Source organism: Zalophus californianus, chromosome 2, assembly GCF_009762305.2.
Source record: "Zalophus californianus isolate mZalCal1 chromosome 2, mZalCal1.pri.v2, whole genome shotgun sequence".
NCBI lineage: Eukaryota > Metazoa > Chordata > Mammalia > Carnivora > Otariidae > Zalophus > Zalophus californianus.
This window is the reverse complement of record NC_045596.1, coordinates 3,019,190-3,159,917: the sequence shown is the minus strand read 5'-3', so window position 1 is coordinate 3,159,917 and position 140,728 is coordinate 3,019,190. Positions and strand designations below refer to the sequence as shown.

At 55.9% G+C, this 140,728-nt stretch overlaps 2 protein-coding genes across 8 annotated transcripts; one reads left to right on the top strand and one right to left on the bottom strand.

The window, feature by feature from the left end:
* Positions 1–23,485: 23,485 nt before the first annotated feature.
* Positions 23,486–64,759, bottom strand: ACOX3 (acyl-CoA oxidase 3, pristanoyl). Of its 7 annotated transcripts, none has more exons than XM_027600435.2 (19): positions 64,604–64,758; positions 59,299–59,456; positions 58,734–58,997; positions 57,816–57,890; positions 57,312–57,401; positions 54,760–54,903; positions 50,644–50,732; positions 48,048–48,144; positions 46,415–46,597; positions 44,391–44,513; positions 42,748–42,868; positions 40,044–40,166; positions 39,766–39,879; positions 34,342–34,457; positions 30,773–30,947; positions 28,813–28,880; positions 26,763–26,849; positions 23,899–24,045; positions 23,486–23,662 (listed from the first exon to the last, which is right to left on the bottom strand). In XM_027600435.2, the coding sequence occupies exons 2-18, from the start codon at positions 59,440–59,442 to the stop codon at positions 23,926–23,928; spliced, it is 2,133 nt and encodes a 710-aa protein (XP_027456236.1). In that variant the 5' UTR covers positions 59,443–59,456; positions 64,604–64,758; the 3' UTR covers positions 23,486–23,662; positions 23,899–23,925. The 7 variants fall into 7 exon arrangements, with proteins under 7 accessions (XP_027456236.1, XP_027456239.1, XP_027456238.1 ...); XM_027600438.2 differs by having other exon boundaries at positions 58,734–58,967; XM_027600437.2 differs by lacking the exon at positions 64,604–64,758 and adding an exon at positions 59,596–59,859.
* A 9,195-nt stretch (positions 64,760–73,954) lies between these two features.
* On the top strand, positions 73,955–100,434 carry TRMT44 (tRNA methyltransferase 44 homolog). Its single transcript, XM_027598919.2, has 12 exons — positions 73,955–77,151; positions 78,590–78,704; positions 81,459–81,678; positions 83,385–83,453; positions 84,203–84,310; positions 85,448–85,519; positions 88,003–88,109; positions 89,124–89,307; positions 91,358–91,766; positions 93,951–94,067; positions 99,465–99,740; positions 99,837–100,434. The coding sequence occupies exons 1-11, from the start codon at positions 76,524–76,526 to the stop codon at positions 99,695–99,697; spliced, it is 2,262 nt and encodes a 753-aa protein (XP_027454720.1). The 5' UTR covers positions 73,955–76,523; the 3' UTR covers positions 99,698–99,740; positions 99,837–100,434.
* The last annotated feature ends 40,294 nt before the right edge of the window (positions 100,435–140,728 follow it).

The following is a 140,728-nucleotide window of genomic DNA, read 5'->3' as shown; positions in this document are numbered from 1 at the left end:
GAGCCGGGCGGGTGAGGTCTGGGGCCGGGGCAGTGAGGGCACAGAGGTAGGGAACCCCGAGGTGCAGAGCGCAGGCCTACGGGGAGACCCTCTGCACAGGGAGCAGGTGGAGGGCATCAGGCAGCCCCGCCCAGCCCCTTCCCCATCCAGGGCCGCAACCCCCACGTGTGCAGGGGGAAAGAACCCCGGGCCAGCCTCCGGCCCAGGGACTGAGCGAAGCAGGTGGAAGGTCCTCAGGCCCTGAGAGTGCCCCTGGGGTCCCGCCCGCTGGACAGTTTGGGGGAGTCAAGGAAAGGTGAGGTCCCCAGGACAGAGGGCGTCACTTTCTTACTGTCAAATGCCTATAGCCAGAGACACTTCGTGGAGGGTGCCATGCAGCCCCACGGATGGGCCGCCCCTGGGCAGAGGGGGCCTCCCCAGCTCCCCCAGGATGGCCTAAGGCCCGGGTAGTCCGAAAGACCATGGCAAGGAGTCTTTGGTCATAGGCGGGCAAGTTGCAGAAAACTCTAGAAAGCAACGACGTGACGCACTGTCACATGGGAGCAGCCGGGCGCTATTTAGGGTTTCAGCCACGTGGCCCCACGCAAGCTGAGTGCAGGAGTCACTGGGGCTGTGGCCCCCGGGAGGGGGGGGTGACTTGCCCAGAGAGGGGCACAAAGGCCAGCTCGAGCTGCCTCTGAGCCATAGACAGGGAGACCCCAAGGCCACAGAGGGTGGGCGCAGAGTCGTGGACCATGGGCCTCAGTCTCCCCGTAGGCAGCAAGGGGACAAGGTCATAGAGGCATCAACCCTTCCTGTTTTAAAGGTGCCACTAACTCATGTTCAGTGGGAATGAGGAGTGGCCGGCAATGTGTCCTGTGGCCTGGGCTCACCTGCAGCCCCGGGAGAGGGATTGGTGGGGGCAGGGCAGACAGGAGGTCATCTTCGAGTGCGACCTCGCACACACATCAGACCGAATTCATGCTTACACACTGAGGGAAGAGAAAGCCTGTCTCAGAGCCACAGGTGCGGCCTGGGCCCTGACTACACCACCTGAGCCCTGGGTCAAGCTGTACCTGCATCTTGACCACACTTAACCTTATCAGTCACTGAGCCCGTCAACTGCCCTTTTGGATTAAACTGGTTTGAGTTGTGTTTTGACATCTTGTCACAAGAGGGTCCAGATGAACCCAGTAAGGATCTACTGCATCTGAAAGTCATAATCTGAAGGCCTGCATCCTGAGGATGCCTAGCGCAACAAATCTGTCGCTAGCAGGAAACCAGTCACCCCACTGTGACTCAGCCCCGCATATACCCTGCATCCCACTAAACCCGATGCCGATTTTGTCCATGTGACCCCAGACTGCAAGGTGACTTCCGTGGCCTCATTGTATGGTGCTTTCGTGGACCACTTCCTCCATTTAACACAAATTCTTTAAAATTACATTTTGCAGCTGTGTTGGTACAAAGATGAATGTGCTCTAGGCCGGATTCATTATCATATATTCATTATTCTCTTTGCTTTTCCTTCTGATTTTATAAAGAACTTAAAGCCAAGCATTTGCAAGGCCCTCTGGGCCTGTGTGTGCCCTTGCCGGCTGGAGACCCGGGCCCAGAGCGGGCCAGCCAGAGCCCGGGTGCTGCCCACCCCACCCACAGCGTGCCCAAAATGCTGGGCCAAAGGGTCTCTTGGAAAAGTATTCAGGAAGAGGAAGGAGGTGGCTGGAAACCTACTCGAACCTCCCACAAAGGTGTCAGTACCCAAGGCCCTGGTCTAGTTAGACCCGTGGACTGCCCGGGAAGGGGACCCTGAGGGTGAAGCCCCAAGAGCCGCGACCCCGGAGAGAGTGATCAGAGCATGCCAGCAGGCCTTGGGGACGCAGGGTGCCCCCGCCCCAGCACTTGGCCAGGTACCCAGGGACCTCCTAGATGCCCCCTCCCATCAGCCCCACCTGCCCCTCCCCAGTCCCCCAGAAGTCTTTCTGATACCACCCACTCCCTCAACCCCACATCCAGGGAAAGCACACCGTTTGGCAGCCGCTAGAGCCTCAGGGTAAGGGCCGGCTCCCGATCCTGCATCCCGTCTCCACCTCTGTCTTGGGATCCGCCCGGCCCAGGCATGCTCAGCTGTCTGCGAGGGAGACCCCCGACCCAATCCTCGCTCAGGTCCGAAGGCCCACGGCCACCTGGGTCAGCATCCACAGCCCACGTGGGCCTGGTTTACTGGCTTGCTTGCAGGCTGCAGTCTGGCCTTGTCCCGCCTCCTTTCTGGAAGGCTCAGGGCCCCTGGCTCGACCCTGGTGAGCTGATGGGACTTGGGCCATGAGGGTCCCGAGGGGACTGTGAGGAGGGATGTTGCCCAGCAAGGGAGGGGGAGGAGGGGCGGCCTAATGAGAACCAGAGAGAGCTGGTAGCCCAGCCCTTCCTGGCCGAAGTCCCTCGAATCCCAGAATGCTGCAGTTCCAGGGCCGCGGCCAAGGGGGCTGCCCTTTGTGTCAGACTAGCCTGGGACCTCTCCAGGCAGAGCCTCCAAGGGTCTGTCTGTCACGAGCATTTGAGCCAACCAAGGGCCCCCAAATTTCTGGAAGACAGTTCTACAGCAAATATGAGCACCTACTGCGCGCTAGGTGTTTGTCACACCACATCTTGTCACTGCTTTAATTTCCAAACTAGCCCTCTTCTTCCCATTTTACAGATGGGGAAACTGAGCCCCAGAGGACCAAGCCCCTAACCAGGGCAGGTGTGTGCTGGGAAGAGGCCCAGCCCCAGTGGGTGGATGGGAAGCTGCAGGTGCCCGGTGCAGGGATGCTGGTGCTGGAAGCTCCCCATGGCAGGCCCGCTGGTACCAGCACACCCCTCACTGCTCCACAGCCAGTGCCCACAGCTGGATCAAGCTGTACCTGCATCTTGCACACAGACCTAACAGGCCAGATTCGTGACAACAATGAGCTGACGGCATTTTTCCTTACTCTCCCGTGGCTCCACACTTGATGGGTTTGAGGAGAAAAGAAAACCATGATTGACTCCTTAGATTATTTCGGGATTTGCAGTCCAGCTTCCGTGACCATAAGAAAAACCAAGATGGGCCTTTTTTTTTTTCTTTTCAATTTGAAGGACACACGAGGGAGGGCCAAATGAGACTGTTCAACAGTGAACTTATTTTTACTTTTATTCTTCAATAGGTAATACAAGAAGGACAGCTCATTCATAAAGAATTAGGAATCAGAATGGCTTTGGACTTGACAATGGTTATACTGACAATGAGATGGTGAAGTAATTCCTGCACAGTTGGCTTTTGCCCACCTTTTTCTGTAGGAAAATGATTTCCAAACTAGAATTCTACCCGGTGCTATAGACTGCGTGTTTGTGCCCCCACCCCCAATGTGATGGCCTTAGGAGGTGGGGCTTTTGGGAGGTGCTTAGGTCATGAGGGTGGAGCCCCATGAACGGGAATGGTGTCTTACCAAAGAGACCCCAGAGAGCTCTCACCCCCTCTACCTCGTGAGAAACAGGGAGAAGACACCTTCTGTGAGCCAGGAAGCAGGTCCTCACTCGACACCAAATTTGCTGGCACTTTGAGCCTAGATTGCCAGCCTTTAGAACCATGAGAAATAAGTTCCTATTGTCTCTAAGCCTCCCAGTCTATGGTACTGAGAGAGCCAGCCAAACTACCAATCAAGTGGGAGGACAGGAAGGGGCATTTTCAGACAGGTGAGATCGTAACATATTTGCTACCCCTGCCCCCTCATTAGAAAGCCAACAGAGTGCAAGCTCCACCAAACGAGGGAGTCAGTTCAGACCAGGCAAGATACAGAACACCTGGTGTGTCCAAAGGTCTGGAGGTTTGGATAAGAGGCAAAGAGTTTGGTGTTGAATTAGAAATAAGAACATTAATTAAAAAAAAAAAACATAAAATAACATAGCAATCGATAACTGTAGGGGAAAAAAGGAAAGGCAGGTAAAATTATCATAGTATATGATCTGGCTCTGCTCTAAGTTACACTTATATGATCATGTGACTCTGACTCCAACTACACTCTCTGTGATGGGACGGATGACAGGTATGTGGGGTGGAGCAAGAATGGGAGAAAGTTAGTGCCTCTCGTCCATAAAGGAAGTCAGTAATATTGACTAAGCCGAGAAAGCTAGAATCAGCAACACAAGAAGGCCATTTAGGAATACAGACATAAATACCAAAAGAAATAGTTAAAAAAGGAGTCAGTGGCCTCTGGGGAAGAACAACTGGAGTGGGTGGCTGGAAGGCAGAGGGCTGCCTTGGGAATGATTTAATTCCTTAGATCACAAGCACATACAACTTTGATTTAAAGTGAGGCTGAAAGAAAGCCTTTCTGTGAGCCATGGAAAAGGGAGAGCTCGGACGGAGGTCCAAGGGGAGCGTGCCCCAGGAAGGGGATGGAGACCCGTCCCAGCCAGAGGGGCAGGGAGGAGGGGGAGGTATGAGATCTCAGGGCCACAGGCCCCTGGTGGAAGGCATGGACTTGAGCATCCAGCAGTTAGTCTGGGGGCCCCCACCGTGTGGGGTCGTGGCCACCTTCCCACCATTGCGCGTTGGGAGGGAGGAAGGCACATGGCCTCACGCCCTGAGATGAGCAGGGAAGTCACAGCCGCAGAGCCCGTGTGGATGTGGGGCATCCTCTGGCCCCTTACGCTTGCCTCCCTTTAGATCCTAACTGGAGGCCCTCAAGGGCAGGGACCGTGGACACTGGCCTGGGGACCAGCTAGTGCTCCGTGCTCTGAGCCCACGTGGCCAGCCCTCCTGCCATGCTGGAGCCTTATCCTCCTGCTTCCGTCCCCAGGGGGAGTTTTTTCCCCATTGGAGGGACTAGTGAGGCCAAGGCTCATTTACATTCTGAGGAAAATACAACGTCTGGTCCCTCTGCCCTCAGTGTGGGAGCAAACAACTCCTCGCTTGCGGGGAGAGGAGATATACAGACCCACGCTCACAGGCGCCATCTGTCCTTTGCACTTTGGGCTGGTTCTCTCCAAATTCCTGGCAAATTCCGCAGTTTTGACAACAGCCATGCACGCTTTGCTCTCTCCCTGTGAGCCCCACACCAACACAAAGGGTTCAGTTTGCTAATCCCTAAGTCTGCCCCGAGCCCCGTATGCCCGCGTGCCCCAGGCAGTGACATGGGTGGGGGGCTGGCTCAGGGGGCTCCCTGTGCTTGGTCTTGCACTGGTCCTTACTGCTCAGAGTGTGGGCCCCAGTCGGGCAGCTTTGGTGTCACCCGAGACCTGGGGGTAGGGTGAGTCTCACCGACTCGGGATCTGCACTCAGTAGCTACCTGGGGCGGTTACAGTTCAGGGCACCATGGCTTCTGGGACTTAATTCCCACCCCAACCACACAAGGTTAGGGGAGCCAGTGAGAAAGGGGAGGTTAAGTGACTGGCCCCGGGGGTGAGCCCAAGCATGAGTGAACACTCAGGTCTCAAACCCGGGGCCGCGCTGCGAGGGCTCGGGAGGCCTGCCAGCTCCAGTCTGGACACAGCCTCTAAGGACAAGCAAGGAACACGCTAAGTGTCTGGGCCGCAGTTTCCTCACCCGGCAAGTGGAGAGATCTAATTTTGCACACTGTGATGAGCCCCCACTCTGTTGCGGGCAGACCGAGCTAGAGCCTATCGGGGGTCAGAGCCAGCCCTGGGGGCCGTGGGGAAGACAGGTGGGGGGCAGGCAAGGGCGGAAGGCGGTGCCCGGCACCAGAGCCCGGCACCACCCCTGCTTGCTGTGTGACCTCAGGCAAGCCACCTGCCCTCTCTGGGCTTGGAGGGTTTCCTCTTCCATGAATGAGAGAATAGCTGGGATGAAGGACGTTACTATCTGCTGGGTGTCTGCAACAGAGCCTGTTACAGGGGGAGCTCTCTAGATTTGTTCGTTGAACAGACAGCAGAGAAGACAGAGCACGAGGCCAGGTTCAGCTGGAGGGAGAAGGAGCAAGGGGTGGGGAAGGGGGCCCCGGGGATGCTTCCCGGAGGACTCCCCAGGCCGAGGCCACCGGGGAGAGGAGGAGCAGGGCTGAGGGCCCAGCAGGGAGAAAGACCAGGGGGCCCTCAGGATGGGGGGCCCAGCACGCGGCTGGTGCCAGCAGGGTGGGTGTGGGGCGACACGCGGGGAGGCAGGGCCTGCCGGACCCCACCCTGCCCCGCCTGCTGGACGAGATGCCAGGCCTCACAGTCTGCAATGATGCCAGAACCTTGAGGGGATGTTTCCAACCAGCTTACGCCGTCTTCCAGAAAGGGCCGCGGGAAGGCCTGGGTTCTGGCCACCGAGGGCTGCATCCCCGGGCTCAGCTCACGGGCAGGATCCTGGGCATCTGCGGACACACAGAATGTTCCTCCCAGCCTGCCGTCCGTTTACAGAGCGCCCCTTCCTTACAGACCGCCTCCTTCTCAGGGGCACCCTTTCCTCGGGGATCAGCCCCTCTCGGGCCCACCCTTACAGCGGTGAGTACCCACACACAGACGTCCACGTGGACGTGTCCCCAGCTTCGGTGACAAAGGGCTGGGGCGGCTGCCCATGAAGCCCCGGGCAGAGAGGATGTGCGGGAGCAAGTGCAGCTGAAGGCACCGGAGCTGCTGGCCCCGAATGACTCCTGGGGACTTCAGGAAGCAGGGACCCAGGACGGGGGGGGCACGCAGCCACACTGCACCCCTGCGGGGAGGGCTTCCTCCGTGCCGGCCAGGCTGCCCCCCCCCCCCCCCCACGGCTGCCGGGTGGGAAGCCGGACCCAGGGACCTCTCACTTACATGTGGCAGAGCGGGGCTCTGGGTCAGGCCCAGCGAGGTCATGCCCACTGTCTCCCCGCCACCTTCACAGTCAAATCTGCCGCTGGGTTCTCCACCCTGGCAACTATGCCCCACCCTTCCACTGGACCTCGGCTGTCACTCCTTCCTCCTGGCATGTAACCCGTCAGCAAGTCCTAAAGGTGCCACCTCCACAACATCTAGAACGTTCTCACCACCTCTGCTGCTCCGAGCCACCAGCAGCTGCTGGGTCTCTGGGGGGGCATCCGGCCGTCTCCCTACATCTTCCCTCGCTGCCCTTGGCCCGACCCTGCTCACCTCTACTGTCCCCGCAGTGCTCCTGCTGCCTGGCACTCTGTGTATGTACTCACTGTTTCCCATTGCTGTGCGTTGTTTGAATCTACCTCTCTCCACTGGGTTATCAGCGCCGCAGGAGCAGGGCCCTCTGCTTTGCTCCCTGGGCACCCACACCCCAGAGCCATCAGAGAGAGGGCAGACGCAGGGCAGGGGGGCCAGCCCGAGGGGTGCTCTGATGGAGGGAAGCCTGGAGCAGGGTGCTGACCTAGGGGCTCAGGAGGGCTCCCTGGAGGAGGTGTGGCTGGGTTGAGTCGGCCTGGCGGTGCACATTCGGAAACTGTATGCTGCAGTGACTTGCAACCACATGGGCTCTGTAAGGACGTCTCACCTCCCTGCTAACCGGGATGAAGCTTTACAGAAGTGTTTGCCGAGGGCAGGGGTCCTGGCGACGCACTGTTGTGCCCCAGGAACAAGACCATTAAGACCTTCACGCAACAGGTAGTAGCTGGATCCTTGTCATATGCATGCAAGGCTCTGGAGACCCAGAGGGGAACCACAGAGCCGTGGCCCAGTCCACATCCACGAGAGCATGTCCGTGGGACAGAAGTACATGGGCCACACAGATGGCTGAGAAGCAGGGAGTGAGGGTTGGTGGGGAACAGCCCCCATAAGGTGAGCTGCAGGGAGGACAATGAGGGAACAGTGTTGGGAGGTCGAGGGAACAGCCTGTGCAAAGGCTCTGAGCAGGAGGCCCCACCTGCCCCTCTGTTCTCTGAGGGGCCCGACGGGATTGTGGGTAGTAGACAGGGTGGACGGTGCTTGGCCCCTCACACAACGACTTCAGCCAGAAGGGCCAGAGCGCTTTTCAGCTGACATTGGCCGACACAGCTGTTCATGTCGTTCACATATCTGACAGCAGCCTGGCAAGCATGCCACTGAAATCCCACTTCGTTTTTTTGGTTTTTGATTTGTGTTTTTCTTTTTAAGGAAAATCAGCTGTGAGGCCAAGAGAGAATGGGTTCTGATACCACAAGCCCAGCTTCTAAACTTGGGGCCAGGTCCCAAAACAGCCCCTTCTGGCCGGGCTGGCTACAGGAATCCCACGCACAGGCTGAACCGAGCTGACCCATCTGGGGGCCACAACCAGGATGGCAACCCTGCCATTTGGGCCTCAGACTCAGGCCAGCACGGCATCTACCCTCCTCCATCTTCCTGTGACAAGAGCACGCCCCGCGGGTGGAGCACGCCCGTGGGTGGAGCACGCCCCGTGGGTGGAGCACCCCCGCAGGTGGAGCACCCCTGCAGGTGGAGCACCCCCGCAGGCGGAGCACGCCCCGCAGGTGGAGCACCCCCGCAGGTGGAGCACCCCCGCAGGCGGAGCACGCCCCGCAGGCGGAGCACCCCCGCAGGTGGAGCACCCCCGCAGGTGGAGCACCCCTGCAGGTGGAGCACGCCCCGTGGGTGGAGCACGCCCCGTGGGTGGAGCACCCCCGCGGGTGGAGCACTCCCAGCAGGCGGAGCACGCCCCGTGGGTGGAGCACGCCCCGTGGGTGGAGCACTCCCAGCAGGCGGAGCACGCCCCGTGGGTGGAGCACTCCCAGCAGGCGGAGCACGCCCCGCAGGTGGAGCACCCCCGCAGGTGGAGCACCCCCGCGGGTGGAGCACGCCCCGTGGGTGGAGCACTCCCAGCAGGCGGAGCACGCCCCGTGGGTGGAGCACCCCCGTGGGTGGAGCACCCCCGCGGGTGGAGCACTCCCAGCAGGCGGAGCACGCCCCGCAGGTGGAGCACCCCCGCAGGTGGAGCACCCCCGCAGGCGGAGCACGCCCCGCAGGTGGAGCACCCCCACGGGTGGAGCACGCCCCGTGGGTGGAGCACCCCTGTGGGTGGAGCACCCCCGCGGGTGGAGCACTCCCAGCAGGCGGAGCACGCCCCGTGGGTGGAGCACGCCCCGTGGGTGGAGCACCCCCGTGGGTGGAGCACCCCCGCGGGTGGAGCACTCCCAGCAGGCGGAGCACGCCCCGCAGGCGGAGCACTCCCAGCAGGTGGAGCACCCGGACCAGCTCGCTCAGTGTCCCCACACACTCTTGAACCCCGCTCAAGGGGCTGGCCTGAGCCTGGGGCCTGCGGGCACAGCCCACAGCTGTCCCACCTGAGTGTGTGCCGGGCATGGGGCCGTCCTCTGTGCTCCCAGACCCCCGGACAGTACCATGCTCCTGCTGTGAGCCTGAGCAAGAGTGGCAGCCGTGACAGCATCCACTGAATATCTAACACAAGCCGGGCCCGCCATCCCCTCAAATCCCGAAGGAGTCCCACCATGTAGGTGATGCTGTCCCATTTCACAGATCAGGGAACTGAGGTGTCGCAAGTTTGCATCATGGCCTGAGCCCCAGAGTGAGGGCCAGGAGCTCCGGACACAAGCACGTGAGTTCTCTTCCCTCCCGGATACCTATGTCCGGCTTAGAAAAGGGCCAGAGGCAGTGGGATGCGAGGAAGGGCGCCGGACTAGAGGCCTGAGGATGAGATTCCAGGCCGGGCTCTGAGTCAGGGCAGCCCGAGGAGGCCTGTGATGAGCAGGCCAGCCCTCTGCCACCCCCGGGCCGCCAGGGCAGGGTCTAGGATCCCCACATGCCTCTAAGGCGGAGCAGAGCAAGAAGGGCTACAGCGGGCTGGAGGACAGAGGCGGGGCAGACCCCAGAGAGAGGACCCGATCTGAGGCTGGGTGGTGGGCCGCGGGGCCAGTGCGGTGTCTGATGCCGGGACCGCGACGGGACACAGGGAGGTTCCTGGAGACCAGTCTGAGGAGCTGCCACTTGACCCCAGGGCAGCAGGAAGCACAGAGGCTGCAGCAGCTGCCTCTGGACTGGATGCTGGCTCGGAGAGGAGCGGCGGGGGGGCGCAGAGAGGAGGGCCCCAGACAGAGGGAGCACCCTGAGCCTCAACAGGACCAGGCACCGGGGGGCGAGGGTCCCCCTGGGAGCCCAGCAGGGGATCCCAGGGATGTGCCCTTCCCTGGGGAGGAGGGGCCGGGATAAGCTCCGTCCTTCAGGACCTGGTCCGGGGGAGATGGGAACCCAGGGCCCCTGGCACCTGCCCAGTGCCCCTGTGCGGTGGGTAGCCCTTCCCTCCGAGGGACACTTGCGAGGAGCAGAGAATAAAACCGCCTTTGAGACTGGCTCTTCTGAGGGGAGAGCCGTCCCTGCTGCCAGGAATCACACACAGGCAACCGAACCCACAGGGGGTCTCTTTCCAGCCATGAAATTAAAACAGAGTCCGGCGCTGGGTGTGGGCTGTCAGCGGTGTCCCAGAGCCTCGCTGTGGGCTTACATAAACTGGGATAATGAGTTTGAAAAGGAAACTTCTATCAGCCATTAAACAACAAAAATATTCGTGGACCAGAACCCAGAAATTCTGCTTCTGGGAGTGTATCCTAAAGAAAGAACCCGTACTACGTGGGGGGAAGGACACGCACGTGGTCGCTCGGCCACCCTTGCTGTGCCGTTGGCACGGAATCCGAAAGCCACCTTTGTGCACAGGCGCAGGGAAGAGCGAACGAGGGGCCCCCTGGCCTGGCGGAATGGTCCGCAGCCTTCCCGAGGTCGGCGGAAACACTTGCAGTCGAATGGGAACAGAAGCATGAGAAGGATTGTCTGAGCGCTGGAGTGCAGGTGTGTCCAGAAGACCCGCTCCAGGAAGAGGGTCTGTGGTAGAACTCCCCCCCCGCCTCCGCCAACTGAGGCACTTCTGGTCTGGGGTCCGTGGGTGAGGCTTTGCTGATTCCTTTCTCCGATCTTGGAATTGGATAGAATCTGTTCATACTGTTTTTATGGGAAACAGTATGAACCAAGGAAATGCTCTCAGCTGAAAATCCTGTTACAGCTTTGAGTTCGAATGGCTCGTTTAGGAGCAAGGGAAACTGAGGCACAGTAGGGAAGGGTGCCCGAGGCTCCATGGCAGAAGGGAAGGCTGAGGCCTCCTCATGCACGGGGCACGGCCCCGCCCCAGGGTCTTCCTCGAGCCCCCGGCTGGGCCCGGAGCTGGGGGGTTCCCGGAAGGACACAATCCGACCCCAGCAGGTACTCCACAGCACGCTGAGACACTTCTCCACCCACCGGAGAGGATGAAGGGCCGGAGGTGCAGGTGCATGGGGTCGTGGGGTGCGATTGGTGCGGCTGCTCCAAGACCCTCGGGCAGGATCCACTCAGCACCTGCAGCCACGGTGCCCCCGCCAGCCACTTGGGGTGAGGGTCCTGCACACGCGCCGGGTTCACCCAGAGACCTGGGACAGCTGCAGAGCAGCTGTGCTCGAGCCGCCCGTGCACACAGCCCGACACCCACCTGCGGGCACAGGTGAACCAAGGTACAGCCACTTGCTGGAACGGCAGGGCGGAACACGGATGATCCACAGCCACACAGGTCAGCAGGCGCGTCACAGAGGGAACGAAGCCAGACACGGACAGCCACGTGAATACCGCGGCGGAAGCCGACATATTGCATCTATGCCGAGTGGCCACCTGGGCAGCCCAGGGACACGGGTGGGGGCGCGGGGAGGGGAGAAGGCAGGCCCCGGTTCTGCTCACACGGCCTGGGCAGTATGAGTCCTGGGGCAGCTGCCCAGCTCCGGGCACCTCCCTGCATGGCGGTCACACTTAGAGAGCCGAGAGCAGGCTGGGGAGAGGGCTGGGGTGCTGCGCACTGTGGTCCTGGGACCAACTCTGTGGCTTTCCCCTCATCCTCTGGGCTCCCCATCTCCTCAGGACACCTGCTGAAGGGGCCTGGGCCTTCTGTGCTCAGGCCGCTGCCTGCTCTGCCTGGGCCCTTCCAAGAGGGCCTGGGGGGTCGGGTGGGGTGGCCAGGAGCATTCTGCTCTCCCATCACGGTTAGCTTCCTGTGAGCCAAGAGGTCACAACAGAAGTGGGGGGCTGAGGACTGAGAGGGAGGACCCCGCAGCCAGAGGCCATGGGGCAGGCCCTGGCAGGGGCCCAGCTGAGAGCAGATGGGGGTCGGTCAGCCACGGCCAGATCTCTCAGGCCAGGGTGGTGCGGTGGCCAGCCCCTATAGGGCTCCCGCCCCCCAAGGACCCCCACGCACCCCTTAGAGATGTTGTGTTCCAGCGCTCACCACACAGAGGGCTTTGAGGATAGCAGTAGAGTTCGCTGCAGAAATGGGGTCAGCAGCAGGGAGAGAAGCCTGTGGCGGCAGAGTTCCTTCCCCAGCTCCCAAGCCCACCGCACCCCCACAGCGGGGCTTGACGAGGCGTGTGTCGGAGTCAGCTCGTGCCCCCACCTCTCCCCTCCTGGCAGCCAGACCCAGCCCACACTGGCCTGGAGCACAGGGGAGGAGATGAAGTTTGAAACCCCTTGAGATTAAATAATGAACCTGGGATGACTTTCAGCACCTGAAAGCAAAGGTCACGAATGTACCCCTGGTGCTCAAGTTGGGGAAGGAAGGCTCCCCGAGGCCTCTGACAGCAGGGACAAACAGCTGCCCACCCCTGGACCCACTGCATCCACTCGCTCCCACCTTGGGTGTCTAAGCCAAACAGGCCTTGGCAAATCTCCTGGATCTCCCACCATTTGCAGACGGGGGAAACTGAGGCAGGAACTCGTGTCGACTCCACAGCAAGGAGCTGGGCTCAGTGTCCTTCTGCTAATATGGAGGTTCCAATGGCAAGTGTTTGAGGCCACACATCCCCCAGCCAAGAACGGGGTGGGCAGGGACTGGGTAACATGAACGTCACAGCCTGGACCCCTGGTCAGGTCGGCGTGGCAGAAGTGATTCCTGACGGCCGGTGAGAGGTAGGAGGGTCCTCTGGATTTGGCTGCCTGGGTGGCCTTGGGTCTGCAGCGTGGTGCCATAGATGGCCGGGTAGTCAAGCGCAGGCATGGAAAAGAAGCAGGCCCCTTAGCGGGGAGGCTGGAGAGGCCAGAGAGGCCGGGGCCTGTGCTGGTCAGCCAGGGACAGAAAACCCGCCATGCACTGGCTTCAGCTGGGGGTCTGTCCCGGGACCAAGCAGCCTGGGGTTCACAGAGCCCCTCCAGGCCCCTCCTGCTGTTACTGGTTTTCCCATCACTGTCCCTGGCATCCCCCACGGTCTCCCAGGCGGGGGGGGGGGGGGGGCAAAGGGGCTTCCCAGAATCAATCACTTCCTTAAAACCTTCCTGGAAACCCCATCCCCAACTGCTTCCACCCACTGCCCAGACCTAGGAGGCACGACGCCCCAGTTTCCTGGGGCCATCATAGCAAAGAACCATGGTCCGGAGGCTAGAAGTCTGAGATCCTGGTGTAGGCAGGGCGCGTTCTCCTGAGGCCTCCCTCCTGGGCGGGGTCCTCCCCCGTGTCCGCATGCGTGTCTGTGTCCCAATCTCCCCTTTCTGTAAGGACACTGCGGGATCGGATCAGGGCCCTGGTGACCTCAGTTTACCTTAGTCTCCTCTTTAAAGACCCCGTCTCCAAACACATCACCTCTGAAGTCCCGGGCGCTGGGGGGGCCACAATCAGCCATCCTGCATGGCCACCGCAGCGGGTTCAATGCCCACCCGAGGCTGCTCAAACCACAACTCCTGGAGCCTACTATCTGTGTCACCCTCTGTTCTCCAGGCTTCTTATTGACTTGTTTAGCCTCAGGTGTCAGCTGCAAAGTGGTGACCTCACCTGGAAAATACACTGGTCTGCGTCTGCCCCGGCGGAAAGTCTGTGCAAAGGGACAGGTCCTGAAATTCCCTCGTCCCTCTTTACTAGGGGGCCTGAGCCAGCTGGAACGTCTCAACTCCGCACTTACGGAGCACCCACCCCGTGCCCAGCAGGGCGACAGGCGCTTGGCAAGGCTGAGCAAGGCTGAGTGGCTGTCCAGGGGGTCCCGGATGGGAGTGGACGCTCTGGGAGGGTGGCAGGAGGGGCGTTCCAGGTGAGGGAGCAGCTGTCCCAAGGCCCAGCTGTCTGCAGAGAGGAAGTGGGAAGTTCAGGGTCGTGCCCTTGGGTGGGGGGCACCCTGGGGCCACTCTGGGATGGGGGGCTGGGCTCAGGACAGAGCCCTGGAGAGACACAGAGGAGGGATGGGCTCGGAACAGAGGTGCAGGGGGGCGTGGAGGTGCCGGTCTGGGACAGAGGGCGCTCAGGAAGAACTGACAGCAACGGAGAGAGCAGCAAGGCAGGAAGGACACGCCCGGACGGACATCTGGCATGAGTGAGAGATAGTCATCCTGGCTGGGTGGATGTGGGGAGGGGCGGGGGGAGGTGGGAGAGGGATGCTGGGTAGGTGTGGGAGGGGCTGGAGGACATGGGAAGGGCTGGTGGATGTGGGTCCCGGTGGATGTGGGAGGGGATGGAAGACGGTGGGGGGGAATGGAGTTGGGGAGGGGCTGGTGGATGTGGCAGGGGCTGAGTGGGTGTGAGAGGAGCTGGTGGGTGTGGGAGGGGCTGGGGGATGTGGGAGGGGCTGGAGGATGTGGGAGGGGCTGGGGATGTGGGAGGGGCTGAGTGGGTGTGAGAGGAGGGGTGGATGTGGGAGGGGCTGGGGGATGTGGGAGGGGCTGGAGGATGTGAGGGGGCTGGGGGGATGTGGGAGGGGCTGGGGAATGTGAGAGAGGGGCTGGGGATGTGGGAGGGGCTGAGGGATGTGGGAGGGGCTGGGGATGTGGGAGGGGCTGGGGATGTGGGAGGGGCTGAGGGATGTGGGAGGAGCTGGTGGATGTGGGAGGGGCTGGGGATGTGGGAGGGGCTGGGGGGGATGTGGTCACTGATGGGTGCTGGCTGCAGCAGCCTCTCATGCCTCCTGGAGCTCATATCCACCCAGTAATTTTTCAAGGTGGCCTCGGGAAGTGTGGTACCTGGTCAGAGGCCGGCATCAGTGGAAACCACTGTGGTCCTGGAGCGCCGCAGGGAAAGGAAATAATCCCTCCCTGGCAGCCGGTGAAAGGGGCACTTCTCCAGCCTGGCTGCGGGAAGACAGGGAGCAAACACAGATCAGACGTCTGTCTGATGCCAGCAGGTGGGCAAGACGCCTGCCTGCTTCCCTCCCGTCCCCACAAAGGGCTGTGTGTCCCCCTGGCTTGCGGGTGTCACAGCTTTCTGAGCAAAGCCATGTCTCGGCTGCCCAGGCAGCGTGGGCCAGCCAGGCAGGGGTGGGGCCGGGCTCCATCCGCAGAGCTGTCATCCCCATCGTCACCGTCACTGTGGCTGCAGACGGGAAGTAGGAGGGGCGCAGAGGTGAGGCTTCTGTGGCCTCCTGTCCCCGAGTGCCTGTGCCAAGCCGCCTGTCCTCTCTGGGAGGAGGGTTTGCCTGGGTGCAAACCCGGCTCCTCACGCACCGGCTCACCTGGCAGCAGGTGAGTGAGCACACCTGGGGGCCACCAAGTGGACGCCCACGTTCTTCACGGGTCCTATGAGGACTGGATATCCCAAACCCTGGTGCTTTCTATTCTGTAACAGAGTCTTCCATTACTTTTTAACACCCCCTGCCCACCCCCAAACACTCCAGAAAGAACCACCAGCTTGTGTTCCGTGGCCCCTGGTATGTCTGGTATCTCCATGGACTTCGGAAATGTGGCTGGAAGAGCCTGAGGAGAGGGGGGAGGGAAGGAACCTTCTAGAGGGAAGAGCTTCCCGTAGACGAACACAAGGCAGCAAGTCTCCTTTTGCTCTTTTTGGCACATGAGGGTCCCAGTGCCACCTCTGGACAAGCAGGGCATCTGCCCTGAGGGGCCCCTGGTCCATGGGAGCCCTCCCCAAGGGGACTGGGGGGGGCACCTGGGGCTGCAGGCTGGTCACCAGCCTCTCCGAATATCAGTGTCTTCATCTGGAGAGTGGGGATGATCCCTACTTCTTGAATCGGGTGATGTGTGGATGGTAAACAGCCGGCAGCCCAGCGCACTCTGGAGCAGGGGGACCTGAGTTTGCATCCAGCTCCTGTCCCTGGACTGCTGCCTGCCCTCGGGGCCCACTTCCTCGCTCTGATGCCGGCTGCGTGGCAGGCACCACGTGGACGCTGATTCTCCAGCCAGCCTGCTTCCCTGTGGACGTCCACACTGCCCAGTGTCCACAGGCCCCATGATTTCCCTGGACACACACATGTCCCTTTATTTCCCAAGCCTATTCCCTCTGGGCAGCAGAACCAGAAGCTGGAATCCACATACCTGCATGCATGTGCCCCACGGCCAGAGGGACACTGGACCAGCCCCCAAGCCACTCGCTGCCTCAGTTTCCTTATCCGAAATGGGTGGAATGGTCCGGCCATGGGCTGGGCCCGCAGAGACCACACAAGGAATGAATCCTCATGCCCTGGCTTGCTCGGGCTGCCATACCCACAGAACAGAACCCAAACAACAGAAACTTCTTTCCTCACAGTCCTGGAGGCTGGAAGTCTGACCTCCAGGCGTGGGCAGGTCGGTTTTGCCCGAGGCCTCTCTGCCTGGTGTGTGGACAGCTCTCCTCTCCCCCTGTCCTCACGTGGTCATCCCTCTGCATGTCTGTGTCCCAATCTCCTTTCTTACAGGGACACCTGTCCCTCTGGATCAGGACCCACCCCCTCCAAGGACCTCATTTTACTGTCATTGCCTCTGTAAAGTCCCCACCTCCAAATACGGTCCCGTTCTGAGATCCTGGGGGTGAGGGCTTCGCATATGGATTTGCGGGGACACAGCTCAGCCATAACACCCCTGTGGCTGTTACTTTGGGGAAGGAGGACATAAAAGCTGAGATTAGAAGCAAGGGAAGCTCTGAGACTTTTCAGAGTCCTTCTTGCCGATCTCCCTTCCTCCACCCCTTCCTGGAGCTGCTCTTCCCCGGCCCCCTCCTGCACGGGTCACCATGGAAGGCCAGCACGCTGTGCCGGATGACGAAGGCCAAGCATGAGCGACTGCAGCTTCCTCGGGCCATTCTGGAGCTTGTGCTCACAAAGCTTTATCCCGTGTTCTGTCACAATCTATGTGACCTTCTCTACGGGAGCAGACACACATGCCTTAAACAATCCCCAGTCACTGTAACTGGCAAGTGAGCATCGCTGGAAACGTGTTCACGTAATGGAACTGGTGGAGAACAGCGGCTCACGCTTTTCTTCCTTGTGGTGATTTTTAAAGAATTTCAGCCACAATGATATTGCAAGGTGAAAAATGGGTTTCTCACCATCTCCCGAGCTCTGTCTAGTCTTGCCGCTCCCTATTAGTTTTGAGGCTGTCCACATGGTGTGCCTGCTGGACATGGGACTCCATCCATCCTCAGGGCGAAGGACGCATCCGCCCCTCTGCTCACTGCTCCCTCCACCCAACACCACACAGGCGGGGCCCTGTGAGGGGCTCAACACAATTCCTGTCCCTGGTCACAGGGGTGCAGAGGGGAGGCAGCCCCACCCGGGGGCTAACCAGGAGCTGCAGCCGGCGCTGGAGCTGGAAAGATGGCAGAGGTGGGGAGGGGGCTACCATGGGGGCTGAGGTGACAGCACAAGCCCAAGGTGGTGACAGGAAAGACAATATCTCATATGGTGAGCAGTGCCACTTGGAGTGACGAGACCATAGCTCTCATTGTCATCACTAAGGAACGTGCGGCCAAGATGGTCTTCCTTCCCTCTGCAATATCTGGACCCATCCAAACCTTTCCTTTACTCATTCACTAATTAATTTTGTGTTTTCACATTAATTTTCACATGTGTTTTCACATTAATTTTCACATGTGTTTGCTCACTTATCTTTTTCATTTAACTCATCCGTCTATCCATCCATCCATCCATCCACCCACTTACCCATCCATCCACCCACCCACCCACCCACCCATCATGCCTCCCTCCAGTGCTTGCCAAGCACTTCCCATGAGTGGCCTTGTGCTGGGTGCTGAAGACCACAGAGGATTCAGGCCCAATCTCTGGCTTCAACAAGGCTCCAGACTGGTGGGAAGACTGACCACAAGCCAAGCAGTGCTATCCAGGGAATCTGGGCTATGACGTGATGAAGGAGGAATGGCATGAAATTCCTTCTGGCGAAAGGGTGACAGCTGGGCAGGGAAACTGATAGGCCAGCATAGCTGTGACGCCAGTGGGAGGTGCGTCTCCTGCCAACACTACACCCACGTCCACACAGAAGCACCTAGGAATGACACAGAGAAAGCCAGGCTTGGGTGTGGTGTCCAGTGGCCATCCTCATGTGGGCAGCTGGCAGGAGGCGTCGCCCAGGGGTGGAGTGAGCTGTCCCCCAGGCCCCTGGCCCTTGATGGCCAGGTGTTGAGGGGTACCCACACAAAGAACCAAGGGGTGGCCCTCTGTGCAGGCCCAGGATCCACAGAGAAGGGCCAGCCTGAGCCCAAGGAAGCTCATGCTGTGGCCAGCCTGGTCCCTGGAAAAGACCGTCTTTTGAGGTGGGAGGCCTGGAGGCCAAGAGGGAAGCCGGCCTCTGGGTACAGCTAGTGGGAGCACACATCTTGGCGTCTTTGTAAGGGCCATGGGATGGTTTCTCCCGTCGCCAGGCCACTGACCTACCTCCGTTCTCCCCAGAATTCAGGCCCATAGCAGAGGGGGTGGTCCTCAGACTCCGCACATCACAACTTCCCACAGTGCTGAAAGAAATGCAGAGTCCTAGGCCTAGTCACAAGGGTCCAGGTCAGCGAGCCGTGGGCCCTCCCACGTGCTTGGGACTACATGACATATTACCTCAATCAGCCCCTGCAACCCGGCAAACAGGAAGGAGCAAACACCTTTAGGGAAGTTAAGAAATGGGCCCGAGCCCTCACAGCCAGCAACCAACCGCAGAGGACTTGAACCTGGTCCTAACTCCGAAGCTGGTCCTCTTCAGATGCTGCCACCCTCCTCTCCAGGCTGCCAGAAGGAATATGGGGCCAGAGTTTTTAAGGATGATGACCTAAGGAAACATTCCTAAAAACCTATTTTGTTTTTACAAGCCTCCCTCTGGAGTGAAGACGAAGAATTTCAAGAGATGTAAGCAATGTTTGCAAATGGCATTAGGGTACCTGGAACACACCCCCAGGGGCAAGTCTCACGTGTGGTTTTTGCACCCCAAGCCTCTGGCCTCTGTAAGACCACAGTCGAGTTTTCTCTTGCAAGCACCGCAGGCCTCCTTGCTCAAGAGACTGGCAAACCTACTCCTAGGAGTAGGAGTAACCGTGCTCACGCGCCATTTCACGGGACCAGCACTGCCTTCCTCTGGGCGTCACGAAGCTTGAGCCACCTCCCTGGGCCGCCGGGCAGTCTGGCAGGACAGGAACCAGCTGAGGTCAGTCCTCGCGCTGGAAGGGAAACAGGGTGAGGGAGCTTTCCTGGCAGCTGGTAGGAACGTGGGTCCTCCTGAGCTTTCCTGACCTCCTGGACTCAGGATCAATGCCACAGCCCAAGAAAAGTCCCCGGATATCGGTTTCAGGGACCGCAAATGGCTGTGAGTGAACATGAAAGCAAACCAGGGGCCGCGTGGGATTGCTGGGCTGCACCGCGTGGCCAGGAGTCCCCCGTCCAGAGGCGGAGGATGTCTTCCTGCGCCCCGTGGAGAGTGGACCTGCGACGGGGGTAGCCAGGCGCCATGCAGCTGAGCCATTCTGCGGGTGTCTGGGGCCGGTCCGGCGCTGGGGCTCCATGGGGCGGGTACATTGACCCGGCCTGCCGGGCACGAGCGGTTAAGCAGCCAGTGGCTCACGCACCCAGAGGCCACTGCCTGAAGTCGTGTCGCCTCTTGCCGTCTTTGGACGGGGCCCACCGTCCGGCAGGACACTCTCCCTGTGGAGTCTGGGGAATGTCCAAACAGCTGCATGAGCCAAGTCGCACAGAAAGGAACCTTGTAACTAAGATGCACACCCTTGCGTGGTGCCCGGTGTGTGGGTGGGTGCTGAGTAAACACTGACTTCGTGGAAGGGGTGGTCCCAAGGGCAAAACCACCTTCAATCTTTTGTGGGGGATAAAAAGACTGGGGGAAAGGTGACTGGAGCTGAGGCCAGGCTCTCAGAAGCACATCAAAAGGGACGGTCCCCAAGTGTCAATGATGCGGCCCCATGATAACAGAGGGCCCAACGGCCACCAAGAACCTTTGTGGCCACAGGGAAGACCTCAATCCCAAGATGTTAATGGGTTCTCGAGGATGATCATGGGGTTTGGGTGGGTTTTTACTGTCTTCTTTATGCTCTGGTGGTTTCCATTTGTATCCGCCCAGCCGGCCCCACAGAGCCTCAGGAGGCTGGCTCCTAGTTTGCGCCCAAGGGGGAAGACTCCCAGTCCACAGTCTTTGTCCTTGGGGAGTCGGATCTCCAGCCATGAGCACGCGCCTGTGTGTGTGGCCCAGATAGAACGTCCCTGGCTTGGTCCTCTGCCTTTGTCTGTCTTTGCAGCCCGTCCCGCACACAGCATCACACTGATGCAAACCCCTGAAGGCAAACCCTGAATGTCTGAGACCGGACAGTGGCGCCCACCGCCACCTGTGAGGAGACTGTTCCGGCAGGACCAGCAGACGCTAGCCAGGAAGGTTAAATGACTGGTAAAAGTTTTGGAAAGATCATGGCCAAACCATCACTATTTGCCAATGACATATAAGGAAAACCCAAGAGAATCAATATAAGACTATTATAACCAAGGTTTTTTACAAAAGTGACCAGTTACAAAGTAAATATATCAAAGCAAGATAGCTTCTTATTAAAAACAACATGAATAAAAGGTCTTAGATGGGAAGACTACACACCATAAAGATATAAATTCTCCTGATAGTAATCTATAGATTAAACGAAACCCCCAAATTCCAAAGATTCTTTCATTAATGTCGAGAAGGGAGAGCACCAAACTTGACAAAATAATACCAAAGTTTGCACATCTAAGACATTTTTTTCAAGAGATGAGAGCGGTGTTGCCTGCTCCAAAGGATACTGAAAAGTATGAAAGCCACAATAATGGAAACCGTAGGAGCTGATGTGAGAAAAGACAATAAAATAGAAAAAGGCAGAAATGGGCCCAGGAATGTCTGTGATTCTGGCATTTGCTGGAGGTGGCACTTCCAGTTAGGGCCAGCCATCTGGAATCCCTACCTCACACCATATCTCAAAATCAACTCTGTTCAAATCAGTATTGTGATATACTCTAGAGAAACAGATGAAAGTAGAAATAATCTTGGTGTGGAAGAGAACATTCCAAGCATGACCTTAAAGGATGAAGCAGAAAAGATTCTTGGTTTTATATAAGATTTCAAATTTTATTTTAAACTTCATGTTAAATCAAAAAGAAAAAAATTAATACAATCAAAAGGCAAAAGATAAATGAGGGAAAGTAATAGATAATATGTATGTCCCAGGTTTATTGTTCTTAATATGTAAAGAGTATTTTTAAAATCAGCAAAATATTGTGAAAACTAAAGCCTCCATTAGGCAAAAAGCGAGAAGTGGCAATCATCACAGAGCACACAGAGATAGTCTATAAATAGTTGGGGAGACATGTTCAGCCTCAGTAGGGAGCAGGGAAGAGTGCATCTGCCCAGGAGACGCCAGTGTTCCTTAACCGCCCAGACTGGAACCAAGAGGACACCGCTGGGAAGGTCAACAGAGCGGGAAAGGCAGGTGCCTTCCTGGGCACGGTGTGATAATGTGGAGACCTCTCAAGCACCGGCCATCTGCGGCCAGGCCTGTGTGCTGTGCTTTCCTCGCTAGCCCATTTCAATGCTGACAAGTATGGAATGAGGCGGATTCAGTCCTTCGTGCCGTTTCATCCGGGGCGCCGCCTGGCCCCGCCTGGCTCTCATCCTGTGCTTGTTCACGCTGGCTGTACCACCTCTGACTCGGTGGTGGTATCACAAGCCCCGCCCTCAAGGTGCTGGTCGCAGCAGGCCAGCTTCCAGGAGCTGACCCGTGCACAGAGCCACTCCGAGCAGAAACTAACTCTCCACGTTCCTCAGGAGGCTTGTTAAGCATGTACATTCATGCTGCTCGACAGGGGAAGTGCCTGAGAAACACCCTTCAGCAGGAAAAGGAGTTTAGAGGATGGCCCCATGCCCTGTTAGGAAAATCACACACACACACACACACACACACACACACACACACACGAGTGCACAAACGCACAGAGGGCCTCAGGAATGGGGCGCTCCAGCATGCCACCAGAAGTTGGGATGAACTGTCCACCAGGCCTCAAACAGTGGGGACAGGTCAGTCAACATTCTGGCCCCGGAGTGGCATGGGGTAAACCTGGCACGAACCCAGAATGACAATGAACCCAATTCTGTGCCCTCTGGCCCCAAAGGAAATGACATGTAAGCAGTGGTTATCGCTGAGAGTGGAGCTGTGGCATTTTCCTCTTTGACGCTTTCTACATTCCTGAAATAGTGCCCGATGGCCATGTGCTGGCTTTACGGCTGGCGTCTGCAGGCTGTAGGGCAAGCCAGCTGCTGTCCATCACTCCCAGAAGACAGGCGCGACGATGCAAGCAAGTCCTCCAAGAACCTGTCCGCGGGACGCTGACAGCTGAATGAGCTGTGGCCCCCAGCGCAGCACGCTGGACCCGGGACAGCTCCTTGCAGCTGTTGGTAGAAACTGCCCACCCAGAGGGGTATTACACTCAGGTGGGAGTTCCCCCAGTTAAAACTATGACCCTGATACTAGCAAGGGCCCACTCTGTGCTGGCCCTGTGCTGGGCCGAGGACATCAGGATGGTCGCGCGTGTGCTCTGGGCCAGACCACTTCCTGGCCATGTTTGGGCCATGGCGGTGACTGAGGCTTCCAGGGTCAGTTTTCTCACATGTAAAATGGGCATGTTAGTACGACTGCCCTCAACCCGGCTGTCTGAGGGTCCAGGAATAGTGACAACAAAGTCCCTGCATACAGTGTTCAATAAAAGCAGCTCCTCTTACCCAGTCACTTGCTCCTGGCCGCCCTTCGGGGCCCAGGGTGGGGTTGGGTTCCCCTTTTCTAGGCATGATAACTGAGGCTTGAGAAGTCGAGGAACCACTCTGGCAGTTCCCAAAGCTGGAAATTCAGTCTTTTAAAAACAGGTTCTGCCCTGCCCTTCCCGTGCTCGGAGGCTCAGAGCTATTTGGAAGCAAGAAGCCATCCCTGGTCCCCTGGCACCGCCTGTGGTCCTTGGGTGCCTGGGTCATGTCTCCCTGCTCCACTCCAAGGCAAAAGAGCGGCTGCTGATGACAGAGAGGAACCCGCGAGCTGGTCGTGCTGAGCAGGGACCCACAAGTGACCACCTGGGGGTCCACCCCCCTCTGACCTGGTCTCTGCCGGAAGGCAGGCACACTCGCCCACGGGGCTGGGCGGGGAGCTGCCAAGCAGCATGGGCATCCTGCCGATGGCAGAACAGCTGGATCCGTACTGCAAACCGGAATGAAGGAATGTGCGTGAGGCCAGCAGCTCAGCACCCTAAACTGACCAGACCCATGTGACGCATTTATTTTCTTTGGAAACATTTCCGTGATGGAAACTTTGATTTCCACACAGAATGGATTTTCTTCTCCTTAGAAATCTCAAATTACATCATTCAGGTAAGCTTAAAATAGGATTTAATTACATGATAAAGTCAAAGCAGTTAACAAAGAATCAGATTGGCATCACTGAGCACTCAGTGAAGCAGAGCTTTGGAAGAAATCTCAGAATGCAGATCATCAGACCAGAAAGCACGCGGCCTCCTCTCTGGCATGTGAACACAGCACGCGCAAAGTCCTAATTATCAAAAAAAGAGTCCATCAGGAAGAGGTGATCATACGGATTTTCTTTGCACACAGCAAATCTGGCGGAGGCATCTGCCCTGCGCCTTGTGGGGGGAGCCCTCCCCGGGAGGCTGGGGGAGAGGCCGGCGCGGGTATATGAGCACAGGTGCGTTCAGAAAGGGGCAGCATTTCCATACCGTCTGGAACTAGGATCTGAGGTCCCCATCTCCATCAGCTGGACCAGCTTACCTAGATTCAGCTGAACGTGCCACGTGACTACAGCTTTGATTTCAAACTTCCTATACGGGGTTTATGGACGGAAAACTCCGACCACCACGATGGCCTCTCCAGCACTCTGCTTTCCAGAAGGACAGCAGTCCAGAGGTTTTTATAGAGCTACAAAAAATAAGCACACACATGAATAATAAACAAGGTTCCTCACACAGCCGAGGGGACCGACGCAGATCCCCTCCTACACTTTTGTTGAAAACACAGAAAATCCTCTGGTCACTTTTTAAGAAAATTCTAAGATGACTTTATTTACATCAATCTTTCTTTCTCACAAAAAACAACTGGAAACACGTAATACTTTAAAACACATTTCTGACAACAGCTTTGTACGTGTCCTTTTCTCTGGGAACTCTCGTAGGGGGAGGCCCGCAGGGGTTCTGCAGGTGAGCGTTAGCTGTCTGCTCTGACACGTGCCCCCTCCCCTGCACAGCTGCCTGCGCGCGGGCCCCGTCCGTCTGCCCTGTCTGCCTGCACGTCTGGGCCAGTGGGCCGCCTCCTCTAGCATGCTCACACCAAACCCTTTCTGCCAGGCTGCCCCGTGGGTAAAGCAGAGCAGCGTCTGTCCTGGAGGAAGGCCATGCACATCACAGGAGCTGCTGACTGGCTCTTCATCCACCCCAAACACGGCGCCCAGGCTGACAGGTCTCCAGTCCACAGAGCCAGGGAAGGGGCCTCCTATGTACCGGGCTGGCCTTGACAAACTTTACTTTTTTTTTTAAGTAGGCTCCACACCCAACATGGGGCTTGAACGCACAACCTGAGATCGAGAGTCGCATGCTCAACCACGGAGCCAGTCAGCTGCTCCTTACTTTGAAGAAGCCAGTGTCCCTGCACCTGCTGAATGCACTCCTGGGCCCCTCCAACTGCTCTGCTTGCTCCCCCAGAGACACTCAGCCTCGCTCTCTCCACACGGGTCACATATGGCAATTTGGAGCATAATGCTTCATGGAATGATCGTCTTCAATAACCTCTGGCAGCCGGGGCTGTTCACTTAAAATGCACTTCTCACCTAGCAGCCCCTGGTTAAAATGTGTGCCGTATACACCTGCCTGTCAGGTGAGGCCTCGGGATTCCACAGTGGAATCTGGAGCCAGAAAGAGCCTGCAGCTCAGGGACAGGCTCCTGCGCACCGGCCACTCTTCAGCCCGGGGGCCGGGCTGTCTCTGCAGGGCATGCACACATGCACAGGGCTCCAGTGAGCCGGCCGCCCTGGCTCCTTCTGCACCCGCTAACACGCCTGGGGACTCAGGGCCTCGCATGATGCCATGTCCAGGTCCTCCTCAAGTGCATGTCAGCCTGATGCCTGGTAAGTGTCCCCATGGGCAGGTCAGCCTCCCCCCATGGCCTTATTGGCACGTCCTCCTGCGTGTGCCCACTGGGGCCCGGGCCACACTGGGCACCGAGGTCCGGTCTCCTGTCTTCTCTCCAGGTGGTAAATCTCTACCCACACCCTGGCTCTGCTGTTTCCTGGCTGGGCAGCTGTGGGCAGGCCACCTGGCTTCTCTGGATGTTGGGTTTCTCCCTGGCAAAGTGGGTGTGAACAGACACCGTGTGGGAGGGGGCTAGAGGGCAGCAGGCCTCTAAAGATGTTACTGTCCCCATGCCGGCCTGGGGACTTCTTCTGTCCTGCCCATCCCAGGGCCCAGTATACCATCCCAACCCCAGGTGTGGCTGGGCCGGGCCACGGCCAGGGCACCTGCTCGCTCCCCTGGAGAAGTCTGTTCCCCTGAGCACACACAGAGGGCTCCTGCCTCCTTATGTTCAGTCTCCACTGAAACAGCCTGAGTTGAAAGCAGGTGTTTCAGCACAAAGAACACGGCCTTGGGGGTTGGGGTCAGGTGGGGTCCTGGTCTCTGAGACCTCAGGCAAGCGGTAACACCAAGCTGCAGGTGTGCACTACTGGAGGGCGCTGAGCAGACCTGTGAGCGTCCCGCAGCACGCAGGGGTAGGGGTGGGCTCAGGAACGAGCAAAGCTAGGGTCCCACGGCAGGACAAAGTGGGGGCACCTGCCTGAGGGTGGCACTTGGGCTGGAGGCCAGAGAAGAGCTGAGAGGCAGCGTTCTGCTTAGGTGCAATATGTGGAAGTGCTCCAGGCAGCAGGTACAAAGGCCCTGTGGTGGGAAAGCCTAGCATAACAGAAGAACAGAGGGGGACAGTCAGGCTGGAGTCCAGCGGGCAGGAGGAGCACAGCATAAAATGACCCTGCAGAACCAGGCAGACAGAGGTCAGGCTGCCTGTGCCGGGGGTGAGGGAAGGGATGTACATGCAGGTTTGGGGATGAGGGATGGTGGTGGAGCACTCAGCAGAGGAGTGACCTGACAAGATCACTTGAAGAAATCATTCTGGAGCATAGCACGGCAAGGGAGATCTGGGAGCCAAGCGGGGGCTGCTGGGAAGCCAAAGTACCAGGGGTGAGCGGTCGGTGGACAGAAAGGGTCAAGGTCCTGCACTGTGAGATGTCAGGAAGACCCAGCACTGGCAACGGCCCCTGGGGGTGTGAGAACAGGAGCACCGCCGCAGGGCCCGGCACTTGGCAGGGGCTCGTGCTGATCCCAGCACCCCGGGCCTAGGAGGGCGGTGTCGCCAGCCCACGTCCCCCGGGAAGGCAGGCTGGGGTGAGGCTAACTCGCCCCAGACCACCCTGACCTCTCCTGGCCCCTCCCTCCACTGCTGCCCAAGTGTGACCACGTTCCGGAAGGTGCCAGGGTGCTCCTGGCCCATGCCATCAGCCCAGGCTCGGCAACAATCATCAGCACCCCCAGAGCTGCCCCCACTGGTGCTCGGATGCGCGGTATTTCCCACCCGGCCATGGGGGGCCTCACCTCGCCGTCGGCTCTGCCAATCGGGGAGTCCAGGACAAAGTCGGGAGGGGCGATCACGTCCACCAGGGCAACGGCATCGTCTTTCAGCTGTTGGAAAACAAAGTCCATTCACTTGGCAACCCCCAGAAATCTCCATGGCGACCGCTGAGAAACAGAGCACTGGCCGTTTGTTGCTACAACCGGCTAGCAACGGTAACCCCAGCAGGCGTGTGCGTGGCTTCGTTACTAATGCATTATCTTTTCATTGGCCTGCATCACAGATTCCCTTGGTGTGTGTCTGCATATTTTCTCCATGTTGCTAATCACTCAAGACTTCCAGTGCATTAACTGTTTTTCAATAAGGTAGGGGCTGCTTGTAAAAGCGGCTCAGCAGCTCACTCACCGGCAAACGTCCTCAGGTTTGTGTCTGAGTCCTGCCCGATCCGGGCAGCTGCCATTCCAGCAGTGGAAAACATGTCCAGAAAAAATGTGCCAGGGAAGGTGTTTATGGGCACCTGGGAAGGCTGTCCTACGAGGGCTGTATGGTGTGCGGAGGTTTTATGATGCCCCTGTCCCCTCGTGCAAGTGGTTCTTCAATAGGACACGTGGGATTTATGGGAGAAGACTCCCAAGAACTTTCTTGAAATGCAAAAACATTTTTTTTTTTTAATAATTGTGAAGTTCATTGGCTGCACCGACCAGAGCCCTGGAGTGGGACGGTTTCGGCAACGCAGACGGAAAGCAACTGACCGGCTCGGAATAACCCAGTCCACACAAGAGAGGAGAGGAGCACATCTTCGTAGTTCAGGTGCTGCTCATTAGCGTACCCGCCCCCTTGCTCCACGGCCACACACCCTCTGCCCCTCGGCTCACAGATGGACGAGTCTGCCCACTTCAGATGGAACCATCAGCACAGCAAGGCCCCTTGTCTGGCTAAGGGTCAGCACACCTGCCGTATAACAGCAGGAAATGGCCCGGCTCAGCGGCCACCTCTGCCGAGGACACACCAATGCACCCACAGATGATGCACGAGTGAACTGCTGGATGGCGCTGGCGCCCCCTCCACCTGTCTGACCCAGGCCCCCCGAAGTGACAACAAGGACCTGGGCCTCCCTGGTGGCGGATGGAGACGAGGTATTGGCTGCATGACTATGCATGTGACCACTTGCCCGCCTGGGCCACAGCTGCCAGGTGCGGGTCCCAGGGGACGCAGCTGTTTGAGAGCAAGGGGGACACACCCAGGAAACCCTCTAGTCACTGGTTTTACTGGACGGAGAGTACACGTGGCCACACAGCGGTATGGTCACAGATGCACTCCGATCCAGAACCTCCAGAGACTGAGGGATGGCCACTGGCGAGCTGAGTCTGGGGAGAAGTTTAAAACCAATCAGAGGTGCTGCCTGGAACCACATCGACTCTGAGCTCTGAGAGGGAGAAACGGAGTGGCATGTCGCCAGTCATTTGAGACACCTTATAAAATGATTTCCTGCCATCAAGAGAAGAGACGACACTGCTAAGGACAGTTGCCTAGTTCAGCGTCACCAGCACGTGTGGCCCTTCAAGTGTAAGCTGGTGACAATCAAAGACAAACACCTCAGTCACACGGGCACCTTTCCATGGCCAACAGCCGTGGGGCTATAGTGGCTGATGGGACGGCATAGCTCTGGACACGTCCACCCCCGTAGAAAGGCCCACTGGATAGAGCGCCTCTAGAGCATAGGGTGGGGGTTTGGCCCACGTGACCTTTCTGGGTGATAAAGGTAAAAGAATGCCAAACACAAGAAAAATACCATGAAATGAAATTTAAGCTGGAGGCTGAGTCCCTTGGAAAGCTTAAGAGAATTACCAGGGCAGCTGTAAAAAGTGCATAACAGAGTACAGACTCTAAGACATTCCCTAAAAGTTACTCTTTGCCCAAGATTCCTGACATAGGCATATTTTCTTGTAATCTTCCTGTTTTTGCTCAGCGTTGCACACACACGAATGTGTGCAAAGCAAAGGTGTGTGTCACTATGCAGTGGTTACACATAACGCGGGGAATCATGACGACACGAGAGTGATCGCAGCTCACCTGTGAGCACAGGTCCAGGATGGCGTTCTGGATCATTTTACCTGCTTGCTCACCACAAAAGTAGCCACCTGTAAGCACAGCACTGGTTACGCTGGGGCCTGGTACCCAACGTCCACATCAGCCCCCCAGGTGCTTTATGTGAGGTCTCCTAGCTGCAGGAACATGCTGGCCGGGACCAGGGTTCCCGTGTCCCTTTTCCATCACTGTGCACGAGCCAGGAGGTCATAGCCAGGCCAGGAGACCTCCTTGACCACCACCAACCATGATCACCCCACCTCCACCACCATTACTATCATCACCACCATCATCATCATCACCATCACCACCATCACCACCATCACCATCGTCATCATCACCATCACCACCATCGTCATCATCACCATTCACCACCACCACCACCATCATCACCATCATCATCACCATCATCATCACCATCATCACCATCACCACCATCACCACCATCACCACCATCATCATCACCATCACCACCATCACCATCATCATCACCATCACCACCATCATCACCATCACCACCACCATCATCATCAAAACCATCATCACCACCATCATCACCATCACCATCACCATCACCACCATCATCATCACCATCATCATCACCATCACCACCATCATCACCATCACCATCACCACCACCATCACCACCACCATCATCATCATCACCATCACCACCATCATCACCATCACCATCACCACCACCATCACCACCACCATCACCATCACCACCATCATCACCATCACCATCACCATCACCACCACCATCATCATCATCACCATCATGACCACCATCATCACCACCACCACCACCACCATCACCATCATCACCATCATCACCATCACCATCACCACCACCATCACCACCACCATCATCATCACCATCATCACCATCATCATCACCATCATCACCATCATCATCACCACCATCATCACCACCACCAGCATCACCACCACCATCATCATCACCACCATCACCACCATCACCACCACCATCATCATCAAAACCATCACCTGCACCACCACCACCACCATGGTGGGCTTGCCATGGCATCTTGCGGGCCCAAGGCCGTGGCCTGTGCGTCAGGCACATTTGCTACGCACATTTGCTGCAGAATCTTTTGTTTGATTTTTGTGAAAGAAACTGTCCATCCCTTGGAATTGTCATGTCTTAGCACACAGTCCCCTGCCCGGCACCCTGCCACTCCCTGGGTCTGAGGCCCGCTCTCCCCTTATAAGCCTAGCCACGTGCTCTCACCACCTCTGTGGGGCAACACCAGGCCTGAGGGAGAAAACCTGGTTCTTGGCGAGGGGAGCAGGACAAACAGTCTTACTCTTCAGAAAGCCAAGACATACACACAGGGTGAGGACAGACACACAGGATGTCATACATTAACATGTCTCGGGGGAGATCAGAGAAAATGGTCTAAAAATGCTCCTTAGAAGGACAACAATGAAAACAGATTGAGAAATTCAGGCTTATCCCATTTTCACCAATCTTCTGGAATCAGCCCCCACACCACCTCCTCCAAGAAGCCCTCCTGGGTCCTCCGGCTGGGCATTCCTAAGAGTGCTTCCCAGCAGCCTGGGCTCGTGTCTATCTGGGCCCCATGGGCCGGGAGGCATGGGCTTCAGCTCACTATAGACCAGCTCCCTGCCTAGCTAACGTGGGCCTCCTGGAAATATTCTCTGAACTGGAAACAGACTTCAAAGGGACCCTGGACGAAAGGGAAACGTCCTGTCCTGATACCACTTTTCTTACTGTGGATTCTAGGCTCCTCATCTGCCCACAGGCTCCCGCAGCCTGTGAGGAACGCTCAGTGAATGCACATGGAGGTAATACCTCGTGAGAAAGGCCAAGTCTCCTGGATAGGACACGGCTGTAATCCCGGGGCACGACCGGGCAGAACAGGATGGGGGGGGCAGGTGCCCACCGCAGGGGCCTCACCTTGGTAGAGCAGGGCCGTGTGCTGGCTCAGGGACCACAGGGCATAGAGGGCACTGAGCCGCCCCAGCACGGCCCGCAGTGGGGGCGGCACGCGGGGCTGGTGCGTGTACTCGTGGAACCTCCGCACCACCGTGAGCTCCAGGAACGCCAGGGCCAAGGGATGGCAGTAGTACACCTTAAAACAAAACACAACACAGGGCCGCCAACCCCCGTGAGCCGGCAGCTGGGGCCCTGGTTATAGCCTGCAGGGGGGGGAGTGGTGGAAGAAACCACTGGGCACACACCAGGGTGGGAGCTCTAGAGCACGTCCCCGGGTGGGACAGTGACACCAAATGAAGTCGTGCACGGAGGGGGCACGGCATGAGAATCACCTGTGTGCAAACACCACGGGAAGGCCAGTGGCAAGAGAAAGCCAAGGCCGAGGCCGGCGTCCGTGCGCTCCATGACCTAGGGAAGGCCAGTGGCCGCTCTAAGCTGGCCTGCATGTGCAAAAGGAGTTCTGATGCCCACTGTGTTTGCAGGAGCAGGAGGCCTTGGCAGGTCTTCTGGCCCAATGTGTCCTCTTAACCAGCACCCCCAGAGCCCGCTGAGCATCATCAGCTTCATTAGATTTTCTTTTCCCATCTCCACTGTCATTTCAACAGATCTGTTCTAATGAGAAGAACAGCACTCACGTGGCCCGACCTGTACTGATGAGCATGCGGTGCTTTCCCACCACAGGCTCAGGAGCCGGGTCTACACCCGACCCTGGCTGGCATCTTTGGTTGTCAAAACTCAGGGGTGCTGTTGACATCTGTGGGCAGAGGTGGGGTGCTGCTGAGCATCCTACAGCGTACAGGACAGGCCCCTCAAGAATTGTCCGTGGATGGGTCCGGATGGAGCCTCTGCTCCCCCAAGCTCCACTAGGCAGGGACAGGCAGTGAGGCCGCAGCTCTGCCCGTGGGCTCCTGCACAGTCCGCTGACCGCCCCCCCCCCCCCGGGCCGTGTCATTTAACTGTCCCCGCGGGGAGTCTAACGTGGCTGGGGGTCGGCTGTCGCTCCGAAGCAGCGAACCCAGGACAAGTGCTTGCAGAGTGCGAGCGCTCGAGGGCAGGGCCAGCACTTGTGAAGAGTCTGGAGGGCCAGCCCCTTCCCCCAGCCCCTCCCCCTCTCCCGCGAGCCCCCACCCCCACGAAGCCCTAAACCATCAGGTCCAGCTGTTCATTTCTGCTATGCTCTAATTCCTGAGGATATTTGCACAGGAGCGAATCATGGACACTTCAGGCAAAAAACGAACTCCTCATTGTCCACGTTCAGACCTCAGTTCAGGGCAAAGAGCCAGGCCCTGGGGATATGGCGCCGGGTTCCGGGCCAGCGCCAGCACAGCTGAGCCCGGCGACCCAGGGTATCTCTCTTGGCCCCGATTGCCCGATCCATCAGAAAAGACGGCAGGAAACGACCCGTGTCAGGAGCCCCGGGTGCGGTGGGGCGGGGAGAACATGGCTCATCGGCCTTCGGAGGCCAGCAGCTCTGGGCGTACAGGGCCCCACCGCCCACCGTTTTACATGTGCTCACTTTGACCATGGGAGGGTACTACTCGGCCAAAAAAGACAATAAGCGCATTTTTTTTTTTTTTTAAAGAACCTACTGTGCGCGGACAGCTTGCAGTAGGTGCACAGCAAGAGGCAGCTGTTTTGGGGGGGGCAGGAGGGGATGTGAGATAAATGCGCTTCCCCCACAAGTCAGAGTCAGCACGCTCTGTATTTTCACGGAAAAGCAGCCACTAACTGCCCCAACAGGGCAGAGCAGCTCCCGCCCCCACGACCTGCCGGACACCATCCTTCCCCTGCACAGCCCCGGGTCATGCTCGGGGACTTCTGTGCTGGTGCTGGTTCCCTGGCCAGCGGGGAGCCCTTCCCCAGCGGGACGCCCTGCTGGTCCCGCCGCATGTGCGTCCCCAGCCTGCAGCCTGTCTCCTGACTTTGTTTATAGAAATGGTGAGCGTTGACACAATCACATCTGACCACTTTCTCTTTTTTTACGGCTTCTAGTTTCCGGTCTCAAGAAGGCGTGTTCCATGCCAAGGCTACACACGCATTCTCTCTGAAATTTTTCTCTCGTGCCTGGTTGCTGCTCAGGTCACCGTATGGTAAGGGGCTGTGTCCTCCTGGGGCGTCCGTGAGCGTCCAGCCCAGGCCGTGAGAGCTGACCCAGGGCTTGCTCTTCACAGCCTCCGGGATCAGAGCCAGGCTAGGCTGGCCTCTCCCGACCTTTTCTGCCGTGTGACTCACTGAAATGCTGCCAAGGAGTGCTTTAACGAAGGTGTAAAGGTGAATTATTTCTAAAACGGCTGAGCCCCTCTGCCTGAGGTCTGGTGTCAGGGTGCCGGGCACGGGCCAGCAGGCAGGCGTGCAGAGGGACGGCACGGAGACCCACAGCCACCTCCAGGGAGCTCTTCGGGATTCACACGCAGTGGGAATGGGTGCCTCTCATGCTCTCCATCTCTTTGGGGCCTTGGCTTGTGACTTTAGGGAGGCCCTCCACTTCCTCTTCCGAGTGACAGCCTGATGGGCAGGGAACGGGGTGACATGGGACAGGCTAATCCACCCCCGTCAGTGTCCAAAAGACTAAGCCTGCTGTGGCCCCAGCAGTTCCAGAAGGATCCCTGCCATGCCTCCTACTTTGGTCGCCGTGGCACTGAGATCAAGTTTACTGATGGGGGCCACCTGCTGAATTCCTATAAGCCCTGGGTTCCAGTTATCCATCCAGGTCTTTCCAGGCAAGACCCCATCCTGTTCCCTCACTTGCACACCTGGGGCAGGTGTGTCCAGCAGGTCCCTGGGAACACCGCTGGCTTTGCTCCTGACCGCGTCCACCCAAGCACTGAAGCTGCCCACCACAGTGTAATGGGAGGGGTCGGGGTTCATTCAGAGGAGATGGGCAGATGTAGATGCTGAGTTCTCAGAGGACATGAAACGAACCTCACAAAATACAAGGCCAAGGAGAAGGAACGACACCAGTTCTAGAAACTTCTTATGTTTCCTTTATCCGTGGCCTCCCAAATGACAGCCGTCACCCCAGATGGACTGGATGTATGGGTCACAACAGGCCAGATCCTGATGCTAGGAGGTGTTTTAGAGTGGGCTGCCTTTGTGCGGTAGGTTCCGGAACATGGGAGCCAGCCCCGTCCAAGCATGAGAACCAAAGCCACCCTGGGACCATTCCCACCAAGGCTCCCCGAGAAGGGCAGTAATGCCCTGAGAGAAAGCAAGTGTGACCTTGCGTGAGTCACCAAGCCGCCACCAGTCGGCTGAGAGGGACCAGGGCTGGGGCCCCACAACCCAGCGTCCCTACTCCCACAGTAACAGCTCCAGCCACAGCCAGACGCTGCCAGGCACCTTGAACACAACACCCACAGTCCAGCAAGGTCCCTGCAGCAGACCAAGGTGCAGAGAAGCCATGCTCCCGCGGTCACAGGGGCCGGAGGGCCCGGCTGCCACCACCACCATGACAGGCAGCTTACTGAGGCCATGGCAGTGCAGGAATTGGGAGTGAATCAAACAAGCGATTTTTTAAAACAGACATATACCTGACTGTTGTTTCTTGCTTCAAAGTCATTGCTTCCTGATCTTTTCTCTTGATTTAATTTCTGATAACTCTCGCGGAGCAGGTAACAAACCAACCACTCGTAAGCCGCCAGGGGAACTTCAAAACAAGAAACAGAAAAACCAAAAGTAACCATAGAGCATCTACCGTCTGCAGAGCCCTCCCCCGGGACGGGCGGATGGGCAGCTCGTCGGCACCGAGCCATCTTCGGGACGAGTGTGTGAGACATGGACACCGAGGCACAGCGAGGGCACCCCACGTTCCGCACTGTTCCAGCAACCACAGGCCACGGGGCCACAGAGCCACCTTTGTGGTGAGCGCCTTGTTTGGGAGGGCTGCAAATTCTGGCTGGGGCTCACGTGCTTCATCTGCCGGGACACAGTACATCCCCTCAGTGTCAGTACGGATTCGCGGGGACATCAGGGCACCTTTGCAGCAGAGGACAGGCAGGCGGCAGGAGGAAGGGGTGCCCGTTCCCTGGCCAGTCCAGCCCTTGGCCTCCCTGGGGCTGGGGGGCAGCTGAGCTGGGCGTTCTCACCAGCTCTCCCAAGGAGCCCCTCCCAAGGTGCTCTGAGGGAGGAGACAGAGGGCAGACATAGGGGCCGGCACTGGAAGGAGTCGAAGGAAGACCCACCAGAGAGACTGCAGGGCGCCCCCATCCCCTGTCCTGTCCCTGCCCCCAGCGCTGGCCACGTCTGTGGGCCCCTCTCCTCGTCACATCTCAGCCAGGGCTGACGCTGACACGGCATATCCTACGGACCAGGCAGGTTCCAAACTCCCCAGAACACCCTGCCACACAGAGCTGTTACCACCCTCCCGAGGAGGACCTGGGGCACGGAGGGAGTGGGCAGGAGTTGGCTGACCTGGACACGTGGCCCCGAGTCCACACTTTCACGCCCCCGCCCCCGGCACAGAGTCGGGCGCAGAGTTGGGCACCAGGGTGAGGCCACAGGGCACAGGGGAGCCCTTCTGCTCAGCAGCTGCTCTAGGCTCAGAGTTCCCAGGAGGGACGGTGGGGACCCAGCCACACTGGGTCTGGGCCCAAAGCCTGGGCGAAGGGTCCTTGGGATTGCTCCTGCGTCACACAGCCCACTCCCGGGAAGAAGACAGGCGGCACTCTCGGGGTCCTATCGCGGACCCTCGACTGGATCAGCACAACCGAGACGTCCGTGAAAGCAGACAAACCGCCTCATGGACTGCACTTTCTCTGAGGTCTCTCACAGCTGTGTCCTCAGTCCAGAGTCCTGCCACGCGTGGTAGCTCTAATGGGAGCCCCAAAGACATGCTCACATCCTGCCCCAAGCCTGTGAACGTCTTTCTCGGGAAAAGGCAGACGTAATCAGAGAGGAGATCCCCGGGAGTGGGTGGGCCCGAAATCCAACAAGTGTCCTACTAGGATCAGAGGAGAAATACACATATGGGTGAGGCCATCAGGGTACAGGGGTGATGGAGCGACATGCCCACGAGCCCAGGATACCTGGGGCCCTGACCCAACGTCCCGCCCAGGCCTCTGAGGGAGCCCAGCCCAGCCCACACCTTCTGTCCAGACCTGCCAGAGAGAAACCATCTGTTGTTTCGGGCCCCGCCCGCACTCCCCAGGGGGCCCTGCCGCAGCGTCCAGCGGTCCCTAGACCCGCCTCTCCTGCCCCACTTCCTAGTCCTGGGGCTCCTGGGCATGTCTGCCGGGCACTCGACTCCACGAGGGACACCTGAACTCAGCGGCATCCCACCTCTCCCGGACCACCGGGGGCTTCATTCCCACCCAGCCGTCCATCCAGTGAGCCCCTCGAGGCCGGCCAGCCACCTGCCGACCACCTCTCTGGCCTCCCACCCTGCCACTCTCCTCTCCCAGGCTGCCTCTGCCTGGGTCCCCATCTCCTGGCTGATCTCCCCTTCTGAAGCAGGGCTCTCACCTTGGTGTGTGCCCAGAAAGCAAGGCGTGGAGGACTGGCCCCAGCTCCCTGGCTGGCACGGCCCAGGTCTGGGTGTCGCCTGCTGTCTGTGTTCCCACACCCCAGTGCTCTTGTGCGACTGGCTGTCCCCACACGACCTCCTCTAAAGGTGCGAGACCGCCACGGAGCCGGCTGCTGGGGAAACAGCTAAGCTGTGTTGCACCCACGGGGCTGCTCAGAGTGGCAGCCCCCAGCACCTGGCAGCCAGCCCCCAGCGTGAGTGAAACACAGCCCAGGACCTACTAGGCTCAGCATGGGGATGACCACATCCCCCCGTGTACTACAGGGGAAACTGAGGCTCGGAGAGGTGAAGTATCCAGCCCTAGGTCACACCGACTCCAGAGCCTGAGGTCCCGTGACTGTACCACGGGGCCCCACAGAAGAGAATGTGGTGTGAGCCCACTGCTTTACACACATGTGGCTGTTGGAACCACGTACGCTGAGCCACAATCATTGAATATTTTTGCAAATCAGCCAACTTGAGAAAAACAAATGGGCCTCATATTGCAAAGTGACAGTGCAGATCCTCAAATGCACAGGAACATTTGTGAGGCCCGTCCTCGGCACGCACGCCTGCGTGTGAATCAGAGGAAGCAGAGAGACATCCGAGGACCCGAGCCATGCCGGCCTCCCCCCAGATAAATGACTTGTCCCTGAAGGAAAACTCTTGGACCTTCCCGACAGGCTACGCTCGGTCCTGCGAGGTCTCGTGTCTCTGGTCCTACAGAGAGCGAGGCTCGTAAAGACTTCATGGAATCTTTACTGCGGATCCCACCGGCTGTGGCCAGGGCCGACACGTGGGATGGGAAGACCACAGGCCCTGGAGCCGAGGGGCCGGCCACGTACCACAGGCTCCCTCCTCTGCGTGGACAGTGACGTCAGCACTCAGTGTCACTTTCACCAAATGAATTCTGGTTCCATTTTTTTCCTTCAGAAGATGTTTTCACTTTGTTGGATCTTGCAAAAACCAGGGCTCTCACAGGAAAAACAGATGACGGGGCCTGGCATGTGTCCTGCTGCAGAGGCGCAATGCGCAGCAGGGGGCCCCGCGTGCACGGAGTCCACGAGGGAGGGGCTGGAGCAGAGCGCCCGGCGCGGCCAGAAGCTGCCAGACCGCTTGTTTACTATTTGGTTTACAATGGGTGATGGTTTCAGGGAAAAAAATTCTGGTTGGGTTGAAGTTATGAGAAGCATGAGCTCTTTTTCTAGTGTTTTCTGTAGCAACTGTTGGCTGGGGTGCTCTGAAACCATCTGAAATAGACCTTTAAGTGTGTCCTGCTTCCTACGGGCACTTTACGAAGGCAAAGTGACCTTGACCTGCCAGGTGGGTTATCATCAGGAAAGGCATGACAAAATGTGGCGACCAACAAGAAAGAAAGCACTTGTGAGCAGAAGCTTCCTGGATGATGATGATGATGATGATGATGATGATGATGATGATGGAGGAAGCGGGCAGGATGTCAGCCCAGCCCGGGTTCTACTCTTGCTCCGACTGCTGGCGTGGACTGAGGTGGACCGGTCGGTGCCACCTGGCCCAGTCTCTTCTCAGGAAGGTGGGAGTGGTGTGTGCGGCCCCGTGGAGCGGAGCGGAGAGTGAGGCGGGTGCCCTCAGCACCCACAGTAGCTGATGCTCTTGGCCCCTGATGGGCGGGTGGGCGGCAGCCCCCAGGCCCCAGGGGACACTCGCTCTGGGGTCTCCTGATGCAAGGCCAGGTGCCCTCCTCCCATGCCAAAGGCGCTCGGTGGAACAAGGGGCGTGTTCGTGGTGACTCCCAAGATGGAGAGAACAGCACGCATGGTTGTGCGTACGACGGCGGCCACTGGTACCAGGCACGGCGCTAAGCACTCCACAGTGTTAGCTCCCGCGTCCCCACAAGGGCCTGACGGAGCGGGTACAGCCAGCAGGCTGAGGCGGGGAAGGGGCACCCCCTCACTCTCCCGGCAGGTCCCTGGGGGGCTCAGCACAAGGGAAGCTCCTGTCTGGCCCCCCAGGATCCGTGCCCACAGGGGCCGTCTCCAAGGGGCATGGAGCACGTGGCCTCAGTGCTCACGGGTCAGAGGACGGCAAGATCAGTGACGTTTCAGCTGTGGCTTCAAGTGCTCGGGGGAGGCGGGGACGCAGGCTTGGGGCAGGAGCTCCGTCCCTGCTCCTTCTGCAGGTCTCAGCCCCACGCTCATCAGGAGGCTTCCAGGGGCTGTCAGGGAGGGCGCTGAGCTTCGGAGCACAACAGGCTCGGCCGAACCCGGGCTCTGCGCTTGCACTGTGGACGCGCCGCCGGACCTCCCTGACCCTGGGCGCCGGGGCAGCAGCAGAGGGAGGTGACCCCGAGACGGGACTGGCGCTCTGCGCTTGCACTGTGGACGCGCCGCCGGACCTCCCTGAGCCCGGGTGCTGGGGCAGCAGCAGAGGGAGGTGACCCTGAGACGGGACTGGTGCCTCAGCAAGCCCACTCTGCTGGAGCCGCTCCACCCGAGTCCTGGAGGCGCTGGTCTGCCCCCTCCGCCGCCGCCACCCAGTCCAGGACACCCTCTCCTGCCGTGTCCCTCTGCTCCCACAGTGGCCGGAGCGGCTTTTTCTCCAGAGTAACGTTTGAGAGTGAATCGTCACAAGGAACACAGACCCAAGTCAGTGAGCAGCTCTCTTGCTCAGAGTCAAGTGTTTCTCATGGCCCTGGATGACAGGTGCACTTCAGTGGTCACATCCCTCCCACGGCGCCCCCGTGGCCACTGTGTCCTTGTCACTGAGACCCCAGACAGGCTGTCCTGAGCGGGCCACCGCCACACAGCCCCTGCTCCCTGCACCAGGCCCGCCCCCCTCGGACTGCAAAGCTGCGTGAGAGCAGGAACCTGGGTCTCGTGGGCTCTTGCCTCCCAGCCAGGCTGCACACAGACACTTGTAGATCAAAGGGGCGACCAGCAAGGGCACATGCCATCTGTAGATCGAGTACATTCTGCACTGAAAATGCATTTGCTTGTCATGTGCTGCCTACAGCCCGGCGCTCATTTCTCTGAGGATAGACCCAGTGGGGGAGAAGCGGGGTCTCCACCGTTCCCCGCTGTGCATGGCGGCGGGTATCTCATGGTTAGGGTTAGGCACTCAACAATCACGGCCAAGCACGATGAGCATGGAGCCCAGTGCTGACTGAAGCTGAGCCTGTTCGGGGCTGAGAACAGTGAACGTGCTGCGGGGCAGGGGCCCCAGAAGTGAGGCCAGTGAGGCTGGCACGTGCAAAGGCCCTGAGCAGGAGGGCTCCGGGTTCCTGTGAAGACAGCTCAGTCACGGGCCCTGCCGCCCAGTGAGGCAGGGATAGGACCCAGAGCCTCTCCCTCTTCATCCTTAGGGAGAGTCAGCGCCTGACTCAGCATCACGCCCAGGGAGGTGCTGGATGAACCCCTGCTGCCCAGCGGGCCCCAGGGATCACGACAGGAGGGAAATAGGGAGACGGCGTGCTCACCTGAGGAGTCCAGGCAGCTGTCGACGCTGGGGCACGTGAACCTCTGGCCAAGGATATCGGGATAGGCTTGCAGGAAGTCCACAGTCCTCAGAGGGCTCTCGAAGCGAGCGCCACCTACAAGCACACCCAGGACCCGGAGTAACCAGAGAACCCCGGAAGCTGGTCAGTCATGTTTTGTAACACATTTCCTTCCTGCAGATGCAGGGGCCGCCTTGAGGGGCGGGCTCTCTCGGCGGGGCCAGGATGGCTCACCTGCGTGAGCCAGGGTGGGGCCTCACCTTGGACGTGGCATGCCAGCAGGCTGAGCAGATAGCTGCTGGTCTGCTGCAGCAGGATGTTGTTGTCCCCCTCAAACGTGCAGTTTGGGTCATTGTCGTTCCTGAGGTCACCCAGGCGGTTCACTGCAATGAAGCCGCGTGCTTTGTCACTTCAAGTGCGCGTGCAGGGCAGGAACCCCACCACTCCCTGGGAACCCCAATGTCCTGGCTGGCTTGACGGAGACACAGCACTCCCAAGCTGCCCGGGCCCAACCACACCTCCTCCCTGACTGGGTCCTCCCAACCTCTCACCCAGCTGCTCCGTCTTCAAGGGGACACGAGTAGCCACGCAGTTGAGCCCGTGGGACCCGTGGCGCTGGCGAGCAGGAACGCTAGAGAAATGCCCAGGGTTGCTAGCATATCCCTCTCCCCTGCGGACACTGAGCCTTCTGCTGTCAGCTGCCAGAGCCCCAGTGTGGGGCGTCACTGACGGATGCTCCAGGGGAGCTGCCTACCCTGCGGGGAACCCATCTTTTAACACAAGAAATTTCAAATATCTCAGGGCACCTGGGTGGCGCCATCGGTTGAGCATCGGACTCTGGATTTCAGCTCAGATCACAATCTCATGTTATGAGATCGAGCCCCGCCTTGGGCTCCACGCTCAGCAGAGTCGCTTGGGATTGTCTCTCTCCTCCCTCTGCCCCTCCTGCTTGTGCACGCTCTCTTGCTCACTCGCTCTCAAAATAAATAAATAAATCTTTAAAAAAAAAAAGAAAAGAAATTTCAACTATCTCAAGACAACTCTCAGTTTTCTTTTGTTGTCTCTCCTGCCAGTGAAGGGACCTGATTCCTGCACATGTTTTATAAGGTACACTTTCTAGACCCTCTCATCTGGGTCTCCTTTCTCTGATGGAGAATGTTCTCCACAATGTGAGGCTGGGTGGGACACAGGACAAGCCAGAGGTTAGAGGCGTGGGATTCCCATGCTCACATGCTGCTGGGTACAGAGCCTGAGAGGGTGCGAGACGTTCTGCAGCAGCCATAGGGCTTGTGGTCACCTGGGACACACTGATCGTTACCCCCCCCCCCCGACCCGCTGCCCCCTGCTATAGACCACTCTACTGAAACAGCTGGGCGTGACCACCAAGAAACAACTCACAACTAATAATTAAACCTAGCCCAGGCCCGTCACATCTACCCCACTGAGCTTGGCCTTGCTGGTTTCAGCCCAGCGTTTGTACCCGACACCTGACTCAGTTGTTCATGTTGTCTGCAGGGCTGCCCGATTCCATTTCGTTATTCTACTTAAAAGCCCAACAAAGCGAACTATTTATAGCGTCTCTCTGAGCCGTGACAAACAGAAAGTGCAGAACGTTGCACAGAGGACGAGACGTGTAAGTGACTCAGGCACAGCCACGTTCACCTGCTGGTCCGTGGGTAATGAGGAGGCACAGCGTGGCGGGAGCCGCCCGCACAAGTACCTGGGGCGGGTCCTCACTGAAAGCACGTAATTATCCACAGACCATCACTGAGATGGTCAAAGTTGGCAAGAGCCTAAAATGCTTGTGGCACTGTCAACTGAAAACAAGGTTTCTGCCGATTCTGCTGTCTGGAGCACCTGTGCGGCCGCTTGGACTAACTAGATCTTACCAGTTATTGAACATCGGCACACGGGATGCTCACAAATAACAGCGGCAACTACGACAATACTAGAAGCTCCAACAATAACTTCAGATAGAAGCCACTAGCTACGTGACGTGCCACACGCCCAATGCTGTGCTGACTCATGTGACCATGGCAGGAAGCTGTGTTGGCATACACTATGAGTGTCCCCATTTTACAGATAAGGAAACTGAGGCCCGGCGAGGCTGGCTAGCTGGCCCAGTCGCGCAGCTAGCGGGCATCAGAGCAGAAGCTTGTCACAGGCCGTCTGCTGCCCACTCTCTCAGCCACACACCAGCTGCCCAAACAAGGCCAATGCCAGTAAAAACCAACTCTCTTGCTCTAAGATATGGAATTTTTCACCAGGACAAAACTTGGTGCCAGATCACTGCCAAGTCACTAAGCGAAGACTGACAATTCAAAAGAACAGATTATCCACTTTCTGCTAGGGTTTTGGCAGGCTCCTTCACACAGCCTCCCCACTGCTCCCCAGCGCGGGGGTCACTGACGGACGCTCCAGGGAAGCTGCCTACCCTGTGGGGAACCTCGGGAGACCGAGGAACAGGAGGGAGCAGCAAGCGGAGGTATCTGGGCGCCTGGGCGGCTCGGTTGGTTGAGCGACTGCCTTCGGCTCAGGTCATGATCCCGGAGTCCCGGGATCGAGTCCCGCGTCGGGCTCCCTGCTCAGCGGGGAGTCTGCTTCTCCCTCTGACCCTCCCCCTCTCATGTGCTCTCTCTTTATCTCATTCTCTCTCTCAAATAAATAAAATCTTAAAAAAAAAAAAAGTGGAGGTGTCTGTCTAGGCCAGGGGGTCGGCAAAGCTGCTTTGGGAAAGGCCAGCCAGCGAACCTATTTTAGGCTTGACAGAGACGACTCAACCCAGGTGTCATGCAAACACGGCCACAGAAAATTCATGAACGAATGGGTGTGGCCATGTTCCAATAAAACTTTATTCGCAAAAACCAGCTGTGGCTAACTTCGGCCCACAGGCGGTAGCTTGCTGACCCCTTGAGTCAAAAGTAGGGCTACGTGCAGAAAACCATCACACACTTCCATACCCACCGGCCAGACAGCCATGTCCTCCGCATGCCTCCCGGCATTCCTGAATTCCCCGCTGGGCAGTCCATGAGGCCAGGGGCTTGCCCGCTGACGCCAAGGCGTGGATCTCACGTCCGAGCTCTGCCTTGGGAGAGGAAATCCAACAAGAACTGGTGAAAAGAGGCTCCGACACCAGAGGTCAGGGGTCACTTCACCCCCAGCGTCAAAGGCTTGTGTCCCCTCTAGTCTAATCCAAGACACCCGACAACTGCAAGAAAAAGAAAGAAACCCAATTTTAGCTTAAAAGGGGGGATTCATCTCAGAGGGGATATACTGTGGTACAAATGGTTTCACAGCCATGAAAACGGATGGACCTGAGCTCTGTGCAGCAAATAAACACCAGGGGCGTAAGGATGATCGCAGATGCAGAGCCCTGAAGCAACGGGTGCGTTTTGACTCGGTTTATGGGATGCTCCTGAACCCGAAACCAAGCAGTATGCTGTGGCAGAAAGAAAAGCAAGAAACCACACAAGGAGGTGGAGACAGGGCTCCCCTCTGAGGGGGGGGGGGGCGGGAGGGCACTGGTTCCCAGAAGACATGCAGGGGATGGCGATTTCCAGTCAACTCTGCAAGGCTCTCCCCAGCCAGCATCTCTGGGCCTTATGCATCTTATGGATATCCTTTTGCTTCTACCTAATGTTTCATAGAAATAATTAAGAGAAAGAGACAAACACACGTCTGCTAAATAGGATGATCCCTTTTACCAGTGTTTTCAACTTGAACTAAGAGCCACTTTTAGGTGCTTCAGTGAAACCCCTGAGTTTCAGAGAGAATAAAGCATGCTTACACTTTATAACATTATTAACAGGAGAACGATTCCAATGTCAGCTGGCAAAAGTTTCAGTGACTCACGCTGGGGAAAAACATGTTTAATCCCTGCATTCCCAGGGACGGTGCCTTGCTGAGCAGTGCACCCTGCTGGCCGTCTCCACACCCGCCACCACCTCCCGACTCCCGGATGTTTGTGCTGAATATTCCAAAATGTGCTAATTTGATACAGGCTTTTTAGGGTGTTGTGCATAACACCGATCTGCAGTATTTCTAATCTGTTTTCAAATGCGTTCCCCGTGATTCACATTTTACTCACACCCAGGAGGCAATGTGAGGGACCATGGAAAGGCGGTTATAAACCGTTTACGCAGATATCGGCCAAGGATGACTTTACATAGCGGCTGAGCTCAGTGGACGCTCATTTCTGGCATAAATCCTTGACCGTCAATTCCAATCCCGTCAGCTGGATTCAGACCTTTACAGGGTTGTTTATGAAAGGATCAGAGCCATGAAATCTACTGAGGGGCCGGTAATGCGGATTCTGCAAAATCATCATGTTCTCAAAAGGAGGACAGCTGAACTCACAGGCTGGAATCAGAGTCATGTCAGCACATCCTTGAGAATCGGGAATACGGACGGCGCCCAAACTGTCCAAATCCCAGTGAGGATTCCAAGAGGCCTGAGCGGGCGGCCACAGCTAGGAGCGTCTCAGAACCCCACAGGGCCACCACGGATGGACAGATGTTGTTTTGAAAGACAGGCTGAGTCAGTGCTGTTCGACCGCAGTGAGAGTTAATAACAATAAACCCTGCGGAGAAAAGAGCATCACCTCTCACCTGCCTGGCGCCTTGGTCTGTCCCCATGAGGCCTTGCTGCAGCTCCGCCAAGTCCAGGTACAGCGATTTGGAGAAGTGGTCTAAGGCATAGACGGCGGCCAGATAGGGAAGCAAGCGCCATTGCTACAGTCAACAAGACGCTTGCGTTAACACATCACACATCCTGGTGGGAAGGCCACCCCGCCCTTGCGGAGAACACCCTCCCCGCACCCTGCAGAGAAGCCCTCCAGATGGCCACTGGCTGTGATGCCCAGAGGAGAGACCAGGGGCAACAGGTCAGGAACAGCAGGATCCTCCTGCTGCAGCCACACTTAACGGGAAGGCCCTCCACGCCGATGCGCTTCCAACCCAGCCGGTCCGTCCTCCCCCTCCCGCCCCCCGGTCTCACCCACGGGTGCTGCCTTCTGTGCACCGAGCTCACCGTCTCCGCGCACGGATTACTGGAATGGGGCCTATCAGCCCACCTACAACTAAGGAAACCGGCCTACTGCGCTGGCACGCGGGGCTGGACGGGTGACAGCTTGTGCTTCGTGTGCCTGACAGGGCTCAGGCAGTCACCCCTCAGCCAGATGGGGAAACTGAGGCTCGCAGGGAGCTGGGAGTCCCCCGAAGGCAGGGAGGCGGTCTCTTGCACATGCACCACTGCATGGATGGAAGGGGGGTTGAGGAAAAAGCAGGAAAGGGCCCAGGAAGCTGTCACCGCCACCACCGCCACCACTGCCACCACCTATCGCTTACTGCGTGCTGAAGGCCAGACACCCTGCAGGCTGCTTTCCACAGACGAATGTATTTAATCCTCACAACCAGCCCATAAGGAGGTATTATCAGCTCTAGTTTATTAACAAGATAGCCGGGACACAGAGAGGTGAAGTACCTTGCCCAAGGGCACACAGACAGGAGGGTGGAGCGGGGTCAGGAGCCCAAGCACTGTGGCTCCAGGGGGCTCTCTGACCGCTGGGCCACCCTTGACCTCACAAAGGCCACGGGATTTGTGGTGGAGGGGACAGTGTGTGCCCCACAGTCATGAACCAGATATTCTGCTTCTCATTTATTATTAAAACAGGCTGGCAACCATGGTAAGAAATGTTAGAAAAAACTGGGATTCTGTTATGATTCCCTCAAGTTCTCACTCGAACGCACCTGTGCTTACACAGAGCTTGGCCCAAAAGCGGGTCAGACTTGCTACTGAACTCAGACAGGAACCCCGTTTGACCCTCAATGCCCCCTCGCCACCATGAACTGAGAACAGCAACCCCGGCATACCTGGTGGAAGCCAAGTGCGTGAGGCGGTATGAAGGCCGGGTGTGTGAGGAAATCCTAAAGCCTAGGTGTGGAAGGAAGGGGTGAAGGCCAGGTGTGTGAAGAAAGCATGTGAGGAAGTCATAAAGGCCAAGGATATGAGTTAGTGTGAAGACCAAGATGTGTGAGGAAATTTGAAGGCCAAACGTGTGAAGAGTGTGAAGGCCAGGCAGGTGTGGAAGGAGTATCAGGAAGTCTTAACGTCCAGGAGGTGTGAAGGCCAGGCATGGGATGAAAGGCTGGTAGCATACAAGCACCATGAGCATCCCCTGGGATAAAATTTATCTCCCTTTGCCAGGAGCTAAGCAGCTCTTCGGTGTTGCCACCTGGGCTCCCCCTTTGCCATCCCAGGGCCCTCTCCCCTGCGGACCGGCAGGACGGAGTGTCCCTCCTGCTACTCTGAGTGATGTCACAACGGACAGCCTGAAGGCCCAGCTGCTGGGGCTGATTATTCCCACGAGGGTCATGTCTTAGGGACATTTTGAGCGATCAAAGCGTGTGGCCGCGGGCGTGCGAGGCCACCGCCGGAGCCCGCAGCGCCCTCACACACACAGGAGTGAGCACCTCACCAGAACGTGCTTCCTCCAAGGCCCTTACTTTGGCTACTGACCCACTGCCCACTGACGAGAAGCCTCTGCCCGGCTGCCAAGCTGCCCTGGCGGCTGGTCTGCAGACGTGCGCCTCCCAGTGGACGAGTGCGGCAGCGGGACGTGCCAAACCCGTACCTGCGTCTGATACTCCAGCACCGGTACCTCCTCCCCGTCCGAGGGCCCAAACTGACACCGAGTGGCTGAGAAACGAAGCGCGATGGAGAGGGCCAGCTTTAAGTTCACGATGGACATGCCCACAATGGCGACCCGGCCAAAGGACAAGGTGCCCAGGGACGCTCCGAAGCGCTGCCTGTCGTCCTGTCGAAGAAAGGTGCGTGGTGATCGTGAGCCAGGCGGCCAGGCGGCCTCGGGGACGGAAGCACAGGGAGATGGAGCCGGATCACTCCTGCAGCGGCCACAGGGCTCGGCTGCCAGGCCCGTCCCCGGGGCGCCCCCCTCCCCAGAGCTCCAGGCCAGGGCTGTGGGGCAGGCTGAGCTGCAGTGCTGCGGGGGTCTGAGTTGTGGACGGCGACGGCAGGAGGCACCCAGGGTGCGGGCGGCTCTGCTATGGAGGGGACGGAGGGGACCGGGCTGCACGAGTCCAGGCCTGGCCGCACTCGGTGCACGGGGACCCCGGGCCAAGGAGCTGCCGCCGCTGCCAACATCCTGTTCCTGCGACCTCCGTGCCCCCGGAATTCCTCCCTCCCCGTGGAAGACACCTTCCTGAGGGTGGTGACGGTCACTGGCTGTGTTCTTGCACGACGGACAGTGGCCTCACATGCATCTGTGAGACTCTCCTGTTGCCGGCCTCAGGGCCCCGGGCGTGCTTTTCCGCGGCGGCGGTGGCCTGCTGCAGCCCGCCTTAACCCATCCAGCCATCCTGACCTCCCTCACCTCTTGCTGACTCTCCTGCCTTCATTTCTTTTATTAATTGGACTCTTCTTCCCAAGTTACATGCCCTGCAGTATTTGTGCGGCAACCTTGCGAAGGCCGGACAGCCATTCTGACGCCCCCACACGGCCATGACGTTGTGCTGCATCGTCGCTGGGGAAATCTGAAGGCTCAGAGAGGAACACCCCAGGGAGTCTGAGCCGCACGCCCTCTCTGGAAGGTCTCAGATGTCTTTCTGTGGCATGTTTTCATTTCTCTACAGCGTGTCTGAAGCATGCGCTCCACGGGCCCTCCATGTTGCTGACTTCTCTCCTCATCCCTAGTGTCTCCAGCACGCTGGCTTGCAACCCTGCTGTTCCGGCTCCAGGCAGGCAGTGCATGGCGTCTGACAGAGTCCTCTGAGGCTCATGTGCTCCTGGGGACATGGCCACCGCAGCTGTGAGCTCAGGACCTGCTCCAACACGGGCCATGGCCATCGTGTGTGTCTACCCCTCAAAAGAATTTAGGGATGCGGTAAGCCCCAGATGACAGAGAACACTGTCATTCCCATTTGGGATGGTCCACCATGCAACCTACATCCTTAAGCCCTTTGGGGGAAACAGCAGCAGCAAGGGGCAGCCTCCCTAACTAACCCTGGAGAATTGGGGGTGGGCAGAGGAGTGGACATCCATGGGCAGTTGTCGGCCAGCGTCTTGTCATCATGCCCAGGATGCAGCCGACCCAAGCGCCACCTTCCTTGCTGGTGGCACTGGCACCTGAACCAAGAAAGGTCTGCCACTGGCCAACCCAGCACAGGCGGTGGGTCTCCATGCAAGCCCAGGGAGTGTCCTGTGCAGCAGTTTCTACCACGAACTTCCCCAGCTGGAGATACCTGTACCTTAAAGGGGGTGACGTAGGTACCCTCAGGGGTGACGTCTCCAGTCCGGTTCAGGAGGTCTTGGCGAGGAATTCGAACCTTGTGGAACATGGCAAATCTGTGCAGATACAGCAGGACTTCTCGTTAAACAGGGCTCTGGCCCTGGGGCTTCTCTCCTCTCCCCCAAGAAACCCAGTCAAAGAAAAGCAAAGGAAAGCTAAAACGGCGACAATCCCCTCCAAATAAAGAAAATGGAAGAAGACACCAGAGACAGGAAATTTCGACACATTTTTCTATCTAAAAAGTAGGTTCAGGAAAACAACATGGCACGCATGTGGCGGGGCTCTGTGCAGAAGCAAATGGCCGTGTACTGGTAACCACGGGGCCAGGTACCTTATGCCGCTGGGACGAAGGCAGGGAGTCAACAGAAAAGGGGGAAACTGATTTCTTTAAAGATCAGAATCCCTGGTTCTCATCCTTTGGTCTCGTACCAGGATCCACAATACGATGTGAAAAACTAGCAAACTAAGGTTTGAAAACTCTCATGTCCAAAAAAAGAACAGTGTTATTGTATGCATGCTCCAAAGGCACACAAACTTGTTTCTTTTGAAAAGCTAGGAAGACTAGAGGCTCACTCACACATCGTTATAGAGCTCTTGTGCATTAGCAATTGAAGATATTTGTTAGGGTTGTCAGGTTGGGAAAACCTATTTCACAACAGTCTAAGGGACAAGGGTATTATATAAAGGAATGGATGCTACATAAACTGAGCAAAAACCCCAAACCATCTTAGAATATTGACAGTTCCCATAGCAACTTATCTGATTACCAAGAGCACTTTCAATGTCATCCAGAATGTTCTTCTAGCCCACAGGAGGCCATGGTTGAAAGCACAGCATCACCAAGCCCGAGAGGGGAGGACCCCTCTTTGCTCACACCAGCTCCTGCTCGAATTGCAGTTACCCCCAAGATGGGGCCAAGCACCCCATCAAAGCTGGGTGTCAGCTCTGCCCGAGGAGGGTCCTGAACTCCCCCTCCCCTCCATCCGTGTTCATTCAGCCCCCACCTCCTCTGGTCCGGTTCACTGCGACAATCACCCCTGGGCTCTTTGCAGACCCACCTCTTCAGCCCGTCCTGTGCATAGTAGCACGGGCCTTTCCAAACTGCTGATTGGAATGGTGACACCTGCACAAGTCCCTTCGGCCCCCCAGCCCCACCCTCCTCCCTGCCTCCAGCCACGTGGCACCTGCCATGACGCTCAACAGGCCCGGCTTTCCCGTGATCCCTGCACAGGCAGCCCTCAGAGCGCCGCCACCTCCTCAGGTGCCCATCAGGATTCTCCTCTCACTCTGCCTGCAGCAGGTACGGGTGGCCCCCCGGCGCCACTACAGGGTGGCCCCTTTCTGTGGCAACGGCCTACTGTCCACATTCTCACTGAGCCACCTCCTTCTCCTTGGCAGTTTCTGTAGATCTTATTGACCCTTTTATAATGGGGCCGTTGGGCCTGACACCTGGAAGATGCTTACTAAGAGCCATGCAGTGGGTGGAGAGCAGGTGAGACACTGGCCCCTGGGTATCGCTGATCTCTTCACCATACCCTGGGTCCAGGCCAGCCTTGGAGGAAAGATGCAGCGCACTGTCCAGGACCCCCAGGGAAGAGCAGAGACCCAGGGCCGGGCACAAGGCGGGCTGGAGTAGCCCCTCCCAAATTCCTTGGAAAGCATCTAGAGGATCTGCAGGTGAGGAATGCTCGGCTGGCCGCCAGGCCCCTGCCAGCATCCAGGCAAGAAGCCAACCTCTGCAGGTCGCCCTCCTGAGTATGAAACAAAGGTCAGCTATAGACCAGCTCCTCTGCAGGCCCCGCTGGGAGCATCTGAGGCCCTGCCCAGGAGCGGCCGCTGCGCCTGGGCCTCCGTGGGGCCGCTCCAACTGGCCGCAATGGAGCCCCCCCCCCCCAGGCAATGAGTTCAGATATCCACTTTTTAAGAACAGACTGGGTGCCAGCACCCCTGGAGTGTTCCAGCTTATTACTTGAAAGCTGAGGAATGCTTTTCCAAGCACAACTCTGTAAACTCAAAGTGCCCTTTTTTAGGAATGGAAAATCTTCACCCATTCTTGCCACACGGAGATAGAACAAGTCTGAATGTATTTATACTTGTGAAAATATGCCCTCGAGTTTAACTGAGAGCAAAACTTCACATACCTCTTTTGAGCACACGCAGACCACAAAAGCTGTTCCAGAAACAGTCAGATGGTGGCCAGGCCAGTGGGTGTGTGTGTGACGCAGGGTGTGTGTGACACAATGTATATGTGTGACATGGTATGTGTGAGACACGGTGTGTGACATGATGTGTTTGGGTAACATGGCATGTGTGAAACAATGTACGTGAGACACAGGGAGGGTGACACAGGGGTGGGTGACACGGGGTTGTGACAAGGGGTGTGTGTGTCACACAAGTGTGTGTGATGTGGGGTATGTGTGACACGGTGTGAGATGGGTTGTGTGTGACACAGGTGTGTGTGACATGGGGTGTGTTTATGACACAGGGGTGTGATGCAGAGTGTGTGACGACCCCACAGAAAACACTGTGACCACGAGGTCAGGGCATACACTCACCCGTTGTCCACACCATTCAGCCCTAGCTTCTTCCCGATGTCGCCAACCATCACCCCTGGCATGGGAAGAAGGGTCTTGGGGTTCCGAATCTGCACAACGCACAGGAAACAATGAACGGCAACCATTAGGACTTCACAGAAATTAAAACGAATGTGTTAAAAACCCTCAGTGACTGAGCCCCCGGCACCCTTCCTGTATCTGTGGGGGGAAACTGTCCTTCAAAAACGTGACCTTATTTGGAGCTAGGGTCTTCGCAACTGTAATTAAGCGAAGGATCTGGAGATGAGGTCCTCCCAAATGACCCAGGTGGGCCCCAAATCCAATGACAAGTGTCCTACAAGAGACAGAGAAGATGCGGCCACAGGCCCAGTGACTTGGCGGCCACCAGGGGCTGGACTGTCCCCTGGAGCCCGGGGGCGCAAGGTGGGGGCTGGGGGCTGCCCACACTGGCGTCAGATGCCCGGCCTCCAGCTCTGAGGTGCTGGGCCGCTGCGGCAGCGCCGGGTGGCTAGCATGGGGGTGGGGGAGTACTGCAGCCTTGAGGCCAGCAGCGATGTTACCTTCGGATTTACACGCCAGGCTGCCGCCGGACCGGGGCGCATGCACGTGGGAGGAGACAGAGCCTGAGATTAGTCCTGTAGATCTCTGCCCCCAAAGCGGGTTTCCATGAATATACTTTCCGAGACACTACAGATGTAGCTAGTGGATGGTTCCTCGCCGTGGGAGCGCTACGCCACGGACAGGGGGCTGCACCCGAGAACACCAGGGTATGGTAGCGACTCCCAACCAGGTGTGAGCCCATACTGCCCCTCGCCGCCGGGGCCGGGTGTCCCGTCTGAGACCCTCTGGCTGTCTGTACTGGAGGGCACCATGGGCACATGGGTGGAGCATGCCTACCGCACACGGCTCGGCCCCACAAGAGGCTCACCCAGCTCAAAGGTCCATGGCACAGGGCAAGAAACTCTGCTTTAAGGAAACAGTGAGTTTGTGCTATTGGGAGTTTAGCTATTTGCAGAATTGCTTGCTTTCGTTTATTTTGGTGGAACAACCATCTGATTCGACTGAATGTCACGATAATGGTATTTCAGATAAAAACAGACTGAGGTCCAAACATAAAAGCTCTTTTCCCCTTCCTCATCTTTCAGTAAGCCCTGGTGAAGATTTGGATGCTAACTTTTCATAACGTTTTGAAATTAAAAAAAAAAAAAACAAAGGTGGAAAGGAAGTGCACGTGGAGAGAAGACGCACTGAAAGAAAACAAGTTGGTTGGGTGCCTGGGTGGCTCATTTAAACGTCTGCCTTTGGCTCAGGTCATGATCCCGGAGTCCCAGGATCGAGTCCCGCATCGGGCTCCCTGCTCAGCGGGGAGTCTGCTTCTCCCTCTGACCCTCCCCCCTCTCATGCCCTCTCTCTCTCTCTCTCTCATTCTCTCTCTCAAATAAATAAATAAATAAAATCTTAAAAAAAAAAAGAAAACAGGTTGGTGCTTTTCGAGGAATCGCAGAGAAGAACAGTGTGGGGGCAAGTCCCAGTTCACATGGAAATCGATGACCATGCAGTTGCCACAAATCCCACACTAACCTCCCAGTCAAGGAAAGGGAGCAGACCAATGCCCAGAGTGGAACTAGTTAACGTCATACTTATCACAAATAAATGTGACCGTGTCCATTTACAATTTGTGAGGTCTGCCAACCTGACCTGAGCAAACAAACCTGTGAAAAATCACAGCCCTCCACCGGATCGGCTACGACCCGTGGCATGCATCACACCTCTGACTAGCCTGGTGAGTCCTTGTTCCATGCTCTCTTCCTTGATGAGGACGGGCACGCACGCCACCCACAAGCCCTTGCTTGGCGTACATTAGGCACGCAGAAATGTCCTGCTGGATGGAGGGGCGACACGGTCCTGCCAGAGAGTGAAACACCACGGATCTCTCGACTAAAGGGCCGGAAACTCTGAACAAAGTGAATGCTAGCCCAGTCTCCACAAGAAGTTCACTTCAGGTACAAGCCTGTACTCACAGAGGCAGTGCATGGCGGCCGGAGGTAATGAAAAGTGGCATCTGGGCTTCAGTGGCTCAAATGTGAACTGAAGATATGGACATGAGCAACAAGGGGGAAAGGGACCAACCAGACTTCACTGAAATTAAAACCCTTCGTGCCTCGAAGGGCACAAACCAGAAAATAGAAAGACAACCTATGGAATGAGAGAAAAATCATCTATCGGATGAAGGTTGAGTCTCCGGGACACGTGAAGAGCTCTCAGAACTCAACAGTAAGAAGACAAACCACCCCAATTCAGAGCTGGACAGAGAGGCACTGATGGACGACAGCCTGGCCAAGCGACGGGAGGACCGTGAGCCACAGCCCACAGCAAGCAGTGCAGGAAGGCAAGCAAGCTCCCGGTGGCAACGGGCCAGGGCTCGCTCAGTGACTGACAGCGTCCCTTGTTTCTGTCCCGCTAACCAGCTTAGGACCAACCTGACAAAGCCCAGCCCGATCCCCTGACCAGGCTCAGGACTGCCCCAGCCTCCCGAGGGATGGTGGCCGCCTCCCTGCTTCAGCCAGCTCTGGGCAAACAGCCTTTGCCTTTCCCTTGGGTGGGGGGTGGGGGGTGGGCCTTAGCGTAGTTCCACAGGGCAAAGGATTGGAGCAAACATTTCTCCAAAGAAAATACGCGAGCGGCCAACTGGCACACGAAGAGAAGCTCAACGTCATAGGTCATTACGAAAATGCAAATTAAAACCACAACAAATACCAACTCGTGCCCACCAGTGTGCTTATTTAACAAAAAGGAAACTATGTATCAGGGAGGGTCTAAAGAACCTGGGACCCTCATACACCGCAGATGGGAATACAAATTGGTGGGAGGTGTGGAAAGCAGTATGGCGATTCTTCAAAAAGTTAAGCACCGCATCACCATAGGACTCAGCAAGTCCACTCCTGGGCATCTACCCAGGAGAACGGAAACAGGGGCTCAAACAGACCCTGCTCGTGAGCGCTCACAGCACTGTTCATGGCAGCCAAAAGGTGAAAACCACCTGAACGTCCATCAGGAGGCAAGTGGATACACACATTGTGGTCCAATCCATACAATGGATTATTCAGCCTTAAAAAGTAAGGAAATTCCGGCACCTGCTATAGTATGGGTGGACTTCAAAACCATAGTACGTGAACGTAGCGAGACAGGAAAGGTCATGCTGTAGGATTCCTTCCACGTGAGATATCCAGCAGGCAAGCCCACAGAGAGCAGATTAGCAGTTGCCAGGGGCTGGGGAGGGGAGTCGGGAGCAAGCGTGGGTACGGGGTGTTCTCCTGGACATGAGAATGTTTGTGAACTAGAGACAGCACTAGGAAAGCACCAAATGCCACTGAACTGTTCACTTCAAAATGGTTCATTGTATGTTATATGAATTTCACCTCAATTAGGAAAAAAAAAAAAAAGATGTGACTGACTTTCTTCTCTCATGAGAGCCCCTCACCAGAAATATCCTAACAGAAATGCCGGAATGGGTCAGGGTTGGGGGGAAGCAGGGCTCCCATTCCAGTCGGCCAAGGCAGAAAGGCCCTGGGCAAGCTTCCGGAAGCTTGGGGTTCAAGGAAACTGCAGCAGCCCTGAGCAGTCAGGAAACGGGCCCCACCAGGGAGGCCGGGAGCCCTGGCCTGGCCGTCAGCCCCGGGCACCCCTTGGTGGTAGCTTCCTGCTTGTGACCCGGGAACAGGCTACATCAAGGCCCCCGAGTCGGACTTCACGTCAGCACCGGAACCCACCTCATACCTGCCAGGCAGAACCACAGGACGGTGGGGCTGGGAAGCCCAGGTTTGTGATGAGCGGCTGAAAACATGGTGACATGGTCACCAGAGGGATGGAAAGCCTCTCCCTCGGGTGACCCCAGGTCTAGACCGGGTTGATCGACCCCAGCACCCCTGACACTGGGGGCTGGATCTTCCCCTCTCGGGGGCGGGTGGGCTGTCCTGTGCATGCCAGGGGGTTCTCCTTTCCTTTGGTCTGCGCTCACTAGAAGCTAGGAGCGCCCCTGCCCCCAGCAGCCATGAAGGCGCTTCTGGACGATGCTGCGCGTCCGTCGCTGAAGCCGCCCGGCCAGGAGCCACTCACCTGCACCACGAAGGAGTGCAGGCCGTGGCATTGCCCCCCCGGCGTGTACAGCTGAGCGAACACCACGGCGTGAGTAGCTGTCTTGCCCATGTTGCCAACCCAGAATTTGGCAGCTTCGAAGTCAGGAGAGTGTATGATGAATTCCTGCGCAAAAAAATAATAATAATAAAGTTATAATCAAAGTTATAATTAACAACTAAAACACACGCAGAACTCCTTTCCCTTTTTCATAGATTCGACGTTCTATTCAAAATCCCTGAGGAAGAATAGAAGTACCTGAACGTTTTAGCTCCCGTCTGGCGCAGGGAGCCCTGTTTTTAAACACAGCATATCCCTGGGCCCCATGACTTAATGAGGACACATCTGTGGAAAGTGAGGACTTGAGTCAGATGATAAAATATACACCCAACATTCCAGCAGCCGGCCAGCGCCCCGGTGGTGCTTACTGCGAGGCCTCACCCCTCGGGGCGCCTTCCCTGGCCACAGCCTTTAAGCGGAGCCCCTCCTCTGCTGGGTTCCTCCCTCTCCCCTCATGGGCGCTAACCAACAATGTACTGTTTCTCCTTCCATGGTGTCCCCCACCTACGAGCTCCACGAGGGCCACGTGCCCAGGAGCACAAGGCGGACCCTGGAAACGTCGGAGTGAACAAGCCCACGAATCAAGGGAGGTGCTGGGAGGCTCGCCGGGTGCTCAGTGAGGCAGGAGACGAGCTGAGGAGCAATGGGGGACCGGGCTGGGGGCTGGGCTGGGAGTAAGGCGGGGTAGGGGAAGGATGGGAGCTATCCCAGGGTTGGGAGGGAGGGCTGGGTAGCTGGGCAGAGCCAGCATCTGACAGTGAGTCATCCGTGTAACCTGCAGGCCACTGAGGGCAAATGCTAGGCAGGTTTCCTTCTCCCTGTGGGTGGGAAGCTGAGACGAGCACACGGGGAATGTCCCTGCACAGGCCGGCAGTGTGTACTGGGTTATCAACTCTGAGTGCCCCAGGGACTACCTTCCAGATGCCGAGACCCCACTAAAGAAAAGTGAGGGCAGGGGTAGGCCTGCCGGTCCTGCCTTTGGCTCACCTCTCCATGGGGCCACCACCTGTCACTGTCCCTCACCCAGCCACTGCTCGGGTCATGGCACACCGCCCCACCCCGTCCATGTCTCCACGGTCCCTGGCACACCCAAATCTCCTTGCTGCCGCCCGTCTGTGTCTCCCCTCCAGCACAGGCGACCGCCAGAGCACAGACTAATCTGTTGTGCTCACTGCTAGGTGCCCTGTCCCTTAAAGCAGTGCCTGGCACATACCAGGTGGTCAACAAACACCTGTTGTCAACATGGGCGCCTAACCAGCAGCCCACAGGGGGCCCCGGGCTCCTGATCCCAGCAGCTGACGTCATGCTCTGATCTTCACTTAGGTGCAGATGCCAACAGGCAGTGGGTCAGAACTGGGCTGCCCCGTGGACACCCAGGCTTCACCCTGCCTCCCCGCCTAGCATGGAGGGCCCATGGCACCAGAGTGCAGAGCAAAGAGACGAGGCCAGGCCAGAAAAACCTGGGTTCAGAGAAAGGTATCTGGTGGCTGGAAAGCCAAAGGGGGCCGTGGCTGAGCAGCACTCTCTCCGCCCTACTCTGCTGTGGACGGCTGTCACGCTGGGCGGCAACCACCTCTCCCCCGGCCCCGCTCTGCCCCGCCGGCAGCTCCCCTCAGGGCTGTGGCCCTGTGCACTCCTGGCAGGCAGCACGCAGGTGCCCAGTGCACACTCAGCCCGCGCTGTTGGAGAACAAATGAGTGATGAGCAAATACATGAGCACAGGGCTTCACTTTCTGTTACGCTTTCTGCTACCAGCATGGGGAAGGCGGAGGGGTCCTGAATCACCAGACCAGCGTGTAACGAGCAGCAGAGGGCGCTGTCCTCAGAGAAGCAGAGGAGACTGACCCCAGCAACAGGGACGGCAGGGCACAGAGGTCACGGAGAGAGGAGGCTGCCTGACCCGTGCGCCCCATCCCTCCCTGCCCTCGCTTCCCTCCACAGCACCGACCACCCCATAACTCATGACTCCATTAGCTGACATCTGACTCCCCCGACTAGAGCCCAGAGCGTCTGCTCCTCGAGAGCAAGGTCACAGCCCCTGAGTGCCCGGTGCTGAGAACAACACCCGCGCCACGGATGTGCTGGTGGAACGCACAAGGCAGCGGCCAACGGTGCTCACCAGCCACGTGGTCCGAGGGGCCAGAAGCAGGGGCAGGAGTGGACAGGGCAGGCCCCCGGCCGGCAGAGCCTGGCCACAGATGGGGAGCAGGCAGCTAGAAAGGGACCAGGGTCAAGGAGAACCTTCTTCACGTTGTTCATTTTAGAAAGCGTGGGCAGCTTGAACATTTACGAACCCAACACCAACAGGCTGCCTGGTGAACAAATAAACCCTCTATGTCCCAAGCTACCACTTGGCAGGGTGACGATCTCAGTGTGCATGAGAAGCACACGTGTACAAGGACAGATTTCTGAGTGTAGGAACCCCACATCACGCATGCTCGAAGCCCCGAGACCGACGGGAACGTAATACCTACCTCGGTGGTGGGGTCGTAGTGAGCAGTTGTTCGGATGGCCTTGGCATTACTCCCGTGACTGAGTTCAGTCACCGCAAAGCACCCAAAAATCTAGTATCGAAGCACAAAATGGTGTAAGGCAAGAAAGGTTCTTTCTGCACGCTCCTGGAGGGGCCCTGCCACCGTCTTTCCAGAAGGACTAAATTAGAGGCCAACGCACCAAATCCCCACCCCCCCCCAACCCAACCGGCTGGGGTCTTATGGGGTCACGGGGCCATGCTGGACACCACAGCCCCAGCCTGCAGGACAGAGGGCTAGGCAAGCTGACAGCAGCCTCGCCAGGGCAGCGCGGAACCAGGAACTGCTCCCCGGAGCGGAAGAAAACTGAACGCTTGGCTTCGAGAGCCACATGCTAAAACCACCGAGTGCTGGGGATTCGGTGCGGCCCCTGGGGACTCCCTCCTGCACCTGAGGTGCACGGGGAGAAGAACGTGGGCTCACAGCTCACGGGGGCTTTCAACTCACGTCCATGTTGAAGATCTTTGGAAGGTATTTTAAATGTCTTTCAGAACCAGAGCTGTAAATCGCTGATCCAAAAGTCTGGAAATATAAAATCATCATGCAACAGGTACAAGTTAAGGAGTCCTGCTATTCCGGGGCGTTGGGGACGGCACGCGCTGTAATGCCCATGGCCGGGATGAGACCCGCATCCCTGGCCCGAGCAGTTCATGTAACTTAAGCAGGAGCACCTCACACTTAAGATGCCAGAGGGAAGTCCCAAGAGGACGGATGGGCAGGGTGATGGGAGCACAGGGGGCGCAGACGGGGAGCACGGGGGAGCGGAGGGGCGAGGGTGCAGGATGGGCAGGCGAGCCCAGCTTCCCATCAGAGCCCCAGGGGCGGGCCACGTGTCTGCCGAGGCCATGGACACGTCCTCACCTCTGCCCGTGTCCCGGCAATGGGAGCCCCAGCGTCCCCTCTGAACTGCTTCCCCTTCCTTGCTGGTTTTGCTTTTTGTGGGGTTTGGGGGGGGCCAGGGGGTTGGTGTAAAGCAAAAGAGTCCCAGAGCTCCTCTTCTTCTGGGGCTCTAACTTCCACGGCACTCTCGTCAAGGACTCCCGTGCGCCCATTTGCACGGACAGCAGAGAGAAGCGGGACCTCTCCCTAAGGCATCACGAGATCTGCCCATGCGTTCTCATCTCCGTTTTTGCTTCCTCTATTATTTCTCAGCACTCTCTTAAAAAGAAACATTTCCCCAAATGCTCGCATCCCCACAAAACTCTACCAGCCAGCAAACACTGGCCAGCAGCACAGCCCGCGGGCCCTGGCTACATCGTACGGGCTGTGTGTCATTTACATAAACGAGGACCTGCTCCGTCCGTGTCTCGGCCTCCTGCCTGGGCCCGGGCGGCGCCTCCTCCGCCCTCCTCCCTGCCCACTCACCAGCATGTGCAGCAAGAACTTGACAGCCAGGGACCAGTCATACATGCCCAGGCAGGCGATGAGTGTCTGGACCGACAGAGGCCTGGCCACCATCTCTTCCACGGGGAGGAGGCTGTACTCCATGACCCGCTTGCAGCGAAGGAAGCTCAGCTCTCGGTACTTCTCCAGGGAGATATCTTCCCCGTGCGAACGAGCAAAGAGCGGGTCATTCTCCAAAGCTGAGAAGATGGCCTTCTGGAAACGGAGGAGACGGGGAGTGGCCCACTTGGAGGCCAAGGACGGACCCTCACTACAATCTGCTCCACGAGGCACGGTCCAGCCCAGAGACCCAGGGGCAGACGGAAGTCGTTCCAGTCACAAGCACAGGGACCCAAGGCCTCAGAAGCTGAATCAGCCTGAGCTTCTTCCCGGGCAGCAGTGACGCTCCCCCAGAGGGCTCCCAGGACCCAGGCCACACCGGGCACTTGCTGGGGCCTTCAGGGGCCAGACGGCCCGCCAGTGCCCACGAACCAGACACCCAGCATAGCCACGGGGCTCAGCCCAGCCCACTGCTGGCTCACCTCACCTTCAGGCGCAGCACGTCCTCGCCTTCCAGGAACAGCACCAGCTCCCGCCAGCAGAAGGAGGCGCGGGCGCGGTAGGCCTGCAGGGGCCCCTTGGGGAGATCCGGGAGCAGGGCATCAGTGCCGCCTTCTGACACGGGCGCCATTGCTGGGCATCAGCCTGCAGGAGACAGACGACCTGAGCCAGCGAGCTGGCCCATTCACCCACCCGAGGCATAGTGCGGGCGTGCCGTGTGGCAAGTAGGAGAGAAACAAACAGACTCCCAAAGGGCTGGCAAAAGAGAATGACCGTACAAGACCTCATGTCTACCTTCCCCAAAGACAAGGTGAGGAGGCGGCCAATCGCAGTGGGCAGCCCTGGGCAGCTGAGGCTAGAGGCTCCGTGGGCTACAGCCTGGCCCAAGGACACCTTGCCCTCTCAGGGCCACCAGGCCCGTCCCCCCGAGGCCCAGCCAGGCCTCACAGCCCAGGAAGCCTCCCTCTGGAGTCCGGATAACACTGGCCGGTCCACTTTGACCACACAGAACAGGACCAAAGGTCCTACAAGCCTGCCTGGACATGGGACATCTGCCAGAGAGCCTTTGAACACAGACTTCTGTCCTGAACTCTCTTGGCAAACAGACACATGGCTTCCCACCAACAAAGCAGGCACCCTGCAGCCCAGCCCCTTGATCAAAGAATCATTCTGGAATTTTCTGAGAGGACTGGCTCCTTTTCCACAGTGCCCCAGCTCATCAAGGCCCAGGACAGGAGGGGTTGGTGAACCCAGACTTAGAGGAACAGCAGGAGAGTGGGGTCCCAAGCATGGACCCACTGAGTGTGGAAACAGTCTAGGATGCGGGGCTCTGAGTATGGCTGCTTAATACTGAGAAGCAATGGGAGCGTGATCTCGTGACAAAAGAACGTGTGTGTGTGTGTGTGTGTGTGTGTGTGTGTGTGTGTGTGTGTGTGTAAGAGGGGAAAGGCACGGAGGGGACACGCCCCCCCCCACAGGCGAATGGGAGGGGGTAGGAAATCTGAACAGACCTACAGCGGACACGGACGCTGGGTAAACATCAACAAACTGCCCACAAAGACAAGCCATGGGGCTTCCACTGTGATGTCTACCAAACATTTAAAGAAACATACCAATTATCCACAAAGTCTCCCAAAAAACAGAGGCGCAGGGACACCTCCATAGGGTGTCCCATAAAGCCAGCAGCACCTTGAATCCCAAACCAAAGACATCTCGAGAAAGGAGGACTACAGACCAACATCCCTTATGAACACAGGTGAACAACTCCTCAGTAAGTCCTGCAGACTGAATCCAGTCCCACAGGAGAAAGATCACACACCAGGACAAGGGACCCGTGCCCGCAGGAAACTACGGGCGGCTCAACATGTGAAAGTCAATTAGGGCGCGCCTGGCTGGCTCAGTCGGTTAAGCGTCTGACTCTTGATTTCAGCTCAGGTCATGATCTTATGGTCGTGGGATTGAGCCCCATGTTGGGCCCCAGCTGAGCGTGGAGTCTGATTGGGGTTCTCTACCTCTCCCTCTCTCTCTCTAAAAAACAAAAAACAAAAAAAAGAATAGAAAATAGTCAATCAATGTAATATGCCATGCCAACACGATAAAGGACAAAAATATATGATCGTGTCAGCGGATACAGAAAAAGCATTCGACAAAATCCCACACCCTCTCGTGACAGAAATTCTGAACAAACTGGGAACAGGAGGGAACTTCCTCCACCTGATAAAGGGCGTCTGTGAAATGCCCACAGCTCTCATCATACGTTAATAGAGAAGACTGAATGCCCTTCTCCGAACACCAGCAACAAGATAAAGGTGTCCACTAGGCCTCTTTTCATCAACACACTACTGGACACTCCAGCCAGTGCCGTCACGCAAGAAAATGAAATCAAAGGCATCCTGATCAGAAACCTATCTCTTATCTGCAGATGACATGATTATGTATATAGAAAATCCTAAGGAATCCACTAAAAAACGATTAGAATCAGTTAGCTCAGCCAGTTTACAGGGTACAAAATCAATATGCAAAACTCAACTGAATTTCTATGCACTAACAGTGAACAACTCAAAAATGAAATGAAGAAAAATTCAATTCACGACAGCATCAAAAATAATAAAATATAGAGAAATAAATTCAACGAAAGAAGCGTAAAACTTACACTCTGAAAACTACAAAGCATTTTTGAAAGAAATCTGAGGTCTCAGTAAATGGAGAGACACCCCTTGTTCACGAGTCAGAAGGACTCAATATTGTTAAAATATCGATATTTGCCAACTCATCTACAGAGCCAGTGTGGTCCCCATCAAAATCTCCGCTGGCTTTTTTTTTTTTTTTTTTTTTGCAGGAATTAAAAAGCTGATCCTAAAATTTATCTGGAAGTGTAAGGAACCCAGGATAGACAAAACCACCTTGAAAAAGAACAAAGTTGGAAAATCTGTTCTGCCTGATTTCAAAACTTGCCGCAAAGGGGACTGATATATGGCGGCACATGAAGACAGATGCATGTAGACTGACGGGACAGAGCTGAGAGACCGGCAGTAAACCCTGATATGTAGGGTCAACTGCCTTTGGCCAACGTGCCTGGACAACATCCTGGGGAAGGAGCAGTTTTCTCAAGTGGCGTCGGGCTCCCCACCCCCCTGATGTCCACAAGCAATGGAATGAGGGCCCACTCTACACACACACACACACACACACACACACACACACACAAAACACTTAATTCAGAAGGGACACAGACCTGGATGTAGGAGCTGACACTAAAACCTCGAAGAAGGAAACGTAGGAGTAAACCTTCACAACCTTAGGTGAGGCCACGCCTTCCTAGACACGGCATCGGAAGCACAAGCAATAAAAGTAGATTAATTCAACTTCATCAAACTCAAAAACTTTTGCTGCAAAGAACACCAATGAGTGAGTGAAAAGGCAAACCAGAGAACGGAAGATATTTGCAAATCACATATTGATAAGGGACTTGCACCCGGAATATGTGAAGAATCTTAATAACAAAGCCAAATAACCCAATTTAAAAGCCTCAAATAGAGGTTTCTCCAAAGATACACAGAGGGCCAATGAGGAGGTGAAGAGATGCTCCGCATCATTCGCCATCCGGAGTGCAAACTGAAACCACAATGAGATACCTCCACTACGATGGCCAGGATCAAACTGACAGACAATAACATGCATTGATTAAACGTGCAGAGTGGAACCCTCATGCCCTCATGCCTTGCTGGTGGGAATGCAGAATGGCACAGTCATTTTGGGAAAGTCTGATGGTTCTTAAAACGTTTAAATACACAGCCACCATGTGACCCGGCAACTGCACTCCCAGGTATACACCCAAGAGAAATGGAAAGAAATATCCACACAAAAATGTGTGCACGAATGTTCATAGTGGCATTATTTATAACCCCCCAAAAGTGGAAACAACCCATATGTCCATCAACTGATGAATGTGTAAACACAATGTAGACTATCCATACAGTGAAATATCGTTGGATGAACCTTGACAGTGTTACCTTAAGTGACAGAAGTCAAGACACAAAAGATCACATGTTGCATGATCCTACTTACACGAAATGTGCAATGTGGGCAAATACATAGAGATCGAAAGTAGACTGGCAGCTGCCAGCAGCTGGGGAGTGACTCCTAATGGGGCCAAGATTTCTTCCGGAGTGATGAAAACATTCTGGGAATAAACAGCACTGGTGGTTGCACCCCACTGCACGGTTGTGGATGGATCGTATGGTGAGTTACACCTCAACAAAACAAGACTTTTTTTAAAGGTAAGCCACAGCTCTTGGCAGAATCCAAGTGCTTGAAGGGGGAGATGAACCATGAGAGACTATGGACTCTGAGAAACAAACTGAGGGTTCTAGAGGGGGGTGGGGGGATGGGTTAGCCTGGTGATGGGTATTAAAGAGGGCACGTTCTGCGTGGAGCACTGGGTGTTATGCACAAACAATGAATCATGGGACACTACATCAAAAACTAATGATGTAATGTATGGTGATTAACATAACAATAAAAAATTTAAAAAAAACTTAGAAGTGAAAAAAATGCAAACTATAACGTCTCAGGGGAACTCTTATCTTTCTGGACTTGTGTGCCCTCGATGCATCCCTGTCACTCCTCATGCTCCCTCCCTGCGGTCCAGGACACCACACCGTGCATCCCTTCCTGCTCCCCTCTGGCTCCTTGCAGACTCAGCCTTGGCCACACTCACTCTTCATAACCTGAAATTGTCTCCGATGCGTGGAGGGCTCCCAGACTGGACCCTGCAGACCTGCAGTTTCCTGGACATCCCTCCCTCTCTCACAATCTAGAGGTCCTCAAGCTCTGAATGCTCAAACCCAGGGCTCCCTGGCCCAGCCTTTCCTCCCACAGGCCCAGGCCCACACTGCCAGTTCCCCTGAGTTACTGGAGTGACAAGCCTGAGTGCCGTGCTGGAATTCCCTTCTCTGCCCCAAAACCTGGTTGGTTACCAAACCCCCACTGCAGCTCTTTTAAGACCTACTAAATCCCTTCTTCTCTCCGCAACTACTAAATCGATCACAAGACTGTCCAGTCATCGAGCAACCCCTGAGTGCAGGTGAATGTTAAGCAACTACGTGAGTGGTGCTTGCAACCCCAAGTATTCTCAGCAGGTAAGCGAACCGGAGGCTTTCTAGAGGGAAGAAGTCGCCCGAGATCTACAGCTGTTAGCACACCCAACCTCAAATCCCATGATCCTAAGCACCCAGGGAAATCCCTAGGACCCCATGCCACCCGAGTTCACCCACAAGACTGCATGACGGTGCAGCTGCGGCGACCAAGGATTCTGAAGCCAGATGCCTGGCGTGACACACCAACATTAGCACTTCCGAGTTGGGTGAACCTAGCCCGTCACTGCATCTCTCCGTGAGACCACATGGTAATGCTAGTCTAGTGTCTAGTGTCTAGGCTGCTGCAATTCACAGGGGGCACTGGAGTGGTCCCCCGCAGGCCATCATTACAATAGCAACAGCCGCCTTCTGTCAGTTTTCCTCTCAGCAGCAGAGAGGTGACCCTTAAAATGCAGACTGATATTCTCTCTTTAGGAGACAGCTGTGCGGCGACCTCAGGGGACAAGGTCCAAACTCCTCAAACTGCCTCTCCAGATGACCTGCGGGTCCCCGCGCTCGCAGTCTCGCCCCCAGCAACTCTGCGCGGGGAACGGGTGTGCCCCGGGGCCTTTGCACAAGCCATCCCCCCTCTTGCCAGGTGCTCCGTCCCCGCGCCGCCCGCGCCGCCCGCGCCCACGGCCCCTTGGACACGACCTTGGATTTCGCCGGCCCTCCTGGTTGCTGGGGCCCCACACCGTCCAGCACACACAGCGGGCGCCCAACCAATGTCCTCTGCGGCGCGGCACACAGCCAAAGGCCAGCGCAGCCGTTTTAGGCAGGCTGGCAGCTCTGCACGGCTTCTCGGCCACCGTCCGTCCCTGACGTCATCACCCCGCGCCGCGGGCCCGTTGCCTGGGAGACGCGAGGCGCGCGAGAGGGGAACCCTCCTTGGTCCTCCGGGTGGGTCTCCGCGAGGACCGTGTGTCGGTGTATCGGGATGTTTGCTTAATATGCAGATTCCTGGGGCCCCCTCCAGAGCCAGGGCATCGGAACCCCGGGTCGGAGCCTGGGCAGCTTCCAGTTGATCAGCTGCCCCGCGTGCTCAGTAAGGTTTGCGAACGAGGCTCCTACCCAGTTTCGCCCAGGCCCCCAGGGCAGCGCCCCGGCCCTCCCCCCCCCCCCCCCCCCCGGCAGTCACCGACCCCGCAGTCCAGCCCGGACTGGAGGAACTGCCCGCTGCCGCGCTCCCGCCTCCGCGGGCAGCTGCATACCTAAACACCTGCTCCCAAACCCTGTCTCAGGCTGGGGGGGCGGGGTGCTGCAGACTGAGCGGGCCCCTCCTGTGAAATGTACGGAGATCAAAGGAAATGTAGATGGAAGTAAACGTCCTTAACCGCCTACAGCCCCTTGCAGATCCTTGAAGCAGGCAGGGTACACCTTCCTCCAGGAGCTCCCGATCTTAAGGTTAAGGCCTGCTAGAGGGATAAACAACCTTAGCTTGACCAGAGCCCGGCCTGGGGAACCCCGACAGTCTTCTTTTTTTTTTTTTTTTTTAAGATTTTATGTATTTAAATGTCGGAGAAAGAGAGACAGAGAGCACAAACGGGGGAGCGGCGGCAGGCAGAGGAAGAAGCGGGCTCCCTGTTGAGCAAGGAGCTGGATGAGGGACTCGATCCCAGGACGCTGGGATCATGACCTGAGCAGAAGGCAGACGCTTAAGGGACTGAGCCACCCAGGCGCCCCCGACACTCTTCTCTCACATGTGAAAATCCTGTTGGAAACTTGCTTCATGTCTGCCCCTCCCAACCTAAAGCTTTATAATCAGTCGCTCTTCACTACCCCGGGGCGGCGCTCTCTGCCGTGAGCCCTGTCCCCGTGCTTTAATAAAGCCACTTTTTTTTTTTTTTTAAACCCAAAACATCTCAAGAACTCTTTCTCGACCGCTCGCTCCCGGACCCCACATCGCATCAAACCACATCAGAAGCAACTGGATTTGGCAATTTACCACGTGAAGACCAAGGAAGAAGGACAAGTCAGAAGGTTTCCGTTTAAAGGGAACTGAGAGTTGGACACTGTGGTCGCGGGAAGACAAGTTCAGTTTTTGAGATGCGTGAAGTTTAAGATGGCTCTTGAAATTTGGAAGTTTAGGGTTCGTGAACAAACAGCTAAGAGAATTCTTGAGGGGTCTTTGGTGCAAAAAGGTGTTTTTATTAAGGCATGAGGACAGGACCCGTGGGCAGAAAGAGCTGCTGCCCTGGGGTCATGAGGACGGGCTCATTATGTACTTTTTAATTAGTGGGGGTTAGGGAGAGCGTAAGGAATTCGGGAGCAAGGCTTTCAGGACCTTGAGAGGCTAGCTGCTGTTAAGATCAGGTTACTTTTAGTCTTTAATAAGACATAAACATGAAGGTACTAAGGCAGCTGTGCGTTCCTTGGGGAGGCTCATGCCCTGCAGGCTTCAGGTATCTGTGGGCTGCAAGCTGTAAGGAGATTAATTTAAGCTACATTTCTCTCACCTTTGTGTCCCTCATCATTTTCACTCCTGGACAACTTTGACCCTTAAATCGTTAAGGTTGCTGAGGCAGGGAAGGTCTCATCTTCTGAAACTGCGTCCTGCTGGATAGGGGCGCCGATGTGTCCCTACATATGGGTCAAGGTTGGTCAGTTGAGAATTTAAGAGGAGTTAGGAAAGGCTGAGGCAGCTCTATTTAGAGCTGATAACATATGGGAGTCTCCTTGAGCAGAAAGGATCATCTGTTATGGCACTGAATGGGGTGAGTTTGTTAAAACCTCCCGAAAGTTACAAAAAAAAAAATCCTACATTGGATTAACAGATCATTATAAAACTTAAAATTTAAGTATCTATTTAACCAAGGTGGCAACAAGAGATTCCAAAGGCAAATATGTTGGGTTATATAGTTGTTAGCAAAACTCAGCTCCTTTAATATTGAGGAGTTTTAATTAAGTAATTAAAGACCTGATAAAGACAAAATATAGAAACCTTGGTTTTCTGGGCAGACAGAAGAGAAAAAAAAAACTTTGTTTATATTTTCTTATCAAGAACAGACAAAATCCAAGAAAACTTTGTCTTTTTAACAGAGAGAAAAGCAGAATTTCAGTCTTCTACCAGTAAACTTTTAAAATCCATTCATTTCGATCTTAGTCCTGACCACATATAAAATTCCATTTCCAAAGATTTTCCTTCGTAAGCCTTCTACAACTTTTTTATTTATTCAGATACTGATCTAGGCCCTTTAAAAAAAAAATCACTCTTCATTTACATTTAGCAGAATTTTAACTCTTAGAAGCCTTAGTCTCCCGTGAAAACTAAGTAGTAACCAATTGTGAACTGTCTGTTACACCATAATTATTTAGATCTGAAATGTATAAATATATTTTATAATTTAAAAACATGTTTTTTCATAGTACAATCTTTTAAATAAGGCACAAAGCATATTTACCAACAGACCCAAATATCATCAGCTTCTCTGCAATAAGCAGTCAAAAGCACAAACCTACATCCAGTAATCAATGTTTTAGCACTCCATCCTATTTAGAAAAGACCTAGATGTCCAACAATTCAATCTCCTTTATCATCCAAGCAAAACTTTAAAGTTTCAGGTTACCAGAGATATTGACAGCTATCTTAACAATGACCCATGAAAATTTTGAGACAGACAAAATTAACCACCGTTTTAAGTCATCTTGTTGCTAACAAATTGCAACAGAGATAACACAAGCTTATTGGACCTTCAGTAAATCTTGGTAGAATAAAAGTTTCCTATTTAATGCTGATAACTCTAAAGACCTGTCTATCTTAATTAAAACAACAAACTCAAGTTAGTTTACATACTGAATTAATGAGAATGAAAACATCAGTTCAAAACCTATGGGATACTGCAAAGGCGGTCCTCAGAGAGAAGTACATAGCCATACAAGGCTCTCTTAAAAAATTAGAAAAATCCCAAATGCACAAGCTAACCTTACACCTAAAGGAGATGGAGAAAGAACAGCAAATAAAGACTAAACCAAGCAGAAAAAGAGAAATAATAAAGATTAGAGCAGGAATCAATGAAATAGAAACCAGAAGAACAGTAGAACAGATCAACAAAAGTAGAAGCTGGTTCTTTGAAAGAATAAGCTTTGATAAACCTCTGGCCAGACTGATCCAAAAGAGAAAGGACCCAAATTAATACAATCATGAATGAAAGGGGAGAGATCAAGACTGGTACCAAGGAAATAGAGACAATCATGAAAACGTATTAGCAGCAGCTATACATCAACAAATTAGGTAATCTAGAAGAAATGGATGCATTCCTGGAAACTTGTAAACTCCCAAGACTGAAACAGAAAGAGGTAGAACATCTGAACAGACCAAAAACCAGCAAGGAAATTGAAGCAGTAATCAAAACCCTCCCCAAAAACGAGAGTTCAGGGCCAGATGGCGTCCCATCAGATTTTTTTTTATTTATTCTACCATTTAAAGAAGAAATAATACCTATTTTACTGAAGCTGTTTCAAAAAATAGAAATGGAAGGAAAACTTCTAAACTCGTTCTATGTGGCTCCAGTTATAGGCATTAACCCAGGAGATGGATGAGGGAGAAGCCCCCATATCTATTAGGAGGAGGAACAGTGAGAGAGTCAGCATCCCCTTCCTCAGGGATGGTCTGTGTTTCCTCCAACCTGGGTTCTATCAGGAAGCCTATTTCGATAATTATCATCCAGTCTGTCAGGAGAGAGTTTACTGGCCTGGTTAAGTGAGCAAACATGTTCTGCAAGAGGCCCTTAGGTTGGGGTCCTGAGTTAGGGCCCTGAAGGCCTGGACCTGGGATACCTCCATCCATCTGCCCTGTTTCCTCCCTGCAGGAGAGATCTATTGGATAGATCCTACTGAGGCCATGCAGTGTTACAGGAGATCAGTCCTCTCTTAAATTTTGCAAACTGAAATCTTTCCAGTGTGTTAAAAGGCATTCCAAGGGAGAGTCCCTGGGAAATGAAGAAGAGAGAAGGTCCATTACCAAGAAAACCCTCCCCCTGACTCCGAGGTGGCATCCCACACAAGATATGTCAGAGATTCCTGGTGTCAAAGTGACCTGCCTTGAACGAAATGGCTATGATCACCACCTGCCTTCAAAGGCCATGGAGGAGGAATCCTAGCCTCCCCCTGGTTCCCAATCACAACCTAGATTGCAAAATGGGTGCTGGTGCTTGGATCAAGATTCCATGCCTTGTCTTGAAGGCCATGCCTTATTTTGCCTTGCCTTGAAGAACCTGCTGTTGTTAACCCATGGAGAACACTAGAAAGGTTTTACAAGGGGAAATTACCCATTTTTGTAATTTAGGTAGTTAGTAGAGGACATTGAAAGAAAACAGTAAAGACAGAAATTCATCATGGTCTACGCGACATTCCAACACATGTAGTCAACTTACATGTCAGCTTCTCTAGGAAATGGTCCCAGTTGGGTTTTAATTCCATTGATTACTGGTTTTGGCCAGCTCCCAGTTGCGGTCCCGTGGCCAGAAGCAACTAGACCAGAGATGTGAAGGGGATCACATTAGACCAATGAGGAGGAAACCTCACACAGGAGTCTTAAGATTAGCAGCCACCCGGGTGACTTAGGTGGTTGTCCTGTGCCCAAGACAGACATCTTAGTATAAGGACAGGAATAAAGAGAGGGCATCAAGTTTCTGGGTCTTACTAACATTCTGGCCAAGGTACTAACTTCCAGCCAAAAGGCAGGCTTTCTCCTCCCCGTGGAGTAGCCAGGGGCTAGAGGATTGGAGCCTGAGCAATCGACATGAAAGTGTTCCAATAAGGCTGTACTCCCTGAAAAGCCCCTGGAATGAGAGTAAGGGAGAGCCGAGGAAGTACTCACCAAGTTTGCACCCTGGCTCAGAGTACAGATGAAAAGACTCAAAGCCCCATGTTGTACGTCAAGTAATTTGGGAGAGTTGGGGTTTGGAGCAAATGATCAAGAAAGAATTCTTGAGATGTTTTTGATGCAAAAAGGTGTTTTTATTTTTATTTTTTTTAAAGATTTTATTTATTTATTTGAGAGAGAGAGAGAGAATGAGAGAGAAAGCACATGAGATGGGGGGAGGGTCAGAGGGAGAAGCAGACTCCCCGCCGAGCAGGGAGCCCGATGCGGGACTCGATCCAGGGACTCCAGGATCATGACCTGAGCCGAAGGCAGTCGCTTAACCAACTGAGCCACCCAGGCGCCCCAAAAAGGTGTTTTTATTAAAGCAGGGGCACAGGACCTGTGTGCAGAAAGAGCTGCACTGGGGTTGTGAGGAGTGGGTGATTATATAAGATTTATGGAGGGGAGGGGGATGTTAGGGTCCCAGGAAATTGAGTCTATAGGTTTCTGGAGGTCTGGCTATGGAAAAGATTGCTTTTTTTCTTGTAAATCATTGAGACAGCTGCAAACTCATGGAGACTCATGTCCTGCATGACTGTGATCTGTATCAGTTAACCATTTGGGTTTTTCCTCTTCCTTTGTTCTTGGGCAGCCAGGAGTACCTGAGGAATGTCACACATCTCCCACCTGGGGAGGTTTGGGGGTGTTAGCTTGTGCTTTGCCCTCAGTTTGCCTTTTGCCCCCTCAACACCAGGTGGGAGAATTGTGTGGAGATGCTCAGCTGATATTCGGGAAGTCTCTCTTGGCTCCCATTCCACTCTGAAGTACCTTCTCCTTTTTCCATGACATTGCCTTTTTCACAGTTGTGATTCTCATTGAAAACAGACTCATCTTTGGGAATATGGAGGTAGGGGAGCTGATGGGACTCCACTTCAGAAAGGCTTCCTCTCTGCTGTTTCTCTGCCAGGCCCTGTTTACTCACGTTCCATATTTTGCCTCTGAATAAGCCAACAAAGCTATGTTCCCACTTCAAGGGGGGAAGCAAGAAAGTGAATCTTTCTCTGAGTTTTGTCTTAGGCCCCCAAACACCTGATAACATCTAAGAAGAGTCAGATCCCAAACATGTCCCAGGACGTTAGCTTTGAACAAGCTTAAGCCGATGCTGGCATCAATACTCCCACCTTCTGTAATGTAAGGAATTACACCTGTTGTTCACACAACACTTATCTTTGATTGGACTCTGCCCTGGATTCCTGGAGGAACAGGTACCCTATACCCTTTTCCAATATAAACCCCTTACCCGACGTGAGAAATAGACTCATTCTTATTTCCTTTCTGAGTCTCCCAGACACTCCGTCTGCTATTCTCTGTCACTCATGTTATTCAATAAACTCTGTTTTCACTTTCTCTGGCTTGTCTTTGATTTCTGTCCTGCGTGAAGACAAGGACCCACTTGGCTGGTCCCGTAGGACCATCCCCTGTGTTCTCAGACTCAGCCTGCCTGCATCAGTATCAGGGCCCTCTTCCTGTTACAAAAGCAGAAGGAGGAGTCTGAATGACTGGCTAGGGCCTTGAACCTACCATGCTAAGCCATCAGAATTAATTCTCCACCCAGGCAATGTTTCCAGCCATGGGTCTGTGGCATCATTACAAGGGGTCCCTGAGTCCACAGAAGCACCCAGGAGTGCCTGTAAATCAAATAAAAAATAAAGGTCTAATAAAGGGGCACCTGGGTGGCACAGTCGGTTGAGCAACCAACTCTTGGTTTTGGGTCGGGTTGTGATTTCAGTGTCATGAGATCCAGCCCCACGTCTGGCTCCATGCTCAGCGCAGAGTCTGCTCAAGATTTTCTCTCCCTCTCACTCTGCCGTCCCTCTCACTCTGCCGTCCTGCTCATTCTCTCTCTCTCTCTCTCAGATAAGTAACTAAATCTTTATAAAAATTAATGCCTAATAAAAAACATGCCACTGTTTTGCAAATGGATATATTTTTGAGAGTAATAAAATAAACTATAGAGTAATAATTCACGTTTAGATCAGTTTCTTCCAAAATTACAACTACTGGAAAATAAGTTGGGTTCACATGTTTTATTGATATCAGATAAACGTCTTTCTACATGGAAATAATTGGAGTCCAGTGTAGAGTGACAGGGAGAGAGCATGTACTGGTGGGCAGGCTAGAAGTGAGGACGGAGGAACAGGTGAATTGGTACAGGGGAGAGGCAGCTGGTGCAGGGGTGGGGGATGACTTTGTACAGTTGGTTCTATATCTCATGGGGTGGTGAGCACGCATGAAGCAGAGGCTCCCAGCCTTTGGAATGTCAGCAGGCTCCTCGCCCTTCTCTGCCTCTCTCTCTCTCTCTCTCTCTCTCTCCACCCCTCTGCTTCTCAGGTCAGTGCAACCTGCATCCCCCCAGGCTCCTCAAGGCTGGCTCGCAGCCAGCTTCGGTCTCATTACTTCATCTCTCCACCTAGGTCCCTGCACGGGTGATTGGGTTCAGGACTACTGTTCCTAGCTCTGACCCCGGCTTTCCTGCACACCCCACCTTCTGGCCTCTGGTTGCCAGCCCTCCAGCACCCCACATTCGGTCCCCTCCCTGGCCTGAGGACACTGCTTGACCTGAGTCTGACAGGGACTGTGCTTTGGACATCTCTGGGTAGAACTAGGTGGACCCTGAAACTTCTTGGATGGTGGTGAGGTAGGGGGAGAGGAAGGGGGGTCACACACGAGTCTGGGTTGTCCTGCTGGGACCTGGGTGGATGGAGACGCCTCTGAGATCAGCATAGGGGGAACAACTTTGGGGGGAAAGAAAGCGATTTTGGTTTTGTGCAGGTTTTGTGAGCTAGTTCCTGGTAAGACTTCCAGGAGTGGAGGTGAAGTTGGTAAAAACAGCAGAGGAGGCCAAGAGCTCTTGCAGTGATGTGGCTGACAATGAGCTGGCCATCTTCTTTTTTTGTTTTAATTTTTTTTATTACATTACATCATTAGTTTTTGATGTAGTGTTCCATGATTCATTGTTCATGCGTAACACCCAGTGCTCCATGCAGAATGTGCCCTCTTTAATACCCATCACCAGGCTAACCCATTCCCCCACCCCCCTCCCCTCTAGAACCCTCAGTTTGTTTTTCAGAGTCCATCGTCTCTCATGATTCGTCTCCCTCTCTGACTTACTCCCCTTCATTCTTCCCCTCCTGCTATCTTCTTCTTTTTTTTCTTAACATATATTGCATTATTTGTTTCAGAGGTACAGATCTGTGATTCAACAGTCTTGCACAATTCACAGCACTCACCATAGCACATACCCTACCCAATGTCTATCACCCAGCCACCCCATCCCTCCCACCCCCCACCAATCCAGCAACCCTCAGTTTGTTTCCTGAGATTAAGAATTCCTCATATCAGTGAGGTCATATGATACATGTCTTTCTCTGATTGACTTATTTCACTCAGCATAACACCCTCCAGTTCCAGCCACGTCATTGCAAATGGCAAGATCTCATTCCTTTTGATGGCTGCATAATATTCCATTGTGTATATATACCACCTCTTCTTTATCCATTCATCTGTCGATGGAGCCAAGATTGGCTCTTTCCACAGTTTGGCTATTGTGGACATTGCTGCTATAAACATTGAGGTGCACGTACCCCTTCGGATCCCTACATTTGTATCTTTGGGGTAAATACCCAGTAGTGCAATTGCTGGATCGTATGGTAGCTCTATTTTCAACTGTTTGAGGAACCTCCACACTGTTTTCCAGAGTGGCTGCACCAGCTTGCATTCCCACCAACAGTGTAGGAGGGTTCCCCTTTCTCCGCATCCCCGCCAACATCTGTCGTTTCCTGACTTGTTAATTTTAGCCATTCTGACGGGTGTGAGGTGGTATCTCATTGAGGTTTTGATTTGGATTTCCCTGATGCCAAGCGATGTTGAGCACTTTTTCATGTGTCTGTTGGAGCTGGCCATCTTCTGCTGCAGTCCCCACCCGCCCATTCTTGATCATTTTGATATCTCTTCACTCCACCCCATTTGGCCTGACCATGCCTTGCTCATCTTTAGCCATTTGCTCTATTGACCATCATTGGTAAGTACAATTATTTGTGTTTTTTTTAAGATTTTATTTATTTATTTATTTGACAGAGAGAGAGAGAGACAGCGTTGAGAGGGAACACAAGCAGGGGGAGTGGGAGAGGGAAAAGCAGGCTTCCAGCCGAGCAGGGAGCCTGAGGCAGGGCTCAATCCCAGGACCCCGGGATCATGACCTGAGCCGAAGGCAGTCGCTTAACCAACTGAGCCACCCAGGCGCCCCGGTAAGTAAAATTATTTGAACACGTTGTTAATACTAAAGTTTCCTCTCCCACTCTGGCCATTTGTCTCTATCCCCATTCTTCCTTTCTTGCCCACGACCACCTGTCTCACTGGTTCAGAACCTACAGAAGAGTGGAGCCAGCTACACAGCACCCCACACACACCCCCGACATACACTCCCTTTGCTCACAGAGCTTTACACTCAGTAATTATTAATTGGGTAGCTCCTATGGGCCAAAAACTAAGCTAGGGCCCTGGTGACAAATAAGCCAGACTTTGGATGTAAGAGCCAAGAGGTGGGTAAACTGTGTTCTTTGTTCCAGCACGAGCTGGCAAGGTCTTCTGCAAGGATTCCTGCCCATGGCCAAATGGAATTTTCCACCTCCCTCTATACTTTGACTTCTGGCTTTATGACCTCTCACCCCAGAGCCCTAGGCCTCCAGGTTTCTGCTGTGTCACCTCTCTCTGCTGTGCTCCTATGACACACAGCAGGGCAGCAGGGACCCGTCAGCCAACGCCAGGACAAGGCAAAGCCTCAGGGCCCCAAATGGGTCTGGGCACGTGGAGCACAGAGCCTGAAAAACTTCCCTCTTTCTGTAACCTTTGAACCCTCTGAACCCACAACACTGTGTTGAGTGTTGCAGTTTTCATGTTTCATAACCATCATCTTCGATGTCTGCCTCCACCATCGGCCTGAAGGTTACCCAAGTGCAGGACTGTATTCAGCTCTGCATTCTCCATGCTTGGCGCAGGTCCGTCCCCACGTATTAGCAACTGGTGAGATTTGTCATTACTCATCTTTTGGCCGCTCCAACCAGGCTACACCCCCTTTGGACAGAATTAAGGGTTGAATTATGTCCCCCCTTCCTCAAAAAGCAGGTCAAAGTCCAAATCTACTGTACCTGTGGACTTATTTGGAAATAGGGGCTTTGCAGAAGAGATACAGAGAAAGTGTGGGACCACGGAGGCTGAGTTATGTGGCCACAGTCCAGGAACGCTAACAATTGCTGGCGACGATCAGAAACTGGGAGAGAGGCAAGAGTGTTCTCTCTCAGAGCCTCCAGAACTGTGAGAGAATAAATTTCTGTTGTTTCAAGCCACCCAGTTTGTGGTAATTTGTCATAGCAGCCCCCAGGAAAGAAAGGAAGAAAGCAAGCCTCATTGAAAATGGAGTCAGCGGAGGGGCAGGGCACCTGGGTGGCTCTGTCTCTCAAGCGTCCAACTCTTGATTTCAACTCAGGTCATGATGTCAGGGTTGTGAGACTGAGCCCTGTACTGGGCTCCATGCTAAGCGTGGAGTCTGCTTGCGATTCTTTCTCTCTGCCCCTCCTGCTCATTCTCTCTCTGTCTCTCTCTCTCAAATAAATAAATAAGTAACAGTTGGGAAGCCCTGAAGGGGGAGCACTCACATAAGTACCACTCGCTGCAGTGAGTATCACCAGCAGAAAGAATTATTTGTGACAAGAGAGGACATTTTTCACAAAGGAATTCCATCTCCTACTTTTAAGAAAAAGAAGGACGATCCCTCTCCACCCCAGCAACAGCGCATTAAGCGCGCTTGCAGCCAACGAGAAACTGTCCAACCTCGAACTCGCCTTCTTCTCCACTGAACTTTTGTTTAAAACACCCCTCCCCAATTTCCTCCTAAGACCTAATAGAAGCTGACCTTTCCTCGTCTCTCCAGACTTGCCTATGGTTCACCAGAGCTTGCACAGCGGAACTGCAATTTCTCTGCTATTCCTGAATAAACTCGTTTTGCTAGTAAAGTAACTGGCTCTTCAGTTTTTAAGGTTGACAATACGGACAACATAAAAATGAACCACATGGTCCAAGTCCAATGGCGTCAACAGGTGTGTCTGAGGTCACATCACTCATTTACGCCTCACTGAATTCCACAGACACTGGTGCATGCTCTTCTCTCCGAGAAATCACACGCTTTGAGTTAGTGCTTCTCCTGGACTCCATAGCGACTCTGCAGGGAGTGATAAAAGCCCCAACAGACTGACTGAGGCACCAAGAGAATGAAGACTCCCGGAGTTTCCGGCATAGCGCAGATTCTGCAGACGGTACTGGACATGGGGCCCGACCCGTCAGGGGACACGCAGGTGACAGCGGGCGGCCAGCCGGCGCGCGCAGAGGGCAGGCCCGCGCTCCCCGGACCTCCGCCAGCATCCGCACTCGCCACAGGCGCCCCGGGCCCGGGCGAGCCCGACGCAGTGTCCACACGCCACGGCCAGGGCGGCCCTCCGAGCACAGCGGGGACACGCCCCCGCAGGCAGCACACGCCGCGACGGCGGCCCCGGAGAGGCAAGCGAGGGTGAGTCTCCGCGGCGCGAGCCGCTCGCGGGAGCGTCCCGGGGCAGAGGTGGCCCCTCCGCCCCGCCCTCCCCGTGACGTCACAGACCGCGACGCCCGGTGCGTCATCGCGGCGCGCCGTAGCCGCGGAGCCCTCGGCGCTGACGGACCATGGCGGAGGTTGGCAGGGCGGCTGTGCGGGACCCGGCTGCGCTACTCCCTGGGGGCTTCTGGGCGGCGGTGGCCGTGTGGCTGGAGAGGCCTCAGGTGGCCAACAAACGTCTATGTGGCGTCCGCCTGGACGCCCGGCGGAGTGTTGGTTTTCCCCGGGCGGAGGCCTGCGGCCACAGTCCCAACACTAGCCCGGAGCAGGAGGAGCGGGCTGCGGCCAGACCCTGTCAGCGCTCCCCCAATGGGGGCCTGGGCCCCGGGCCGAGCACAGGCCCCGAGCTGGGCACGGCGGGTCGCGGGCCCGAGGAGTCGCCGCTCCGGCGCCCGCAAGGGGAGGACCCCAGGGAAGCAGCCGCCGCGGCTCGGCTCGCAGGGGTTCCCGGGCAGCCCGGCAAGGTTGGAGTCGGGGAGGGCGATTTCCCTGCCGCGGACCTGGATTCTCTCTGGGACGCTTTCTCTCGGAGCCTCGCCGGCGGCAATCCAGAGATGCTGGCCTTCCTTACCGGGTCCCGGGCGGGATCGCAGCCGGAGGCGCCAGGCGAGCTCGACGTGGTTCTCAGAACCGTCATCCCGAAAACAGGCCCTCATTGCCCGCTTGCTGCTCCGAGGAGAGAAGTAGTCGTGCAAGGTAAAAGAGTGTTTCTCATGGTGAGAGGTAGAGTGAGGGAAGCGAAAATTAACGAAAGGGGGTTTGGTCTTTGTGACTGCCTTCGGGGTGTCCCCTCGAGCGCCTGGAAGTTAGGCACCTCCCCCCCGGAGGCGGGGACACAAGGGCCCACCTTCAGGAAGGGGCTGAGACCGCCCTGGCAGCTTTGAGGGAGCCTCGGGTCATTCTAGGGATGCAGCCTTGAGCTGTTAGGAACTGTGCCAGTGTGGAAGTCTTCAAGGCCAGCTTGAAGCCTAGTTGAGACAGGGCGCAGAAGAGCCTGGCTGGAGTTTGGTCAGAGAGAGAATCTTTGGCACAGGATGCAGTTAGATTAAAAAGCATTCTTTGAACCTTAGGTCAGTGAAAAGGCTCTAACGGTACTCACTACGTCAGGAACTTTGCGATGTCCTAGGGAGGTTGTAGATTTTTTTTCCTTACTGTTTTTTGAGGGGACATGTAGATATGTGTATTTCAAGTACAGAGAATGGGGTCATTGTTGGGGGGGCGAGTGTCTAGAATGCTTGAGTGACAAGGTGACGGAGCCCCAGACGTCGAATGATGAATAGGAGTTTAGCAGGTGAAGAGATTAGTGGAAGGCCCACTCCTGGAGCAGCTGCTGGAGGCCTCCCTCGGGTTCTTGCGTCTCAGAGCCTGCACCAGTCCTTCTCATGCTTGCAAACTCCTCTTCTGCCTCCAGCTGGAGAAAGTTCTTGGCTTTTCCAGGCCCCTGTGACTGGCCTGAGCCCACCTGCCTCATCCCGACTACTCCCTTTCCTGAGGTCTGGAGCCTCGTCACATCTGCAGAGTCCCTCTGTGCCTTGTCACATGGCACAGACTCAGGCTGTGGGTATTAGGGCGCGATCGCCTTCGAGAGGCTGTGGTACCACATGCAGCAATGCCAAATCGCTGTAGGTGCCTTCCCTCCCACCCCCACTTCCCAACACTGTCTGCCTCTGTGCCCCTGCAAGACTTGAAGTGTCCGCTCTGCCAGGAGGCTCTCCGTGACCCTATCATGTCCAGATGAACTTAGGAGCTCTTCCAGCTTTGATCACTGGTGTTTGATCACCTTTTACATCTCCTACCCGAGAGAGGTTGGTGAGTCAGTGCCCCCAAGGCCTTCAGATGTAGGCATCTGCATTCCCAGATTGGCTTCCCTGCTGGGGAGAAGCAGTGCTCCTCTACAGCGACTTCCTACCTTCAGCTCCTGCTGAGCGCATCTGCTGCGTGGGCCTGGCGCCCTCTAGGAGGCTCAGGATGCAGCAGTGGATAGGACATAAAACATGTCTGTGGTAAAGGGAGGCAGCGGGAAAGCCCCAGGAGAGCAAAGTCGGGCTGAGTCATGACTATGTTTAATACTGCTTCTGATAAAATGCTGAAGCAAGCGGTTTTAATTGGTTATCCCCCATCTTTTATTCCCCAGATGTCCTCAATGGAACTGTAACTTTTTTGCCTTTGGAAGAAGATGACAGAGGGAATGTAAAGGTTGAGATGGGCAACGTGTATCAAGTCCGGCTCAGTCAGAGCCAGAAAGAATGGTAAGAGCTACAGAATGGAGCCCTCTTCTAGGGCTGTGTGGCTTCTGTCACACGTCTGGGTAGCTGCAGGATTCAGGGTCACTGAAGAGCTGAAGGTGCCCTTGGTAGCTAAGGTGTGTGGGAACATATTTCCTGTTTCTCGTTGGCCTTTCCTTGGCGTGTCTTTGTTCCTCTTGGCACCGGGCCTGGGTCTGTATTCTTTACAGTCCACGTAGCCGGGATGATGAGTAGCACCTAGGTTTAGCCGAATTCAAGTAATTGCAAATCCTTTTATTATTTTCTTTTTTACAACTTGGGAATGGGGGGTGAGGGTAGCTTCCTTTGTTATTTCTTGCTGAGGCTCATGTGGTTTTGGATGTAGTGGGTATTCAGTGGTGCTTATCACGAAAGTAGCAGTTCAGTAGCCCCCTTATTTCCATGTGGTATTTGGGTCTGTACCCCAAGTGTGAAATTTGGTTTACTTCCATTTGGTATTTTTTAAATGGAAAAGTCAGAGGAAGGGTACGTTCACTTAATCACTCTGCTGCTGCTCCTTTCCTGAGAGCCACATCTGTCTGTACTTTCCAGAACAACCTTGGGGATTGCTGTCTGTTAGATCAGACTGGGCTTGGCATGTGGCTTTGTATAAAGCAGAGGAGTACAGTGTGAAGACACTGTTGTGCAGTCAGATGGACCTGGGTTTGCCCACTAGCCGTGTGACCTTGGAACGTCGTCTCTGTGGTCCTCGGTCTTCTCACCTGTGCGAGGGGTTAAATAATTCTTAAGCCTCTGAGGAGGGGCCCAGGCTTCATAAGGACCTGTTGCAGGCATAGAAGCTCGATGGCAATACTTAGGGCCTGGCTGAAGCCTCTTAGAATTGTCTGGAGACTGTTCGAGGGACCTGGCCCCAGGACCTTCCTCGGCATGCTTGTGTTGGAAAGTGGGGACTGGGAGCAGGCATGTGGGGGAAAGCGTGTCTCCTGTGGCGCTCCCTGGGGGGGCGCCGATGGCAGAGCGGGTGGGTGGCCACCGAAGGCATGTGCTCGAGGCTGCTGTGCGGGTGCCTGGTGCCCGGTGTGGCGCGGCCGTAGCAGCACGTGGTACGTTCCGTGCGTGGCAGTCACATTCTTGGCTGACGGACGGAGGGCTCGCTCTCGGCTTCCTGCTTCCCGTCTTTCCGGGTTGGCGTTTCCTGTCCTCACGCCCCCGGGCAGCTGTCCCTTACATCCCTTTGGGCACTCGGGCCAGCTATTGAGCGCAAGTTAAATGGGGGTTGACTGGACCACCACTGTAGTGCACAGCGCTCCTCGTTGGCTCCTGTCATCACAGCAGTGTTGGTGTGCGCCCACCCCACCATGTGCTCTGCGACGAGCGGCGTGACACAGAGACACGCTCCGCCACCAGGTAGTGCTAAGTACCACGGTGTGCCAGAAAACGGGTGAAACATGTCTCTGTTCACACGTCCCCTTGGTAGCAAAGGCGGTGTTGTGTCAGGTCCACGCAGAGCGGGTGGCAGTGCCTCTGAGGACGGGTCGTCCCAAGTGAGACCTGAGCGGATGAGCAAGTAGGCTGTGGGGACTCTGGAGGACACCTGGGAGAAGAGCATGCGGCCCAGGGACAAGCAGGGGAGGGGCCTGACAGGGTGCGCCAGCCCCGGCAGGAGAGCTTCCGAGGTGACGGGATGGGAAAGGGGAGCAGCCCGAGTCCTTCCCAGGCTCTTCCCCCAGTGTGAGCTCCCCGGGCTGCGCCTCCCAGTGGACAGTCGGTGCCTGTTACTTGTGTCCCTCTGATGCTCAGCGTGGCGAAAATCCGGACAGTCCTGCTTCTGCCCCTCTCGCCCAGCTGCCCGTGCCTCCGCTTGTCCTTAGGGCCCCTGTTGAATGCCACCTTTTTTGTAGCCTTCTCTATCTGCCTGACAAACTGGATGCTCTCCCTTATTGTGCTGCCTGAATCGTGTCCTCAGACAGTTTATTGTGCTCTGGGCTCATGGGTGTGAGCTTTTACTCACGTGTTCAAACACACGGACAGAGAGGACCTGCTGTGCGTCTGGCACGGGGCAGGTAACAGTGGGCAGGAGACACACAGAACGCAAACCCGTGAGCTGCAGGGGGCTGAGCACTCCACTTTTGGCCAGGAAGTATTTGGTGAGCCAGTTTACTCACACTTGAGTTACACATGTGAAAATATACAAAAACAGAATGTTAGAAAAATCCTGAGACATCTGGAACCTGGCTAATCAGTGCGTGAAGCAGACGGTAGGAGGAGCTTTGTTACTTGTCCATCCTTCTGATGGGCTTCATAGGATGGGTAGATGCATTTTTAACAGCGTTTATAAGAGAAGAATTCTTTCTGCTTTTATTTATTTATTTTTTTTTAAAAAAGATTTATTTATTTATTTATTTGAGAGAGAGAGAGAGAGAGAGAGAGAGAGAATGAGAGAAAGCACGAGAGGGAAGAGGGTCAGAGGGAGAAGCAGACTCCCTGCCGAGCAGGAAGCCCGATGCGGGACTCGATCCCGGGACTCCAGGATCATGACCCGAGCCGAAGGCAGTCGCTTAACCAACTGAGCCACCCAGGCGCCCCTTTCTGCTTTTAAAAAATGTGTTTTTCTCTCTCTGTTGAAAGTTCTGCAGCTAGTTCCCAATCGTTGGGTTTCAGGTCAGATATTCTGTAATTATAGCTGTCTTAACATGTACTCTTTTTTTGGTAAATGTTTAATTTAAAAATAAGAATTGAAACTAGCTCTGCTTATTCATATTTCTCTTATTTTTAAAGGTTCATATCTATTTTAATTTTCTGTCCAGAGAGATGGCATTCAGATGGCATTGTTTACCCCAAACCCTCCTGGCTGGGAGGAGAGCTGCTGGCTAGGCTGGCCCGGTGGTCTGTGGAGAGCAAGAGGAGCGGATTTAAGAGCACCCTGTCCCTCATTTCCATCATCAAATACAGCAAGACGTACCAGATGCTCAAGGAGAAGTATAAAGACATGGTCAAGGTAACTGAGGAAACATTCATGATCCCCTCGTTTTGATGAGGGGACAGTGACCAGACTGTACCAGGTGAAACCATTTTTCCAGTAAACGTTCTGGTGTATGCAGACACAGACATCAAGTCAAAACATAGCCACTTAAAGGCCCACATTGCAGGCTGTGTTTCGACATACGTAGGGATGCAAACTGCAAAACTGTTGACAGATGGAAAAGGATCTTTTTCTTTTCTTTTTTTTTTTTTTGCACATTGCTAATTTTTTTCCAAGCAAATAAAAGGAAAGTATTTGAATGAAAATAATTGGATATTAGTTACAAAATTGCTACATTTCCTTATATAAATTTAAGGATGTTTAAAGAAAAGATATGAAAAATTAAAGTGTAAAAGCATATATTTCCATAAAGGAGATAAATTTCAGAACATGTCCTTAACTTTATATTTAAGATTTAAAGAGAAAGGAACAGCAAACCTCTGTGCTCACACCCGGAGGAAGAAATAAAGCTTCCCTAATGTAGCTGAACTTCTTTTGTAGTCTTCCCGGCATATGGCCCTCTTTCTGGAAGGAACCATGATTTGTCATTTATGTATGTGTTTTTCTGTTTTGTTTTGTTTGAGGTGGGTTGCAGAGGAGAGAATCTTAAGCAGGGTCCGTGTTCAGCGCAGAACGATGTGGGGCTCGATCCCATGACCCTGAGATCATGACCTGAGCTGAAATCAAGAGTCAGACGCTTAACTGACTGAGCCACCCAGGCACTCACATGTGTTTTTTGTTGTTGCTGTTTTGTTTGTTTGTTTTTTATCAGTTAGCTATTGTTGTGTAACAGAGCACCCCAAAGGTCACAGGCTGGAGACAGTGACCTTTTTCATTCTTGCTGAAGTGTGTGGGTCCTAGACCTGGCCGACCTAAGCAGGGGGCTCCTTCTCTTTCAGATCCTGGCCTGAGAGGCCTTCATTATCTTATTAACTATTCAGTTCCTTCCGGAAAGGACTTCATCTATTATTCTGGCCTTTGCAGTTGTCCTTAGTGAGACAGCCTGACTCGTCTGACCTCCATGACTAGACACGGAAATCGGGATGTGTAGCCTTGTCGTGGGTTTTTCCTCTTCTGCTGGCTGTCCGTTGTGCACGTGACCCGTGTGAGCAGTGAGGTGTCGGGCTTGTGTGGCCAATGTGCTGCAGCTTGCAGAGCACCTGCTGGTTGTCCTGTGTGGCGGCGAAGGCTTCAGCATGCAGACAGGGAGATGGGGACCACCTGCTGAGTGCTTCTCCTGAGCAAGTGGCCATCCGGCACCAGCAGACCAGAGGCCTGGAGCCCCAGCCTCCTGACCCCTTTGCTTTCCTCGTCCGAGCATCTTTGTTCATTTTCCTCATCTACATAAACGATGGAGCGGGCGAACTGAGCATTTTCCTCGATGTCCAGTTGCCTCATCTAAATAGCTACATAGGTTGTTTTCGTTGCAAAATCTTGCTTTGGACTGCATTGCTCTTGACGTGTCCCGTTACACACATATGTGGTAAAGGTTTTGCGTGTCTTTATGCCACGCTCTTACTGTAAGAGAGGGATCATCAATGTCTGCCTTTGGAATGAGCTTTTTTTAAAAATTTTACTGCCTGGTTAGTCTCATTTGACTTATGCTGATGGGGATACTTTACGTGTAGTGAAATGACAGGGTGATGAGTGAACAGTTACATATGCTCTGGAAAATGTTTTAGGTGTGGCCTGAAGTAACCGATCCCGAAAAGTTTGTGTATGAAGATGTGGCCATCGCTGCGTACCTGCTGGTAAGCACATGTTCAGTCACCCAAGCCCTTCTGGGGTCGGGGAGGGTCACTGCCTGCCACCGCTACCGGGGGAGAGCAACATTCATCAAATCCATAACTTAGCATGCCGGCTTGGTAGCGCGTCCACTAGTTTGTGTGTGTGAGTGAGGAACACGTCTGCCCTGTGAGGCCAGACTGCAGGGGCTCCAGCTCAGCCGGGGCGTTCCTGACGCACCCTCACCACGGAGGCACTGCACCACTCATGCCGCTGACGGGACCCCTCCACTCCTCGGTCCGTCCTTAGCTAGCTCACTAGCCCCCAGATTGGGGTGTGCCCTTGACTTAATGGTCTTGATTTTCTTATCTAACAAATGTTTAGGCCAGATAATTTCTAATTTCCTTTCTTCTGTGATTCTCAGAGCCTTTTTAGAATAGCATATTTTGCTTTGATTATCAGAGTATACAGCCTAGAAGAACCAAGAAGGCATGAGGTACAGTACAGTACTGCGGTACAGTAATCTGTAAAGCTCTTGCCCAGAAAGGACCACTTTCATGTGGACTCTTGCTGGCAGGGGACAGCTTCGATGCCCCTGCGGCATCAGGCGAGGGCAGCTCCCTCTGTGTCACCTGCGCAGACCCAGGGCCCCAGACAAGGCCTGTCTGCCTGTCCTGGATATGTGATTTGTAATCCCATGCAGGGCTTGTGTCTGAATTATTCTTGGAGGGAATGAATCAGAAACTGATTTTTTTTTCTTTTTTTTGTAACTTAGATTTTGTGGGAAGAAGAAAGAGCTGAGCGGGGCTTAACGGCCAAGCAGTCCTTTGTTGACTTAGGATGCGGGAACGGTCTGCTGGTGCACATCCTGAGCACAGAGGGGGTAAGGTGCGCTTCCTTGGCCGTTCTACTTCCTTTTCCTGCACAAGGGTCCTTGAGGTCTTTCTCTGCTGGTACGAGCTGGATCCAGAGTCTGCCTGGTTGTTGGGCTGGGACCGAGGGGAGTGGGCGGCCTGTGCAGCTGGATGACAGGCTTTGTGCAGCATGGCTGTCGTGGCCGTCAGGGGCTCTCTGGGGAACGCGGCATGTCGGGGCACTGGAGGGGGAATGAGAAGCGGTGGGTTCTGCCCCCCAGAAGCTGGAGTCCCGGCCCAGAGGCCAGTTACACTCCTGCTGTGATGGACACTGGTGACACTGGTGTGGGCGCCTTTTCTGGATCTGTGAAGTAAAGGCGGGATGTACTTAGAACAGCCCCTGTCACTCGGAGCAGGCGGTTCAGTGCGAGCCACGAGCTGCCCAGGCCGGTGCTTCGGGCCGGCGTCCAGCTTTCCTACGGAGTCACTGTGGGAGGTGCGGTGCTGTCACCCGGTGACCCCGGCTGACTTCTGATAGGAGCATTCTGCCCTGTGCGAGAGGCGCTCTGTCCACAGCTGTAGGAACTTGATATGGGGTTGTTAGAATGTACATTTTATTTGCTTTATTAAGAAATGAGTTTGTAATGGTAATACCCGTAAACAAGGTGTTGGGGGGGGGGTCAGCAATCAGGTGGTGACCTGCAGGCTGGTAAGTGAGGAGGACGGGCTACCTCATGCATGTCTCCTCTCCCCGCAACTTGGAAATGAGCACCGTTGCCCCGTGAGAGCCGGTGGGCACGGGCACGCATCCTGGGGGAGAAAACAGCTGCGGGGGATGGGCCTTGTCTCCTGGCAAGCTGGAGGGGCGGACATGCTGGGGTCCAGACTTGACTCTGGGCCACGAGGGAGGGGCTCTGTGTCCAGATGTGTCTCCTGGGCCACTGGCTTCAGACACGTTCCCACACGACTCCCTTTCCCCTTCGTGAAGACTTCTGGTGACCCTTAGCAGAGTGCAGGCCCTGACCCGTTGCAGTTGCTGAGAAACCGCGGGTGCCGTCCGGGTCTCTTGCACTTCACAGTGGTGGCGGTGCCTGCAGAGTTTAATTTGTCTTGCTCACTTATTATGAAGTACCGATGTTGACCTTTGATTTCTGAAATTCTTTTAGCATCCAGGCAGAGGGATCGATGTCCGAAGAAGAAAAATCTGGGACATGTATGGACCACAAACTTGCTTAGAGGTACTGACCTTGTTCATTTGTTTGCTCTCAGCACGTTTGTCCCCTAGGGGCCGTTGTTTTCACGAGTGTGCCCAGTGCTGACCTTCCTAGGTGCCTCATGCGTGTTAACCAGTCCTCACGCGGTGCCAGCAGTCAGTCCCTTGTCCCTCCCACTGTGCCTGGAGGGCAGGGCACACGCACACTGCTTCTCGGCTCACCTCCCGTTCTTGACCGTGTTTTCAGATGACAGGTTACACTACATAAATCCTCGTGCATCCGTCTTAGTTCACTTAAAAAAAAAAATCTGTCATAGGCTGAACTTGAGAAGTTTGGGGATGATATTGTCATAATGGTTTTCAGAAAGGTTTTACTTCAAATACGCTTTCAGAAAGAGTTTTGATGCTATGAGATGCATCCAAAAAAAAAGGAGAAAAAGTAGAGATTTGCATATTTACCAAATATTTGAATGCCATCAACCTGCCAGGCTTTCTCAGGTGCTGGCGTTTCAACAGTGACAAAAGGCTCCTGCCCTCGTGGGGCTGGGGAACACCCATGGATACAGAGTGGGTGCTGGGTGGCAGGTGTGGTACATGCTGAGGAGGGTGAGGGGGCCTCTGTGGGGCCAGGTCGTGCTGTGCATATGGGGTGGCCGGGAGGGCCTCTCAGCAAGGGCAGGTGCTGAGGACTCCAGGGTAGGAAGGAAAAAGCAGCCGGGCTGGGGCGAGGCTGCAGGTGTGTGGACGCCTCGTGGAGCTATGAAGGTGGGCTACACGTTTGCTGTGAGCCATCTAGTAGCCCGGCCTCCAGAGCCCATGACCCTTGGGCCACAGTGAACCCAGGTGCCTGCAGCCTTGCTCAGGAGTAGCTCAGTTGTCCTGGTACCAGTCAGAGAGGAGTTTCTCCCCAAGGGAGAAAGTGACCGGCCCCCTGAGCAGCAGTCCCACGTCAGGTCTGGTGTCCAGTGTTCATGGCGTTAGTGTCTGGTCGCGGCCTCCGAGCTGGGCAGAGTGCTGACGGCACTTCTCATGCTCACTTTTGTGGACCACGCAAGGGCGCATGGACGAGAGTGAGCATCCGGGCAGCTCACGGACGTCACAGTTACTCTTTTAGCCCCCACTCGGCCTGCTGCTCTTGGGAAACAGATCTCAGCTCTGCCATTTCATCTGTCAATAGTAAGACTCTGAGACTCTTTTTATACTTTCTTTTAAAGTTGAGAATAATATTGCAAAAAAATAAAAAAGATTCGTGGAAGGGAGTTCATGGCTGCCTCTGTGGGCTCGTTGTCTTTATCTGCACCGTCAAAAGCCGAGCATGAGTGTCCAGCTTCTTTCAAAATCCTCATTCGATTGTAAGCAAGAAACTGCTAAGAAAAAAACCACCCATCTTAAATATAATAGCAGCTGTAAATTATGTTTTTATTCATGCAGGCCATTTAAAGGGAAATAGGCAACTAAATCTAGATGGGGTGGGAATAGAGTATAATATCAAAGGTTTGTTTTTCCAGCTTTTAAATTATGTATAAATCCATTGAGCCGTACTGTCTTCGGTGTTTTAATATGTCAGTAGAAGTCCAGATGCTTATTTAAGAACCAGAAAGATTGTAGAGTTTAAATTCCACTTTTGTATACATCACGTCTGCAAAAGACCCATAGTTTTGTTGTCCCGAGGGATGGCCTTGAACGTGAGGTTGTCATAATGTCTTCCCAGTTTGTTCTGATCAAGAAATGGCAGCTGCGCTTGCTTCCCTTGGGGGTTCGTTCTTCAGTTTTAAAATTAGGAGGATTTTGAGTGGTCGTATCTTTTCTCTCTGTCTTTCCAGTTCTTACCAACAGACCCACTGTTGCGGCCTTACTTTGATCATTCATGATGGCCATTCTTAAATCATGAAATCAAGCTGTTTTCGGTTTAATTACAGAATGGTTAACCTGCCTCTGGAGTGGGTTTTTTACTTGGTGTCTGAGTGTTTACAGAGGATAGCACAGTAGCAAACACTTACTCTGCTAAACAGAAACCGCCCCCTGCCCCCGCCTCTGTTACCTTTCCTGCGCTGTCATGGGTGTGCTTCATCACGTACGTCCACACATGTGAGGTTGCATGATGCATTATTTACACACTGAAATCAACTTCAGACCTGCTTGCTTTCGACTCACTTGCTCCTAAGGCCCTTTCTGGCTCCAGTGTCCTGGAGTGTGGAAATGGTTGCTTTGTCCCACCTCCTGCGGCTCCTTGTATGTTAGTGCACATTTGTATGGATCGAAAAGCAATTAGCCCTCGGAGGGCATTGTTGGTTTCTCTAGAGATGACGCTAGAAGCCGCCCTATTTCATGGCCTGTGGGACAGACACAGCTCTACCTTCAGGTGCCTGCCCAGTATCCACGAGGCCCCGGGGGGCCAGGGGGTGCCTGAGACCACGCCCAGCAAGCCGAGGTTCTGCGGGGGGCCTTGCCTCAGTAGCTCTGTGCTGCTCTACTGAACACGTGGTCTTGTTTTGTGTTTTTCTTTAGGAAGGTGCAATCACACCAAATGATAAGAACCTTTTCCCTGACGTCGACTGGTTAATTGGTAACCATTCCGATGAACTAACACCATGGATACCTGTTATTGCGGCCAGGTGAGCAGGCGGTCCAGGTGGCAGGGCGGATGGCGGGGCATGTTGTGGTGCCCAAACCTCGCTGTCCACATCTAGCTGCCTGGTGTCTGTCCAACACTGGAAATGGAGCTGGTTCAAATTGTTGAAAGGATCATGTGCCGAGTCTGTCGGGTCTGGGTTAAATTCTGCCTGGCTGGAAAAGATAAGGTCGCAAATGTGGTTCATGGCATTCTCCTATTGAACGGTGTGATGAAAACTGATGACTTCTGCGGTGTTAATAGCCAGTGTTGAGAGACAGGTCATGTTTTGGAAGCTTTTTTCTGACAACAAGGGTCGGTCGTCAAAGGAAAAGTCTGTGAACATTGTGACACTTGCAGCAATATTTAGTTCTTGGCCCAGGGGCTGTACGCAGGGTGGCGGTGCTTCTAGGTTAGGAGGAGACGTCGCTGGCCTGAAGGTTTTGTGGCTGTGGCTCCCCATCCAGGGTCCTCGCTCTCGGAGGAGGATGTCGGTCAAGGAGCACGTCTTAGTCTTTGCATGTCTGCCTCCAACGTCCCTCCCTCCCAGCCGGAGCCTCAAGCGCTTCGGGACGTCTTACGTTTCAGTTGGCCAGAACAACTGCAATGGGGAAAGTTTTTTTTTTTAAAGATTTTATTTATTTATTTGATAGAATGAGAGAGCGAGAGAGTATGAGAGGGGGAAGGGTCAGAGGGAGAAGCAGATTCTCCGCTGAGCAGGGAGCCCGATGTGGGACTCGATCCCGGGACTCCAGGATCATGACCTGAGCCGAAGGCAGTTGCCCAACCAACTGAGCCACCCGGGAGCCCGGGGAAAGTTTTTATAAAGGTAATTAGATTCATGTTTTATGGGGAAGGCATGCCATGCTACATTGTTTCTAGAAATTGAATTAGGGAGAACTGTTACTCGTTTTCTCATCAGAAAACATGAGCAGCCACCAGCACACATAACGTATGTTACCCCAATGCACGATGTGGCTTTCTGCTGAATTTTGTTTTTTGTGGATTGATTTTGAAGGTCCTCCTACGGCTGCCGTTTCTTTGTCCTTCCCTGCTGCTTCTTTGACTTCACTGGGAAATACTCCCGAAGGCAGAGCCAGAAGACTCAGTACCGAGAGTACCTTGATTTCATCGTGGAAGTGGGGCTGGCCTGCGGGTTTCACGTCGAGGAGGACTGCCTGCGCATTCCCTCAACCAAAAGGGTGCGTCCTGGTCGCCGGGGCCTCACCATCCTTGGTGAGGTGCTGGCGTCTGGATGGGGGGCTGAGGGCTGTGTAACAGAACCACAGAGGACACTGGTGTTCAACACTGGGTGCGATCCAGGAGCTGCCTGTGGTGATCTCAGCGTCTTGGCCACAGGTGGTGTTTGGAGGGCTTGTTTTGCCCCCACGGCCCCTCCCGTGGCGGCTTTCCAGGACCCTCGCCAAGGCTTCATTTCCTTCCCAGAAACTGCGCGTGGCCCTCGGGGACCTGTCCAGAGTGGGCGTCAGCCTGACTTGTGTAGCGGTGGCCCGAGTGTTGTCTGAGGCTTCCTGCTCTAAGTTCTGACTCCTCGGGTTCCCCAGTGATTGGCCAAAATTGAAGTTTGGTTCAGAAGTTCAGAATGATTCCCATTTTCTCCTTATATGCTTCATTAATTCAGATTTACCTGAAAGGTAATTTGCCCAGACAGACCTTTACCCTTTCCCAGTCTGTGAAAACAGCAAGTGTGCCCTCTGTGACCCTGCCAGGTGGTCAGGGCGGACTCGGCCATGTTCCCGCTCACCCCCTGAGCCATTATTCTGTGATAATCTCTGATAGCTTCCTTTTATCAGACTTCATGGCCGTCAGTGTGCTTTTTTGACCAGCAAAACACAAAAACCTATCATATCCAAATTATAAGCTTGATTGCTTGACGTGGCAAAAAGGATCCAAGACAGGTGTGAGGTGAGCTCTTCGCTCTGCCACCTGCTAGCCATGAACTCCTGGGCACATTGCAAACCATGCCCGTGTCCCCGTGTGCCCAGCGGGGAGGAGATAACGCTCAGTGGTGGCGGTGAGTGCAGCCCACTCGGCCTCAGGTACGTCATTGCTGCCCACGCGGTCACTGCTCAGGTCACTCTGAAAGCTTCCTTTAGGACCCCGCTTCGGAGCCATGGTGTCCTCGTAATAAATGCCCTCATGTCGGCAAGTCACTCCACTGAAGCTGTAATTGAGTCTGGGAACCGCTGGGATTTGGGTCATGTGGGTACAAGGATCCCACCGTTTGGGTTTTTGCACTTGTCTTTCCATTGTCTTGCTGGAGGCTAAGTACCAGTCCTTAATCTCAGTCTCAGCTTTCTTTTTTTTTTTTTAAATTGTTTTTTTTAAAGATTTTATTCATTCGAGACACAGAGATAGAGATAGAGAGAGAGAGAGAGAGCACGAGCAGGGGGAGAGGCAGAGGGAGAAGCAGGCTCCCCGCCGAGCCAGGAGCCAGACGTGGGGCTTGATCCCAGGACCCTGGGATCATGACCCGAGCCAAAAGCAGACTCTTAACGACTGAACCACCCAGGCACCCCGAGTCTCAGCTTTCTTGTAATTCGGTGGTTTGGGGGCAAATGGAAGAGCAGGTGGCCACACATAGTGGCTATTCAGTGAGGGCTGATGATGCCCCACATGCTTGTTGCCACGCAGAGACGTTACGTCACTTGCCCAGGATCACGCTGGGGCATAGTGAGGGGTGCCTCTGATGCGATTAGAGCTGCTTTTTTTCAGTGCCTGTAACCTGGCTTTGTAGCTCCCGCCCGGGGAGGAAGTCCAGAGACGCTGTGCTCGGGGTGGTGTCACTGGACCAGCCTCGCTCACCCCAGGGACGCCTGTGCAGCATCCTTCATCTGGATGTACTGAGGAGAGAGCATGGAGTGAGCATTGGCGCCACATCAGGTCCAGAGAAGGACGGCTCATTTTGAGAGCTCTAGCTTACCATCAGTGTCTGCACTTTGGGGTCACACAAAGGCTCCCTCAAGTGAGTGTTCAGAGCGGGCCCGGCCGTAAGCTCTGTAGGTGTGGACTCAAGATTTATATGCTTGTGTTAGGGCTGTCAGAGTCCAAGCCTTGAGATTTTTTCATGGGCTTTTGCTTTTGGTTTATTTTGGACATTTTTAGGATAAGCATTTCTTTCATGATAAATGTCTAAAACTTTAATTTGTATTGCAGAACAAGAGAATTGAATGGAAACCGTGGACATACTCTGGGAGCCTGGTAAAATACTCTGCTGTTTTTCACATGCAGGTTTGTCTTATTGGGAAATCCAGAACATACTCACCTGCTGGAGAAGGTTCCGTGGATGAGCGGAGAACCCAGTACATTAACAGCAGGCGGGGCCGTCCCATGAGCCCACCTGGCGAGGCGCCTGCTCCTCCTCCACCCCGGGCCACTGTGGGACACGCGGGTCACCCCGACGGGCACCAGGCCCCGGACGCCGAGGCTGCCGAGGGAGGGGCAGAGGCCCGAGCCGACCAACTCTGGCTGTCGGGATTTCATCCTAGAGAAAAAGCTGAGCGCGTGAGGAATTGTGCCGCCCTCCCTCGAGATTTTATTGACCAAGTGGTTTTGCAAGTGGCACATTTGCTGTTGGATGGAGAGCAGTTAAACACAGGAAGTACTCCAAGCAGCAGCTCGAAGGCCTGGAACCGAGGAGGTAGGCCCCCGGGCCCTTGGCCCCCAGACCCCAGCAGCTGCGTGCCTGCTGGTTTTCAGGCAGTGGCTCGGCTCTCCTTTAGGACCAACTTAAAATTGTGTGGTTGTTTTTAATTACGAGTGTTTTAAAGAGACATCGAAGATGAACAGGCCACTATACACTCATTGTTAGAAGTTTTCCTACAGTTCCCATTAATGTGCAGGACTCCATTCCCTCAGAGCAAGGTGCTGAGGGCAGAGGGGTAATTAACCTTTACAAAATTGTCCAGGCTTCAGGGTGTGGAGCCCTTTATTTTCAATTCGTAGGAGTTATCCAAACCAAAAACAGAGTCCTGAATGCCGGGAAAGTGCGCTGTCCTCTTGACAATAAGGTAACATTTCAGAGACAGTCTGATAACGTGATTCTCTTTGAAATCCCCAGAGTGCAAAACTCAGACGTGATGAGAGAAAATCGTATCTGATTACTCTCATGGGATGAGTAACGTGCTGAAATGAGTGGCATTCGAGAGAGATAGGGACCAAAGTGTGAGCTTCCGTTATTTTTGTAGAGTGTTTGGCGTCCTAGGCGGCTGGCTGGTCCAAGCTGGTTTCTTTCCTGCCCGGTGGCGCCAGAGGGCGCTGTAGAGCTGGCTGGGTCTGGCAGCACCAGAGACTTGCCTCTGAGTTTTTGGGCCATTGGAGGACCTGGGGGAGCCCTCCCTCACGCTGTCAGGGGCTGATGCCTGGCTGGCTTGTGAGTGGGGGTCCTGGGAGGAGGCGGCAAGCCTGGCCTCCCCGACCCGTGATGCTGTCCTGCTCTGAGCCTGCACGGCTCTCGTGTACTTGCCACGGGGCAGTGCCGTGGAGCATCTCCCCTTCTCTGCGAATCACTGACCCTGGTGGCGTCTGATCGGGAGAGCCTCTCTAGGGGTGTGGTGGCAGCCCCGGCCAGAGCCCCCCGCTGCAGGTGGCTGAGCATCCATGTAATTGGGCGCCAGCCTGAGGCGCCATGGACTGCTCTGTGGGTCGGCACCCCACTTCCTGGTGTGCCATGCTGAGGCGGGGCCTGAGTGAAGAGGAAGGCAAGCTGGGTGGGGGGCTTCCAGTGGGACCTCGAAGGGCAGGGAGTCCGCAGCAGGCGGGCAGGCGCCTCAGAGACATTTGGGTGAGTCTGAAAATGTGTAGTTTGACCTTCAGACCCCAGGAATGACTGAGCTTAGGAGGTGCTTGCCTGTGCCTGGGACAGAACTCTGGCCGTGGCGGACTGGGCCTTCTAGGCTCAGACGTAGGTAGCGGGTGGCTCTGAGTCTCGGGTCTTGGGCCTGCCTGTCCAGCGGAAACACTTGCAGAGCTGGTAGGCCATCCTCCACGCATGGGTCTCAGTGTCTGGGGCTGGCCTGAGGTGCTCCAGTGGGGTGGACCTGTGCCCTTGGCCTCTCAGCCCACAGGGTCCTGCCCTCAGGTTGTCTTCCCACCTTTTGGTTGCTGGAATTTAGTGACCCCTCCGCAGCCTGCCCCTGTGATGTACGAGCGTGTCTGTCCCCAGGCCCTAAGTGATCTTTGTAAGGGAGCACAGGCAGGACAAGGTGGTCCCTGCCCTCACAACTGGGTTGGGACATGCACACGGCAGAGGATAAGCTACCGGGAGGTGGCCTCGTGGAGCTGTGCATGTGAGCACCAGCGTCGGGCGCTTGTGCGGGACCAGACCTGGGAGGGGCAGGGAACCGCCCAGGCCGGTTTCAGCCTTCTCCTTTGATGTCCTGCTTGCTCTTGGAACGAGTTGGAGGCAGCTGAGAGGTGCATCTTGAAGGCCGGCCGGGCTTTGGTAGATGGAATCCCAGCCACAGAACGGCTGCTCCCCTGGGCGTCCAGGGCTGGGCCACACGCCAGCACTGCTTTTCTGTGGCAGGCAGGGCTGTCTCTGCTGGCCTACAGAGGTGTTGGGAGGGCGTGGGTGAGACCCCAGGTGCAGGGCCTGGCAGGTGGGAAGTCCCTGGCGTCCCAGGTGGTGGCAGCCTGGCCCATGTCGTTCAGCTCCATGTTGTGTGGTGTGGACTCAGAGCAGAGGTACATCTCACGGCCCCTCCTGACGTGCATGAGGGGCCGGAACTGACGCAGCTAGAACCGTTGTGCCAGGGCGGTGAGCCTGCCTGGTTAACAGTCTCCAGTGGCCTTTATATTGTTGGGGAAACCCGATTTTCCACAGGAAGCCTCTCCTTGGCGGAAGTAGCCCGTAAGCTGGACAGGGGGACGCTGCAGAGGTTGAAGCGGGAATGTGGAGGCCTGCAGACGCTGCTCAGAAACAGCCATCAGGTGTTTGAAGGTAAGGGGATTGAGCCTTGAAACGCGCTCGTTTCTCAGGTCTGGATGACAGGCTCCACCTTTCCCGAGTCAGAATGTTCTTCCCCACAGATTCTGCCATCACTGCCCCCACTTTTTCTATTAAGTAGGGTTTGCTTTATTTTTAAAAAAAATTTTTTAAAAATGTATCTATTTTAGAGAGAGTGTATGTGCGCACGCAAGTGATCGGGGGGGGACGGGGCAGGGCAGAGAGAGAGAATCTCCAGCAGGCCCCTGGCCTCCCAGCCCGATCCCAGGACCCTGAGATCATGACCTGAGCTGAAACCAAGAGTCAGATGCTCAACCGACTGAGCATCCAGGCGCCCCTGAGTAAAGTTTGCTTTAGAGATTTAGACTCCTAGGAAAGTGGGGGAGAGAGGATAGAGTCCCCCTGCCCATGCCCAGCTTCTGCCCTCTGAGCGTCTTCTGCCAGGAAGGGACGTTGGCCCCACCTCTTCTCTGATTTTCTCCAGTCCAGCCCCCGCAGGCACGGTGCCCCCCGGGCCTGGCCTTACCCCTGTCCGGGATGTGCTCACGCCTCACACAGAAGGAAGAGCAAGTTTGAAAGCCTGCTGGCGGGGTGTCACTGGACGACTTTCTGGGTGGGGGATTGTTATTTGTGTTGGCTCTTGGCTGCCTGCAGCCTGGAAGCATCCCGAGCTCCCAGCTGGGCCCTGGGCAGTTAGAGGAGGAAGCCCCGATGCCTGTCCAACTCCCCTGACCTGCATGCCTGCCTCCAGGCCCTTGGGAGCGAGGCTCTCATTCCCCTTTTGCCCCGCGCTCCAGGCTCCCAGGACGGCCAGGAGGTAGAGGAGCCCAGGAACCTGTGCCCTTTCACTTGGTCTGCCCCTGGCCTCGCGGGGCGTCCGGGCTGGCGGGGAGGGGGACGTGGAACAAGCGCTCACATGGGGACCTGGGGTGGAAAGAAGTTCCCTTATTTAGGGTGTTCACGCATACACCCATTGTCCAGACGGTTGGTCCTTCGTCCTGTTTCCTTCTTGAAGCTCTTTTACCTGTGTTCTTTGTGGAATTATTTTAGAGCGGATCCTAGCCTGCCTGCTCTGTCACCCCTGAGCACTGCAGCGAGGGGCATCTGGCATCACCGAAGCGCCATAGGCACGTTTCTGCCAGAGTCTCGGTGTGCAGGAAGGGGGCGGGGGGGCCGTGCTGGGACTCGGCAAAGAGGAAGAGGAACAGCATTCCTGTAGGGCCTGAGCTGGGGAGGAGCGGGACTGGAGTGTGAGGAGTGGGGTGGCCTGCAGCCCCAAGTGGCCGTGAGGAGGTTTTGGGCCTCTGTGATGGGGTAGTGGTGCCACCCGTGTGGTTGACTCCAGTCCACCTGCGGAGTCACCGTGCGCCTGTCCTCTGCCATGTCAGGGGGCCTTGAGGGTCAAGTGCAGGGCCCAGTTCAAGTCCCCCCACAGCACAGCATCTGGCTCCTTCGACTTCATACGAAGAAGCACATTTCTGCTTCCACTGTGAGGCGTGCTGTGAAGGCCGGCTGTGGGCTAGTGTCGGGTATCACTTCTTTTCTGGGAGGCGGGTGCAGGGCGTGCACATGGTAGGGTCTGAGTGATGGCGCATGAAGATGTGCTGAGAACGTGGGTGGAGAAGACCGTGCCCCTGGGTCCACCCTGCAGCTGCTGAGCAGGGCTCCTCTGAGGGCGTGCTGCCTGCTGGCTTCGTCCCTGCCCTCACCCCACCCACTCCTGCCAGGCTTATGCCCCCAGGTTCCCCCATGTGGCCCCCTGGCTTGTGTTCCACTCACCATGCTCTTTCCTCTGCTGCAAGGCTGCCTGCTGGCTCCCTTCCCCCGTCCCAGTGCCCTGGCCCTTATGCTGTTGCCATAGTGCTAGACCCCAGCCTGGACACCTTTACTACACTGCTTCCCACCCGGTCCTGCCTCTCTGGGCCCCCAGGGTTTGCATGTGCTTCTGTCCCTTGGCCTCCTGCATTTGGTCACATCACCGCTCCAGCTTGACTGTGCACTCCCTGTGGGTGCGGCCGGGCGTTGCTCTGCAGCCTGAGGGGCGGCCCGGAGCCCATGTCACAGGATGAAGATGGAGCAGCCCGGTGAGGAAGACACACTTCCCTGACCCCTCCTCCTAGGGAGATGATGAGCGGGGGGAGACCACTGAGACCCAGAGTCCCCGATCTGTAAGGTGCCACCTGTGAGCAGAGCCCAACGCGGGAGAAGGGGAGGCCCACAGGCCTTGTCTAGGGATGTGGGCAGTTAGTTATCTGAGCCCCAGGATTTGGGTCAGTCCCCACACCCCCACCCTTGTGCAGCTGCTGAGAAGGGTGGTTGGACAGTGACTCAGGGCAGGTGGCCACGGCTGATAGAAGCACATCTGTCTACTCCCAGCCTGTAAAGCTAAGGGAGTTGGGCACTGTCACCTTCTCTTCCTTGCCCGTGTGTGCATGTGACACAGGAGAGCTCTGGTGAGCGTGGCCCGCATGTGTGCACGGGAAAGCTCTTGGGTATGCTTGGGTGTGCGCGGCCCCCCACGTGTGCATGGGAGAACCTGGGTGTGTGTGGCCCCCACGCATGCACGGGAGAGCTCGGGTATGCAAGCTTACAGTGCCTTTGGGTAGCTCGGGTGCCCTTGTGGAGCTAGACTGTTTTCGTTTAAACCTGGCTTTGCTCGTGGAAATGCTTGTGATGGCAGTGAGCCCTGTAAGCAGAACTGGAGTGTCCATGGTTGGGATGGCTGCAGAGGCTGGGGCGTGGGCGGGCAGGGCCCCCTGTTGGGGAGTGGAGCCCCTGGGAGGAGGGCGGACTTCCTGAACCGGCAGTTCCTGCTCCAGCTGAGCTCTGGCACAGCGGCCTGGGATGTGCTCTCCGTTTCACAAGGCCTTTGTCCGTGAAAACACTCACTGCAACCCAGAAGGGCCGCTCTTCTGTTTTTCCCAGCATGGCTTTTTGTTTGACTTCAAGAAATTGTAGCTTTTTTTTTTCCCACCATAAATACACATGTATGTGATTGCTTTTCTATGCAGTTCACATGGGGGGGCACATTTATTTTTGGAAACACTTCTGGGTAGGCGGCTTGGGGACTGAGCTCTGAGTAAACACTTTGCTCACAGTCATGCAAAAACTATGCACCGAGGCTGCTCTTATCTCCGAGGGTATTTTAAATGAGAGTGGCTAGTTTCCGGTCGTGTTTACAGGGCCAAGGAGGTAAGATTGATTTTGGATGCCCTCAGTTCCTCCAGCGCTGAGCACCTTGTGAGGGACGGGCCAGTGCCTGGGTGGGTGCGTGCTACCGTCAGGGGCGGTGGGGGGTGGGGGCATGGTGGATGCAGCCCTGGCCCCATGGTCCCTGCCCGCGGTGCTGTCACTCCCTGTGCTCACCATGGTGAACATGTGGCTGCCACTGACAGGTGGGAACTTGCCCAAAGTCTCTCCTGAATGGAGAGACTGACCTAGCAACCCAGGCCACGTCTGATCAGAACCTGAGCACGGGGCACTGTTCCAGTAAATTGTCCATAGTTATTTTCTGGAACAGCCTGCATCTGGTTCCTCAGAGCACTTTAGCTGTGGTAACGTCTGCTGTCAGAGCGGGTGGGGAACGGACCAGCAGGTTCTGTGTGCTGCGTTCAGCAACTCCGAGGGAGTGCATACTTCGGGAGGAAACGGAAACGTCAAATCAGGAAACTTTGATAGAACGTACTGTGTTCTTGTGATTCCATTTTAGAATCTGGAGTATATTTCACCCTGGGGAGAGTCCACTGGTGCTCGGACCCGTGAGCCGGCTGGAGTGGGTACAGGTGCCCAGCCCAGGCCTACCCAGGACTGGAGCTGGGGGTGTCAGGAGGGGCACGGCAGAGAGCTGCCCTGGGACCTGCGGGTGCACGGGAGCATGTCTTGGTCTCTGCCAGGGCAGGTCCTCTGTCACTGGTGCTCAGGCCCCCTTTCCCCTGACCCTGAACGTGGTGAGGTGCCTGTTTAATTCACAAGACGGCCTGGTATGGGCCAGCCAGTCCTCAGGGGCGGGGCCCCCTGTGGAGGCTTTGGCCCCCCTGCCTTGCCCTCTCCCCAGGTTTCTCTTGAGCACGTCCAGGCCTCTGGGCTGGGCCGAGGGCTCCTTGCATTTTTAAGATGCACACCCCAGGCACCTGGTGGGAGTCTTGCCTCGGGGCTCCTTCAGGACACACTTCAGGGCCACGTCCTTCTGCTGCGGGGACATCCGGTGGGACCCAGTGATGTTCCCCTGACCTGAGCTCTCACACCGAGGAAGCTAGGTGTCAGCCTTGTGGGGAGCTTGTGTGGGAGGCCGGCTCTGAAGGGGGGACAGCTGTGCCAGGCCCTGAGTAGGTGCTTCTTGACTGCCCGTGACAGAGCCTTCCATTGTGGCCCTCTGTGCATGAGACACTTCTCTGCAGCTCCTTTCTCTGGTTTAAGGGAAAATGTTGAATAAATGGCAGTCTGCAGAGACAGTCTTGTTTTTGCTACAACACAAGGCCATTTGAAAGCAAACTCCAAGCTTTAATTCGTGCTTTCAAGTTCTTGTTAGAAGTTGGAGAGCCAGATTTATTCACTAAGCTTCCTTTATTTCTCCCCGAGCCTGTCTGTCTCCGGGTGATTTTACAGCTTCCAGAAAACCAGGATGGATTTGGCTGCTTTGGCCATGTTTCCTTGGAGTTGCTGGCTTTTGGGGGTCAGATGGCCAGGTGAACGCCTGGCGGGGAGTCTCAGCCCAAATGGGGGCGACTGGCTCAGGAGGCAGCTGGGTGGGGGGCCTGGGCAGCTGCTGGGGCCATACCACCCAGTCCCTGTGTCCTGCAACGGCCCCCACCCTGCTGACTGGCTGCTGTGCCCCTCCTCACTGTTTGCATTTGGGGGCTCTGGCTGTGAGGGATGCCAGTAAACCCTCATCTTCGCCTGCCTAGAAAGGAGCTTTGCTTGTTTTTTTTGGTGCGGAGGTGAGGTTCTCCAGGACAGATGCCACCGCAGCTTCCCGAGTTGCACCCGAGTCTGGGACCACACGTGGCTCTTACGCCGTGGTCTCCCAGGCCCTCGGCCTCGTTGCCCACAAGCCCGTCCTGGTGCGTCCCCAGCCACTCATCCGTGGTCACAGCCTGGATCTTGTCAGCAGCGGGCCCTCAGCTTCCCTACGGTTCTTCACCCCAGCCCCTGGTGTCCAGCGTGCGCCTCCTGATGGCCCCTGACCCCTGACACTGGCCCCTCCAGGCTCCCCCAGCCTGCTCCTCGCCTGCTCCCTCAGGCCCTCCCTCCCACCCCCCTGCCTGCCCCACCGGGCCAAGGCTCCGGGCTCAGACAGCCAGCGTGCGGGGGGCTGCTGCCCCAGGCCCTGGTGAGTCGGTGGGCTCGGAGGAGAACACCCGGGCCGTTGTCTTCTGTCTGTCCCGAGCACAGTTCTGAATGGGAGCGTTCACATCCGCGACTGGAGAGAAGAGAAGCCGCACAGGCAGCAGTGCCCAGAGGCAAAGCGGAGGCTCTTCTCAGAGGCCTTCAAGACCCGCATCTGCTGGTTCTTCAGTCACCACCCTGACGGTTGTGTTCTGCCTTCAGACGGCTGCCCGTTTGCCCACGGGCCGGCAGAGCTGCGGCCGCCCCAGACCCCCAAGAGGAAGAAGCAGGTTCTGTGAGCTGCTTCTGCCCCGTGAGCCGAGGCCAGGTGCGGGGGCCAAGGTGAGAGGAGCTCCTCTGGGGACCACAGACTGCGGGTTGGGGTGCCTTCCTCTGGATTCCCCCAGTAACATAGCCCGATGGTTACGCCCACACCAGATGCCACAGAAGCTGACGTCCCTCCTGCCCCTGCCCCGTTGGAGTGCTGGGTCTGTGTTGTAAACGAGGTCACGCCTGTGCTCAGCGTCTCTATTCCAGAAAGCACGGGAGCTCTTGCAGCATCTCATCATTGTGAAGGTGGAGGAAGTGCCGGGACTGTCTGGCCTCTCTCAGCGGCCTGGCTCTGGCTCGCCTGACTCCCGTGTGAGAGCGGGCTCACCCCCAGCAGTGCAGCCGGTCCCGCCAACTCCTGGCTGCACGGGAAACCCAGCTGCTCTGGGTGCTCATCACTACACGGGGGTTCTGTCAAGGCTGTAATGCTTACATGTGCAGGTTATTTTTAGTTACAGGGAACAAAACACCCATAATCTCATTAGCCAGGTCCGTCTAGGTGACGTGAAGAAAAAATCCTAAGTGATACACAACAAGGCCAGAAAATCTAACTATCACAGAAAGCGAAAACCCCCCCTCCTGCCCCTCCCTACTAGATCTTCTCCCCAGAAGTGCTATCAGCAAATCTTTTGATTCTAGAAAAAAAAAACCCTATGTGTTTCTGTTTGAAATTATTTTTTCAGTTTTACGTAAAAGGTCACATCGGTGCGAACTCTCGTGCTCTTCATTTTCCGCACAGCGTCCCCTGGTGACTTGGGCAGTGCGGTATTCTGTGGTGTGGGCATTCTCGGTTCACTCGGGGCAACCAGAATGAACTCATCCCTTTTGCTGAGAGGCGCCTCCACTCGGTGCAGCACAGGGGTGCCTGGCCAGGCGGGGCTGGCTCTCAGGGAAATGAGCCGCCCCACAAAGTCTTGGGATGGATGGTTTGCCCTGAAAAACCCCAAGGGCACGTTCTCAGCCACGGATCTCGGTTGGGGTCAGGAGGGGGTGTTGGATGACCTCAGCTCTCCTGGGTGCCCCTGGGTGACACCTGTCCTCAGGTGGGTGGTTGTGGGTCCTGCCAGGTGGGTGCTATGCTGCAAGGAGACTTGCCACATCTTGAAGACTCCCCGCACGCCACTCAGAACAGCAGAAACGGCCTGGGGAGGCCGTGTCCCCCGGATCTGACCTCTTGGTTCCAGGTACCACATCTTAATGGCCACCAGCACCACTGTGCCCCTGCCCAGAGGTCACTGTCACATCTGGCATTACGCTCACTGTGGCATCTCACACGCACGTGTCCACAGGAGTGTGTGGCCAGAGGGTTGCTGACCACGGCGACCTGGCTGAGGTCAGAGTGTGTGGGGCTGGGAGTGGGGAAGAGTCCCAGAGGAGAGGGTCCTGGGGGGTGCGCAGGGGAGTGGCCTCCAGCCTCTCCACCCTCCTTCCCCTGCTCTGTGTCTCTGGCCAGCAGGGGTCCACTCCACCTCAGAGATGACCCCCACCCACATCTCCCCATAAAGACCTGTCACCCCGTCAAAGGGGATTGGAAGGCGACACTGCTCCTTCCTCTCAGCTCTGCTCCTGGGGTGGCTGCCCACTGAGCGTCACCAGGCAGGGGCACAGCTGCCAGGGCAAACTGACCCAGGGCCCCCGCAGGAGGACCCCGTGTTGGGGGGGCAGCCCAGCCCGGAGAGGCTGAGAGCTCAGTTCTGGCCGGCACCTCCCTGGGGGGTTTCCAGTGGGCTCTGTTGTCAGGAAGAGGCAGCCATGAGAAACACATTGAAGTCAGGAGAATGGTGGGTTTCCCAGCTCCAGGCTGACTTGTCGCCTGGGCTGTAATGCAAGAAATGGTTTCCATGGCTGTTTGGAACGACCGGGCGCACCGTCCACACGTTCCTGGGTCCAGCGCGGGGAGACAGAACTTCGGCAAGGCCCAGGGTCGGGGGAGGCTGGCTGGCCTGCAGACGCTGCCCCCTTGGTCTCTCAAGTCCTGTTGTGCAGAGAGGCTGGGTGGCTTGCCCACAGTCACGGTTAACAGCTGCCGGGGTCGGGTTCAAACCTGGCTCTGCCTTCTCCCAGGAGGCTCTTCCCCGGCAAGGGCCTTGACTGGAGGGGACACCTGGGGGCCTAAGTGGTCAGGCACTGGTGTCACACCTGCCAGTTAGGGCTCGTGGTGCTGGCCTCCCCTTGTCGGTGCTGAAGCATCCTCTCAACATGCATTTCCGTCAAGAGCAAGTCAGTGTGATACAAGATGCTAAACAGGTGACGGTTTGGTGGGTGCATGGATGGGGCCAACGGCACAGGAGTGGCCCCCAGATGGTCCCAGTTTGGGGATCACCTCCCTGTAACTCCCTCCAGAATCACAACCAGGCAGCATCCGTGTCTTGCCATTGTGCTCGCAGACAGTGTGGACCTCCTTGTTCCCGTTCTGCCCTGAGCCGCGGCAGCCGCGCCTCAGCATCCTTGTCTGCGAGATATCACAGATGCCGCAGAAGAAACGAGCAGGCGTCAAGGGCTCGGCCGGCCGGGCCCTGGGCTCCCGTGGGGTCAGTCGTGGCAGCGCGTCAAACCCCAGACCGTTGGGCCGTTCACCCTGGCGGCTTCTCCAATGAGGAGCGGGGAGGAACCACTCAGGACCCCAGAGCTGGGAGGTTAGCTGAAACCACACCGTAATCCATTTGGCCTTTGTTGCTCCCGGAGGACCTGGCCTCCAGGGCTCCTTGGCTAATTAGCAGTCTAGGGACTTTTAATCCAAAGAGGCCGCAGCGGCCTTTGTGGCAGGGCTCCAGCCCCCTCTCGCGCCATGATTTATCCAGGTGAGAGACAGCGGAGCATCTGCCCACTTGCGCTCTTCTGCTGCCTACCCCCCGAGCCGTCTGCGCCGTGCAGGGAACGGGAGACTTGGAGGCCAGGATGGCTGGGGTGCTGCTGGATGGCTGGGGCACACTGCGGGTGGAGGGAAGGAACTGCACCCTCGGTGGGAGCTGAAAGGATCGCCCTGGGCCAGGTGTTCCAAAAACACTCACAGAGCCCCTCTGGTGGGCCACACCCCGATCTGGTGCTGGGAAACAGGGATGGTGCTATCTGGAATGGCCAAGGGGTGCTAGACAGGAGTGCTGGAGGAGGGCCCCGCATCCTGGCGGTGCCCGGCTGGATTCCAGGGAGAGAGAGGCCATCCTGGGTGGCTGGGCTGGGGGAGCAGGGGAAGAGTGGTACACGGAACAATCTCAAGCTGTGGCATGCACTCTACCATCCTTCCTCATACTGCATTTCTAGTGGTTGGTCAGGATTTACAGTTCATGTCCTTCACATGTCAGTGTCCACCTTAGACCAATATTAAAACCACTTCCAGGGAAGGCAGAAGCCTCCCAGAGATGTCATTCCATTTATGTGCCTCCTGTTCTTTGTGTCATGCATTTTAGTTCTCATGTAAACCTAGGAGCACAGTGTGGTTGCTATTGCCTAAAACGGTCCATTGACTTTTAAACGTTAAAAGAAAAAGAAATTCCCATTTACCCACATACTTACCACTTCTTGTACTTCACATTCCTTCCTGTCCGTGTCCACATTTCCATCTGGTATCACTTCCTTGCAGCCTGAAGATCTTCCTTTAGCATTTCTTGCAGTACAAGTCTGCAATCTAATGGTCTATCTTTGGTTTGCCTGAAATGTGTCTAATGGTGATCTAATGGTCTATCTTTGGTTTGCCTGAAAAATGTCTTTTTTTTTGGTCCTCATTTTTTTTTAAGACTTTATTTATTTGCTAGAGAGAGAGAGAGTGAGAGTACAAGCAGGGAGAGTGGCAGACAGAGGGAGAAGCAGGCTCCCCGCTGAGCAAGGAGCCCAGTGTGGGACTCGATCCCAGGACCCTTGGATTATGACCTGAGCCGAAGGCAGATACTTAACTGACTGAGCCACCCAGGCGTCCCTGGTCCTCATATTTGAAAGATATTTTAGTTACATATAACATTCTTGCTTGAAAGTAATTTCCTTTTAGCTCCTTAAAGATGTCATTTCATTTTTTTCCTGCCCAGGTTTCTGATAAGAGGTTAACCATTGTTCCCATTGTTGTAGCCCTGTATGCAATGGGTGCTGTATCTGTGGATGATTTTAAGACCTTTTTCCTATCTGTGGTTTTCGGCAGTTTTGTGTAATGTGCATAGGTGTGATTTTTGTTTTTTTTCTTGCTTGAGTTTGCTGAACTTTATAAATCCCTGGGTTGCTCTTTGACCTCAGCCACAGCAACTTCTTCCTAGAAACATCGCCAAAGGCAAGGGAAGCCAGGGCAAAAATGAACTATTGGTATTTCATCAAGATAAAAAGCTTTTGCACAGCAAAAGAAACAGTCCACAAAACCAAAAGACAACCGACAGAATGGGAGAAAATGTTTGCAAATGACATATCAGATAAAGGGCTAGTATCCAAAATCTATAAAGAACTTACCAAACTCAACACCCAAAGAACAAATAATCCAATCAAGAAATGGGCAGAAGACATGAACAGACATTTTTCCAAAGAAGACATCCAAATGGCCAACAGACACATGAAAAAGTGCTCCACATCGCTCGGCATCAGGGAAATCCAAATCAAAACCTCAATGAGATACCACCTCACACCCGTCAGAATGGCTAAAATTAACAAGTCAGGGAACGACAGATGTTGGCGGGGATGCGGAGAAAGGGGAACCTTCCTACACTGTTGGTGGGAATGCAAGCTGGTGCAGCCACTCTGGGAAACAGTATGGAGGTTCCTCAAACAGTTTTAAAATAGAGCTACCCTACGATCCAGCAATTGCACTACTGGGTATTTACCCCAAAGATACAAATGTAGGGATCCGAAGGGGTACGTGCACCCCGATGTTTATAGCAGCAACGTCCCCAATAGCCAAACTGTGGAAAGAGCCAATATGTCCATCGACAGATGAATGGATAAAGAAGAGGTGGTATATATACACAATGGAATATTATGCAGCCATCAAAAGGAATGAGATCTTGCCATTTGCAACGACGTGGATGGAACTGGAGGGTGTTATGCTGAGTGAAATAAGTCAATCAGAGAAAGACATGTATCATATGACCTCACTGATATGAGGAATTCTTAATCTCAGGAAACAAACTGAGGGTTGCTGGAGTGGTGGGGGGTGGGAGGGATGGGGTGGCTGGGTGATAGACATTGGGGAGGGTATGTGCTATGGCGAGCACTGTGAATTGTACAAGACTGATGAATCACGGATCTGTACTTCTGAAACAAATAATGCAATATATGTTAAGAAAAAGAAAAGAAGATAGCAGGAGGGGAAGAATGAAGGAGTAAGTCGGAGGGGGAGATGAACCATTAGAGACGATGGACTCTGAAAAACAAACTGAGGGTTCTAGAGGGGAGGGGGGTGGGGGGATGGGTTAGCCTGGTGATGGGTATTAAAGAGGGCACGTTCTGCGTGGAGCACTGGGTGTTATGCACAAACAATGAATCATGGAATGCTACATCAAAAACTAATGATGTAATGTATGGTGATTAACATAACAATAAAAATTATTTAAAAAAATAAATCAATCCTTGGGTTGCTGTTTTTGATCAAATTTTGGGGAAAAATCAGCCAATATTCCATACAATTTTTTTCTCTTTCTTTCTCCGTCTGATACTAGAACTCCAGTGTGTGTGTATTGTCGATCACTTGATACCACCGCCCCCTGCCCCAGTCACTGAGTGTTTATTTTTTAACCTTTTTCTAACATGTGCCTTAGTTTGGATGATTTCTATCTTAACTAGTCTCTAAGTCATTGGTCCTTTCTTCTGTTGCATCCAATATACTGTTAATCCCAGTCAATGATATATATTTTTTCAAAATTTCAGATATAATAGTTTTTGTTTTTACAAGTAACTTCTGAAATGTCTCATTTCTTCAGCCTTTACCCATCAGGTTTAACAAAGCCCTTTTCTGAGAAGAAGATAGCAGGAGGGGGAAGAATGAAGGGGAGTAAGTCGGAGGGGGAGATGAACCATGAGAGACGATGGACTCTGAAAAACAAACTGAGGGTTCTAGAGGGGAAGGGGTGGGGGGATGGGTTAGCCTGGTGATGGGTATTAAAGAGGGCATGTTCTGCGTGGAGCACTGGGTATTATGCACAAACAATGAATCATGGAACACTACATCAAGAATGAATGATGTAATGTATGGTGATTAACATAACAATAAAAAAGTCCTTTTCTGCCAGTCTCAACATTTGGGCCATCTGTGGGTCTGTTTTTATTGACTCTTTTTTCTCTTGACCACGAGTCACATTTTCCTGTTTCTCATATGATGAGATTTTTTTGGTTGTTATTGTATAATAGATATTATAGATGATATGTTGTAGAGATTCCAAACTCTGTTGTCTTCCTATGAAGAGTGCTGAGTTTTGTTTTAGTGCCTGTTTAATTTATCAGTGAATCCCTTTGACTTGGTGGAGGCTTGGCATCAGGCTTTGTTAAGGCAGGTCTGTTTCTGGTTTCCCTGTCTTCCACGTCCCTGCAGTCCTGGGACGGGTCTTACTACTAAGATGGGTCTTTCTGGGGTTTCATGGGGAATTTGCAGGACTTGAATCCCACATGGTGTCCCCTCCAGCATGCAGCAGCCATGAGCCCTGCTCAACTGCACTTCCAGCTCCTGTCCAGACCCCTAGGCTCAGCCTGCTCCTGAGCAATTCAGGAGGTGGCCAGGGTTTCAGAGGAGCTAGTGTGCAGATTGTGTGGTGACTGCCCCTCAATTTTGAGTTGTTTTGGCAGCCCTAAGCCCCATGCATGGACTCCTTAGGGTGGTGAGACCACAGCTTTCTGCCTGATCTCTGCCCCCATGCACTGCGCAGTCCAGGTGTCCTCGATGCACATCATGCCCATGTGCACCCCTTCTGTCAGATAGACCACCCCCCATTACACCTGGTTCTGGTCATTCTCCGGTGCCTTCAGACATTTGTTGTTTGCACCCAGGTTTATAGTTGTTGTTAACGGAAGAGTTGGCCCTGCGTGGACTACTCCACAGTCACCGGAGGTCAGAACCTTGTGCTATGAGCTCTGAAGGAAACAGTTACACATCTCCCATTCTGATGGCCAACTTCCATGGCTGGAAACCTGAAAATTGTCCTTGGGCCCACGGATGGAGCCCACGCTCCTTGCTCTGCCTGGCCTGCTGAGCGCCCACCACACCAGGCCAGCCTCAGGCTCACTCCCCAACTCAGTCTTGCCCCCCAGGACTCCAGCCAGGACAACTCCTTACTCTCCCCTGAGCTCTCTAGACTACTCTGCCCAACTAGACCATCTGCAACAGTGGGGACACCCCCAGCTGTGCTGTCCGGGGTGCTGACCTGGTCGCTGGCCACTTGAAATGTGGCCATTGTGACTGAGGAACAGAACCTCTAGCTTTATGCAATTGTGATTCAAATTTAAATAGCCGCACGTGGCTAGAGGCTAATGCACTGGGCAGAGAGCTCCAGTCCTTTTTTTGCTGCTCCAGGTGTGGTCTGACACACAGGATGGGCCTGGCCTGGGAGTCTCTTGGAAATGCAGAATTGTGGGGCTGCCACAGGGCTGCTCACAGGACCCCTGAGGTGGGGCCGGCAAGCTCAGCGGCTGTGATTTACTTGCTGTCCAGGCAGTGTGTGTGCCGGAGATGCTGCACCTCCGTGTCTTTTCACATGCTCTTCCCTCTGCCTAGAAAACTCCTCCCTCTTCTCTGCTTGGCAAGTTCCTCCTCTTCCAAACCCCAATGAATCCAGCCCTTGGCTCCCTTGCTGAACTGACAGTTCATGGCTGCTCCGGGGGGCCCTCTGAGGCTGGGGAGGCAGCCATGCTGAGGAGGAGGGGCTGGGGCTGAATGGAGGAGCTCAGCCTGGGGATAAGAGGCAATCCCGGGGGCCTCAGGTGGAGGACAGAACAGCATGTTCTGTACCACACTCCATGGTGAGACTACATGAAATGCGGGAACCAGATGGGGGCAGATTTCTGCTCAGTCCATAAAACACTTTTAACATAAAGCACTGCTGATGAGAGGTAGAACATGCTGCCTTTGGGTAGTGAGCACCCTGTCACAGGGGTGTGTAAGTGGAAGCTGCAGGATTATCTGGCAGCGATGTTGGATGATGGTTTTCCCTGCTGATATCTTTTGGAGGTGTGAACTCCAGAGTGCCTCTTAACTTAGATAGTCTGCGTCTGGGAATGGAAGTGTCTTGTTGGAGCTACAGGCCGTGTGGAGCCCGGCTGTGGAGACCTGGACTCTCCTCCCTGTCATGCTTCCAGTCTGCTGTGTGATCTCAGGCAAAGTCCTTCCCCGTCCTGGGCTCCAGAAGGCTGCATGGGCGAAGCCCCCTGCCCGGGTTCTGGGCGCCAGTGGGAAACCCAGGCCAGATGGCTGGGTTTGCTGCCTGTCCCAGAGGGAAACACCACTGGCTCTTTACACAGCAGCTGGACGTGCTAACAGAAGGACTCTTGACATTTTCTTCGATCCGTTTGTTCTGATAAGTCTTGCTGTGGCGTTCTCCAAAATGGTTCAACCTATAAAATTCAGAGTCCTGTCCATGGCCACGAAGGCTAACGGGTGTGTTTTTAGAACACACTCCACGAGTTCCGTGTGTATCCATGGAGCGGTCCTCATGACAGGCAGGCCCTGACCTCAGAACACCAGCCTGACTTCTCTCTGTGGCTCTGGTTGACCACGCCTGCATGTTTCCCACAGACTCCTCAGGTGCGCGAGACAGAGCCATGAACCAAATGGCCTAGAACAGCACTTATGGGTCACCTCCCAGGATCCCCAGATCAGGAGCCCCTCCGAGTGCAGCTGGGCGGGGTCCTCTCGGGGCCACACCAGGGTGCATGAGGAGGGGGCCAGGGCTGGGGTCTCTGCTCAGGCTCGGCTGGGGAAGAACCTGATTTTCCGAGTGCAAGGTGGTTGGCAGCACCCAGTTCCAGATGTGGCCACTTGATTCTTCAGAGCCAGCAAGGGGGAGAGCCCAGCGTGACCCCTTACAGTCCCATGCCACATGACCATGGAAGCGGTGGTGCATCAGCCCTGCTGGATCCTGCTGGCAAGAAGTCAGGGGCAGGTCCTGCCCATGCTCAGGGAAGGACGGGGACCTTGGGGCCGCCGGTGTGTGCGCCCCAGTGTGGATTGGCCCAAGCCTTTTTGTGCTCACCCTTTGCAGACACACACGCCCAGGCCTGTACTGGTCAGGATGACCAGCCTCCTGCTGGGTCTCTGCTTCCTCGTCCATTGGCGGCGGTGGGACTTGACCCGGGTCCCAGATGTCATAGCTGTTTCCCCCTGCCCCAGGCTGTGGGCTCTGCCCCCCCCCCTCGCCCAGATCCCTTCTGTAAGTTGACACAAGCATCCACTCTACCCCCCTCCCAGGGTGACCAATGGAGGTTTTGTTTCCTGCCCTACCGAGCAATTAACTCAATTCTCCATGGGCCCTGGCTGAGTGTCCCCCCTCAATCTCAGTCTGACAGGCTCCTCCTGGAGGGGGCGTCAGACCCCACGGGGAAGGGCTCAGCCCCAGGAGGCCGCCCCTCCACTTAAGACCCCACAGTCACCCACGCTCTGACCACCGGCCTGTGGATCCAGGGGTCCCACGGCCCCCTCCTCGGGTTCAGCCGTTTGCTGCAGCAGCTCGCGGAGCCCGGGAGAGCATGTTGTGCACGGGGTCACTGGTTCATGATAAAAGGATGTCGCTCAGATCAGCCAGCCCGGGGAGAAGCTCTCCAGGCCCGCACCCTCCCGCACCTGTACCTTTGGGGTCACCAGGCCGGACGCTCTCCCATCCGCCCTCTCAGCGTTTCCTGGAGGCTTCGCTACACTGGCCTGATGGATTGGATCACGGGCCTTGCTCCTGGGTCTCGGTCTCCAGCCCCTGTTCCCTTGGAAGCCAGGGGTTGGGGCTGAAAGTTGGACCCCCTCCCATCACGCAGTTTGTTCCCTTGGCAACCAGCCCCCAGCCCCCAGCCTCAGGGGGCTTTCCACCTCATTCACACAACAAGGCACTTTGGTCACTGTCATCACTTAAGCGATCCCAAGAGTTTTGGGGAGCTCTGTGCCAGGATGGACGAAGACCGAATATATATTTCATGTTATAAATCACAATATGAGACCTGCCGGCCCACAGCCTCCGGAAGGGTGGCCCTCCTGCCCCGACTGCGGCCGGCCTGAGGATCTGACCCGGGAGCGGCCCAAAACACCAGACTCACTCAGGTGGGGATCTAAGCCAAGAGGTGCAGATCTGTGGTCAGCTGGAGGGTCCGTGGGCAGAAGGGACATGCAGGGCCACCGCAAGGAGCAGAGAGTGTGCCCTGGCAGTGACACGTGCTGCCTGCACTCGTCCGCCCTGTCCGTGCGGATCGTGGACAGCTGTCCCGGGTGGAGGATCGGTTGGTGCTTTCTCGCCTGTAAAATGGGGGGTGGACAGAGACCCTCCCAGGTTTTCTTCATGGCCCTGGAGAGGCCGTGGAGGGAGGGACAGAGGGAGGCGGGCTGAGGTCATGGGGTCAGAGAGGCAGGAATGCGTCCTCCGTCCCCTGCTCTGTCTGGGTTGCCTTTCATCCTCACACAACCCCCAGGAGAGGGTGTCCTCATCGGCTCTCTTTACACTGATGAGAATCAGAGGCACAGAGAGGTTGAGACGCTTGCCTAAGGCCACACAGTGAGTGGCAGCGCAGTGCTGGCACCCGGGCTGTCCGGCCCAGTGCACATGGGTCGAGGAAGGAGGAAGGTCTCTCGCTGCTCTTGTGGGTCCCGGACTAGGAGATGGGGCCCCTGCGATGTCCTCAGGCCTCCCTGAGACTGGGAGCCACGGGGGTGTCCCACGGCTCCAGGTGGGCGCCCCTGCTGCTGGACCCAGCCGAGAGCTCAGCGCGAAGAAGTCTTTCCAACAGAAGGGTGAAGCAAACCCTCGGGGGCCCCAGAGAACGTTGCCTGGAGCGCCCCATTTCTTAAGCAGCCTGCTGAATCTCCAGACCTTGGTGCCGGCAGCAGAGCCCGCAGCCCTGCTGCCCAGGCTGGAAGGGAGTCAGGACGGTTCTTCTGAGCTAGCCGGGTCTCAGCCAGGGCATGGCTCCAGACTCCACCCCGACTCACCCGATGCAACCTCGGGGCCGGGCTCTGCTCCAGCCTGGGGTCCCTCCCTCAGCCCGGGGGTCCCCGTGGGCCGGGAAGCCGGGACTGCTAGCTTGCCGGCCAAGTGCTGCGTGTGCACTTCCTCTGCGGATCCTCGCCTCCTTGGCGCCCGCCCTGCCAAGGCTCTGCCGAGGCCCAGCCTGGAGGGTTGGGAGCCGCTTCTTGGCAGGAATAAAAACCGCAACTCAAAGCTCCCTCTTGCTCCAAATGAAAAATGCTACCTGGGAAGCCAGGGAGCCTGCCCTCCATCTATGCTCACCGGGGGCCTCGTCCGTGGAGCACCCCGAGACAGCACGGCCGGCTTTTGCGTGAGACTGGCCCGAGGAAGCTTCCCCATCGGAACCCACTTCACAACTGGCACTTGTGCCCAGGCCAGCTCCCGGAGCCTGGCCTGGGCCTGCAGGTGGGGCCCCCCCGCCCCCCTGCCCCCCAGAGCCGTGCTCTCCCAGGACAACCACCTGCTCTGGGACCCAGCCATAGTCTCTCCACCCCACGCCTCACCCGCACGGTCACAACAGAGGGACTGTCTTTATGCGCCGCGAGCCCTGACCTGGCCTGGCCAGTCAGAAGCCCCACAGTCACGCGGCAGCGATTTATTCTCCCCTGTGATTCCTTCTAGAATGAACCAGGCCAAACCTGAGAGGAACGAAAGTGATAAACAGTCCCATAGGCTCCTAGAGTGCCTGGTTCTAGAAGGTTCCTGAGTTCCCTAGGCATCCTTGGCTGTGGGTTCTGCGACACCGTCTCCCTCCCTCCCTCCTTCCCTTCTCTCTTTCTCTATTTTTGGCTGAAGGTAGAGCTGGTGTCTGTTACCTGCATCCAGAAAGAGTTAACTTGGGGTGTGCGAGGTGCCCCCTGCCTTGGGGGTCTGGGGTCCTGCCCTCGTCTACTCCCAGAACCTGGAGCAGGGCTGTCGGTCAGCGAACAGAAGCATCCAGACCCTGAGGGCTCGAGAACAAGCCCGTGTATCCCCAGTTTGCGCTGACCCCTCCACCCGGCACCACCGGCCCCCAGTTATGGGTCCGCCAGGAGGCGGAGACGACCTAGCCCTGGAAACAACGGGCCCAGCGCGCTCTCGGAAGTCGGGGGCATCTGCTCTGTCCGCACGGGGCCCCGAGGCAGCCCCGGGGCGAGAATCTGGGGCTGTGAGAGGCAGGAAGGGGACAGTCCTGATGGTTGTGCCATTACTAGCCAGCTGGGGGCCGCTGGCCCTGCCTGTGGCTGTAGGTGGTGGGGCTCGTGGGACAGACAGGAGCCCCTGGCCGCATCCCACCTGACGCCCCAGCCAGAGAGGAGGCCTCTGACCAAGCTGAGGGCCGCTCTGAGTCACCTCTGCATGCAGGCAGCCGCTCAGGGAGCCTGTCCCTCAAGCGCTCGCGGCCACGAGGGTCCGGCGACCTTGCTGTGGCCACGTGGTTGCGGCGACGGGGACGGCGGCTCTAACATGAGGTAGTGGCTGCGCACGTCGGACCACGTGCCCCCGGGGTCCCATTCGCAGTGGGTCCCAGGACTGGTCTGCTGGGATTGGGGGGCAAGTCTCTTCCCCTCCCCGAGCCTCCGTGTGTTCACCTGGGAAGCAGGAGGAGCCCCTCTCTGAGTGAGCGATGTCCGTGTCCTTGGGTGACATCTGCTTTGGGCCCCTTTCCCTGCCCAGCCTCTCCCCGGTCGCTGCCCTGAAGGGCTGGCAGGGCAGGGCCTGGGGGCGCCCAGCCAGCCACTCCCCACAGCTGATGACAGAGAGCATGTGGCGTTTCCATGGAAGCTGGAAAACAGAGCACAGATAAATCTTGAGATTTTGTAATCGTGACTCTCGAGTAACCAGAAAACACAATGGGATCGTCAGTCCCACTCTAGCCTCTGGAGTTGTGTTTCTGCACGTTGCTGAGGTGCCCCCATGGAAGGGCAGCTGGTGGAGGCAGGTGCCCCCCGGCCCTTCCTGAGAGGTAGGACAACTTGGGGCTGCAGCCCCTGGGCCGCCCGTGGCAAATGGCAGGCGGGAAACACTGGAGAGGCTATTTCTGTGCCCAGGTCCCCTCGAAGCAGAGCCTGAGACAGGGGTTGTGGCTGTGGGATTTGCAGGCGATGCTCTCAGGACAAGGCAGGGTCTCTGCTGGAGTCACGCTGGAGCCTGTCCCCCCTGGGGGGGCTCTGGAGTGAGAACCGAGCCCCCCGGGCAGGCCCAGCAGGACGCAAGGCCCTTTGGTGCGTGTGTGTGCACGTGTGTGCTCTGGATTGGGGCGGGTGCGGCCCCAGGGGAGGCACTGACTGAGGGCACTTCTCTGAAGGGGCGCCTGTGTGTCAGCCAGCCCCCCGCCGCTGGGGGAAGGGTGCTGTGGTTGGGACACCCAGAGCGTCCTCTGCAGGGGCGCCTGCCCCAGTGGGCCCCAATTACCCTGTGGGGTTACTGTGCACGGAGATGCTGCTGGAGGTCAGCCTCTGGCCCCCGGTCACAGCTGACACGGGCTGTGGGGAGGGGCACCGAATCCCTCCCTGGGGCCGGTTTGGGACGGGTCGAGCCTCCCTGGAGGACACTGGCTCTGTTCCGGGACCCCTGCCTCTCTGGGCAGGTCCTGGCAGGCTGGTTTTTGAGACCTAGGAGAAGGGCTGGCCAGGTTCGTGGAAAGAACCAGGGGACCTGGGACAGGCCTCCCATTCTGGAAGTCAGGCTCCTGGGGGTCGGGGGCACACACCTCGGGGCGAGCTCTGGGCTTCTGGAAGGAGATCTGTTGCTCTGGTGAACATTTCTCCTTTGTCCTGCCCACTTCAATCGAGGCCTTGACTGGCTGCCATCTCTAACCCCTGGCGTGGCGTCGGTGTCCCCATCTTGCAGAAGGCGGGACAGCACAGGAACTTAGCCACGCAGCTGGGGTCAGAACCCGACCTCTGGCTTTACACTCACCCCAGACCTGCAGGGATGTCCCGTGTCAGGCCCGCGCTGGTCATGGCGGAGGGGGACGGGGCTACGTCTTGGAGGAAACCCCAGGCCCCTGCAAGGTTTCCGTCTGAAGCCCCACAGAGACACCGGGGGAGCCTTGGGGGCGTGGGAGGGAGAATGGAGACTCCCCATGGCCAGGTCAAGGTGGGACACCCGCGGGTCCTCACTGGCAATGCAGGTGAAATACCGTTTCAGAGAAGACCCTCCGGGGCGGCCGTCAGAAGAGGGGAGCAGGGCAGGCCGGGCCTGGAGGGATGGAAGGTGTCCCCTCAGAGTGGGGGAGTGCAGTGGCTCTCAGAACCTGTCCCCCCCGGGACTGATGGCCATGGTTTATGATGCCATATGGACTCCCATGGTTCAGGCCCCTGCAGAGCCTGGGGTCTGGAGAGGCCCACACCAGACACATTGCCCCCACAGGCTTTTTCTGTCTGTTTCCACATTAAACCTACCATAATCTCCCATCAACTAGTAAACAAAATTGACATTTCTTGTGAAGAGGATGCACACGCTGTTGCCCTCATTCTCCTGCTCTTGCTTCTACTTTACCTTTACCCACGGTGTGTTCAACCTTCACAGCTGGCTTGGTCAACTGCTCGCCTGCCCAACCATCCGTCTTGTCTTCCTTCCACTCCTGCATTCACCCGCCCATCCCCCCGCCCAGCCCCCACCCGGCCCGCGTCCATTCACCCACCCATGTATTCATCCATCCTTCCGTTTATCCATTCACCCACCATTTGCTGAATACCCACTATGACCCCCACGTTACGTCGGATACAGAAACCATAAAGAGGAATATGGCACGGTTCTTTGTCCTTCAGAATCTCCCATGTTCGAGGGGGGAAGAGACAGTGATGATGATGATGTAGTTCACATTTACTGAGGACTTACCGAGGACCAGGCTGGTGGCGCATGCTAAGTCCATCCAACATTTTCCATGGATGTGGCCAACTCCATTGGAAAGATGCATTAGTGGAGTGCCGAAGTATTCCCTGGCAGGGGGTAACGCTCCCTGCTGAAGAGGCCCGGGCAGGTCAGGAATGACCCTCACATAGAACACCGACCAGCGGTGACCATACAAAGGCACTGGGGTCTGGGCCACAGCTTAAACTCACTGCGTGGAGACCTCTCCCTGGACAAGGGTAAGGAGGATCCGGCCAGGGCCGTGGGGATGGACCCCGCCCTGCTGCCCCTGCGGCGTGTGTGCGTGTGGGGATCTTTCCTGGGATGTCTGCTAACAGAGAGCATGGCATGTGCGTCCGGGTGGGTGGCTCACTCTCGGGCTGTGTCCCTGGCGGGGAGGGGGGCGTGCAGCATTGGGTGGCCCTGGCTCTGGGCTTGGTCATTACTATAAGGACATAAGCGAACCATAATGATCAGACAGAAGAAGGGACATTCTTATTGGGACCGAAGCACCAGAGAAACACAGCCCGGGGCCTGGGTAGGTGAGAAGAGTAGTTAACACTAACTGTGTCGGCCTTGGGCTGAGGGCTGCCGGCAGGGTCTTCCGCAGAGTCTGGGATCTGCATCCGGGTGGCCACCCAAGAGCGCCCACTCATAACTAACCCCGGTGTGTTCTGCTGCCTGGACCCTCGCCTGACACTCAGAGAAGGTCACCTGCAGGCAGAGATGAAAGTGAAGGGGTCTGGGCTCCTTCAACTCCGAAGAGTAGGGCCTTTAGAGCCTTAGACGCCCCAAGTCCTCGGAGTTCAGATGCCGTCCCCGTGAGCCTGGAGCGAAGGGTTTCCAGTTTCCAGTTTCATGTCCTCCGGGGATGAGTGTGGGTCCCCCCAGACCAGCCCTGAGGGGAACCCCCTTACGTGCCATCAGCAGCGAGGGGACGGACACTTCGTGGTCGAGGACACGCACGAGAATCCTGCGATGGTGCAGGTCACGTGACCCAGCGCTGCACAGGGGTCGCGTGGATGTCGTGGACACGTGGCAGAATGACAGAAGCCACGCACGAGGCTTGGTCCTGCCTGTGTCCCTTATGTTGAGCTCGACCAGGCAAGATCACCCGTGGGGACAAAGGACAGAGGCTACTCTCAGGAGGACCTTGGTCCTGGGGGAGGTGGCAGGGGGCCTAAGGGCGCAGGCGGCGGCCACGTGGACGTGGCGGCCACGTAGACACGTCCACTTCATGAAAATTCATACAGCTGTACAGTTTTGATACTTTCTCTATATATGTTATACTTAACAGATTTACCAAAAAACGCCCCCAAACTCAGGCCTGCGCAGTGAGGAAACGAAGGGCCCCCAGCAGGTGAAGAAGTCCCAGCACGCCTGTCCGTGGGGAGGGTGGCGTGAGGTGATGCAGAGACTCAGCATGATGCTACATCCACGTTCTTTCATTTCACAGATAACTCACGGAGCACCTGCTGCGGGCCCAGTCCTGCCCCCAGCCCGGAGGCTGCGACGGGGAAGAATCCACGCTGAGCCACACGCTGGCTACAGGGAGCTTGCCACCAAGTGAGGGGTGGCCGGGAACTCACGTCCTGGCTTCTCTCTTGGCCCCAGGCCCCTAAAATGGTGGATGCACTGGGCACACACAGCATTTCCAGTGCCTGCTCTGGGTGCGGGTGCTGCAGACAGAGCCTCTACACACAGGCTGCTCTCAGGCTACTGGGGACACAGAGCCGGGGCCGGGGGAGCCCAGGGAAAGACCAGACCCAGCCTGGGGAGGGGTGAATCAGGGAGGCTTCCAGGGGGAGGTTGCCTTTGGGACGAGCCTAAAGGCCACACAGGAGGCGAGGGGCTGCAGGGTTGCTCCTAGCTCAGGGAGCAGGGTATCTCCCCTCCTGCAATGCTGTTTCCCCAAATCGCTCGCTGCTCCCTTCAGCCTCATCTCCAACACCTCTCCCCGGTGTGGGATGGTGTGGGCCGTGGCCACTTTTGCTTCTAGGAGCAGAGGCTTGTGTCCTGTGTAACCGTTCCCCCCTGGAGTCCAGCCCAGAGCCGGGCTCACCCTGGCAGCTCAGGAGATATTTGTGCAGCTGACCTTTGATCGGCTAGCTGGCATGGCGCCCGGGAACCCCACCCCATGTGAGATCAGCTTTTCAGCTAGAATCACCGGAGATGCTGCATGGCGTTCCTAGGTCCCCACCTTGGCACAAACACCCTGTGACCTTGCCCACAACATGTCTCTCGCTGAGCCTCAGTTCCCCTCATATTTCAGGGAAGATAGACCTGCTTTAATCAGCAAGCAGCACACGGTAGGTGCTCAGGAAGCACGGCAAACAGTATGGTGTTGTGCAAGGCCGTGTTATTGAAGGGTCGGGCTGCACCGTGTCTCAGGGACCCAGAGGCCAGGGCGTGGCCAGCACTGCAGGTGGGCGAGCACAGCTGGAGGGGACACGCCGAGCGCACGCTGCGTGGCCGTGTGGCCTTGGGTCCCGTGACCAGAATCCACCCCAGGCTTTCCATGACCCCGGTGCTCCACAGGAGGCCACCAGCTGCCCCAACCTTGTCCTCCATCTGTAAACAAACTGTCTGCTTTTCTCCTGCTGACCAGTGCTCGTTGGCAGGAGACACAGAGAGAAACTTTCTGGTGGTGCTCAGTGTACCCTTCTCCCTGCTCCAGGCTGTGAACTCCAGAAAGATCCATCCTCCCATCCATCATCGACTCACCCATCCACCTTTCCTTCTTCCCTCATATTCCTCCCTCCCTCCACCCAACCACCCGTCCCTCCACCCACCCAACCATCCAGCCATCCAACCATCCAGCTTTGTGGAACCACGACATCCCATGTGCCAGGTACCGTGTGGTCCTGCCGGGCGGTCCCCGCGGACGTTTGCAACAGTGTAACCTCGTAACAATGTAACCCGCACTACCACACACCATTTCTTGAGTCGCCTCCTTCTCTCCCGGCTGATTTTAATTACTGAGCCAGGGACTGGTGTGCAGATGGAGCCTCTTCTTGATGGTGGTGCAGCCCCCACTCTATTGCTGTCTGGGAAGAGAATGATCGTGAAGAGACAAGCAACAGCACAAAGCACCAAGTCCTCAGTGACCGGTCACGATCCACCAGGCAGCCATCAGTGGGGTGCCAAGTGGCCCGGGGGCCACCGTTGTCCCGGGCAGGGCATCGGTGCCGAATCTTGAGCCGCTGCGTTGTTTACAGGTGTTCAGGATGGAGACAGCAGGAAGCCCTGGAACAGGGGAGATGGGACAGAAGCCTGCAGCAGACCCGGGCAGTTTTGGAGGTTTCCTGGTGCAATGATTCATCCAGAAATTTATTTTAAACCTCATTTCTATCCAGTGGTGATCATGGCATGTTGAAACCGGACCCTGGTGTGGCTTTCTCCCCTCCCCCGGCACCAGGCCATGTGGAAGGGAAGTGCAGGGTCTCCTACCCCAGAGACAGTGGCAGGCATGTCCCAGCCCCGTCACCCCGACACGGACAGTCCTGCTGTGGCCATACCCCTTCGCTGAGCCAGTGTTCTGCTGCAGGAGGGGGCGGCCCACACGGGAGCATGGGCCATGGGGTGAGCCAAGCACTTCTGAGTCACCAGGGTCAGACTCTTCCGCCCTGACCTGCCCAAGGTGGGTGCCCAAGGCAGCACCTCCGGCCTTCGCAGGGAAGGAAGGAGGGCATGGAGGCCCTGTAGGATCCGTGGGCTGAAGGGCCAAATGAGAGTGGGGGTGGGGCAGCCCCTACCCGGAAAGACCCCCCCCCCCCCCGCCCCAAGACAGCCTGTTGGAGGCCAGCCAGGAGGGGGCTGGGCAATTGGGCATAAACGGCCCCTTCCCAGCACGGGCTTTTTGGAAGATCCCCGCATTCTCCCGTGGTGGCCCAGGCCCAAGGCCACGTCAGCAGCAGGCCAGGCCTGGGAGGCAGCCTGTGTTCTCAGGGTTTCCACGAGGCACAGGCTTCTGGCAGGATGCGCGGGAGACCAGGCGCCCAGGGAGCTAGCTGCTTTCCTCTCCTCGGACAGAGAAGGAAAAAGTGACTTCCAAGAACTGAGTCCCATTCAGGAACCTTTCTGCCTTGAAAGGACCCTTTCTCTGCGCCGGCTGGCACTTGCAAAGGGCTCTGATTCTGCCCGCCTGGCTTCAGTTGCATGTGAGGGCAGCAGGGGCAAAGGGCCTGTGGGGGCGGGGGGGGCTGACCCAGGAGGGGAGATAGCCAGGGGGAGCGAGGGCTCCGGGGGCACCGCCAGGCCCGGGAAAGCACCCTCGCGGGGCAGGTGGCCCTGCTCACCGCCAGCTTCGTAAGCAGGCCCTGACCCCTGTGGCCACACCAGCCCGGACGAGGCCATTCCGGGAATCTCAGACTGCCCACCTGTCAATGGGCAGGAGGTGGCAGGAGACAGGGCGGCTCTAGATTCATCAAAGACTTCCTTGGGTTCTTTGCAACCCTGACAAGGGGTGTGGGGCGGGTCCTGCCCATGCCCTCATGTCATTTGCCCTTAGGTCGCATATTGTGTCTTAGTGTCCTCCAGCCGAGGAGGAGACGGGCGGCCCCGCTGCCCTCCCAGGGCCCAGCTGTGCAAGCAGCGCTTTCTGGGAAGACAAAAGGAACCTTCACGGGAGCCCCAGCTCAGCGCCACATCTGGTCTGCGTCGGGGCAGAGGAACGTGTGGGGAGGGAATGGGAGCGTTCACATTAAGTAAGACAACAATCACGTTTCCTGAGGCCTTGGGGCGCCTGGCGCACAGGCCATGAGACAGCTCGCTGGGTGGTCCTAGATGCATCCATCATCCCCCCCAAATGTCGTCTTCAGAGACCCAGGCAGAATGTGCCTGCAAGGGCTCTGGCCGGCCTGGTCGCCCTGCTGGGTCACTAACTTTGTTAGTGGGCCCTGGGTGGGCCCCTGTCTTTGGGGGCCTCCGTTTCCCCATGTGTGGAGGGATGGGGAATGAGCCTCGGTTAGGGAAGGAACCAGGCTGCCTCCGGTGGGGAGGAGTGGGGGTGCAGAAGTCAGGTGTGGAGCTGAGCTGGGGGAGGGGTGGGGCTTGGCAAGACCCCGGCAGACAGGCTGAAGGGAGAAGCAGGTGCCGCTGGAGCTGCAGGGACGGGCCAGTGAGGGGTAAGTGGGCATGCTCGAGGGGTTCTCCGGAATGTTCCTTGCGGGGGGACACACAGAGGGGTGCTCACCCCTTTGAAATCCTGCTCTTCCGCTCCTCTTGGCTGGAATGCAGTTCTGCTAGTTGGAGCTGCAGCAACCACATTGTGACTCTGAAGACAGACACCACTCACTGAGCATGCTGAAGCAGAGAGAGAGGGGGATCTGGGGTCTCTGCCAACCTCACAGCTGCAGGAAGACAGCTATAACCCAATCTGTTATAAAAGCAAGACAGCTATAACCTAGTCTCTGTTATAAATTGTGAAACTCTTATCAAAATTTTGCAAATTGAATCCAATAGTATGTAAATAGGGTAATATATTACAACCGAGGCAGATTTATGCCAGGAATACAAGGTTGGTTTAATATTTAAAAAGCAATCAGAGTAATTTGCCACATTAACAAGCAAAACATGAAAAACCAACAATCATCTCAACAGAAGCTAAAAAAACATGTTGCTAAATCCAATGCCTATTTTTGGAAAAAAGTCTCAGCACGCTAGGAGTGGAAGGGAACTTCCTCCAGATCCAGGACACCTGCAAACCCCCACCGTTCACACCCTACCTGGAGGGGCAGGACTCACGCCTCCGGGAGCAGGGGCAGGACAAAGTAGGGGAAAAAGAACAAAGCCAAGGTATTATTACACCACCTGATGAAGGGAGGCGCACGCAGCACGCACTGTCTCCTGGCATCCTTTTAAGGACTCCGTGGGGGAAACTGAGGTGTAGGAAGCTGCTGGATCACCGGATATCCCGCAGCCGCGAGCGTGGGGGGCTGGAGGCTCAGGCAGCAGGACCGCCCGTTCTCCTCGGACTGCTGCATTTCCAACTTCCAGCCCCACGCCTGGCACATCGCGCATGCAGGGCTTGGGAAATTACTAGTAGTAAGAAATTGTAATGGCTAGCAGTCACTGTGCACTGAATCCACGCCTGGATTCAAACCCTGTTCGGATGGGACAGGGGTGCAGAATGCACCCTTCCTGCACCTAGCGTCCTAAGGAGGGACTTTTCCTAGACCCTCCTGGGCTCTGGCCTCCAGCCTTGCATGGTGCCTTGCTGGAGGAGAGCATCCTTCCTTGCTGGAGCATGCCACGCATACGCACACAGCTTCTGAGCCCTCTGGCCACTCCAGGCACACAGTGTGGCAACTCCTCCAGCCGCCAGGCTTGGGGGCAGCCCCTTGGAGAGGCTTGCGTGGGTCACTGCTGCTGGTGGCCAGGCGGCGGCCTAACCCGAGAGCCTGCCGTTAGGAAGTGATTATTGCTGCACAATCGAGCTATGTTCTTCTGAATCCAGCCTTTTGTTCTGTTTTAAGTAACAAAGCTAATAATGCATTTCCATTCCCATCTGCCTGATTGCTTTGTCTCCCAGTTGGCTCCAACGAATCTTGGACAGGGCAAAAGTGTATGGTTAATTAAGACTTCTTTGCTCCCAGAGCTAATCCACACACCGTCCCTGCGGGGTGGGTACTGTTACTGTCCTCATTGTGCAGATGAGGAAATTGAGGGCCAGAGAGACAAGTGAACAGAAGGACAGTGTGCCGTCAATGCACGGGCTCCTTGCCATAGAACACCCAGCCTCTGACACAAAGGGCCAGGTGGGGTGGCAGGCAGAGGGGGTGAGGAGGACGGACCCTCTGGGGGCCGCCCTGTGCCCCGTCGGCTCCCCCCTTAGCGATGGGATCACAGGCCGGACATGGGTGGCATCTTAGCTGGAGGGCAGGGGCCGGGTCCCCACGTGGGACCTGCTTGGTTGTGTCCCCGGCGGGCGCCAGGCCCCTCGCGCTGAGCAGGGCCACCCTGTGTGCCGGGGCCCGAGCGGCCACCGCGGGCTGGAGAGCATGCCGGGCTGGGATGCCGCTGGGTTCCCGGGGCCATCTTGGAGGAGGCCAGTGTTTGTGCCTCTGCCTCTGGCAGTGGGAGGTTGCCAGGGCTGACTTTCCACTGAGAAAGGAAATGCTCTGGACGGAATCGGGTGGCCACGTGGACCGCAGCCCCGTTTCCCAGCCAAGCTCAGGCTGCTCTTCCTTCCAAAGATCCTCCCTGTCATGATGACCGAAGCCGCGTTCTTGCCTCGTCCCCGGGGCTACGGGCCTCACTCTGCTCAGCAGATGCAGGCAGCCCCACAGGCCACACTCGGTTCCTGCCCCCGGGGAGCACTGGGTCCAGTGGGGAGGCCGAGGAGCTGAGAGGCGGTCATGCGTCCACGGCCAGCACTGCGGCCATGACAGAGATCAGCTAGAGTCCTTCTGTGGCGCCAGGAAGCTCGTAAAGATGACCTTATTGAACACTTGAAACATACTCTGAGGCTATGTTATCACCTTGTTTTATAGACAAGGAAACTGAACTCAGAGAAGTTAAGGAACTTCCCTAAGGTCACCTGGCTAAAAGAGAAGCAGGGTTTTGAACCGTGTTGACTGACCCCAGTTTGTCAGATTGTGTTCCGTGTGGTGTCTGCTGTGATAGAGGGGAGCAGAGAGGCTGGGGGAGCCCAGAGGAGGCACCAAAGACAGGCCTGGCATCAGAGAAGTCTGCCTGGGAGCAGTGAGATCACAGCTGGGTATTGAGGGATGAATAGGAGTTGGCCAAGAGGAGGAGGTGAGAGAGGGCAATTCAGGTCTCTAACTAGGTCCCTGCCCTGGGGTTGGGTGGTAATCAGGGGGGCTTCTGGGGGGAGGTGTTTTCTGGGGTGACACCTTCAGAATCCATCTCCATAGAGGCCCTGGGACAGACAGAGGTTGAAAACTCACAGCCTTTCATCGAGGGCCCTCCAGGGCACACAGGCCTCCCTGTGAACCAGAGAGGTTTCTGGGCCATGGCATTGGCAAAGGGCAGCAGAAAAGCAGGGCAGAAGGAAGACGCCTTTCAAAGGAGGGTCAAGAATTTGCTGCTCAGGAAATATTTCTGGAAAAGTTCAATGGGGCGGCCTGTGGAATCTCAAATATTCCAAGTTTAAGAGGAAGGAAGGTTTGTGTTCCCGGGATGTCGGCCTGTCTCGGCTCTTCACGGGCGAGGCCGAGGCCTCCAGGGAGGGGCAAGGTCAGCACTGGGGAAGGCGTGTTTGGGGGAGCTCAAGTGGGAGGCGGGGGCTGAACCAGCGTCAGCCCCTAATGTGGAAAACATTTGGGGCGGGCCTCTGTCTGCCTGCCACTCACCCCTGCTCGGTTCCGTCTACGTGGCTGCCCCGGGGATGGGCTTCATTCTCCAGGCCGGGGGGGGGGGGGGGGGGGGGGGGGGCGGGGGGGGGGCGGTGCGAGACCCAGGAGGCCCCACCCCCCGCTGACTCTTGGACGCGGTCCTCTGCAAGATGCTGCCTCATCTGCAGACCGCGAGGAGAGAACCCACTGCAGGGGAACCAGGACGCGGCTCATCTCCAGGCCAGACCCACAGCTTTCTGCAGACACGCACGCCAGGGGGCAGGGACCGGGCTTCCAGCCGCCCCTGGGGAGCGTGAGGGTACACAGCGCAGCGGGACAGGCACTGAGGCTTGGTACCCGTCCTCCGGGTGCTGCAGTCGGGACACCTCCTATTTCTGCCCTGACGTTCTGTTCCCAGTTTTAGAGCTGAGGAAACAAGCATGCAGAGAGCCTGTGGCCGTGGGGTCGGGGGCCGGCTTCATGCGCGAGGGACTGGAGTGTGCTTGGAGATCCCGCTTCCCCCGCCAACCCAGCCCAGCACTCCCTCGCCCCCCCCCCCACCCCGGGCAAAGCCCTCTGCAGCTACTGCACCAAAAGTGACGTTGGTCCCAGCAGCCGAGACCGTGCAGGCACGCGTGAGTGTGCGTGTGTGTGCACGCGTGTGGCCACGCGTCAGAGCCTCTGCGCTCCGGGAGCTGATGGGCAGCACCTGACCCTGTGGGTGCAGAGGCCAGGCTTATGGAACCGCGCAGTCCTGTGCGTGTGTAAATGATGTTTCCTGGAACAAAATGCTGACAGGAAGGATCTCCTACCTTTTCTTGATCCAGGGTCCCCACGATGCCTCTCCTCTGAGCCCAGGTTGTTGCAGAAGTTTTGTTTTTAAGTTTGTATGTTTTGTTTTTTAAATTCTCACAAAGGCCACGTGCTTTCTGGGCACGGGGTGTTGTGGGTTTTAACACGCATGTAGATTTGTGTGAGTGCACCAGCCCGCCCCCCAGAGAGCCCCTTCGGGCGGCGCAGGGGCCCCTGTCCACAGTGCTCACGCCCGCCACCACGACTGCGGTTCTTTCCTCCCAGGATGTCACGTGAGTGGAATGAGACATGACAGAGTCTTCAAAGCAGTTCCAGTGAAGGTCGCCCGAGAAGAAAGTGGGCCACGGAGGGCGGCTTCTTTGGGCAGCACGAGGCCCTTGGGACCGTCCCTGTTCGTCCCTGGGGGGCAATGTCGGGGGACGTGGCCTGGTTTGTTTTCCATTCGCCCAGTGGAGGACATGTGCCTTGTTTCACGTGGGTGTCCTTTGCCACTGTTCCTCCAGACGCCCACCAGCCCCTCTCCCGTGACGCCGGTGACACAACCCTTAGGCCTTCTGCTGTTTCCCAAGTCTCCAAAGCGTTGTTCACCTCTTTCTTTTTTTTTTTTAAGATTTTTTTTATTTTAGAGACAGAGAGAAAAAAAGAGCATGCTCATGCAAGAGAGAAAGCAGGGGCGCACGCAGGGAGGGAAGTGGTAGTGTTTTTCTCATGAAAGGGTGTTGGATTCTGTGATCATTTTTTAACCTCTTTTGTTCCCTTTTATTCATACTGGATGATTTCTGTTGCTCTATCTTCAAATTCACTAGCTTCTTCTGTTTTTTCTCTCTGGCCAATCGAGCCCCTGTGATGACTTTTAAATTTTGACTCGTGTTTTTCAGCCTTATGTTTTTCCTTTGGTTTTTCTTTACATCCTGTGTTCCTTTGCTGAGATTTTTTTTTTCTTTTTACCTTTTTCTTTCATTTTAGTTCTGTTCACGCTTTCTTCCTGGGTTATTTTTATGATCCTGCTTTCAAGTTTTCGTCAGACAGTGCTGATGTCAGTCATCTTGGCATTCCTGTCTGTTGGTGGTCTTCTCCCAAGCAAGTTGAAGTTTTCCTGGTTCTTCGTATGCCAAGTACTTCTGGATTGTATCCTGGACATTTAGAATATTCTGTCTTATTTATTTATTTATTTTTAAAGATTTTATTTATTTATTTGAGAGGGAGAGAATGAGAGATAGAGAGCACGAGAGGGAAGAGGGTCAGAGGGAGAAGCAGACTCCCCGCCGAGCAGGGAGCCCGATGCGGGACTCGATCCCGGGACTCCAGGATCATGACCTGAGCTGAAGGCAGTCGCTGGATCAACTGAGCCACCCAGGCGCCCTATTCTGTCTTATTTAAATACTGTGGAGAATGTCCATATTTTTGTGGTAACGGAAGATGGATCCAGCTGGGTCCAACCCACAGTTTCTCCACGGTTTCCAGCAGCCTCCTTGGGTCGAGGTTTAACATCTTTAACATCGGCTCCATTTCCAGTCCTGGATGTGCCTTGTCCTGTGTGCACCACCCAGTGGCCAGTCTGGGTCCGAGGAGGTGGTCTCCACTCAGCGGAGTCCTCAGTCCCGGCATGCTATTTACACCAGATGCACACATGGGCAGCTCAGGAGTGGGCCTGGGGGTTCAGGAACAGCCTATGGTGTCAGGTTCCAAGCTCCTTCCTCTTTAGGATGTCTCTGGGGGCTTTCTGATTCTCAGGGGTCCCTGCCTCAGTCTTGCTCAACCTGACTTGCTGCACATCTCCTGGAGCTACGCTGAGTCCAGGGCCAGGCAGTGGGTGGACAGGACACAGCAATCGGCTTTGTCCCTTGCTCTGAAGCTTTGGGCTCCTTGGACCGGGGGAGGGAGGTTTGGGCACCTGTGGGCTCCCGCCACCCCACTGCTAGTGCTGTCGTGCCTGGGAGCCGGTGGGGAACGGCCCGCGCGGCCAGCAGATGGAGGCCCAGCGGCCCGGGCGCTCGCCCCTGCGCAGCTGCCCCTTCTCCCTTGCCTGCCCTCAGCCAGGTGCCCAACCCCAGGAGCTGTTCCCTTCCCGAAAACTCCCTACCTGCCGGCTCCCTCTCCTTCCCCCTGGCAGCCTGCAGGGGGGCTTCTGAGACTGGCCTAGCTTCCGAGCTTCCGGAGCTTTCCAGAGGAAGCTCTTCCCTGCTGCTCCACCCCTCACAACTCCTCCGTCCCCTCCTCCCCCTCCAACCTCTCCTCTCCTTCTCTCCCCCCTCCCTCCTGTCTCCATGCCCACGTGGCACTCAGGCGCACCTGACCACACCTCACACTCTCTGTGCCCATCACTCCTTAGGGTCTGCAGTCTTTCCTGAAGAACACTCAGAAAACCAAGGCTCAGAGAAGCCGAGGGAGTGACTCACAACGGCAGAGCTGGGTCTGCAAGCCGCACCCGCCGGACTGTGCCTTCCTTGCTCTTTGCACCAGGGAGCTCCAGGTGAGCAGCTGGGAAGAGCTGTGCTTTATCCTTCTTTCTCTCTCCACCGGCTGGATGTTGACACACGCGTCCCCAGGCCCAGGGACCCGGGTGACTGTGCAGATGCCTGCCCCGCCCGGCCCCCAGGAGAGTGAGACCCACTGTGTGCTCTGATAAGACAAAGTTCAGGGCTTTGATTGCCAGTGCGATTCTAAGCAAGTCGCTGGCCACGCGCTGTAAGAGCAGCTTGTAAAGAAGAAATAAAAAAATTCTTTTTTAGGAAAAGGAAAGAAGGAGAAAAGGAAAGATAAGCCCTAGTTAATCTCTCAAGCAGTCTCTCGGCAGCGGATGGGCACCAAGATACCAGGACAGAAGGAGACAAGATTGTCTGTGCAGTTCTTCAACCTGAGTTTGAAAAGAATTTGGATACCCGGTAAAACTAGTAGGTTATGAGAAGGTAAAGACGGCGAGAGCAAGAACAGGGCGAGCGGGAAAATCTGAGCGAGTTCCGTGTGGACAGCGCGGTCGTGGGCCCGAAGGAGAAGGGACAGGCAGGCACCCAGCCAGCCCTGAAAACTCCATATTTTCTGAAGAGTGCAGTGACAGACCTAGTTGTGGAAAACATGGACGCAGAAGAGAAGCAGGGAGGTTGGTGGTCAAGTGGAATGAGGCTGCACCACCAGCAAAGACCCCTCCAATGGCAGGCGGGGGGCGCGGGGTCCCGGGCCATGCAGCAGAAGCACGTTCTGTGCTCACAGCTGGCTGGGGGACCCGCAGGGCCGGGGTGCATCCTCAGCAGGCTCCTGGCCTTGAGCAGAGAGGAGGGTGGGGACCGTCACAGTGGGGCAGGGTGTGGTGCTCAGTGCTGGTGGGGTTGAGCAGGGTGTGGTGCTCAGTGCTGGTGGGGTTGAGCAGGGTGTGGTGCTCAGTGCTGGTGGGGTTGAGCAGGGTGTGGTGCTCAGTGCTGGTGGGGTTGAGCAGGGTGTGGTGCTCAGTGCTGGTGGGGTTGAGCAGGGTGTGGTGCTCAGTGCTGGTGGGGTTGAGCAGGGTGTGGTGCTCAGTGCTGGTGGGGTTGAGCAGGGTGTGGTGCTCAGTGCTGGTGGGGTTGAGCAGGGTGTGGTGCTCAGTGCTGGTGGGGTTGAGCAGGGTGTGGTGCTCAGTGCTGGTGGGGTTGGGGCCTTTGCAAGCTTTGCTGAGTTCCAGTCTGGGGTCTCGGATGATGCATACAGAACATTGACAATTCATTCCATCTTCCCACATTTCTCAGATTGGGGTTAGCCGGGTGCAATCAGCTGTACAGTGCAAGGGAAACGCTGAGAGCCAGGGAGCACTGTCTTCCTCCTGGCGATTTCTGAAGAATGGCTCTTGTTCAAATTACAGAATTCCACAATCAAAGAAGTGAAAGCTACTTGGAGGGCCTTTTGGAGGTAGCAGCAAAGATGCCATCGAGACTCCTGGACCAGGAGCCTGGCTGCCTGGTTCTAGCCCTTCATTCATTCACTCACCTGTCCACTCATTAATTCATTCACTTATCAGACATTTGCCAAGTTCTTCCGGACGCCAAGCTCAGAAACATGATGGACGCAAGATGCAGAGATGTGAAGGCCGTGTGCTCCCCATGTGACTGGCTTGGGCTTTACTCATGTGAGCCCTTCCAGTCCTCTTTGGCTTCCTGGGGGGCACCCCTAACACAGCAGGGAAAGCAGAAGCTCAGAAAGACGCGGTACTGCCTGGGGCCCACTGCAGCACCCAGCAGGGCCAGGGCTGGACCCGGGTCTGCCCACCTGCAAACCTCTCTTTCATCCCCCATGCATGCTGCATCACCCACACCCTCCACCCAGCATGGGGTCCAGGAGCTGGGAACCTCTTCTGAGCTTGCCACCTGTCTTCTCCTGCTAGGGGAAAACCCGCACAGGTGGGATGAGGCAGGGCCTCGGTTTGTGGGAGGGGCCAATTCTCAGGTCTGCTCCTGAGACTGGGGTCATCAGGGAGCAGGTCTAGACCCAACTTCTCAGGGCCATACCCTGCCATGGTTCCCAGGTGTCCACACCCTTGCGTATGGCTCTCTGGATGCTGGGACGAATGTTCCAGAGGCCCCAGAAAAGACATCCTCATGGCTCAGACTGTCCAGTTCTTTATTGCCTTTAGTCTGACAAACCTTAGGACTCATCTTCCCTCTTGGGGCTCCATGGGATCCAAACGGGGAAGACCAAATACCCTGTTTATGGAAAATAGTGGTGCTTAGCTAGGTAAAAATCTCACGAAATGTTCAGCCTTGCTGGGTATTGGCAAAATTGGCTGTGTGTCTGCCATGGCATCTTCCCTCCCCCACTTGAAAAGTGCTGCTATTTCTTAGTTTCCTAACTGTAGACACTACTCCTGACTTCCTCCTATGGAAGAGGGGGATTTTCCTTCCTTTGCTTCCCCTCCATGCCCTCTCCCAGAAGTTGCAGCACAGTTTTGATTTAGTCAGTGTTCAGTGTGGTGGGTGTGATGACCTAGTGTATGCCCCTGACCTATGGACACGCAATAGACCATGATTATATTGTCTTTCCAGCCTTCTCACTTGCCTGGAGTTGGCACTTGCCTTGCGTTTTTCATTTGCTTGGTTTTTCATGTACTTATCACTAACTTATCTCTAAACTCCCTTCGTTGTGGCCAAGTGCAACATGTTATCTATTGGTCCTTTTTAAGCCTCTTCCCTAGGGCCTTCTACCTACAACTCCAACCTGGCTAGGTTGCCCCTGCCTCACTGCAAGTTTCTGCAACTCCCTTTGCTCCCCTTCTGCGCTAGCTCTACTGCTTCCTGGTTCCCGTGGCTCCCTCGTTCATGGGAGTCATTTAAGGTTAGCGGCACAGGTTTTGGAACCCAGCTGCCTGGGGCCAAGTCCTAGCTCTTATGCTTTGTTTAGACTCACCAGCCTCTTGCCTCTGGTCCCACTCTCCCTGGATGCTGGTTAAGACAGTACGATCTCTGCAGGCGGACTGAATTTGCAAGGTCCTGACAGAGGAGTTTCAAGCTGAGAACAGGAAAGAGGCAAGTCTGTGTAGTCAGGGTGTGTAGAGATGCACTATGGGGGATGAGGTTTGAACAGTCGGGTGGGGCCTGGAATCCCAGGCTGATGGGTTGAGGAACGGGGTCTTATCTGTAGACTGGGGAGCCACCGGACATTCTTGAGCAGGGGGATTACCTGGAATTGAGGTCCAAGGAGGCTCTTAGCCCCTGTGGGTCCATCAGAGTTCTTCATTTAGGAATAATGGGACCTGCTCTGGATAATTTAAGCCAAAGAAGAATGTGCTGGAAGCATATCAAGCCATTAACAGAAGCCAGGGAGAGGCTAAGGATCCAGACTTTGAAGAGAGTGGGAGGGTGGGGCCAGAGTAGAGCCCGGGGAGGTGGGAGTAACTCAGTGTGACTTCTGGGACAGTTTCACCATGAGTGCACTGTGCTCAGTAGATCCAGAAGTACCGTCCTGGGAGAGAGCAGTGGGTAACCTGGCTTGGGTCTTGTGTGTCCCCTCTGCCAGGCAGGGAAGGGGAGGCCCCTGACCCATACCTCATCAAGGTAGTGGCCAATGGTGAGTCTGAGTCCCCAGGTAAAGTCTGGCCCGAACCGTGGGCTGGATGCTGGGCAGGCAGGACAGGGGAGTCCAGCCCAGCTCACATCCCCACCCAGAGGTGAGTGGCTTGCTCAAGGACACAGGGGGCTTGGGGCTAGGCAGCACCAAGGACTAGCCCATGAGATGGCTCAGAGCATCCCTGTCCCCGTGAGCTGTTAGAGGAATTGAGAACAATGCTTTGAGGCAAACCAGATGTTTGAGAACTGTGTCAGGTGGATACAAGGAGGAGGTGGGCCAGACAGGAGGACTGGCTATGTGCTCTCACCGTATGGATGGGTTCCAACCCCAGTGTGGCACTGCCTGTGGGGTGGGCCACTGGCAAGGTACGTGGTCTCTGTCTCTATTCACACTATTGGGATTTTATCAAAATAAAAGCTTCTGCACGGCAAAGGAAATAATCAACAAAACAAAAAGACAACCTACTGAATGGGAGAAGATATTCGCAAAAGACATATCCGGAAAGAGTTAGTATCCAAAATATATAAAGAACTGATACAACTCGACAGCCCCAAAAGAAATAATCATTTTTTAACAAATTAAAAAGTGGACAGAAGACACTGAACAGACATTTCTCCAAAGAAGACATCAGACAGCCAACAGACACATGAAAAGATGCTCAACATCACTCATCATCAGGGAAATGCAAATCAAAGCCACAATGAGATACGACCTCACACCTGTCAGAATGGCTAAAATCAACAAGTCAGGAAACGACAGATGTTGGCGAGGATGCGGAGAAAGGGGAACCCTCCTACACTGTTGGTGGGAGTGCACCCTTGTGCAGCCACTCTGGAAAACAGTATGGAGGTGCCGCAAAAAGTTGAAAATAGATCTACCCTATGACCCAGAAATTCTACTACTGGGTATTTATGCAAAGAACATAAAAGCACTAATTTGAAAAGACAATATGCACCCTTATGTTTATAGCAGTATTATCTACAATAACCAAGACATGGAAGCAGCCCAAGTGTCCATCCACAGATGAATGGATAAAGAACATGTGGTGTAAATATATACAATGGGATATTACTCAGCCATCAGAAAGAATGAAATCTTGCCATAAGTAATGACATGGATAGAACTAGAGGGTATTATGTTAAGTGAAATAAATCAGAGGAAGAAAGACCATATGATTCCACTCATCTGTGGAATTTAAAGAAATAAAACAGATGAACAAAGAAAAAACGAGACAAACCAAAAAACAGACTCTTAACTAAAGAGAGCAAACAGATGGTCACCAGAGAGGCGGTGTGTGGGGCGGTAGTTGAAAGAGGTGATGGGGATTAGGGAGCACGCTGGTGATGAGCACGAGGTGATGTACAGAACTGAGTCACCATATTGTCCACCGGAAACGAACATAACACTGTTCATTAATTATGTTGCAATTAAAAAACAAGCTACTGAAAGCTGTTTGGGGGAACTCTTAAATGGCCAAGCGGAGGTCCTCCAAGATGACCTGTCCCTTCTGCACAGAAGCAACGGGCAGTTTCCACAGTTTGAACTCAGTGCCGGCCCTAGCCCAGCTCCGCTGGGTTCCCGGGACCGGGGAAGCAAGCGTGGCCCCTGCCCGCCGGGAGCACCGCCCTCTGGGGGCACCGCTTTATGGTGCAGACTGCAGCAAACCTGCCCTTGCAAATAGTCCGGCCCGCAGCACATTCAGGCAGAGGCCGGCGGGAGGAGGAACTGTGCGGGGTGGGGGGGCGGCTGCAACAGGGCTCCCATGGATTTGGGGGCCAGGACGTGAGGCCTAAAAGGAGACCCAGCAGTAGCCAGGCAAAAAGAAGGTTGGAGGTTGAGGCTGGGCATCCGGTTCTGCTCCCAGATGCCTGGCATCCAGCCTCCCGACCTCTCACAGGGCCGTGCCCACCCACGAGGCCCAGCTGCCCACCCTCGCCTCGCTGTGGTCCTCCCTGCTCCCCCTGAGCCCTGCCTCTTTGTGACACATGAGACAGGTGGGTCCTTTTCAAACAGGTCACTCACGCACCAGCACTGCTTCTCAGCTCTCAAGGGACTTCTCAGCTCTCGAGGGAGAACTGAAGTCCGCAAGCCCCGATCGATGTGTCCAATGAGCGTCCGTGCTGCGGGTCCCTCTTCTCCCTGGACACCGAGTCAGGGAAGGTGACCCTCGGCTCGGAGGGCCTCCAGAAGCCATCCAAGGGTTTGGTCATCACAGACATGGCTGGAAGCAGGTGGCTCAGCAGGGCTGCCCCCGGCGGGCTCTGGCCCATGGGTGGACATGGGGGCTTTGGCTGCCTGGGGACCCTCCTCAGGGCAGGGGCAGCAGCGGGAGAGTGGGAACCTAGGTGGCTGCCGAGACCGAGCAGCCCAGAGTGGAGGTAGCTGACTAGCAGGGAGGCAGGGTCGGATGGCGGGTTGGCTGAGCCCGTGGGCTGGCAGCTGGGACCTTGGCTCTGCCATCAAGCCCAAGTGGAGACCCTTCACTCCTGGGAGCCTCTACTTCCTCACCTGTGAAATGGGCTCCAAGTGCAAGTGTCCAGCCTGGGGCCTGGGACAGCGTGGGGGGGCCTCAGTGCAGGTGTGTCTCCTCCTTCCCTTGGATCCAGGAGGGACACAAGGAAAATAGGAGTCTCCTCTTGGGAGGGGTCCTGCCCCGGGGCAGGGGTCCCAGGCCCTCTGGTGACAGGGGCCCCTCAAGGAATCTGGGACATTTCATGGTTTGGAAAAGCCTTCTGGAAGCAGCTAGGAGACTGGCTGCTGAGGACTCATGAGGGCTGCATGTCACAGAGTTGGGGGGTCAGGTGGAGGAACGGTCTGGACAAATGGCTGGGAGGGGGAGCTGCTGGGGCGTGGCCTTTATCTTCCGGAGAGCAGACTGTTAAGTACTCAGGAATGTGGGGAGAAGTTGGTAAATGGTCCACAGCTCGGAATCAGCCAAGAGAGGCATATTTGCACCACGGAAGTTGGCAAGGGCTACAGATCAGCGTTCTTCATTCTTGGCTTTCCTGGGAGCAGGTTTGCCAGCACACCACCCAGGGAGGAGAGTCAGGTGGTCTGCCCCCTGCCTCGGGACCTTGTCTTCCAGCCAGGCCTCGCGACACCCCCTTCCCCTGGCTTCTGCCCCCCAGACCTCCTGTAGGACCACCTGCTCATCTCAGACTCAGCTGTATTCTGCAAGCGTGTTGAGCACGGCTGATGTGCAGGCCCAGACGGTAAGCACACCCCGCTGGAATGGGGATTTTGTCATTCTGTCCAATCAACAGCCCCATGGGACAGGTGCCCAAGCCCCACCGCTGGACAGGGGAGCACCAAGTCTGTGCCCTTCCTGCGCCCTGCCTTGCCCTGGGGACCCAGCACAGGGTGTTGAACGGCAGGGTAAGCGACTGAATGGATCCTTCTGGAAAGGGTCCCCAGCTGTTCCTCCTGGCACTCGAGGACAGAGCGCTCCTGGTTCTGAAGGTGGCACGGGCCCGGGCCCATCGTTGGCAAGCAGCTCCTCCACACGTGGCATGCTGCGCCTTTGGAAGCAGGAGGCCACGGCCACAGCACATGTAGGGGGAGGCCCAGGGCACGGGAAGGCACCTGGAGTTTTCAGATGCAGCTCTGGGGCAGCCCTTCCCTAATTTCCCAGCAATTTCCTCCTACTTGGCCTCTCTCTTGTCCTGCACCACCTGGCAGGGGGAGGTGGCTGGGGGACAATGATGAGGGGCCCTGTAGGGCGTTGCGGCCAGGAGCAGGAGGACTGGGTCCCAGCTGGGCTCTGTCTGCGCTCTCCTGGGGCTGAGTCTGGCCGGCGTCCCCACCCACACTCCTGCACAGTCTCTCTGCCAGGCGCCTCCGTGGGGGACCCTGGTCAGCGGCTTCAGCCTCTGGCCTGAGCTTCCTGGGAGGCACCTTCAGCCCACTGTGGATGAGCCTGTGAGGTCCCCAGGGGCCTCCGAGCCACGCTCTCTCCTGGGAGATGCTGGCCACGCCCACAGCTGCTGCCGCCATCACAGCTGCTTTGCGGATGAAGAAGCAAAGGCAAAGAGGTTCCAGGTCACGTGGACTGCAGGTGTGACTGGTGGCCTGCTCATTCTGCACCCTGGTTCTTGCTTGTCTGCTATTTCACACTTACCCCATCAGAATGTTCATCCTATTGGGACAGGGGCCCTGGTCAACTGCGCCCGGTGTCCCCCCTCCCCAGTCCAGCATGGTGCCTACACATCTGAGTCCAAACGTGTCGTGGATTCAGTGGCCGAGTGGCCGGTTTTCGGCCCCTAGAGGTAGTGGAAGAACCTAGAAGTGCACTTACCAAGGGCTGAGGCCCATCCCTTGATGGGCAACAAGACGGAGAGCTTTACTCGCGCAGGTGCGGCCTGACCGATGAGAGGGCAGGGGTTACTCCTGGGAGCATCCGAGCAATAATGTCAGGCTGGGCTGGCCGTCAAGTTTCCAAGGATCTACAGGCAATCAGAGATATCTTCTAGGAAGGTAGAGTTTTCTTGTAATATGTTCAAAATCTATTTGTAACCCAGAGCCTGATGACACAGAGCTGGCATCTCTTTTGAAGAAATTAACTTCTCTATTCTTCGTCAATTCACTCCGGGGACGACATTCCCATGCCCGAGCCACCGAGCTGATGGACATGGGGAAAGCCTTTCTTTTTCTAGTCTCATTTTTCATGACCAGGGGCAGCGGCCTGACATTCTGTGAGTGCACAGAACACCAGAGATTGCAATGGTAGGGAAATTTCATGTTTTAGGTTCAGCCATAAATTGAGCAAAGCTAAATGCAAAGTGCAGCCTCCCGTCCTAATAAGGGAGTTAGTCAGAATTGGGGACTGCAGGGAGGTGGGCCTGGGGCCTTTGTTTCCCCAGTGGGGCTAGGGGAGACTTTGAGCTGTCCATTCATTGCCTGCTCCCCTGATTTCTTTCTGATACAACCCGATTTCATCCCATGCCACTGTTGGTCTGGAAAACAGAAACCCATTCAGGGACTTCGGAGGGGATTTAATACAAGGTGCTGGTCACGGAGTGTTGGAAAGGCTGCAGCAGCAAGTGATAGGAGGGTGATGCCCCGAGATCAGGGCTTCCCACGCCGGTGGGCTGAGCCCATGTCTGTGCCTGCGGGCGGAGTTCTGCGGCCGCGGCCAGCTGGGACCACCACCGAGGCTGTCACTTCTGTTACCACAGGTGTCTGGAGAGGCTGTGTGGACCTGGAAAGAGCAGAGAGTCCGCTTCTCTTCTCCCCCAGCCACATCCCCCACCGCCAGACCCTAAATGAAGGCCACCTGGCCTGGGAGCCTGAGACATGTCCCCATCACATGGAGCAGGAATGAGGCTGAGAGCAAAGCGGGAAGCGATCAGCACAGTGGCACTGCGCTCATTGAAAGACTCCGTGTCCCAGCTTCCGTTGTACCCAGCGTGGTCAAAGAGAGGGGATGGGGGCAGCTGAATGGGCTACCACGAAATGTTCGAAGGGGTCGGGCCATTTGTATATGCCCTTCCTCCCTCCCTTCCCCTTCCTTCTCCTTTCTGCCTGAAATTTGGATGTGATGGCTGGAGCTCCCACAGCAGTTTTGGACCAGGAGGTGACCTTGAAGATGTAAGCCACTCTGTAAGAGGGCAGAACGAAAGAACAGAGCTAGGGTCCTGGATGATCATGTGGCTGCCCATTGCCTCTGCCCTGGATGTCCCCGCTCTGGACTTTCCTACAGGAGAAACAAAACTTCTGCGTTATCTCTCTGCTCATTTGGGTTTTCTGTCCCATTTAGCTGAGCCAAATCCTGATCGCTCTCTTGATTTTCATTATCAACTAAAAACCTGAGACTCAAGTCCCCTATCTGTAAAACTGGGCCGATAAATGATTGTTCAGTACACCGACCGGGAGGACAGCACTGCTGGTGGCCAACGTCTGCTTAGCCCCTGGCTTACCGATGCCCATTCCTCTGGGGAGGGGATGCGAGTGTGCAGCCAGGGAAGCTGGCTGTCTTCCGAGTGAAAATAATGACTTTCTGTGTGGTTCTCTCGGGAAGCATGTGAATTAGTAATGGGGACTTCGGGGGTTGGCTTAGGGCCTGGCATGGGGGCATGGTGGTGCCACGATGTAGTCCCTTGCCCCCAGAGTTTAGAGGGGTGCCCCGAATGTGAGCAGGTAACTCACAGTACGTAGTGGTGACATAACAGGGCATGGGACTGTTGGGGTCCCTGGAGGACAGGTCCCCAGACTGAAGAAGGGTTTGAGATTTCCTAAAGGAAGACCTGAAGGAGGGTCAGAGCCAGTGTGAGCAGTGGACACGGGGTGGAGTGGGGACAATACTCCGGCCAGAGGGAACAGTCTGTGAAAAGACCTGAGGTTAAGAGGAAGAATGTCCAAAACATTAGAGTAGGGGACGGGTGAACTTGCAAGTAAGTGAGCTCCTCATTCCTGGAGGTATCCAAGTGGAGGCCGATGTCCAAGGAGATAGACAGACCCTGCATCTGTGCTGAGCAGGAGGAGGGGGAGCCACCCCAGTGAGCATGACTGAGGAGGATCCCTGCAGGGGGACGAGGGAGGTTGGGGGCGTGGGAAACCAAGCAGTGCGACCCGTCAGAGTCAAGCCCCCACCAAACAGACCCCTGGCAGGTCCACACCGGCGGGGGTGTGAGGTCGGAGGCGGATCCCCGGGGTCCCCAGGAAACTGCCAGGGCGTGGTCTGCGTGTGGCCTACAGGCAATAGGATGTGTGAGACCGGGGGGCCTCCTCACCCCCTGACCTGGCGGAGAGATTCCCAAGCGTCCAACAAAATCCTCCTTCTAGGCAGAGCTGCAGCTGGTCGAGGGGCTTGTCCCGGCCCTCCAGCATCTCCCCACGGTGCCCACGTCACTGCCGTGGGCTGCGGAGGTCAGGGACCGGGGCGCATCTGCGTCCGTGCCCCCAGGCCCAGCCAGGGCCAGCTCAGAGCCGGTGCCGAGGACACGCATGTGGAATGAATGTGACAGGGACCCAGAAGCTCGTCCCAACTCGGCTGTGGCCTTGGCAGCCGGCTCTTTAGTGGAGGCTTGGCTTCCTTAGCTTTGGAAGCAGATGCTACCCCTTTCCTGCCAGGGGTACCTTCCAGGGTAGACGTGAGGACTGAGTGAGAAATGCACGGGAAGCTTAGAGCCCTCGGGGCCCCAGTTTCTCATCTGTGAAAGGAGTGACAGGATCCAGCATGGCCCAGGGCATGCCGTGGCATCCCAGGATCGCAGAGCTGGGGCCTGGCCCGGATCCCAGGCAGCAGGGCCAGGGCTGAGCCCCACAGCCCGGAGCCAGGCCGCCACCCCAGCGGCCATGCCCAGGGCGGCTGAGCCGCTACACCAGCTGTTTCCCACATTAGCTGCCCCTCCCAGGAGGGCCTCCAGCACTGGAAGGGTGGCAAAGAGACGGCCCAGAAGTTTCCAGGCAGCCCCGTGCTCCTGGGGCTGCAGGTGGCCAGCAGCGAGGGTACTGGGCCATGCTGGAGGACAGCTGCTTTGCAACCATGCCCCCTGGTGACCTCTGGGCGGGCCGCCCGCGGGCTCTGGCAGGCCTGGCCGGCCCGGCCCTGTGTGGCAGGCAGGGTAGCTGTCGATGCTGTAGGGCTGGGCCTGGCCAGAGCTGGACGTCGAGACTACTGACCACAGCCCTGCTAATTTGTGCTAAGTGCTTAGGACAGTGCCAGCAGAGGGTTGCAGGCTGCCCTGGTGTGAGAGGCGGCATTTGGAGATGGCCCCGAGGTCCTGCCCCTGCGTGCACGCCGGGATCATCGGTTCGCCTGGGATGCGGGAGAGCCCGGGAACCTGACTTTAAGGAAGGGGACATCCTGATGGGCCTGACCTGACCAGGGCCATCCCCCTGCCCGCGGGCTTGTTCATGGGAACCAGCTCTGGAGGCGGAGGGTCCCATGGAAGGGCCTGAGAGTGACCCCGGATGCTGAGGGGCCCGGGCTCCAGGTGGGTCGCAGCCCCGCCACGTCAGACCGTGAACCCTGCCCAACTTCCAACCCACAGAGACGCAGACGGTAGATGATGTAGTTACGGGGTCATCTGTTAAGCAGAGTAGACAAGAACACATAAGGAAGGCCACCGTCTGGACTTGTAGCTCCTCCTCGAGCCCCCGAGGCCCCTTACCCTTCCATGTCACTTGCTTTCCTGCAGAGCGTGCCCTGCTCCTCATCTGCACCCCATGAAGTCCCCCTGGCCCCTCCTCAGAGAGGCCACCTCCGCTCCCTGCGCGAGGGTCTCCCGCAGTGTGGGCTGAATTATGAATTTTTAATGTGTTCCTCAGAATCGCCCTGTGTGGGGAGTCGCTGGGACCCCGGGGCGGGCTGCCCCCAGGAGGGAGGCTGCGGGGGAGGGTACTCCAGCCCCACCACCCAGACCTCAGCTGCTCTTCCAGACAGACAGACAGACAGACACCTAAAACTGCTGATGTGTGTTTCCTCGGCTCCTCTGAGGGTGACTTTATGGAGGATTCTCTGGAAAATAGCATTTTTTGTTTTTTTAAATGGGATACGCATGTCATAAAAAGTAAAAAGAAACAGGCAGGAGATCACAAAAAATGTTTAAGAATCAGACTAAATCCTGTTCCTAGAGAAACCGATTTTGAACCTTTTGGTGAACGTCATGTCAGGGTTTTCTCTGGGTACACACAAGTCGTCTCCATGCCCACCTGCACTCACACCCGCACCTACCAGCACACGCATGCCCACGTGTGCACACATACACGGGTTCGCAGTAGGACCCGATGTAACATGGACTACGCCACCTCATGCGACGTGTCCTTTTTGTTAGCTCAGTAAGAAGCCTGGACAGGTTCCCACGCGCATAGATCCAGACCTGCCTCGTGGGCCCCCCAAGCATTTCTTTGTGTGTATCGGAGACCGACTGTCTCCAGGCTTTGTGACGCATGACCCTGAACCTCCATGTGCCCACGCCTCGGCTTGCCCATGATCGCCTCCTTGGTGCTAAGTGCCAGATGAACAGTCGTCAGGTGCCATAGGCCTTAAATAAATACCTGCGGGGTGGACTTTTACATCTCTATGCTGAAGGGTGTTCCTGTTCTAGTGCCCGCGACCAGACAGGTGCAGGGCACACCGCGCCCATCGTCCTCTCTCCCCGCTGGGGAGCGGCGTTCCCAGCTGAGGGTGCAGAGCTCAGTGTCTCTCTTCCCCTGTATAATCTTGATCGCTGGGAGGTTGGAACAACACCTTACAGCATCTGTTTGCTGGCCTCGGTATATTCGCAGCCCCCGCCTCCCCCTCTCGTGAATTCCAGCTCCCTGCCCTGCACTTTTCTCTCCTTTGGGGCACCTGTGAGAGTTCCTCCCTGCCAGGCTGGTCGAAAGGGCGGGGGGCGAGGGCCGGGGTGAGCGTGTAGTGCAGGGGGCAGCGAAAAGGAGCACTCACGGGAGGGGTCGAGCCCCTCAGGGTCCCTTCTCAGCATGGAGGCGGCCAGCCTAGGATCCGCGAGGAAGCAGAAAGTGGGGCTCCTGGAAGGAATTTTAGTCGGAAGAGGGTTCTTCTTGGTGTGAAAAATGACTTGCCCCAAAGTCAATACAATCCAAAGGAAGGCACGCGAGGAAGGAGAGGCCACTGTTGGCCTCAGTCCTTCCGTCTGTGAAATGGGACTCATGACCCTCCTTCCCTGCTGGGTCCCAGGCTGGGGCCCTGCTGTCTTCTCACTGGGCCAAGTGGGGTAGCTCGCGGGCTCCCCTGTACGCCACCAGCACAGCAACACGCAGCAGCACAAGGAGCCCACCACAGGACCCAACCCCCTACCCCCACTTGGGGAACCAAGCCCGGGTCCTTACCAGGTATGGAGCCTCTTAGTTCCCTGCATGCACACTGTCCCTTTTGCAGAGAACGCTCTGCAGGCTTCACCTGGCTAACCACCTGAGCACAGCTCTTGGCTTAGATGTCAGTCCCTCTAAGAGCTTGAGGGACCCCTATTTGTTCCTCTCCAACCCTGGCCTCACTGCGCATGGGGGTCTGTTAGCTGCCCCTCCTGGACGCCGGCAGCTGGGCAGTGACAGGGCCGGTGGGCAGGAGCCAGCACTTCTGCTTGCAGTGGTCCACAGGCCACTGATGATCCCTCTGCGTGGGGGGCCCACCCTCCCCGCCACCTCACCGGCAGTGCAAGCCACCCCGGATGTGCTGGTGACCTCTCCCTGCTCTTGCCCACAGGGCTTGGGGAGGGAACGGGGCACCCACAGTTAGGAAGCACCAGTCCTGCGCTTCTATTAGCTTTACCCCATTGTTCCTTCCATCTGAGGCCATGCAGGAACCGAGCGTCATTCCCCACAGGCAGCCCCGAGTCTGCAGCCCTGATTGCTGACACCTCCACTCATCACCCTCTGGGGTTTCGTGACCTGTGCCTGACTCAGTTACCAACGGGGGCTGTTGCCTGGGATTCAGGATTTCAGGTGACGCTCAGCCATGGATGCGTGATGTACAGTGACAGGGAATTTGAGTTCTCTTCTGGGGGCAAAGCTTTGGACAGTGCGGCAAGTAGAATTCCCCAAGTCTGGCCATCAGGCACGGAACAGTGTCAGGGCCCACACGCCCACCTCAGGACCACAGGGTCCAGCGCTTGGGACCCTTTCAGCTGTATCGCCCGAGGCCAGTACCCTGGCCTCTCTGGGGCTAGATTTCTCCAGTGCCAAAATAAGGAACATAAAACCCTTCTGTTGTCTGCAACCTGCATTAGCAATGTTTTATAGAGATTTCTGTTGCACCTTCACCTGTTCACTGTGTGCAGGTCCTTCGGGAACAAGTGTGGGCAGAGGGAGCATGGGCATGGGACCCTCACCTCCCTGGATCGCCAGGAAGAGCGTGGAAAGAGCTGCCGTGAGCACTCGCTGCCACCTTTACCAACAGACGGGGGGCTGGGGGCAGGGCTATGGTTCCCTGTGATGCCTGTGA

Bases quoted from the DNA above. Each gene is read 5' to 3' on its own strand.
- ACOX3 (XM_027600435.2), bottom strand. From the start codon at position 59,442: ATGGCGCCCGTGTCAGAAGGCGGCACTGATGCCCTGCTCCCGGATCTC. The intron at 57,891-58,733 runs GTGAGTGGGCAG...TTATATTTCCAG, and splicing joins AGTTCTTGCTGCACATGCTG to ACTTTTGGATCAGCGATTTA. The intron at 57,402-57,815 runs GTGAGTTGAAAG...CTTCGATACTAG, and splicing joins CAAAGATCTTCAACATGGAC to ATTTTTGGGTGCTTTGCGGT.
- TRMT44 (XM_027598919.2), top strand. From the start codon at position 76,524: ATGGCGGAGGTTGGCAGGGCGGCTGTGCGGGACCCGGCTGCGCTACTC. The intron at 83,454-84,202 runs GTAAGCACATGT...TTTGTAACTTAG, and splicing joins CCATCGCTGCGTACCTGCTG to ATTTTGTGGGAAGAAGAAAG. The intron at 91,767-93,950 runs GTAGGCCCCCGG...GATTTTCCACAG, and splicing joins GAAGGCCTGGAACCGAGGAG to GAAGCCTCTCCTTGGCGGAA.